General features: G+C 53.0%; 2 protein-coding genes and 1 long non-coding RNA gene across 5 annotated transcripts; all 3 read right to left on the bottom strand.

Annotated features, from left to right (window-relative positions):
- Window positions 1-10,519: 10,519 nt before the first annotated feature.
- LOC110740572 lies at window positions 10,520-26,973 on the bottom strand. The gene is made up of 4 exons (XR_002515388.2): window positions 26,639-26,973; window positions 15,068-15,264; window positions 12,873-12,948; window positions 10,520-11,306 (listed from the first exon to the last, which is right to left on the bottom strand). It is a non-coding gene; the product is annotated as an uncharacterized LOC110740572 (long non-coding RNA).
- A 15,699-nt stretch (window positions 26,974-42,672) lies between these two features.
- MFNG (MFNG O-fucosylpeptide 3-beta-N-acetylglucosaminyltransferase) lies at window positions 42,673-61,320 on the bottom strand. Of its 3 annotated transcripts, XM_003905505.4 has the most exons (8): window positions 60,692-61,320; window positions 55,076-55,124; window positions 54,558-54,660; window positions 53,699-53,852; window positions 50,982-51,067; window positions 48,682-48,847; window positions 46,067-46,152; window positions 42,673-43,632 (listed from the first exon to the last, which is right to left on the bottom strand). In XM_003905505.4, the coding sequence occupies exons 1-8, from the start codon at window positions 60,944-60,946 to the stop codon at window positions 43,566-43,568; spliced, it is 966 nt and encodes a 321-aa protein (XP_003905554.1). In that variant the 5' UTR covers window positions 60,947-61,320; the 3' UTR covers window positions 42,673-43,565. The 3 variants fall into 3 exon arrangements, with proteins under 3 accessions (XP_003905554.1, XP_021777216.1, XP_021777217.1); XM_021921524.1 differs by lacking the exon at window positions 46,067-46,152; XM_021921525.1 differs by lacking the exons at window positions 46,067-46,152; window positions 54,558-54,660 and having other exon boundaries at window positions 60,685-61,320.
- Window positions 61,321-65,100: 3,780 nt separating this feature from the next.
- CARD10 (caspase recruitment domain family member 10) lies at window positions 65,101-95,117 on the bottom strand. Its single transcript, XM_021921527.2, has 20 exons — window positions 94,672-95,117; window positions 93,678-93,815; window positions 91,059-91,384; window positions 85,301-85,504; window positions 83,858-84,013; window positions 83,171-83,296; window positions 81,547-81,738; window positions 79,700-79,834; window positions 79,254-79,369; window positions 78,237-78,265; window positions 77,649-77,772; window positions 72,079-72,238; window positions 71,542-71,653; window positions 70,852-71,095; window positions 70,606-70,675; window positions 69,208-69,310; window positions 67,768-67,926; window positions 67,558-67,673; window positions 66,878-66,990; window positions 65,101-66,126 (listed from the first exon to the last, which is right to left on the bottom strand). The coding sequence occupies exons 1-20, from the start codon at window positions 94,904-94,906 to the stop codon at window positions 65,892-65,894; spliced, it is 3,093 nt and encodes a 1,030-aa protein (XP_021777219.1). The 5' UTR covers window positions 94,907-95,117; the 3' UTR covers window positions 65,101-65,891.
- Window positions 95,118-126,356: the final 31,239 nt, after the last annotated feature.

Raw genomic sequence — 126,356 nt, 5'->3', positions numbered from 1 at the left:
CTGGACTCCGCCTCCGCGGATGGGCCCCTTCTCCGCCTTGTACCTCCATGACCCGCAGCCTGCGCCCTGCTGGTTGGTGCCGCGTTCAACCGCTGGCGACTGGGGAAGTGCGGCTGCTGCGTTCCCATTTTACAGGCCAGACAACTGAGGTTCGGAAGAGGAGTGATTTCCCCCAAGGTTACACAGGGAACCTGCAGACAGTATTAGACTTTACGCTCCCCTACCTTGTGCCAGGGCGCTCACTGCCTTTCCCCACCTCTCCAGGAGTAGGTCCAAGAGATACTGGGCTCATCTGCAGCCTAGAGAAGCTTCATTAGCCTTCCAGAGGCCCAGTTCCCCACCCCTTACCCTAAAGCCCCTTGCCACCTGCAAAGGGGTGTATGCTGAGGGGAGGAGGAGGCGGTGGAATATGCAAGAAGCTCTGGCACCCGGGGCCTATACCTTGGTGCTTGGTCAGGCACCTCCTCCCGAGGTCCTGCGAGCTGCATGCCGGAGGCCTGCCGCCAGCAGGCCCTGTACTTCTCCATCGCTTTTATAGGACCGCATGCACCAGCGCCTGTTCTCAGGTGTTGCACATCAGAAGTGAAGTCCAGGCTTCAGGAACTCCCCGTCGGAGCATCTCATGCAGGTCTGGAATACGGAGACTCCCCAGAAGCAGCCACTGCCTGAGCTGAATCCTGATGGATGAGTAGGAGTTGGCCAGCTGAAGAAGGAGGAGAAGGGTGTCCCGGACTGTGGGAATAGCATGTGCAAAGGCACAGAGGCATGAGACAGCTTTGTATGTGTGTACAGGGAACTCCACGGAGTTGGGTATTAGTAGAGCAGAAAGAAGGTCTGTCCAGAAATTCCTCCCTCCTGTCAACTAAGAACAGGGAACGGCCCAGGATGGGGCTGGGAGGGCAACCAAGCACTGGGTCACAGGCCACTGGTTGTTCCGGGTTGTGGAGAAGGACTATTGGGCGTTCCCCACCTGCACCCCAGGCTGCCTGGCACATTCCTACCTATCCTTCAAGGTCCCTCGCTGCAAACCCAAGCAAGCTATATGCTGTCTCTGCCCTTTAAACTGAGCCCTTCTAGAGGGCAGGGGCGGTGTCCAACACATGGTTTGTAACCCCCGCAAGGCTGGGCAAGAAGCAGGGTCCCAGCTCCGAGACCCTGCCGGAAGAGCCCCTCAGGCGGAACATAATGGCCTCTGCGCCCTCTGGCGGATCCCTCGAGAAACGAGCGTGCTCCCCAATCCAACAGCCCCCCTGTGGCTCTCAGGCCCAGACACTTTCTGAGATGGGCACTGGCAGATGCCACCTAATCCGCTCCTGCCCAAGGAACTAAGCAGTGATGACCCCAAAGAATACCAGGCAGCAAGTGGCAAAACAACCTTTTACGGCTCCGTTTCCGAGACGTTCCCAGTTATCTTCCAGAGTGCAAGCCACAACCCTCTCTGCGCCTGTTTACTCCTTTGTGAAAGGAATATAGCAGAAGCAGCCAGTCCCCCCAGCACAGTGCCGGCTGCTCCCTTCTCCCTGGAGACCTCCAGGTCTGGCTGGATTCGCTCAGAGTTGGTTTGAAGCTCTAAAACGGTCTAAGAATCTCCCTTTGGAGACTTTGCTTTTACTGAGCAGATGTGCATTGACAAGAGTTTCAGCTCTTCGCTCACTTTCTGCCACCATATAGAAGATGGAGTTGGCCTGGCCTGAGGGTCATAGTGGACCACACCATCTAGACACTCGATCGGGATTTCTCTAGACCATAGTGGAAAGGATACACGTCTGCACTGTCAAAGACAGTAGCCACTAACTGCATGTGGCTATTGAGTGATTGGAATTGTGGCTAGTGTGGCTGAGGAACTACATTTTTAATTTTTATTTTTATTACTTTAAATTTAAATAGCCATAATGTGGCTTGTGGTTGCCATGTGAAATAGCGCAGCTCTAGACATATAGCAAGCTCCTTACTAAAATCAAGCCCAGACAGACCTAATGCACGCACACAGAGAGACACACGCACACAGGGAACCCTGAGGACCTGGGGATGCGGGAAGTGGGGAGCTCAGGAGATGTCTGGAATCTTTAGCTGGATGGTTAAGACTGAGACAAACATGAGCGGTAACATGTCCATTCCCACAATCACTGTCCCAGGCCAGCCTTGCCGTCACCTGGATACTTGCAACAAACTCCCTCATCACCCATCTGTTTAAACCCTCCCATAGCTCCCCAGAGCCTGTGCAGGGAAGCAAATATGTTCTCTTTCTCATGACAAATGATTGGCAGCAGCTGCCTAGAGGTGCTCACCCTTTGCAGAAAATGGCATGATCGATTGGTGATGTCTGCCTCAGGAATAAACAGAGATGGGCGGTAAGCCCTCTCTGCTACAGGATAAAATCCAAACTCTTTGTTTATTTATTTATTTATTTATGAGACAGTGCCTCTCTCTGTCACCCAGGCTGGAGTGTAGTGGTGCAACCTCTGCTCACTGCAACCTCCACCTCCCAGGTTCAAGTGATTCTCCTGCCTCAGCCTCCCGAGTAGCTGGGACTACAGGCACATGCCACCATGCCTGGCTAATTTTTGCATTTTTAGTAGAGACAAGTTTTCCGCATGTTGGCCAGGCTGGCCTCGAACTCCTGACCTCAGGTAATCTGCCTGCCTCGGCCTCCCAAAGTGCTGGGATTACAGGTGTGAGCCACAGCGCCCTACCAAAAATCCAAACTCTTTAACTTGCCCAAATAAGGCCCATTGCAGTTGGTCCTTATTTACTCTTCCAGCATCTTCAATATCACCCCACAAATGTTCTGAGTCCCAGCAACACCAAGATCTGCCCTTTCCAGACTATGCCACAAATCTCTCACCGCATCATCTTCACACCTTTGTGCTTTTGATCCTGTTCCATTGACGTGGGAAGCCTCTCCTCCTCTCAGATCCCTTCCCTACCTGTCTACTTTCTACCTATCCTCAGGTACTGCTTGAAGGCTACCTCCTCGGTGAAGCCTCCCCTGACCACTCTTAAGCTGAGCTGGCTGAGCTACTTCCTTCTCCACTGGCTCCAAGAACACTCTGCGGAGGCCTCAATGACAGCACACATCACATCATGTCATCATTCATTCTCTATGTGCCCACCTCCCCCAACTTATTCTTCACTTGGTCACCTCTATCAAGTAGCAACCATGTGTCAGGGGCTCACTCAGGGCCAGGCACTGTGCAGGGTCATTTTCACACATTATTCTTATTAATAAGCCACAAATCTAGACATGAGGAGGTTCTCTTCCAGGCACACAGCATCCACCCCCCTTCCTACCAGCACCCCAATTTCTCCTCTCCCCACCACCATGTACGGTCTTGGAGGAATGTGAATCCAGGTACCGCTTCCTGCCCTTAGGTGGGCTAATTGCACTGTGGGTGGAGTGACGCGTGGGTAGGAAAATTAGCCAGAGCAGAACCATCCCCGAAATGTCAGTGCCAAGTGACACGGGTGGGCTGGGCCCCTGCCCTGCATCCCAGAACCCCGTCTGCTCGGCCATCTCCCAGAGGTGCACAGGAGCTGCCCCTGGCTGACAGCTCACCAGAAAGTGCCCTTTATCTTCAAGGTGAACAAGCATGGCCCACATCCAAATGACCCCACTGCCCCGGCCATGTCACCAGAAGGACATTTTTTCCAGAAAGTCCTCCTTTTTTCAAGGCTTAGAGAACAGAGGAGGAAGAGTGAGAGAAACACAGGAATGCTAAAAGCTTCGCACGTTGTTTAAGGTGAATAACAAGATTTACCCTTTGTACTTAGGTGACATTTTTTTCACTTGGTCTCCGTGGCATTTTGAGTTGATGCTAAGAAAATTAGGTTAAGTGGGCCGGGCGCGGTGGCTCAAGCCTGTAATCCCAGCACTTTGGGAGGCCGAGACGGGCGGATCACGAGGTCAGGAGATCGAGACCATCCTGGCTAACACAGTGAAACCCCGTCTCTACTAAAAATACAAAAACTTAGCCGGGCGAGGTGGCAGGCGCCTGTAGTCCCAGCTACTCGGGAGGCTGAGGCAGGAGAATGGCGTGAACCCGGGAGGTAGAGCTTGCAGTGGGCGGAAACCGGCCACTGCACTCCAGCCTGGGTGACAGAGCGAGACTCCGTCTCAAAAAAAAAAAAAAAAAAAGAAAATTAGGTTAAGTGATTCTTTCAGAGAAACACACACACACACACACACACACACACACACACACACCAGAGCCTGTGCGGGGTGTCACATTCCTCCTTTGGATCCAGACCTAAAATCACATTTCTGTTGTGCCTCCAGTGCTGGAACTGAGGACATCAGTTCATTGAGGACAGGAGCCAGTGGTGAGACAGAGCCTGGAAGAAAAAGATGAGCCTGGAAGGAAAAGCATGGTGCTTGCCCACGGCGGAACCATCCGAAGTGGACTAGGAAGAGATGGGGGCTGAGCTGCCTTCTGGGGAAGGTGGGCCCTCTTATCTAGGAGTTTTGTTTTTCTGGTTACTGCGACAGGTCAGGGCAAGCAAGGGTGAAGGTAGTTGTCAGATGCTGGGGCTTAGGGGAGAATGAGTAGGAGAGAGAAGAGACCACAGGTCAGGAGGAAGGTGAGGTGGAGGGAAGCCCCTCCCCCCACCCCAGGAAGCCTAGTTGCGAAGACTACGTGTATTTCTAGAAAGGATTTGGACATTCTGTTGCTGTGGTGTGTACAGTATGAGCTCCCTCCCCCCACTTCAGTCTCCCTACCACCTCCTTCCCCCCACTCCCTTCAGAAACGTCTGCGTGTTTCTCCTATGAGTCATTTATTGCTTTGTAATGAATTACCTCAAAACTCAGTGGCTTAAATTTGCAAAGAGACATGCCTATTACTTCACAGTTTCTGTGGTCAGGCATTTGGGAGAGGGTGATTCAGCCTTGGAATGTCTCATAAGCTTGCAGTCAAGATGTTTGGCTGGGGTTCCACCCATCTGAAAGCTGGACTGGGGCTGGTGGATCTGCTTCTGAGATGCTTCGCTCACATGGCTGGCAGGTTGGTGCTGGCTGTTGGTGGGAGGCCTCTGTGTCTTGTCACGTGGACCTCTCCATAGGACTGTTTGAGTGTCCTCACACTCAGATGGCGGCTGCTTTCTCCAGAGTGAGAACAAGTAGGAAGCCTGTGTCTCTTATGACCTGTCCTCAGAAGTAACACTCATTTTTGCTTTCCTGTTGGTTCCACGGATCTGACCCGTTCATTGTAGTGAGGGGCCACACAGGGGGTGGAGCCCAGGAGGGAGGTACCATCAAGAGCCAGTGGGTTTGAGATCAATCAATTATATCTGGGGAAGTTGAGGAAGTTCTGTGTTCTGTATGCAGACTAGCAAAGATGAAAACAGATCTAGAGGAGTGGCGGCCAACACGGGGAGTCCATGATTCTGAGAGCCTGTGGTCTTCATTGTTTATGGACCAAGGGCAGCTCAAGGCTAATGATGCATGAAGAATGTGCGTAAAGACCCTAGGTCTGGACAAGAGTCAAGGGTGGCCAAGGGTGTGGCCCCAATGAGGGGGTGCCTGTGAGGACCAGAGGCCAGGGTCACACTCTGGGAGATACTTTGAAGTGTCCAGGTGGATGCCCGTTGGTCCAGAGACCCAGTTATGGGAGAGACCCCAGAGAACCGTTTGAGAGGTGCTGATGGCACCCTGCTTGCCTGGCTTGGGGCTGAGATGGCTGGATGGTGAGGTTTGCCCTGTTGCCTCCCCACCAGTCTTAGTAGAGCAGCCCTGGAGTGTGCTGTCAGACAGGGAGGGGACAAGAGGACAATAGGGGGTAACCCTTTTGACATACCGGCTGCCTCCACTAGAAGGTGAGCCATTTTCAGCCAATTCAACCATCTAATCCAGATCTGTGCCAGTCACAGCAGGTGCTTGGAGAGGGTCCTGGTGAACTGCCCCACCCAATGGTGCAAGGGCCAGACTGAGAGTGTCCACCCCTCCCCCAACCCCGAGGCCTGCTCCAACAGAAGTGGGATCTGCCGAGTGTGTTCGGCCCCACGGCAGATTGCCTCCCCTCCAGCTCTCTGAACCAGGAGACTCCTCTGAGACAACCCCGGAGAGCTGGAGGACGAGGGAGGAAGGCTCAGGTCTCTGCATCTGCCTGACTTATCCTGTCCCCTAGCCAGAGGCCACTGCACCCCGCACTGTTGTGTGGCTGCCATTTGGATCTGAGCACCCTTGCAGGGAGCTCTGGAAGTCTGCCGTCCCGGGATTCTGCGGGAGCCACGGCAGAGGGAGTGGAGTGAGAGCCTCAGCTGGCTCAGCGGCCACGAGGTCAACCCGGCAGCCTGCATTATTAAACCATCTATCTGGCTCCATCCAGGGAGATGCTGGGGGTGGGGGCAGGCTGCTGCCTGGGTCCGGAACTGGGGCAGCTGGCAGCTCCTGGGAGCTAGAGGTCACCGGCCTCATGGCTGGGCTTGTCACTGCTGACCTGCTGCCGGCTCTGAGGTTCCAGATGCTGCAGGGGCTGGAAAGGAGCTGACTGGCTGGTTTCTTCATGTTCCTTTTTTTCTGCTTAAAAGCTCCTAGTCTCTGACCCCATAGGGTAAAGCGCCAGCTCCTTACACTGGCATCTGGAGTTTTCTGCAGCCTGGCCACACTCTTCCTAAAATCATAATAAGAGCTCAAAAAGGAGGTGTTTACTCTCCTTCAGGCTTGGTGCCATGTGCTCTACATGAATTAAAGTCTCTGTGAATGATGACAACAATCTACGAGGCACTTCTGTTATTCTCATTTGACTGTGGAGGCTCAGAGAGGCTAAGCAATTTAACCAGGATCACACAGTGAAGAAGAGGTGATGATTCCCCCAGGCTTTCCTGCTGATGCAGCCAGGCTGTGGCCACGAGACGCTGGGGATATTTTAGGCTCAAAGCCCCATTCTTAGCCCCACGATCACTTGTCACTTCCCAGAGTCGTGCCTTTCCTGAGGTTCTCTCAGTGTAGAATCTGGGGGACTGACGGTCCCTGGGGAGGGGGGTGCATAGTATATATTCCCAAGACTCCACGCGGAAGGGATGGTTTGTTTGGCTGCTACCAAGTTACTCAGGCCCAAATCCCAGATGCTACCTGGATGCCATCTGGATGCCACCTGGGCTCCTGTCAGCTCTGCCTGCTAAACCAAGGCCCTCCTCTCTCCCTCGCTGCCACAAAGGCAAAGGCAGGTGGGTCCCATTCACCTCTGCGTGCTCAGGGTCTGGCATGCAGACGGCACTCCAAAAATATTTGCTAAGGAAAATGATCAAGTGTATGCCTGAATGAACAAATGAAGGAAGAAAAGAAAAGGGAGTGGCGAGCATGAGGAGAGGAAACGGACGGGTGAGCAGGAAGGTCGGTGAATTCGACTCTGCCCTGGGGGCCGGGGGTGGGCACTGGGCAAAGGAAATCTTCACACAAGAAGAGACACTCCAGGAACCTGCCTGACAGGTGGGAGGAGCACGCAGGCAGGGCGCCTGGAAGGGGCAAGGTGTGGAGGAAGCTTTGGGAGGGGGCAGTGAGAGCGGGCCAGAGAAGAGGCCTTGGTCTCACTGAGATCCTTCTGGTAGTTCTGACTGGTTTCTCCAAAATCTCCCCATTTTCTCTCATCTCCTACTTTCCGTCTGCCCTCATGCTTGGAGGCCATGGAACTCCAGCTCACACAGCCCATCACAACTCATTCTCAGAGCAAGCACCGGCACAGCCTTGGCATCTGACACCTAGCTGTGCCTTGGTTCTGCCAGGTCTGGCCAGGGCAGTAATAGGGACTTCCCCTCTCTTCCACCATAGACCCAGCTCTGGTCACAGCCAAGACCCCAGCTCCCCACATCCAGGAGCTGGAGGAGGCTGGAGCGGGGCCTGGAGATGGGAAGGGATTTGTGAACCAAGCGGGCTCCTTTGAAGCAGGACCTCTCCTTCCTACCAGGGGCTGAGTAGGACCAGGAGGGGAGCCTGTGTCAGGGCCACAACCATGCAGGCTGGAGTTCGGGGCAGTTCCCAGACTCCTTGGAGAGGATAACAAGACCCCTCACCATGTAGGGGTGGCTCCCCTGTGCCAGGTTGTAGATATGCCACCATGTCCTCATGACAACCTGAGAGCATGTCATCAGTCCCCAGGACTCATTGGTTGTAAGTGACAGAAACCCAACTTAAACCAGTTTGAACTGGATTACACTCAAAGGTGATATATTGACTCCCATAACAGGGCAGGGTGCCTTGAGGAAGACTGGGAAGGAGGAGGAGGCCATCTTGAATGCATCAACATCCTCTCTTTGTACTTTAGTTCTCTCTGGCCCACTGTCCCTGCTGCAGGAGAACCAGGAGCCTCCACAGGCCCAGACTTACGTCCTGACAGATTCATGGCCAGAGTGGGAAGAGCTTCTCTTCCCATTCTAAGCTGAACAATTCTAGGAAAGGACTCTGATTGGCCCAGCATGGGTCACATGCTTATCCCTTGAACCAATCGCTGTGGCCAGGGTGACCCAGCCTGGGTCAGATACCCCCGCCCTTGTAACCAGGGAGAGGACCTGTCAGCAGAGGAACTGGGAGGGACCCTGGCCAGACAACAGCAACAGCAGCAGTGCAGGGACTTTTTAAAAATACAGGTTTTATTTGGGAATAATTCTGGATTTATGGAACCAATGCAAAGATAGCACAGAGAGTTCCTAGATACCCTTCACCCAGCTTCCCCTGAAGCCAGCATCTTATATAACCATGGTACCTTTGTGAAAATTAAGAAATTAGCATTGGTGCATTACCATTAACTAAACTCCAGCCTTCATCCAGATTTACCTGTTTTTCCACGGATTCTTTTTCTGTTCCCAGATTCTATCTGGGACATGACATTGTATTTAGCCATCATGTCTCCTTAGTCCTCTAGCCTGGGACGGTTTATTGTACTATGCTTGCTTTGCTTGACCTTGACAGTTTTGAAGGGCCAGATATGTTTTAGACTGTTCCTCAATTTGGGTTTGTCTGATGCTTGCCTTTTTTTTTTTTTTAAAGACAGAGTTTCATTCTTGTCACCCAGGCTGGAGTGCAATGGCACAGTCTCGGCTCACTGCAACCTCCACCCCCTGGGTTCAAGCGATTCTCCTGCCTCACCCTCCCAAGTAGCTGGGTTTACAGGTGTGCGCCACCATGCCCAGCTAATTTTTGTATTTTTAAGAGAGACGGAGTTTCTCTATGTTGGCCAGGCTGGTCTCGAAGTCTTGACCTCAGGTGATCCGCCCGCCTCGGCCTCCCAAAGTGCTGTGATTACAGGTGTGAGCCACCACGCCTGGCTTGTCTGATGCCTTCTTATCATTATATGGGTGAACCAGGCCCATCTGACTCCCATCATCCCACAATTCATTGGAGTTTTAGGCAGGGAAACTGAGGCAGAAGCCCAGCTCTAAGAGTTGGAAGGTGAAAAAAAGCTGTACTATGGAGTCTGTATTCGGTATGCAGCAAGAGAACTGAGCCCAAGACTTCTTTTTTGGGAGGTGAGTCCCCATCAGAATGGGCCTGGGGGCCTGAAAGTCATGGTAGATGCCAGCCAAGAGGAGTGGGGAAAGGAAACGGGGGCGGGCACGAGGACCGTGGGAAGAATGAAGGAAAGAGGGAGTGGTGAGCCCAACTGAGCTGGAGCAATCCAGGAAGGCTTCTTGGAAGAGAAAGCCACAATTTTAAGAATAGTCAGAAGAGCAACTCAGGTGTGAGGTCCTTCCCAGGAGACAGGAGAGTAAAGTATTTAAGACCACAGGCCAGGCTGGGCAAGGTGGCTCACACCTGTAATCTCAATACTTTGGGAGGCCAAGGCAGGTGGATCACTTGAGGTCAGGAGTTCGAGACCAGCCTGGCCAACATGGTGAAATCCCAGCTCTACTAAAAATACAAAAATTATCAGGGTGTGATGGTGGGCACCTGTAAACCCAGCTATTCGGGAGGCTGAGTCTGGAGAATTGCTTGAACCCAGGAGATGGAGGTTGCAGTGAGCAGAGATTGTGCCATTGCACTTCAGCCTGGGCTACAAGAGCAAAACCTGGACTCAAAAAACAAGACCACAGGCCGTGGAGTCCGAGAGGCCTAGATTTAAACCCCTGTGCTACCGCTTCCTGACCGGTGATCCTGGGCAAGCCACTGCTTCCCAAACGGGTGGGGTTTTCCAGCCCCCAGGTCTTGCCTGTCCTGCTCCCCTGTCTGAAACAGTCATTCCTGAACCAGCCCCTGACCTCCCCAGACTGAACCAGCTGCCGATTTTGTGAAGCTCAGTGAAAAATGAAAATACTAGGCTGGGCGCGGTGGCTCACGCCTGTAATCCCAGCACTCTGGGAGGCCGAGACGGGCGGATCACGAGGTCAGGAGATCGAGACCATCCTGGCTAACACGGTGAAACCCTGTCTCTACTAAAAATATGAAAATTAGCTGGGCGTGGTGGCGGGCGTCTGTAGTCCCAGCTACACGGGAGGCTGAGGCTCCTAGGAGAATGGTGTGAACCCAGGAGGCAGAACTTGCAGTGAGTGGAGATCGTGCCACTGCGCTCCAGCCTGGGCGACAGAGCGAGACTCTATCTCAAAAAAAAAAAAAAATGAAAATACTGGACTCTGGACTCCTTGTTCAAAAATTTATTATGAATTTCAAGACAGCAATAGCAGAGCATTAAACCAAGCATGGGATCCTTCCAGGTGGGAAGCCCTGAGCGACTGTGCAGGTTACATACCCTTGAGGCTGGCCCCGTCCCTGGCCTCAGTGACCACCTGAGCCCTGTGATCTGATGTCCATATTTTCTCTGCAGTTCCTTGTTAATCACAAGTTGTCTGCCGCAGCTGCTCAGACCATCACATTGAACAGTTGCTTCACTCACACATGTTTTTTCTTGTCTTGCCCTGGGTGGAAGGTTAGATGCGATGGACTCCAAGGGGCATCCAACAGTTAAATTTGATGTCCTTTAATTTTACGGCTCTAATATTTTTCACCAGGAAGCTTCTGAGCTTCCATGACCTAAAAATGCTAAGAGTTAAGGGGTCAGAGCTTCCCCTGTGCGGTCTCAAAATTGTGATGATCCCCGGGCAGTTTGGAGGTTTCAGATGAAAGAAGAAAGGTTGTTAGAATTTCATTTACTGATGTTTTGCAAATTTGAAATGTGAAATTAATTGTGATTTTTGCAGGAATTTCTCAGTTCTTAAAGGTGCTGTGTGTACTATACAGTCCACCCATCCAAAATGGGTCCAAAGGAAACCGGATGCCATGGCTTATGCTTATAATCCCAGCACTTTGGGAGGCCAAGATGGGAGGATCATCCAGCTCAGGAATTTTAGACCAGTCTGGGCAACACAGTAAGACCCCATCTCTACCAAAAAAAAACAAAAAACAAAATTAGTCAGGCACGGTGGTATGCATCCGTAGTCCCAGCTACTCGGGAGGCTGAGGTGGGACGATCACTTGAGCCCAGGAGGTGTGGCTACAGTGAGCTACAATTGTACCACTGCACTCCAGCCTGGGTAACAGAGCAAGAACCTGTCTCCAAAAACAAAAAGAAAAACAATGGATTTCTCAACAGCCCTGAGCCTGGCTGGCACATTTTTACATGTTTTGCATAACTACTTGTTAACTTTGCGTTTTTCCGCCTTATTATTGTCAAGAGGCAGAATATTAGAATCAACTGTACTCATCTCTTATCTCTTCCATGAGAACATGTGCAAGTGGCTTAATCTCTCTGGGTCTCAATTTCTTTATCTGAGAAATGGAGATTAAATGAGTTCTATGTCTTCTGGTGATCATTGCTAATTAGAAATTCTGGTGGTGCAAAAAAAAAAAAAAAGGCACAGCTGCTTTATTTTGCTCAAAATTCTGTGGGTCAAGAATGGAAGGGCTTAGCTGGGTTGTTTTTGCTTAGGGTCTTCATGCAGTTGGCCTCAGATGTCTGCTGGAGTTGCCATCATCTGATAGCTCAGCTGGGATGGGTGCAATCAAGATGGTTCGCCCGCATAGCTGGCACCTGATGCCTGCCATCGGTTGGCAGCTCTGCTGGAGCTGGTGACTGAAGTGGCTATCTGCAGCATAGCAGAACCAGAGAAGCCGGGCTTATTACACGGCAGCCGGCTTCCCCCAGAACAAGCATCCCAGGAGAACCAGAAGGAAAACACTCGGCCTTGGAAACAACAAAACATCACTTCTGCTGTTTTCTATTGACTCGAGTCACTAAGTCCAGCCCACATTTAAGAGGAAGGGACATAGACCCCACCCATCAACAGGAAGAGTGTCCAAAATTGGGGTCATGTTTTAAAACCACCACAGTATTTATAAAAAGCACTTAGAGCCGGGTGTGGTGACTCATGCCTGTAATCCCAGCACTTTGGGAGGCCAAAACAGGCAGATCACCTGAGGTCAGGGGTTCAAGATCAGCCTGGCCAACATGGTGAAACCCCATCTCTACTAAAAATATAAAACAATTAGCTGGGTGTGGTGGCACGCACCTGTAATCTTAGCTACTTGGGAGGCTGAGGCAGGAGAATCACTTGAACCCGGGAGGCAGAGGTTACATTGGGCCAAGATCGTGCCATTGCACTCCAGCCTGGGCAGCAAGAGCAAAACTCTGTCTCAAAAAAAAAAAAAAAAAACCACCTAGAATAGTGCCCAGCACAGAGTTGGCCCTATGTGTTTCCTGTCGTGCTAAGGCCCAAATGACAAAAATGGATGGATAAGGCAAAATGGTTGTTGAAACATCAAAGTGGGGATGAAAATATTAACAAAAATTCTATGATTCAGAATACAACACAATCATAAGTGGTAAGTAGGATTTTTATATGCCTGTGGAATGTGCTGGTTCAGAAATGTATGATTTTGCACAAACAAAGAAGAAAAGTAAAAATAGAAAGTGCAACCCTAAATACCTGAAAGAGGAGACGCATCATACCTCTGGCCAGTGTGGGCTCTCTTATCTCAGGTGGCTGGTGGTGGCTGGAAGCCTTTGAAATGTTTTCATCTTTCCCCTACAAAACAAGGTATCACTCCAGGGAACCATTGGAATTTTTTTAGAACAAGTACAAAATAAAACTTTCCAGTACAAAATTGATGACTTCCATCACTAAAGGCAGAGAAGCGACCAAAAGCACAGAGGTATTATTCAAAGTGGTATGCCGTGTAGAAAAGCCAGGTACAAGCCATTCTATTGCCAAGACACTTATAAAGCTAGTCATACAATGAGTGACAAGTCAGAGAAAACAGGTTAGGCTATTGGCAGGTAACACTACTGGTGGAGAGGTGCTTGAAATTCATGGCAAACAGTATGGAAGGTCCATAATCGTCACATGTGCATGCCAGCAGTTATTTCACTAGCAGGTGAGCAAAGCTGCTGGTGAACAGGACGTATCAGACTTGGGTGGCAGGCACATCCCCCATCTTTCTCTTAGCGAACCCATCTTTCTCTTAATGGAACCCTCGAGGAGGCAGTGCACCCTGTTCTAAGCCAGTCTGGAGATCCTGGTTCCTGATTTCCCAGCCTCCCTTGCAGCTAAGGATACCCATGTGATCCAGTCTGACCAATGAGATCTAACCAGAAAGCAGCTGGTGCATTTCTAAAGAAGTTTTTTCCTTTTCTTTTAAAAGATATGAGACACAACCAGTGGGGCCCCACCTTTCTTCCACCTGCTTGGAATGCTGGTGGTGATGCCAGAGCCCACTGAGGAAACCATCTTGTCCCACCTTGAGGCTTGTTGTCATGTGAGGAAGCCCCAACCCCTGCAGCAGAAACACACCTCCTCTGCCCCAAAATTTCCTACCGCTCTTCCCCATCTTCACTCAAGACATCCATGACCTTGCTTCCCATTTCACTGAGGGAGCAGAAATTGTCTGAAGAGGCTCCACCAACACCTACATTCCTCTTTCCGAGGCTGACTCATCAATTCTGCCCCTCACCAAGGTCCACCTCCTCTGTGCCCTATACCCAGCCCTCTTACTTCCTTAAGGAGGGCACTCCTGCAGTGTGTACCCCTCTTTCTCCTCTTTCTCCTGCATTTTCATTTTTCTTTTTTTGAGACAGGGTCTCTGATGCCCAGGCTGGAGTGCAGTGGCACCATCATGTTTCATTATAGCCTTGAACTCCTGGTCCTGGGCTCAAGTGATCCTCCCACCTCAGCCTCCCAAGTAGCTGGGACTGCAGGTGTGTGCCACCACACCTGGCTAATTTTTTTGTTGTTGTTGTATTTTTTGTAGAGACAGGGTTTTGCCATGTTGCCCAGGCTGGTCTCAAACTCCTGGGCTTAAGTGATTTGCCTCAGTCTCCCAGGTAGCTGGGACTACAGGCATGAGCCCTGTACCCAGCCCTCCTGTATTTTCATTTTTCCTTCTCCGGGATCATTCCCATCATAACCACATGCATGTACTGCCATTTCTCCATCTTAAAAACCTGTCTCACACACACCTATAGCCCCAGCTACTCAGGAGGCTAAGGTAGGAGAATCGCTTGAACCTGGGAGACAGAGGTTGCAGTGAGCCGTGAGCTGAGATTGAGCCACTGCACTCCAGCCTGCTGACAGAGCGAGACTCCATCAAAAAAAAAAAAAAGAAAAAGAAAAAAAAAAAAACCTGTCTCAACAGCACATCCCCAGTTCTCTCCTTTCCTTAATAGAAAGAAGATACATCCAAAGAGCTGCCTTTTTTTTTTTCACCCCAATTCCTATGCATTAGGTACTAGACTCTCCAGGCTTTGCCCTTCCATGTCACTGATATGACTTTGTCAAGGTCTCCAGGGACTCCAACGGCCAGACATTCACCCTGCCTCTCTCTGACGCGCCCATCAGCTACAATAGACTCAGCTGATCACTCCCTCCTCCTTGAAACGCTCTCCTTCTGGCTTCCAGGACACCAGGTTCTCCTCTCACTTGAATGTAAGCTCTGGGAGAAACAGGATGTTTGTCATCTTGCCCACTGCTGTATCCTCACCACCTAAAACAGTGCTTAGCAAGAGTAGGGGCTCATCTCTCTTCATTGAATTCATGAAGAGCCTACTGGTTATCCCTCAATATCCACTCTCCCTTTCTTCTATAGCAATATTAATAGTTTTAGCTGAGTCCATGGCTGCCTAGATAAAGACTACATTTCCCAGCTTACCATGCACATGGGCATGGCCACATGACTGGATTCTGGCCAATGAAATGAGGGCAGAAATGAGCTGTGCAATTTCCTGTTCAAGCCCGCCAAAGAAAAGGTGCGTTCCTCCCTTTGTTTTTCTGCCCTTTCCATGGGCTGAAATGCAGATGTGATGGCAGGAGCTGCAGCAGCCGTCGTAAACCAGATGGTGAAGCCACCTGCAGGTTGAGGAAAATGGGTAATAAAAGGGGCACCCGCTCAGCATTGGTCACATTATGTTCAGATTGTCACTGACAGAGAAGTAAATGTCTATCTTATTCAAATCATGGTGATTTTGGCTTTTGTTACAGCAGACAGACCTGTACTCTGAGGAATGCACTGTTATTTATTAAACCAATTGTAGCTTGATTTTCCATAACTTGCAACTTGATCCATCCATCCAGGAGGGAAATGGGTACCACTATGTATTTGGGTCCTGTTCATCACGTAACAGTGATGCTGCAAGGGAGGATGTTTATGGGGTAAGTTAATGAATACTTTGTGAGCTGGAAAGGGACTCTGGGAATCGGACCGGCAGAGTGCCCACCATGTGGGCTGCCAGGAAGGGCACCGCTATGTGGATGGAGGCACCTGCTCCAGAATGCCAGCACTCGGCACTTATTCACAGCAAGCAGCTGGTGGGCAACAATGTGCCTCCCAATCTTCATGCAGCACAGAGAGAAACTGAGAACATTACAATTAAACCCAGGCCACTGAGTGGACGTCGTTTTAGCCAGCTGTCAGAAGAGATGGGCAGAACAAAACTGCTTTTCCAACCTGAGCAGCTCTCACTGTGGAATAAATGTGCATGTCAAGTTTTTTGAAATGAGGGGCAAGATTTTTTCAATCTTTTTAATCTTGCTTTTTAAAAAAATTTTTAAATTTGTTTTGTTCTTTTATTTTATTTTATTTTATTTTGAGACAGAGTCTTACTCTGTCACCCAGGCTGGAGTACAGTGGTGCAATGTTGGGTCACAGCAACCTCTACCTCCCAGGTTCAAGCAATTCTTGTGCCTCAGCCTCCCGAGTAACTGGGATTACAGGCATGTGCTAATTTTTGTTTGTTTGTTTTTGTTTTTGTTTTTAGTAGAGACGGGATTTCGCCACGTTGGCCAGGCTGGTTTTGAACTCCTGACCTCAAGTGATCCAGCCACCTCAGCCTCCCAGTGCTGGGATTATAGGCATGAGCCACCACGCCCAACCTAAATTTTTTTTTAATTTTTTAAATCTTGCTCTACCAGGCACCATGGCTCACACCTGTATTCCTAGCACTTTGGGAGACCAAGGCAGGAGGATCACTTGAACCCAGGAGTTCAAGGCTTTGGTGAGCTATTACCACATCACTGTACTCCAGCCTGGGCTAGAGTGAAACCTATCTCAAAAAAAATTTTTTTTTAAAGTCTCTGTATGACACAATAATGCCATTGAAAACCATTCCTTTGATTTTAAGAAACATGACTCAGTGACACAGTCAGCACCTTGAATATTCTGCCTCTGTCGCCTTGAAGCTAAAGCACAGTTTTCACATTTGATCAACTGTGGGGCAAACTTCTTGATCCCCGACAGCCTGACTCTATCCCAGTACTGGTTGTTTTTGTCCACTGCTCAGGGGAAGAAATCAATGACACAGCAATGAACATCTTAAAAACCACATCCAAGTACTGCTGTCAGACAAGAAGGAATCCTCTCGAGTGTGAAATATTAAATACAACCAAAGCAGGGTCTGGGCCGTTTGTCTGGACAACTTGCCAGTTCTTGAGTGTGCTGTGTGGGATGTCTCCTCTTCTGACGGGTACTGGAAGGAGGCTTCCATGAGAAATCACCTTTTTGTCACTTCTGAGGCTGTGTCTAATCCCCAAATCCCAGAACAGGCATTTTCGGGCGCCATCCCTGACCACCTGCAGCCTAGCAAGGGGCTATTGGCTTTGGGGAGATGAAGAGTGCAAGGAAAGAAGCTGCCTGGATAGGAAACATGAACTGCTGACCGAACTAGCTTGCCATGGTGCCAGCCGGGACCATTTGTCCACTCAGCAAACAATGATTAAAGATCTACTGTGTGTTGGGAACACAGAGCCTGGAGGCACGATGGTGAACAGGAAAAAAAAAAAAAAAGACAGAAGGATTGCAAACAGAATCATCACTCTCAGTGACACAAAACCTTGTTTAAAACATTGTGATAAAGGGCTGGGCGTGGTGGCTCACACCCATAATCCCGGCACTTTGGGAGACTAAGGTGGGCCGATTGCTTGAGCCCAAGAGTACAAGACCAGCCTGGGCAACATGGTGAAACCCCATCTCTAAAAAAAAAAAATACAAAAATTAGCCAGGCATGGTGGTGCGTGCCTGTAATCCCAGCAAATCCCAGCTACTTGGGAGGCTGAAGTTGGAGGATGACTCGAGTCCAGGAGGCAGAGATTGCAGTGAGCCAAAGATTGTGCCACTCCACTCCCGCCTCAGTGATAGAGCAAGACCTATCTCAAAACAAAAAACAAGCAAAAAAAAAAATTGTGACCAAATATACACAACGTAAAGCTTACCATTTTTAATCTTTTTATTTATTTATTTTTATTTATTTATTTATTTATTTTTTGAGATGAAGTCTCGCTCTGTCACCCAGGCTGGAGTGCAATGGTGTGATCTTGGCTCACTGCAACCTCCACTTCCCGGGTTCAAGCGATTCTCCTGCCTCAGCCTTCTGTGTAGCTGGGATAACAGGTGTGTGCCCCCAGCCCAGGTAATTTTTGTATTTTTAGCAGAGACACGGTTTCACCATGTTGGTCAGGCTGGTCTCAAACTCCTGACCTCAGGTGATCCACCTACCTTGGCCTCCCAAAGTGCTACTGGGATTACAGGCGTGAGCCACTGCCCCCGGCCAATTTTCATCATTTTTAAATGCACAGTTCACTGGCATTTAGTACATTCGTGTTGTGCAAACATCATCATTGTGCCTTTCCATGCCTTTTTCATCATCCCCAACATAAACTCTGTACCCACTCAATGATAACTCCCCAATTCTCCCTCCCCACCGCCCCTGGTAACCCCTGGTAACCTCTGTTCAACTATCTCTATGAATTTCACCATTCCAGGTACTTTCTATGCATGGAATCATACAATATTTGTCCTCTTTTTTTTTTTCTTTTCCTTTGAGATGGAGTCCCACTCTATCACCCAAGCTGGAATGCAGTGGCGCCATCTCGGCTCACCGCAAGCTCTGCCTCTTGGGTTCAAACGATTCTTCTGCCTCAGCCTCCTGAGTAGCTGGGATTACAGGCACCTACCACCACGCCTCGCTAATTTTTTTATTTTTAGTAGAGACAGGGTTTTGCCGTGTTGGTCAGGCTGATCTCAAACTCCTGACCTCAAGTGATCCACCTGCCTTGGCCTTCCAAAGTGCTTGGATTATAGGCATGAGCCACTGCACCTGGTCAGTATTTGTCCTTTTATGTCCAGTTTCTTCCACTTAGCATATTTGCGAGGTTCACTCATGTTGTAGCATGCATCAGATTTCCTTTTTAAGGCTAAATAATACTCCACTGCATGTCTACACCACATTTTGTTAGTCCGCCCTGTGTTGATGAATATTTGGGCTGTTTCCACTTTTGGCTATTGTGAACAAGGCTGCCACAAACATGGGTGGACATGTATCTGTTTTAGTCCCTACTCCCAGTCCCTTAAGTTACATGTCTAGGAGTGGGACTGCAGGATCACATGGTGATTCTATATTTAACTATTTTTTTTTGAGATGGAGTCTTGCTCTGTCGCCCAGGCTGGAGTGCAGTGGCATGGTCTCGGCTCACTGCAACCTCCGCCTCCCGGGTTCAGGCAATTCTCCTGCCTCAGCCTCCCGAGTAGCTGGGATTACAGGCGCCCACCATCACACCTGGCTAATTTTTGTATTTGTAGTAGAGACAGGGTCTCGCCATGTTGGCCAGCCTGGTCTTGAACTCCTGACCGCAAGTGATCCACCCCCCCTAGGCCTCCCAAAGTGCTGGGATTACAGATGTGAGCCGCCGCACCCGGCCCTATATTTAACTTTTTAAGGAACTGTTAAACTGCTAAACTGTCTTCCACAGCAGTTGCACCCTCTACATTGTGTTTTGTTTGTTTGTTTGTTTTGGTTTTGGTTTGGTTTTTTGAGATGGAGTACCGCTCTGTCGCCCAGCCTGGAGTGCAGTGGCCTGATCTGGGCTCACTGCAAGCTCCGCCTCCCAGGTTCACACCATTCTCCTGCCTCAGTCTCCCAAGTAGCTGGGACTGCAGGTGTCCGCCACCATGCCCAGCTGATTTTTTTTTATTTTTAGTAGAGACGGGGTTTCACCGTGTTAGCCAGGATGGTCTCGAACTCCTGATCTTGTGATCCAACCACCCCAAACTGCCTCTCTACATGCACAAGCCTTCTCTGAGGATCCTGAAGGTGAGACGTGGGAAGGGACTGACACACACTCCACAGAATCGGAGGTTTCCAAGTCCTCTCAGGGACGGCACCACCATCAGTATCCCTCTGTCTAGCCCCCTCAAGCTGTCTCTGGGTCCCCCTTCCTTCTGCCCAGATCCCTGCAGCACCCACCCCACCCTCTGCAGCAACAAATTTCTCTTCCTTCTGGAAAGCAGTGGCTGACATGCCCAACCCACCATGGCAGCCTCCACGGAGAGCCGGGCCCTCCCGCTCCTCGTGAGCAGTCAGGGCTGCTAAGAACAAACATTTTTCCCCTTTGTCACATAGAGTAATAGACTCTTGAAAAATCACATTCTGGGAGGCCCATGGCTGAATCTTATCATCTGAGACTCTCCATCAAAGAACCTCAGAGCCACCGACTAATAGAATCTCGAAGTCAGTGACCAGAGAATCCTACAATGCTGCACCCTCTCCATCACCGACTGGACAACAGCTGGTGTCACCGAGCAGGGCAGGCAGGGAGGCTGAGGGATCGCGGAGGCAAGAAAACCTTGGGGTACAGAGGACAGGGTGGGGTGCTGGAGGGAGGCCCAGCCTGTTGTCATGCTGGAGGAAGCAGTTGGTGGGTGAGGCCTGGCTTTGTTACTGATGGTTTTTAATTATGTAAATCAGCCCAGGGCCTGCGCCTGGCACAGGCTTGGCATTCATCAGCTGGCAGCAGAATGAATCAATAAAGAACCAGCTGGATGGGCCTCGGCATGAACACCCAGCCACGCCCCTACCACCCCTCCAGAGGGGTCCTCCCAGGTAGGCAGGGGAGGAGCTACATGGAAGCTGCCACTCCAGGCTATCAGTGCAGTTGCACATGCACACACACGCACACGCACGTGCGCACACGTGCGCACACGCACGCACACGCACACACACGCACGCACATGTACCACGCGTGCATCAGCAGCTTGGACTCGCTGTGCATATGCACAGGTGAATACACCTGCACATACAGAGAGGCGTGGCATGCAAAGCACGCACTCAGACCCTGCACCCCCACAGCCCAGCACACATGCAGGAATACAGCCATAGGAGGCGAGGGCCTCGTTACAGCCTCACATTTCTCAGCTCACAGCCACACCATTCCCCTCTACAACCCGCCCTGGGAGGCTGGTTGGGCTGGGCTGGGCTGGGATGGGCTGAAGCCCTCGTTTTACAGATGAGGAAACTGAGATCTAGAGAAGGGACTTGCCCAGGGTCCTCTCCAGGGGTCCTTCCTCCCTACCCACCTCACTCCAAAGTACAAAAGTGCTGCAGGCCCAAGAGAACTGAGGAAGGAAAGAGGGGGGCACAGGTGCTGGTGGCCCCAAAGCTTCTGAGGCAAGGTCTCCTCCCTGAAAGCAGGGCCGTTGGTGACCTGGCAGAGAACAGGGCAGGGCAGGTGACCCAGTGGGGGAACAAGTGGGGGCCGGGCAGGAGCAGGCAGTGGAGGTGGGCGCCAAGGCCCTCTCCGCTCTCCAGGGAGCCGTGATGGATGGCTGCCTCCCAGACTGCGTGCTCACTCCTGCTCCTGGGGCTGCCCAATAAATCAACTCCCTCGTCTCTGCCATGGCTGTTCCTTGATCACTTTTCAGCATCAACGGGAGAGGGGGAAGTTCACCATCCCTAGCGGCAGGAGGGGGTTAGCAGAGAGGATCATAAAATTAATAGAAAGGTTTTCTCGTCCCCTTTTTGCCTTCTCTCTGCTGCCAGCTTTCTGCCAGCCTCTACCCCTCTCTGGCTGGGGCTCACTAAATACTGAGTGAGGAAACAGGACCTGAGGCATGGATGAATCTCTGAGACATCTAGCACTGTGTGTCTCTGTCACAGCCTCAGCCATGGGGTTTCCTAGCAGCCCCCAAAGACGAGGAGAGGAAGCAGGAAGGTGCCCCTCCTTGTCCAAGCAGATCTCAAGTAGCTCTGGAAGGAGGCCAGGAAAGGGCTTTGAGCACCAGGGACCCCTTTTAGAGACCAGCCTTTTGGAGCCCCCCACCCCTTGGAGAAGCCGATGAAGGTTGTGGGTGTCTGTGAAGGCCCTGGGAACGCGACGCCACACAGCGCAGTAGTTAGCAGTTCAGCCTCTGGGCCCAGCCTCCCCAGTCCAAGTTCAGGTTCTGCTACTTAGTAGCTGTTTCACCATGGGCAAGCTGCTTCCCCTCTCTGTGCCTCAGTTTCCTCATGTGCAAAGCAGGGTAAGTTACAGGACCTGCATCCTAATCAATAGATACATATTCTTTAGAAGAGTCACTGGGGATTATAGAGTTAAATGCTCTAAATATGATCAAGTGTTATCGTTATTAAAGACACTGGCTCTCAGACCTTCGTGTGTATTCGCTGGAGGCTTTTACTGTTTGCTGCCCGCTGAGTTCCTGTCTCAGCAGGCCTGGGGAAGGGCCCGAGGTTGCATTTGTAACAAGTTACTGACTGATGCTCGAACACTGGCGGGCCACACTCAGAACCCACTAGAGCCCGTGTTGGTGTTGCTGATCCAGCTCAGCCTCCTCAGCACTCCACATCTTAAGAGCTGAGGCCCAGAAAGGTGAGCTTGTGCCCAGGGCCATACCCAGTGAGGGTGGCCTAGGCCTCAGTCTACCAGGGGGAGGGGTTCTCAGCAGGAAGTCAGAGGAGGGGATCTGGAGGTGGAGGCGGCTCCGTCACAGCCACCACCCACCCTCCTTCCTCCCCCATTCACCCGCAACCAGTTCCAAGAGCAAAGAGGCAGAATTTGCCTTCCTGGCCAGAGGTAATCTTTTAATCTCTTTGGCTTTAATCTTGCAGCATAAACCCAAATCTGTACAGGGGAAGGAAGAGGGTGGGAGATACAGATCTCCTGTCCTGGGGAGGGGGTAATCTAGGCTTTGCCTTTCACTTCGCCACAGATCTCCCATACCATTTCCACCTTCCCCACTTCTGCTTCTGGGAGCACTGGGCTGGGAGGCAGATCTAATAGGGCATGAGGAGGCAGACAGAGCAGCCAGATGGGGTGAGGCAAGGGAGATTCACTTGTTAAGAGCACTCCACTTTGATAGGCAAAGCTTTCTTAAACAAGACATGAAAAGCATTAGACATAAAAGGAAAAAAATTATAAATGGGGCTTCCTTACAATGAAAAACTTATGTTCAGCGAAATACACCATCAAGAGAAAGAAAAATCAATCCACACATGCAGAAAAGATATCTCAATACATATATGTGACAAAGGACTAGTAGCCAGTATAAGTAAAGGACTCCTACAAATCAATAAGAAAAAAAAATAATTTTTAAGTGGGCAAAAGATATGAACAGGCACTTCACAAAAGAGAATATCAAAATGCTCAATATATACTTGAAAAAGACACCAGCCATGAGCGAGCAGCGGAGATACACAACTTGAAATTACCTCAAGCTGTCATTCACACTCGCCAGACTGGCAACATTTAAAAGAACAAAAACATCAAACGTTGGAAGGATGAGGATCAACTCTCTTATACAGTGAGTGGGAGTGTAAATGGTTCAGCCACTTTGAAAAACTGTTTGGCAGTTTCTTCCTGCTGTGGTTTGAAGGTATGTGTCCCCTCTAAAATTCGTGTTGAAACTTAGTGTCAATGTGACAGGACTAAGAAATGAGATCTTTAGGAGGTGATAAAGCCATGAGGGTGGAACCCTTCTGGATGGGAATCATGATTTTATACAGGAGGTTCAAGGGAACTGTTCATCCCTTTTTGTCCATTCCACCATGTGAGCATGTAATAAGAAATCCCAGGCCCTCATCAGACACTGAATTTGCAGGCATCTTGATCTTGGACTTCCCAGCCTCCAGAACCATGGGAAATACATTTCTCTTATGTGAATTACCCAGTCTCAGGTATTTTGTTGTAGCAAGAGGAAGGGACTAAGACACTTAAAAAACTAAATAAATACCTATTCTACAACCTAATCATTCCATTCCTAGGTATTTACACAAGATAAATGAAAGCAGGCAGACACTGTGGCTCACACCTGTAATCCCAACACTTTGAGAGGTTAAGGCAGGAGGATCACTTGAGGCCAGGTGTTTGAAACCAGCCTAGTCAACAGAGTAAGACCCCATCTCCACAAAAGAAATGTAAAAAAAATTAGCTGGGTGTGGTGGCATGCACCTGTAGTTCCAGCTACTCAGGAGGCTGAGGTGGGAGGATCATTTGAGCCCAGGAGGTTGAGGCTGCAGTGAGCCAAGATTGTGCCACTTGCCACTGCACTCCAGCCTAGGCAACAGAGTGAGACCCTGCCTCAAAAAAAAAAAAAAAAAAAAGAAGAAGAAGAAGAAAAGAAGAAATGAAAGTTTATGTGTATACAATGAATGCAAATTCTCACTGACTAATTTTAGTCCCAAACAGAAAACAGCCCAAATGTCCATCAACACGTGAGTGAATAAACAATTCTGGTCTATCCCCACAATGGAGTTCCACTCAGCGATAAAAAAGGATCGATTCCTGACATACAAACCACAACCCAGATGAATCTCACAAGGCTTATGCTAAGTCCAAGAAGCAAGAGAATGCATTTTATGAATCTATTTGAGGTATAAGAACAGGAAAAAACAATTTCTAGCAATAGGGGTTAGAAAAGTGGTTACCTTTGTGGAATGGGAGGTCAGTGACTGGGAAGGGACACAAAAGGGACCTTTTGGGGGTTTTGTTTTCATTTTTTGTTTTTTTGAGGTGGAGTTTCCTTCTTGTTGCCCAGGCTGGAGTGCAATGGTGGGATCTCGGCTCACTGCAACCTCTGCCTCCCGGGTTCAAGCGATTCTCCTGCTTCAGCCTCCCGAGTAGCTGGGATTACAGACGCCCAGCTAATTGTTTGTATTTTTAGTAGAGATGGGGTTTCACCATGTTGGCCAGGCTGGTCTTGAACTCCTAACCTCAGGTGAGCCACCTGCCTCAGCCTCTAAAAGTGCTGGGATTATAGGCGTGAGCCACCGCGCCTGGCCAAAAAGGACCTTTTTTGGAAAGCTGGGCATGTTTGATAAATGTATGTATATCAACAAACTAAACACTTAAAACTCATGCACTTTCTTTGCTTTTCTGTATGTAAACTATACTCAGTTTTTTTAAGTTAAAGTAAAAAAGAAAAGGTACCACATTAGGAAATGCACTCAGGCCATCCCCAACCCCCTCAGGAATGAAGGACGCAGGGACCCAGCCCAGCTCTGCCACCATGTACCTTTCACCTCATTCTTTAGCCTCCCTCAGCCTCTGCACCTGCACAGTCTTCCCATCTGTAAAATGGGGATGACAATCTCTGCCCACCCTACCCAATGTGGAGAGGACCAATGGGAAAATGGAGGTGAATGTTCCTTCCTGATTAAATGTCCCCTCTCATTGTCACAACCCTTGTGATGCTCTCCCAGGGCCCAGCAGAAAGGGTGAGGAGCCAGGAGCATGGGCTTGGTCACTGGCCCTGCTGCAGAATCTCAGGAGGCCATTCCAGGCGGCCTGCCATCTGCGGGTCACCACATCCGCAAGACCCTGGGGTGCCTCTATCCCTCCCTCCCAGATGGGCCACCCAGACCTCCCAACTCAGAGCGATGCCTGCAGTGCCAGATGACTATACTGCCACTATCGCCACAGTTCCTCTCAGAACATATCTGCAAGGCACAGCCCCATGCCTGGCAGCCTTCTCCTTCTCTCCTTAGACCCCTTCATGACTGTCCACAGAACCTCCCTCCCCAAGGCTGGAACTGCCACAGGATACTAAGGGAGAAATAAAACCCCGAACTCACAATCAGCTGACGGGGCGGGTTTCCGATGCTTGCCTGTGGGACTCCTTTCCCCTCACCTGTCTGGCTGTTTGGGCTGAAACGGTCACAGCGCTTGGACAAATAGACAGGTTGCACCTTGGGATGCACAGGAGTCTACCACGTGCTGTGGCAGAGACTGTGGGGTGCCCCTACCATATCCTGTCTCCCACTTGCCTTTGCAACAAACACTTGGATGGCAATGTGCCTGGCCAAAAGGTTCTGTTTCTCAGCCTCCCTTGCGGCTAGGAGTGGCCAATGAGGGCCAAGTGTAAGTTATCAGGTAGGACAGAAGGCAACATTGGGCCACTGTGTGCCCACTCCCTGCTGAAAGTTAGATGTGATGATGGAGGCCCAGCAGCCATCTTGGATCATGAGGTGACCTTGAGGATGGAAGCTGACTGCTAAGGCGGGTGGGACTGAAAGAGAGGAGCCTGGGTCCCCGAAAACACCACTGGGGCCCCCACCAACCCAGGACGCCTACCCCCTGACCTGTGTTAGGTGAGAGAGTGGGAAGTCTGGATATGGTTTAAACCACTCTTATCAATATTTCCAGCCTCTGCTCAGCAATGGGAAATAAGCCCTGACTGATACACAAACCCTGTGAGGTAGGTATTGCTGTGCCCCTGCCTCTCACACCCCCGTTTTACAGATGCACCCCCAGCCTCCCTGCCTCCCTCTATGATGTCCGTGATGCCCAAAAGACCAGTGTTCCATTCCCAGTCCCGAGACGCTGTGAGTCAGCCTCTGCCGGACCTGGAGCAGGTCTCACGGCTGCAATGTCAACGGTGCTCCATGCAGACGGCTGCGGCTCGAGCTGGTGATACGAGTGCTGTCGAGAAAGCAAAGTGCTGTCATGGACAGCGTGCCCTGCTGTAGAGATCAAGGGGAAGCCGGAGAATATTTACAAACCACAGAGAACAGACACACGAAGTGAATACCAGTTGGGTATAGTAAAAGCCTCTTTTAAACCTGTCCTCCTCTTTCTCTGCCATGTGAAATCAAGTTATTGGCAAGAGCTCTCCGGTAAGACTAAGGTTTGCGGTTCTGCTGCAGGAAACACTGTGAATTCCACCCTGTGACCATGTGTGGGGCTGCCCTGCAATGCAGGGCACAGTGGCTGGGTACTTGGCAAGGACCCTAGACAGCCTGGGCTCACATCCCTGCTCCGTGAACTGGTTAATCTCAGAGCAAATTACTTCACTTCTTTGTGCCTTAGTTTCTTCATCTGTGAAATGGGCAACAGAGGGCGGCTGATCTGGGAAGAACTGCTACACAGGAGAGGATATTAAGGATCAGCACCATTCTCAGGTGCACGGTGAGAACCTAATTTCCTTATTGTCTGTTTGTTATAGGAAACTGAATTTACTCACCAGTGTTGGAACATTCCATCCGCTGAGTCACACTCACTTCTCTTATCATCATTAACCCCACGTAGGGGCTCCTGGCGCCAGGAGGAGCCACCCAAAGCTCTTCGTCTTGGTGAGGCTGATGCAAGTAAAAATAAGTGGTGATTATAAGTGATTCATTTGTCAAACGCAAGGTCAAGGGTCCCAATTTGTACATGTCACTAAGGCAGCATCAAGAAGCTCCCCACATCCCAAACTGTCTCCCCTCTGACACTAGTGGAAATTTCACCATCAGAGCCAGAGAACTCCGAGGAGGAGAAGCAATTTCAGAGCACAGCGCCTTAGAGTAAATGCACATATCGAGGTCAGCTGTGGCGGGGGCGGGGCGGGGCGGGGGGCGTGAATCATGGCAAGGAAAGGGAAGGAAGGCCACGGGCAAGTCTTTGGACCCTCTCAGGGTGGTTGAGGATTCCGCAGTGACTAAAGGCGTGCGCGCGCGCGCACACACACACACACACACACACACACACACGCTGGTAATCGCTTTACCCCAGTAGTAGAGGCTTAAGCCTCTATCTAGGCTAGCCCCACCCCCGCCCCCAGCTGCATTAGCCACCTCTGTCCCAAGGCAGGATCCCCAGAGGTTCAGCAAGGAAACCCTGCAGGGCTGGAAGCCGAATGCAGCCACCAGTGGTCACACACAACTCACACGCATACACACTCATGCACTCATACACACAGACAACACACTAGACTCAGACACCCACCGAGCTGTCCCCCCAAAGTAGTGACAAATCCAGAGAGATGTCCACAGAATTGTCCTATCCCAGAGAAAGTCACAGAAACACAAGAAGCTGGGCACCGAGATGCTCATACTCTGCCCCCGGGATCTCTCTGACTGGGTGCCCCCATTCCTGCCCCTGAATAGACATTCTGCCCCCAGGAGCCAACCCCAGTCAGGGTTTCCTCTCCCCACCTCTCCTTTCCCAGGTATGCAGGCCCCCAGTACATTTTCGCCTCCCATACCTCCATTCGTGCCCCTCCTCGCCCAGGAACTGTGAGAACCCAAGAACAAGGACAGTCTGTCATTTTCCTGCGACCTCCCCAGCCCGCATAGCAGGAGCCGCAAACCTCCCCCAACACTTCTCAGGGTTCACGCCTCATTCCAGCTCCTCAGAGAAGCTGGTGGCTCTTCTCATTTTCCAGTGAGTGCGTGAAAATACAGATTAGACCAATTAGGGAAAAGCCATCAGAGGGCAAGGCCAGAACCACCACTGCACCTAATCGTCAGGTCCAGCAAGGCACGATGAGGCAGAGTCACAGATTACAAATGCACACAAATTCCAGAGCAGGAAGGGGGTGGCGGGAGGGGAGCGGGCGAGCTCCATTTTAGATTCCCTTGTTTTTGTTTAGACGGCTCTCCCCTGTTGGCAACACACTTCCGCGTTCATGCTCCCAGGAGAAGCAGGTAGGGTGGGAATGATTTCAGTCCCATCTTGCAGAAGGGGAACATGAGGCCCAAGGGACTGGTAAAGGACAGTTGCAGAAGGCCCAGGCCACCTGGACTGGTCTTCTCCTGGCTGGGCTGGAGGTGGGATTAAGGGGGCCAGTCCCCAGGAGAGCCCCCATTGGCCCACAGTCCTGCTCTCTGTCCCACTCCTCTCCCTACAAAGAACCAGCATGTGCCCAAGAGGCAACCTTGGCCTTCACCAAATGGCAGGATTATTTAACTGATGGCTGCTGTCCCCCAGATGGTCATGTTTGTTAAATCTGCTAAGGAGATGTGCTGTGTGTTTTCTTCCCCCTGGCTGGGGAGGATTTTCTCAGAATCTGAGTGCAAGGGGCCCACTTTCATGCCCTTTTATCCCATAAGGCCCCTCCCAAGCCTGGCCTGGTACCCCCCAGCGGCACCCCAATCATCTTAACCTTCCAGCCAGGCCTGCCTTGCCCTGGCCCAGGTGAGAAGCCAGTGGTGATGCATGAGTGCCCCCTGCTGGTGATATTCTGCACTGTCCACTGGGACTCCAAGCCCGGATCCAGCCAGGTAGCAGCATTCCCCACACACACCTCCAGGACTGCCTGGCTGGCTGGAAGGAAAGGGTGGGCACCTGTGGGAGGAGCACAGCGCCCTAAGACTGTGCTTCGTAAAGGCCCGAAGAATCTGGGAACAGCTCCATTCCTGTTCCAGCAGCAGGGAGTGTGACTGTGGGTGGCAGGTAGACACTGAGCATTTTCCAGCAGCGGGCAGGGGAGGGTCCCTGTCATTGAGTATGGACTGCCAGAGAGCCTCAGGATATGTGGGATGGATGAAGGAAGGAATGAGTGAATGAGGAATGAATGAACTCATTATTTCCTAAAAGGTCGTGTGAATAACACTAGTAAACGATCAGGGTAATTTTTAGATAATAGTGATGAACTTCTGTAAGAGTTATGTATCTATTTTGATTGTATCTGACCCATCACATTCATTAATATTTAAAAGAAATGTCTTTAGATACAAAAGCATCCATGTAAAGAAAGACATTAGGTAAATAACATGTATGTACTCTCAGCTCCTAGCATAGGTATTCAATAAATGCTAGTAATGAATGAACAAAGAAGAAACAAATGCATGTACAGCTGACAAGGCAGATCATGGATGATCATTACAGGGCAGTCGGTCCCACACTTAGCTGTACCTTGATATCACCTGGGGAGTTTTAAAAATTATCTATGGGCGACTCTGTCTCTGAATCTCAGGGGGCGGGGGAGGAAGATGGTGTACCCTGGACAACCCTCAGAGGAGGTGAAAATCACAGGCACCCAATTTGGGCAGCGAATCAGAAGTAGCATGGATTAACTGCCTTTTGAAATAGTGAGGCCGGGCGTGGTGGCTCACGCCTGTAATCCCAGCACTTTGGGAGGCCGAGGCGGGTGGATCACGAGGTCAGGAGATCGAGACCATACTGGCTAACACGGTGAAACCCCTCTACTAAAAAATACAAAAAATTAGCTGGCGAGATGGCAGGCTCCTGCAACCCAGCTGGCCAGGGAGGCTGAGGAGAATGGTGTGAACCCGGGAGGCTGAGCTGCAGTGAGCCGACATCGCGCCACCGCACTCCAGCCTGGGCGATAGAGCGAGATTCCATCTCAGAAAAGAAAGAAAGAAAGAGAGAGAGAGAGAGAGAGAGAGAGAGAGAGAAAGAAAGAAAGAAAAAGAAAGAAAAGAAAAAAGAAAGAAAGAAAGAAAGAAAGAAAAGAGAGAGAGAGAGAGAGAGAGGGAGGAGGGAGGAGGAGGGAGGGAGGGAGGAGGGAGGAGGGAGGGAGGGAGGGTGAACTGCTGTCATTGGAGAAAGGCAAACTCTGCTGGGAGAGGTTGAACTACGTGAACTTGAAGGTTTCATGCAAGGAAAGAGAAGTGAGCTGATATTTATGTAAACCAGCTTCTAGATTGACATTAAGTATAAAGCTAATGTGTATTTACTATGGCTTTTTAATCTATACCAATTAAGAATGTCTCATTTATTCACCTGCACATCATGTTTTACTTGGCGTATGTCTTTATTATAGTTAATATAAATATTACATTAGTTGCTTACAGAGCATATAGAATTTGCTGTCCTGAGTTTATTTACAAGTTAGTATCTCGCTTATGATACTTTTCACCCCTTGAGAACATCCACCTTCTTCTTGAAAACTGTGACTGGTTCATTATAAACATATATTCATATAATAGAGTTAATGTGGTTATTATCTGTTTATCTCTTTTAATTAGGCCCTGATTTGCCCATAACAATTTCAGTTACTTTCTTGATTACAGTCGGAGGAGCATGTGGTTTGGTGTGGGCTTGGTAAAGAGCTGCTGTCTACTTCTCTAAATCCACATATAGCATACTACGTGCAGGTTGAGTTAATATTTGATACGTGAGTTATTCCCTTATCTTGCTAGATACTCCTGATAAAAGAATTCCCACTCATGAATTTTCATGGCTATACCTCTGGGAAGGAATTGAGAAAAATAAATGTTGTGCTATTTGGAAATATTGGGAGACACGTTGCAATTGAGTCTGAGTTTTGATATCAGCTTAATGGTATTTAAATAGTAGCTTTTTTTTAGCTTTGAGCGGATTTTTAAAACATAAAGCATAAATAGATTTGTCACACTGCAGGGTCAAAATTAGTTCTGTCGATGGCAAGTTATGCAATATTAATTCTGTTTTATGAACAAATGCAATTAAGTTGCAAATCCCTTGACAGAGTGCAATGTTAGGCCAATGTTTTCATCAGTATGAGGAAATGTCAGATTCGCCTCCCCAAGGAAGACAAAATCTTTGGCACGATCCCGAAAACATACGTGTTTGTTTTATAGCTGTGCCTTGCTCTCTTACATGGCTGGTGGGAATAAAAGTGGACATATTCACTCTCAAGGACAATTGGACAGCGTCTACCTAAATGATAAATACACCTCTTCTCTCTGTCTCTCTCTCTTTTTTTTTTTTTTTTTGGAAGGAGTCTCACTCTGTCACCTAGGCTGGAGTTAGTGCAATGGTGCGATCTTGGCTCACTGCAACCTCTGCCTCCCAGGTTCAAGTGATTCTCCTACCTCAGTCTCCTGAATAGCTGGGATTACAGATGCACACCACCACGGTTGGCCAATTTGTGTGTGTGTGTGTGTATTTTTAATAGGGACAGGGTTTCACCATGTTGGTCAGGCTGGTCTCGAACTCCTGACCTCGTGATCCACCTGCCTCTGCTTCCCAAAGTGCTGGGATTACAGGCGTGAGCCTCCGCACCCGGCCATAGATGCACCTTCTTTTTAATCCACCAGTCCTCCAATGTACTCGCACCTGCACTTAATAACACATGTATGAGAAAATTCACTGCAGCATTGTTGGAACAGCACATGATTGGAAAAACTATCCAAATGCCCATCCGTAGAGGACTGGTCAATAGAAAACTGTACATCATCTATTATGTGGAATGCCATGTGGCTGTCAAAAAAAGAATGAGGACTCAACAACAACAACAACAAAACCACCTGAATAAAAACTGGGCCAAAGAGTTAAATAGACATTTCTCCAAAGAAATTATACAATGGGTGGCCAGTAACACCTGCAAAGATGCTCAGCATCCCTAATCATTAGGGGAATGCCAATCAAAACCACAATGAGGTGCCGTTTCATACCCAGGACAATGGCTATTTTAAAAAAAGAAAAACAGGCAAGTGTGATGACTCACGCCTGTAATTCCAGCACTTTGGAAGGCTGAGGCAGGCGGATCACCTGAGGCCAGGAGTTCGAGACCAGCCTGGCCAACACAGTGAGACCCTGACTCTACTAAAAATGCAAAAATTAGCCAGATGCCATGGCACGCACCTGTAGTCCCAGCTACTTGGGAGGCTGAGGCAAGAGAATCACTTGAACACAGGAGGTGGAGGTTGCAGTGATCTGAGATCATGACACTGCACTCTAGCCTGGGTGACAGAGTGAGACTCCGTCTCAAAAAAAAAAAACAAAACAAAAAACAAAACAAAAAAAAACACAGAAAATAAGTGTTGGCCATGATGTGGAGAAATTAGAACCCTTGGGCATGGCTGGTAAGAATATAAAATGATGCTCTGCTATGGAAAACAGTACAGCAGTTCCTCAAAAAAAATTAAACATAGAATTCCCATATGATCTAGCAATTCTGGATATATGCCTTGAAAAACTTGAAAGTCGGGACTTAGACAGGTATCTGCATACCCATGTTCATGCCAGCATTATTCGCAATAGCCAAAAGATGGAAGCAAGCCAAATGTCCATTGATACGAATGGATGAGCAAACTGAGACATATCCATTCAATGGAATAGTATGCTGCCATAAAAAGGAATGGGGTGCTGATGTATGCTACAGCATGGATGACCCTAGAAAACATTATGCTTAAACATTACAAAAAAGTTGTGGTGATGGTCACACAACATTGTGAATAAAATCAATGCCACTGAATTGTACACTTAAAAGTGGTTAAAAGTCAAGCACAGGAGGATTGCTTTGGCAGGAGGATCGCTTGAACCCAGAGTTCAAGCAAAATGGTGAGACCCTGTCTCTACAAAAAAAAAAGAAGAAGAAGAAGAAGATTTAAATTAGCCAGACTGTGGTGGCATGCCCCTATAGTCCCAGCTACTCAGGAGGCTGAGGTGGGAGGATGACTTGAACCAAGGAATTCAAGGTGGCAGTGAGCTATGATTATACCACTGCACTCCAGCCTGGGCAACAGAGTGAGACCTTGTCTCTTTAAAAAAAAAAAAAAATGGGCGGTGGCTGGTGGTGGCTCCCGCGCCTGTAATCCCAGCACTTTGGGAGGCTGAGGTGGGCAGATCACGAGGTCAGGAGATCAAGACCATCCTGGCTAACATGGTGAAACCCCGTCTCTACTAAACAAAATACAAAAAATTAGCCGGGCGTGGTAGCGGGCGCCTGTAGTCCCAGCTACTTGGGAGGCTGAGGCAGGAGAATGGCATGAACCTGGGAGGTGGAGCTTGCAGTGAGTGGAGATCATGCCACTGCACTCCAGCCTGGACAACAGAGCGAGACTCATCTAAAAAAAAAAAAAAATGGCTAAAATGGCAAATTTTGTTATATATATTTTAAAGCAATTTTAAAAAATTAATCATGTCATTTTTAAAAGTGTGGAAGTCTAGGGCTGAGCACAGTGGCTCACTCCTGTAATCCCAGTACTTTAGGAGGCCAAGGCGGGTGGATCACCTGAGGTCAGGAGTTCAAGACCAGCCTCGCCAAGATGGTGAAACCCCTTCTCTACTAAAAATACAAAACTTAGCCGGGCATGGTGGCGTGTGCCTGTAATCCCAGCTACTTGGGAGGCTGAGGCATGAGAATCGCTTGAACCTGGGAGGTGGAGATTGCAGTGAGCCGAGATGGCGCCGCCGCACTCCAGCCTGGGCGATAGAGCAAGACTCCATCTCAAAAATAAATAAATAAATAAATAAATAAATAAAGTGGGAGTCTAAATCCCTTCCCTTCGAATATGGGCTGACCTTGGTTACTGGATTCTAATGGTATGATGCTGCCTATCTTCCTAGACCAAGTCATAAGAGGCCCTTTGGCTTCCACCGAGCTCTCTTAGCTGGGAGCCCTGAGCCAACATGTAGCAGTCCAGCTACGCTGCAACAAGATACTGGAGAGCACTCATAGTCATAGGAAATGATGCCTGCCCAGTGCTGGCCCGATAGGACCAGCTGTTCCAGCCCCAGCTATCAGGGTCTGCCCCACCTGGGCCTCAGACAGGTGAGAAAGCCTCCTGATTGTCCCACCCCACTTGGGGCCACCTCAGTCAACACGGTGCAGAGGTGGATGGAGCAGAGACGAGCTTTCCCACGGAGACTGCCAAATTGCAGGTTCATAAGCAAAATGAGCGCTGGTGCTGTTTTATGCCATGAGGTTTTGGGGTGGTTTGTAATGCAGCGGTAGATAAATGGAACAGTGAACATATTACTTATGTATTTGAATTTGTTTCAATTTAATTTAAAAAGCATCAGATTTAAAGAAAGTGGATTTAAACTACATAAATGTCTCTTGCAAACCAATTGGTAAATTGGATGGTTTTCATTCTCATGGTTTGCATCTTGCCTCTATAAAGCTATTAAAGGTACAAAAATGTTTTCACCTGATTACTGAACAAAGCTTGCAGTTGGGGGGCGTCGTCAGTGAGGTGGAGTGAGGGGGAATATAGTTCAGAGGGCTCTCTACCCAGAAGGCAAGGGCGGGAAGGGGAAAGGTGGCTGGGGCTACATACCATGAAGGGGCAGATTTCCAACCCAGAAAACGAAAGACAAACCTAGTCAGCAGGTGCTTGGAATAAAACCCAGAATGTGGAGAAGTTAAGTGAGTGATTGACACATCACCTGAGATGGGGTTTCAGGAGGCTTGAGAAGGGAAGGAAGTTATATGGCCTAAAACCAGGACCCCTGAGGAGTTAAAGGTTTATTCGTTAAGCTTAGAAGAATTTAAAAGAAATCCAGCTGGGCGCGGGTGACTCCCACCTGTAATCCCAGCACTTTGGGAGGCCAAGGCAGGTGGATCACCTGAGGTCAGGGGTTCGAGACCAGCCTGACCAATATGGTGAAACCCCATCTCTACTAAAAATACAAAAATTAGCTGGGCATGGTGGCAGGCGCCTGTAACCCCAGCTACTCAGGAGGCTGAGCCAGGAGAATCGCTTGCAGTGAGCCGAGATCGTGCCACTGCATTCCAGCCTGGGTGACAGAGCGAGACTCTGTCTCAAAAAAAAAAGAAAACAAAGGAAATCCATAATATATCCTCCCCAAGGATTCTCCACTGTCCCCTTCCTGTGTATTTCCTCCATCACCCCATCATCTCTGAAACTCCTGCTTGTTTGCACCTGCTTGATGTCTGTCTCTCTGTATTTGTCAGGACAGGCTAAGTGCTGCAACAAACACCCCAAAATTTAGGGCCTCAACTCAACACTAGTATGTTTCTGCTGCTCGCAACAGTTCAGTGCCACTATTTGGTGAACAGACTTCCTCCTGCTGTTTCTGGTTCTGGGTCCCTCCTGTCTTCAGGCTCTGCCCTTTTTGCACCCGAAGTCTTCTCTCACCAGCTAGGGATGAAGACGAAAAGAGATCATCTCATGGGGGAGGGTTTTATGGGCCAGCCCTGCAAGTGGGGCACATCCATCAGGCGGAACTCAGTCACATGGCCACCCTCACTGCAAGGGAAGCTGGAAACGTCGCCCAGCTGGGGGCACAGGAGCAAAAGAGAAGGAGCCATGTCTGCCTACTCTCCCAGTATCAGATCCCTGGGTGCCAGTTCTCATCCACCTTATTGTCCGTGTCTGGCACTGTACCTGGCATATAATGGATCTTCAGCAAATGTGGAGTCTATGAATAAATGAATGGTGCTGAGGTTGGGTCCTGGGAACCAGGCCAGGTGGGCACTTTCCTAGTACATGCTGGGGGGTGGGGCAGGGATAGAAGGAAGGATGCAGTCACTCCCAGTTCTCAGATCAGGAAACCGAGGCTCTGAGAGCAAAGACACATGCACAAGGTCACACAGCTTGTCAGTGCCAGTTCTCAAATGCGGGAAGCCTCTGCCACCAAATGTCTGTTCTCTCCACTCCCCTGGCTGCCTCTCTAACACGTACACTGACCGGACTCAGGGTCTGCTTATCTTCAAGGCTGCTCTCCTTTATAACAACCAGTGAACCATGTTTGACAAGCTGCAGGTGGCTTGAGGCGGCGGCTGTATCTCTCTCTCATCCCTACATGCCCTATGGCTACCAGCACAGCCCTTGAACACAGTAGGTGCTCAAACCATGTTTGGGGGATTAATTTGTTCACACAGGCTCAGGCTTCATGCTTTGCTGCTTGCACAGTATGGGGGTCGCTTACAACTTATAAAGGAAATCGAGAGGATATTTATTATACGGCTCCTCCCTGTGCAGAGTCGAAGCTGTCTCTGCAGTGAGACTGTTGTCCTCCCTGAAATTTGCTCCCGAAGCAGGGACCGAGGCTGTGTCATGCGGGGGTCAAGACCACAGGTGTCACCTGGCCCCCATCAGGATTAGACTGTGGATCCCTGCCACATACAGAGACTGACCTTCCTTGCCCCCAGCTAGTCAGTCCCAGGAGAGTGGATGGAGGCGGCAGTGTGGCTCTGTCCACGGTGCTGAACTCTATTCTAATTCCCTCACCTCCTTCTCTAACCCAGCAGCAACTTACGACCTCCTGGGTGGGGGAGGGGGGGGGCAGGTAAAAATACAGATTCCCTGGCCCTTTCTTTAAAGGCTTGGGCTCTGAGGGTCTAATATGGAGCCCTGGGATCTGTTTTAACCAACTATCCTAACTGCCTGTGATTCTATCCAGCCATTTTGGTACTGGCCTGAGTTTGAACACTGACCTCAATAATCAGTTGGTCTTCATGGATTGCCTGCTATGTACCCAGCACTGTGCCGGATACTGTGAGGCACAGAGCTGCATCAGGCAGGGTAGACGTGGGGAGGGAGGGACAGAGGGAGCCCCTTCTGTTTTGTGTAGACACAGCACCAGGCACATACCTGGTCTTTATCCTGCGAGATGAGATACAAAGGCACATGAAAACAGTAGTTATTATAACCATAACCAGCATCTGTATCTTTCCTTGGAGTCTCCATGGCCCTATCTGCAAGACGGAGTATGACACAGTCTGCTCCTTCAGAACTCCTCGTGGCCTAGGACCCAGACACAATGCCACTTCACACATCAATGTGCCTGATTCCTACCACCCTGAACCCCCCAGAATGTAGTCCACCCTCCCTGCACCCCACGGTTGCTGATTATCATTGTTTACATGATGTGCTATTTATTTATTTATTTATTTATTTATTTATTTATTTATTTTGAGATGGAGTCTCGCTCTGTTGCCCGGGCTGGAGTGCAGTGGCATAATCTCGGCTCACTGCAACCTCTGCCTCCCGGGTTCAAGCGATTCTTCTGCCTCAGCCTCCTGAGTAGCTGGGATTATAGGCATATGCCACCATGCCTAGCTAATTTTTGTATTTTTGGTAGAGATGGGGTGTCACCATATTGGCCAGGCTGGTCTTGAACTCCTGACCTCATGATCCACCCGCCTCGGCCTCCCAAAGTGCTGAGATTACAGGTGTGAGCCACCGCGTGGCTGCTATGTTTTCAATCATGTCCCAGCTGGGACTGGGACTCCCTATTGAGAGCAGGGCTTGCACCTGATTGTCCCGTGTAGCATCTGACACAGGGACCCATCCCATCCCCACTTCTGCCACCCTGACCCCTGCCAGAGGAGGTAAGCAATTATTGGAGGATGAGTGGGGAGAGGAATGTGCCCATGGGCAGTGCTCCTGGGTTACAGAGCAGCTGAGACAAGTGCTCAGAACCCAAAGAAATCAGGGTGGGCCTCTGGGAAACCAGGCAACAGGCCAAATGCAAATCAGGCAGAGGCCAGCATTGAGTCAAGGCCTGGCTTTCCTTTCTCCGGGTGTTTGGGGCTAACGGGAAGTGGGGCCAGGACAGCTGTGCCTGGTGAAAACAGATGTTCTCTGGGCCTGAATGTGGGGCATGCAGGAGGGGAGAACTGGAAGGGGACGGCCACAGCCAGAGAAATGAAATATGTACAGACCCACTTTTATTTATTCCATTTTGCTTTTATTGTGGAAAATCTCAAACCCCTACAGAAGTAGAGGGACTGATATGAGGCACTCCCACGCACCCCTCACCCAGCTCTAACCGCCATCTCCACTTTGCCATTCTCATTCCATTCCTCCCTCAAGCCCCTTTTTAACAAAAATGTCAGACATCAGATCATTTCACCCATTAATATTTCAGAATGTATCTCTCACACATTAGCACATTTCTAAAAATAAGTCCAACATCATCACCACACCTAATAAAATGGACCATTCCTTAAGATCCTCTAATATGCAGTCCATCTTCAAATTTTCTCATTGTCCTGAAAAATGCCATTTTAGGGTTTGTCTGTTTGAACAAAGATCTAAACAAGGTCTTGTTGGCCAGGCTGGAGTGTAGCGGTGTGATCTTGGCTCACTGCAACCTTCGCCTCCCAGATTCAAGCGATTCTCCTGCCTCAGCCTCCCGAGAAGCTGAGATTACAGGCACCTGCCACCACGTCTGGCTAATTTCTGTATTTTTAGTAGAGATGGGGTTTCTCCATGTTGGCCAGGCTGGTCTCAAACTCCTGACCTCAGGTGATCTGCCCACCTTGGCCTCCCAGTGTTGGGATTACAGGCATGAGCCACAGTGCCTGGCCCATACATTGCATTTTGGTGCTTTATTTCTTAAATCTCTTTTCCTCTCTAACAGTCCTTTCTCTCTTCCTTTTTATGCCCTTTTACTTGTTGAGGAAACCAGGCCCTTCATCATGTGAGACTGTCCTCATTGTTGATGTGGCGGACCGAACCCTCATGGTGTCATTTAACATGTTACACTGTCCTCCTGCTTCCTGTGGACTGGCGTTTAGGTCCAGAGGGTGGATGTGATGTAGTGTCAATTATTCTAGCTAGCAGACTTCCTGGGAAGTGTTGCATCCTTCCTATGGGATCACATCTGAAGCATACTAAGAATGCTTTCTGGGCGATACTAAGAAGGTGTGGGGCGCTGGTGCACTGCTCACCCTTAGGGAAGAATGAAGGCAAATGGGCTCAAGACACCGGCCACGGCCAGCACATGAAATCATAGGATCAGCTGGGTGCAGTGGCTCACACCTGTAATCTCAGCACTTTGGGAGGCCAAGAAGGGTGGATCACAAGGTCAGGAGATCAAGACCATCCTGGCTAACACGGTGAAGCCCTGTCTCTACTAAAAATACAAAAAATTAGCCAGGCGTGGTGGTGGGCGCCAGTAGTCCCAGCTACTCGGGAGGCTGAGGCAGGAGAATGGCATGAACCTGGGAGGCGGAGCTTGCAGTGAGCCAAGATCGCGCCACTGCAGTCCAACCTGGGCGACAGAGCGAGACTCCATCTCAGAAAAAAAAAAAAGAAGAAGAAGAAGGTTTGGTGCATTCTGCTATTGCCAGTCTGATCCCTCCATTAAGAAGCCCCCATTGCATTGCCTCAGTTATTTCAGTACCTTTCACAGAATCTTAAAATACGGACAGAGATGGAAGAGATCTGAGAAGTCCATTCACTTATGTTTCTATTTGTTCCTCAAATATTTGTTAAGCATCTACTATGCCAGGTCGCGAGCTGCAGGGAACAGAAGCAAGGGGATCCCTGATCATGGAGCTCACAGCCGGGTGGGAGTAGACAACAAACAAATACCTGGAAGGGAGGTCTGCAAGGGTGACGGGTTATGAGTGACTGTAACAGGAGGTGACTGATGACCATGAGTGGCTGCTGTGTAATGGGAGTGGGGAGCCTCCCTAAGAGATGGAACATGGGAGCTTGACAAGAACAAGCCAGCTGTGCAGGAATGGGGGTTGCAATACAAGGAGAGGCAAGAACTGGTGCTGGCAGAGAACGTGGCACCTGCCACAGCAAGCAAGGAGGCCCTTGTGCCTGGAGCCAGTGAGCAGTGGAGAGAAGACTACGGGAGCAGTGAGGAGGCTGCTGTGATGACAGCCCGGGCAGGGAGTGGAGGTGATGGCCAGCCCAGTACCCCTACCTCTTACTGCTGAGAACGTGAGCTCAGCAAGGACAGAGAGGTGCTACTTACTGAGCAACTACCCCGCATCAGGAGCTTTCTAGGCAGCATCTCAAAGCCTCACATCCTGCTGCATAGGAGTCACTGTGCCCATTTTACAGATGAAGCCAGTGAAGAGTGAAGCCACCTGCCTAAGGGCCTAGAGCCACAGGTGGGCAGCAGGGTGGAGCCCAGGCCTGAGGGGGTTCTCCAACTCTTCAAAGTCGTCCCGCAGCGAGATGACCACTGCAGAGTCAGGCTGCCTCCAACCTTGGCTCTGGCACCGAGGAGACCTGTGACCTGGCCCAAGGACCTTCTCCCCTTCTGTGCCTCAGTTTCCCAATCTGTAAAACAGGAATAATGATTGAACCTACTTCAAATAGGTGGGAATGAAATGAATTAATTTATATCAAGCACTTAGAACAGTGCCTGACCACCAGCATGCCCTTGATGGTAGATATTTACGTTTATAGTTCTGTTGGCATCAATACTTACAGAAGGGCAAAGCTGAGATGCTAGTTCACCAGCCTCCCGGGGTGGAGTCCACCTCACTCACAGCAGGTGCAGGTGCATCAATTAAGAGGTTGCCAGGGCCAGGCGCGGTGGCTCACATCTATAATACCAGCACTTTGGGAGGCCAAGGCAGGCAGATCACTTGAGGTCAGGAGTTCAAGACCAGCCTGGCCAACTTGGCAAAACCCCATCTCTACTAAAAATACAAAAATTAGTCAGGCGTGGTGGCACATGCCTATAATCCCAGCTACTCAGGAGGCTGAAGCACGAGAATCGCTTGAACCCAGGAGGTGGAGGTTGCAGTAAGCCAAGATCACACCACTGCACTCCAGCCTTGGTGGCAGAGTGAGACTCTGTCTCAAAAAAAAAAAAAGAAAGTTGCTGGGAGGAGAGGAGGTTTACCTTGGGCCCCCTGCACACTCCTTGCTGGGGATAGGGGCTGGATGAGGAAGCCATAGACCCCTGGAGAAGATCTCCAGGCTCCTTCTAATGTCTGCCCCAGGCCAGGGCTCCTGTTCTGGCGTCACTCTCTGTCCCTGTTATCATGGGGGCCTACCCTCAGCCAACCAGCCGAAGGATCAGTGACCACCCATGGTCCTCAAAGTATCCCATCCACATGCACCCTAAAATGGGCAGGCAGGGCTCAGTCTAAACGCGAGGATGCTGAGCGGCAGCTATGTGCCCAAGGGGCATGGCAAGGCCAAGACTAGGTGGCCTAACCTTGCTACCCCACCCCACACTCAGCCCCTCCCTCTGGGGCCCAGATGGGTCACTTCGGCACAGGGCACAGGGAGCTTCCTAACTTCCCAGGCAGACACGCAAAGGGTTAAACTCAGACTCCCTCCTTCCTCCATCCCAATTCTGATCCTTGCTGACTCTGCTCCCCCTCCCTACCCCCAGCTATTCTGGGACAATGGAGGCAGCAGATGGCCCAAGTCCCGTTCCCTCCACCCGACCCTCAGGATCTGGGAGCAACCCGAAAATCTGCTGCTGCGTCTAAATGTGGGCCGACGAGCAGCCTTCCCTGGGTGGGGTGGGGAGGACGGCGGCTATGGATGGCACTATTCCAGCCCCACCGGGCTGCAGGGCCAGAGGCTGCCCTCATTTGACTGGCATCCCATAAACCCAGCCCTGGGCCAGCCCAGAAAGAAACGGGGCTTTGGAGAAGCACAAGAGGCCGGCTGCACCCAACTCACTGTGTGACCACAGCACGTGGCAGTCCCTCTCCGGACCTCTCCTCCCTGGAAAACAAGGGGCCGGCTTCAGGTGCTCAGTGGTTCCAGATGTCCCCAACACAGATGTAGCCAGAAGACAGTTTCTGATTCTTCAGGGGTGGAGCCCCTGGCCCTGGCTCCCTGTGTCAGGGCCCCTCTGGCCCTCAGGATCCCTCCTCTTCCTTCCCCATCTGAGAGCCCCACTATGACTCCAACTCCTAGCATCACTGGGCATGATACAGACCTCCCCTCTCTAACCCTTCCCTGCCTACATGCCGCCATACCTGAAATTTCACCATGATCACTTTCACTCATCCATCCACCTCCTTGGGATCCGACATTCCAAGGGCACTTGTTTTATTCAGTTCCTGCCCTTTGCTGTCAAATCGCCCTTTGGCACCATTATCTGATACCTGAGGCTAAGTCCCTCAGCCTGGAGTCTCCATTCCGCCTTCCCTGATTCTCTGACCTCCCCCAACCCAGGGGCAGAGAAAAGGAGGAACCACTCCACACCTCACAGCACACACGCTCACATGTACACATCATGTACACATGTGCAACACAGCCACAAAAACACACACCACAGGCTGGGCGCGGTGGCTCACGCCTGTAATCCCAGCACTTTGGGAGGCCGAGGTGGGTGGATCTCAAGGTCAGGAGATTGAGACCATCCTGGCCAACATGGTGAAACCCTGTCTCTACTAAAAATACAGAAATTAGCTGGGCATGGTGGCACGTGCCTGTAGTCCCAGCTACTCAGGAGGCTGAGGCAGGAGAATTGGGAGAATTGCTTGAACCCGGGAGGTGGAGGTTGCAGTGAGCCAAGATTGTGCCACTGCACTCCAGCCTGGTAAGAGAGTGAGACTCTGTCAAAAAAAAAAACAAAAAAAAACAAAAAAAAAACACATGTACATCTTTATGCACAGACACATGTAGAAGGTACATGCCACACACACACACACACACCTGTGCACTGCCTCACACACTATGACTCACAAACACACTAGTAATAGTCACCATCCACTGTGCCCTTCCTTTCTCTGTGCCAGGCTCTGTAACATGGTCTTTGCACGCATCATATCACACCACCAAAAGTGACTGCCATCTCCACTGTGATAGACAGATAAAGACCCTACCCTCGTCAGGAACATTTTGGCTGCATGTAACAGAAAACTGGACCAAGAGAGACTTAAACAAATAAGCATTTAATTTTCGTACAGAACCAGATGCTGGAGGGAATAGCTGGGATGATTGTCTTGGCCTTTCCTTCATGGTAGCAAGGTGGCTGCCCCAGATCCAGCCATCACACCCACATTCACAGCAGGAAGATGGGGAGTGGGCTGCAAAACCTTCCCCAGAAATGTCTCTATTGGATTTGCTTAGTTCCCTCTGGCCAGAGCTGGTCCCATGGTAACCCCTAACAGCAAGGGAGGCTGGGAAATGAGCAAAAAGGATCATCACGATTGGCTGGGACCCATTATGCTCCATCATCTGGGTCCTAGCATTCTGAGAATCCAAACCAAATCTGGTCCTGTTAGCAAGGGGTGGGGAGCAAGCAGCTTTGGGAGACTGGTTGGCAACAACAGCAGGTGCTTCAGACCCTGGATTCTGCCATCATTTCCATATCCCTTCAGGAACTCAGGACCCAGGCGAGGGAGGCAGGAGTGGGCGGCCCAGTGCTTGAGCCCCAGGGGAATGACTGAGAGACATGAGCCAGGGCCAAGGGCCAGACCCCACCCAGAGGCCATGTCACTGCCTAAAGGGTTAGGACCCCTGAGCCCCAGGCCAGCTAAGTGCCCCCTACCCTTTTTCAGTTCAGCCTCCTGAGGGAGTCTAGCCCCTGGAGCTTCTCTGGCCATCACCTGGTCCACCTGGTCCCCTGGGCTGTCTAACTCACCTCCCAGGGGCCTGGGGTGCCTTCAGTGCCAATTGTCACCCAGATCCTGGGCTTGCCAACCACCCGAAGGCCCTGCCAGGGACTGCCTATCACAAGACACTTGCCAGGGACCCTCAGTGCCACCTTGCGAGCCAAGGCACACCCAGAAGCCTCTGCCCAACCTTTGCCCAGCAGTTCAGGATTCATCGGGCACCCAGCTGAGGACACCAGGGTGTATCTGGGTAGAGGAGACAATGGAGGGAGCGAAACCTGCAGAGAAACCAGAAAAGGAACAGGATGGTCACCCCCACTTCTGCTCTCAGCCCACTCTCCTAGGTGGGCACATGCCACAGAGACGATTTGGAGCAGGGTTTCTCTAACTCAACACCACTAACACTTAGGGCCAGAGAATTCTTTGTTGTGGAGCCGTCCTGTGCCTTGCGAGATATTTAACAGCATTCCTGGGCTCTATCCACAAGATTCCAGTAGCATCTTCCCGAATCATAATAATCAAAAATATCTCCAACATTGCCAGATGTCCCCTAGGAGACAAATCACCCCCACTTGAGAACTGCTGGTTTGGAGAAACTTCAAAAGCCAGAGAAGCCATAAAGAGACCTCAGCTAAGGCCAATCATCTGACCATATGCATCTGAATCTCTAAGTGGCTCCAGACCCATTTGACAGTAATCTATGACTTCTAAAAACTGTGGGCTTTGAGGAAATTTAACAGCAATTCTTAAACCTCTTGTCAGTATAGCTATGGCTTACACACTTCTGCTGATGGGAGCTCATTCTATTAGCAGGCAGCTTCATTCATCTTGGAATTTTGAATTTTTGTTCCTATATCGAGCCAAATTCTGTCTCCTTGTAATACCCAACTTGTTCAATGCAGCCTTGGCCGCAAGGGCCCTCAGCATCGTGGGAGCCCTCTGCCCCAGGAAAGGCAGCACTGCAGAATGTCAAGGCCAGGGGCCCTGGTTCCCCCAAGCATCGCAAGCGTCCAGACAGAGCCTACAAAGGCCTTGGAGAGGCCCCCTGCCACGTCCCCAACTAAATCTGACACCATTCCTTCCTCTTCTCCACATTCTGGTCACACAGGCTCCCTTTCCTACCTTGAGCAGGTCAAGGCCTGTCTCCTGCCACCAGGTTTTTGCATATGCTGTCCCCTCTGCGGGAGCGATCTGCCACCTGCTCTTCTCCTAGCGAACTCCTGCTAGCCCTTCAGGTCCTTCATGTTACCTCCTCAGAGAAGCCTTCCCCGGCCAGCCACTACTCCCCAGTCAATATCAGGGCTCTGGCTGACTCTCCCATAACAGCCTGTACCTGCATACTCACCCTCATCCCCTACACACACAGTCTCCCAGACTCCCCGTCCCCCAGGACTCCCTCTGGATAAGTCTCTGTCACTCAAGTGAACCCAGAGTTCACCCATGCCCTCCTCTACTCATTACCTCCCTGAGTCCCTGCTCAGTCCCCAAAGGTAGGATCAGGCCTCCTTCCCCAGTTTCTAGACCTACTGCATGTCACTACAGGGAGCAGAAATGGAAATAGAAGGGCTGGGGCCAGTTCAGCTGCCCAGAGATTGAACAGACTGCCACAGGAGGGAGGAGCTCCCCATGGCTGGAGGCATGCAAGGTGAAGCCAGCCCATCAGTTGGTGGAGATGCTGGGAGGGGTCAAGCATCAGTTCTGGCATTCGACTGATGGGCCCAGAGTCCATGTGTCCCCTCCCCCTACTCCTCTCCACCCCCATCCCACCACCCCTGGCCAGCATCACAAGCCATAGCTGGGCCGGGGGCAGCGGCTCATGCCTGTAATCCCAGCACTTTGGGAGGTCGAGGCAAGTGGATCACTTGAGGTCAGGAGTTAGAAACCAGCCCGGCCAACACGGTGAAACCCCGCCTCCACTAAAAACACAAAAATTAGCCAGGCATGGTGGTAGGTGCCTGTAATCCCAGCTACTCGGGAAGTCGAGGCAGGAGAATCGCTTGAACCCGGGAGGTGGAGGTTGCAGTGAGTTGAGATCACGCCACTGCACTCCAGCCTGGGCGACAGAGCAAGACTCCATCTCAAAAAAAAAAAAAAAAAAAGAAAGAAAGAAAAAGGAAAAAAAAACAGCCATGGCTGGCAGGTGCTGGTGTGTGGAAAGGAAGCTGCATATCACAGGCTATGTTCCAAGACTGCTCTAGACCAGTCAGGAGCGGATTTGAGTGGCCCATCTTCCCGTAGCCAGTTCTGGGCAGAACTGGAAGGCATTATTCCAACCCTTTACCTACCTAAAAGAAGCATTTAAGAGTATCAAAGAAACAATAAGTCCAAAAGAGATAAAATAAAAATCCCCCATTAGAACCTGAAGTTCCACCATGAGAGCATTGCCTGTGCTCAGGGAAGGCATTTCAGCCTTCCAGGGACTCCTGAAGAACCCAGAGGATTGGGGCTGGGAGAGCTCTTCAGATCCATGATGGCCAGCGTCCAGCTGTTACTAATGGGAGACTGAGTCCCAGAGAGGGCAAGACACTTGCCCAAGGTCACACAGCAAGTCAGTGGCAGGGTCAGAAACTGAAATCCACTCCGTCCACTCCTAGCTCTGCGCTGTCAGCCACCAAAACCTGTCCAACTCCGCTCCCTCACAGCTCCCCCATGTTTGGATGCCTGGACTCAGCCCCCACTCCTCCCATCCAAGGTTCCAGCCCTCAGACCCACCTGGAGGGGTCCTCCTCCGGGGAGAAGGGGCCCTGTAGCTTAATGACGTTGAGTTTCCCCTCAAAGACACCGTAGCTGAGGGTGACCTGGGCAGGGAGATAGAAGAGTGAGTGTTGGGGTGTCGCACTGGGGATCCCCACAAGGGGGCAGCATCCTGGCACAGGTGGAGGAGGGCGTTTAAGCTGCAGGGAAAGCTGCCCCGGAACCTGAAATTCCCCACTGGTGGTGGGAGCCCACCCCACGCCCCAAGGCACTTCACAGCTGGAAAAGCACTGCCATGCCCTTAATCCCATTTGCCCCCTCGAGAGTTGAGCTCCCCTGAGAGGCTGGCACAATACCGCACCTACAGATTTGGAAACTGAGGCTCAACAGGAAAAGGCACCTTTCCAGTAAGCTGCATGCCTGGACTAGAATGGAGGTTTTCTGAGACTCACTGGAGGGCCCTGGCACATCCCTCTTCACCCGGAGCCTGTACTGCACCAGTCAGTGACGACATAGATCATGATTTCAGCTCAGAGGCTGCAGAGCACAGTGGTTAAAGACTGTGGGCATAGGGACCACCCAGCTAGGGTTCCAGTGACCCTCTGCCCCATATTAGCTGTGTGCCGTGGTCAGTTCAGCTCGCTGGGTCTCATTTTCCCCATCTATAGAATGGGGATAATGTTAGTAATGACCTCATGTAAATACTGTGAGGAAACAGAGAGTTAAAGAAGGGTGGCTGGGCTCGGTGGCTCATGCCTGTAATCCCAGAACTTTGGAAGGCTGAGGCAGGTGGATTACTTGAGGTCAGGAGTTCGAGACCAGCCTGGCCAACATGGAAACCCTGTCTCTACTAAAAATACAAAAAATAGCCTGGCATGGTGGTGGGTGCCTGTAGTCCCAGCTACTCAGGAGGCTGAGGCAGGAGAATCACTTGAACCCGGGAGGTGGAAGTTGCAGTGAGCCAAAATCATGCCATTGCACTCCAGCCTGGGCAACAGAGTGAGACTCCATCTCAAAAAAAAAAAAGAAGAAGAAGAAGAAGAAGGGAAAGCCCCCAGCGTGGTGCCTGGCATTGTGGGTACTCAGGACACCCTAACCATTAGGGTGCCCTGGTGTGGGCTGCCTCAAATCTGCCTCCTTTTCCTGGCTTCAGGCCCTGCCATCTTTTTTTTTTTTTTTTTTTTTTTTGATATTTGTAGATCTTTACTTGGCTATTTGAAACACTAATTATGGCCACCTAACCCGACTTTTAGATGAATATTTAATAAGTATTCACAGATATCCAAAGACACAGATTATGAACAAGATAAACCAACTTTCCTTATTTTTCTGTCCTTTGTCCAGTTATCCCTGTTTAGAAGTTGTAGACAAAATGACTGTGTTTGATCTGTAACTTAAAATCACAATACATTGACCCAAACTTTTCAAAGAGCCTAAGATAATTGGAGCTACAAGACGCATTGGCGAAATCTCATTTTATCTTCTATTTTCTTAAGCAAGTCCCTATTTAATAAATGGTGCTGGGAAAATTGGCTAGCCATAAGTAGAAAGCTGAAACTGGATCCTTTCCTTACTCCTTATACGAAAATTAATGCCCTGCCATCTTAATAGGACCAACCTCACACCCCAGTTCCAGGCCTGGCCAATCAACACTAACTCCAGGTGCTGGTAGGAGATCGGTCACGTGACCCAAGCTAAGTCGTCAGACCCATGAATGCCAGCCCTGGGATCTGAAGGAAGGAGGCGCTCTCCTCCGATGGTGGGGGAACGCTGGGGCTGCCATCTTGCCAACATGAAGGCTGAGCCCGCTTGAGGACGGGCCAACTTGGGGGAGAGTGGACTAGAGTGGAGAGAGTCTGGGAGGCCATCTGCATGCCTAGACCCCGCCGGACCTAGCCAGCCAGGCCCTCAGCTTCTCAGTTATGTGAGCCAACCATTTCCTTTTCAGGTTAGCCAGTCTATGTTGAGTTTCTGTCACACTGTTGGGCAGGAGATTCCGGGGACACTCCCAGCCAGGACCATCTACAGCGTCAGAGGGCAGCCTGTCCGAGGCAGAGCCAGTTGGACCTGCATTACCTGCCAGGTGGTGGGATGGGGTCCCCCTTCTCCCCCAGCCTAACGTAATGCTGAGCATCCCCCCGAAGACCCACTCCATCCCGGTAACCTCAGGGTTGGCAGGAACAGCACTGAGCAATGGATAGGGGAGTTTTGATGAAGGAGGGGGCTCCCAACGGGGAAAATCAGAAAGGGCCAGCTGGGCTCCCCGGGAGGAATGTGGGGAGGATGGAAGACTGAGTAGAGGCAGCGGTGGGGAGCAGGGTGTTGGGAACCTGGAGACAGCCTCATCTCATCTGTTCAGGTCCTTCCGGCTGGCATTTGAGGACCAGATCAAAGAATTTCAGCTTCACAAATGCTAATCCTTGAGGGTTAGAGGTGAAGGGGTTGAGTCCCTGTGTACCCTTAGGGGGTCCTTTGCCACCCTAGGCCTCAGTTTCCCCATCAATAGGGAACAGCCAAGCCCCATAATCTGGAGTTCCAGGTTTCTTTCACACACCAGGAGGGAGGGTTGGGGAGACCTCACGTTCCTTTGGTTCCCCCTTCCCATTTGCCACCTGCCCCAAGGGCCAGCTCACCTGTTCTGGGAGCTGCGCAGTCCTCAGCAGCTGCAGGGTCTCCAGGTGGGAGTGGAAGAGGGGGCTGGGCTGCAGGCGGCCGCCCAGCTTGCACTCAATGATATAGCCCATGGTGCAGTCATCAGGCAGCCGGATGAGAGCAGATGTGTCCATGAAACGGGAGCCACTGAGGGACAGAGCCAGACTGTAGACACCGGCCCAGGCCCTCCACGCCCAAAGCCGTGGGCTACCCTATGAAGGCCCTCCCCTGGGACAAGCTGGCAGAGCAGAGCAGAGCACCTGCCTCCTGCTTACTGCATGACCTTGAGCAAGTTGGGAACCTTGGGGAGCCTCAGCCTCAGTCTCCTGTTCTATGAAATGGGGATGCTAATGGCCCTGTCTTCACGGGGCTGTTGTGAGGATTAAACAGGGAATGGGAAGGTGAGGCCCTTTATAAATGTAGCCTTTCCTTCTCTCCCTGTCGTGTTATTCATTCATTCACTCATTTATTCATTGCTGATGCCAGATACTACGCTAGGGCTGAGGATACAGAGATGAGAAAGAAACGCTTTCTGCCCCCAACAGCAGTCCCTATTCTGGAGGGAGACAGAGCAGGGAGCAGGTCTTTCAAAGAATGGTGCTAAGTCAGAGGGAAGCACGCTGCCTGGGGGTATAGGAAGAATCAGGCAGGCTTCCCAGAGGAGGTGTTAGCTTTTTTGTGTGTTTGTTTGTTTGTTTGTTTGTTTTTGAGAGACAGTCTCCCTTCATTGCCCAGCTGGAGTGCAGTGGTGCAATCTCGGCTCACTGCAACTTCCACCTCCCGGGTTTAAGCAATTCTCCTGCCTCAGCCTCCTGAGCCCGCCGCCACACCCGGCTAATTTTTGTATTTTTAGTAGAGACGGGGTTTCACCATGTTGGCCAGGCTGGTCTCAAACTCCTGACCTCAAGTGATTCACCCACCTCAACCTCCCAAAGTGCTGGGATTACAGGCATGAGTCACCTAAGCAGTCTTGCAGGATGGGCTGGAGTCGGCCAGTGCTGAGGGAAGAGAGGAGCAGAGTCCCAGGCAAGGACTTCAACTGGCCGCACACACCCCATTTATGCTGCCGCCCTGGAGGCTTGGCCAAGGGGCAAATGGGTGCAGAAATCCAGCCTGTACTCCCCTCCCCAGCCTGCGAGCCCTCAAGCTGCACCTGCAGGATTTGGAGGCAGTGGGCTTTTTCTAATTCACACAAAGGTAATTTAGAGGTTGGCAGAAGCCTGGGTGGGGGCATCCCAGGCACAGGGATGACCCTGGTCATGTGTACACACACAGCTCTGTGGACAGGCCCCAGGACAATGAGCCCGCTCGTGTCCTGGGGGGCCCCTCCCAGCCAGGCAAGGCAGGGCAGGCTTGGGTAGTAGCAAGGCTTGCAGACCTTGGAGCCAAACCCAGCAGCTGAGTGACCTTGAACCTGGCTGACCTCTGACTGGCTTCATCTCAGCGCCTCAGTCGCCTGAGATCTAGAAACACAAGGCTAAGGCCACCTTCTCCCTGAGGCGTTGTGATCCTGTTGATGGAGCACAGAGCTGGCTCAGAGTCAGCCTCAATACAAGAGAGTGGCCGCTGATGGTGCTGTTAATAATAACAACAGCCCAGAAAGACCTCCGGAGGCCAGGCCTTGCCACTTCTGGAATACCAGTGTCCACCCCCACCCACACTGCGGCCTCCACTACCCCTGAGATCCCCTCATGATATTAGGAGTGATATCATCTCCCTTCGATGGTATGATGAGTAATATCACAGGGTGTACACCCACTGTGATATTAGGAGTAACGTCATCTCCCTTAGATGGCCCAGTGTAGTGTACGTGGGGCTGACCCAGCTCAAATACCACCTCTTCCTGGAAGTCTTCCCTTCTGCCCTCAACCAGAAGGCCCTTCTCCCTCCTCTGAAGGCCCTTACATTCGGCCTTCGCCTCCCCTACGGCACTGACCGGTCAGAAAAGGGCAGCAAATAGCACCTACCAGGGCCAGCTCAGACATTTTCTCATTGAACCCTTACCACACCACTGGCCATTGTATTATCAGACGGAGGGACTGGGGCTCTTGGAGATGATATGACTCACCTGTGTGTGGCAAGTCATACACTCGGCCGCGCAGCCCCGAGGGCAGGTGGCAGGTGGTTTGCTCGCCACTAACTGCCGCACTATGACACACATGAATGAGGAGCAGCTTCTCCTGAGCTCACTCTCAAAGCCCTTCCTGCTGCCAAGGCCCCTCCTGTACCCCAGCCGCCACCCCCTCCCTGCCTTCCTGCCCACCTCGGGGTCTCTGCTTACCTGGCCCACGGAGCCATCTTCAAAGCCAGTTTGCGATTGATGCAGAAGCCAGCACCCCCAGTGGCGAACCAGAACTGTACCAGCCTCTGAGGGAGAGGAGGCCAAGGGGCAGAGTGAGCCTGGTGGGATTTGTGGGGGAAAGGGACAGCCAGGCCACCCTTCACCCCCAACCAGCATGGCTCAAAAGCTCTTTATTTTGAATCTCACTAGAATCTTGCTACGGTCTGGCACTACTGTGCCCATTCTATAGATAAGAAAACAGAGGCCCGAAGTCACATAGTTAATTAGGAGTGATGAGGTCACTGATCAGACTCAAGTCCAGCTGGATTCCAGTTAAATGGGACGAGTACTGGTTTACCCACTTGCCCCTTGGCCAGGCATCCAGGTCAGCGGTATTAATGGGGTGTGTGCGGTCAGTTGAAGTCCTTGCCTGGGACTCTGTTCCTCTCTCCCCTCGGCATTGGCTGACTCCAGCCCATCCTGCAAGACTCTGTTTAGGTGGCTCATGCCTGTAATCCCAGCACTGTCTTTGGTAGGCTGAGGTGGGTGAATCACTTGAGGTCAGGAGTTCGAGACCAGCCTGGCCAACATGGCGAAACCCTGTCTCTACTAAAAGGCCACTGTGCCCCTTTCCCCTGAGAAAGGTCTCTACCTCACTCCATGTGGCTTGGGAGGGGCTGCCAAATACCGCACCTGCTCTCCTGGGCCACAGAGGTGGGCCTAGGTTGACGGGGCCTGAGTGTACAGAGGAAAGATGTGGCTGGGAAACGAAGGTCAGGCTGTGTCCAATACGGATCACTAACACTTTCTTTCTTTTTTTTTTTTCAGAGACGGAGTCTTGCTCTGTTGCCCAGGCTCAAGTGTAAGTGTAGTGTTGCGATCTCGGCTCACTGCAGCCTCCGTCTCCCAGGTTCAAGCAATTCTCCTGCCTCCGCTTCCCAAGTAGCTGGGACTATAGGCGTGCGTCACCACGCCCAACTAACTTTTGTATTTTTTAGTAGAGATGGGGTTTCACTATATGTTGGCTGGCCAGGCTGGTCTCAAACTCCTGACCTCAGGTGATTCATCCACCTCGGCCTCCCAAAGTGCTGGGATCACAGACATGAGCCACCGCGCCTGGCCTCAGATCACTAACACTTTCTAGTGTTGACTTTGTGCCAGGTCTCATTCCAAGGACTTGGATAGATGACCTCATTTCATTCTTTCTTCTATGTTCACAACCACTCTTTGAGTACGGGCTATTATTACCCATTTCACAGATTAGGAAACTGAGGCACAGAGAGGTGAGGTGACTTCATCAAGGTCACAAAGCCAGGAGATGGCAGGGCTGCCGTGTAAACCCAGGGAGTCAGGCTCCAGCGCGCAGTTCTCCACCCCAGAGGCAAATGGCTTAGGCAGAGGTGAGTGGCCAGTGGTGAAGTGGTATGGGAGCCTGGGGGACCCCCTGGCTCCCCCGGAATCACTCACACACAGAGCCCCAGGGCCCAGAAGAATTTAATTAAGGCTCAGAGGCTGATTAGCTACTGATAATTAAGGTTTTGTGTTTTCTGCTCTTGTTTTTTTCCTAATGAAGCAGATGGTGACCTGAGAAGGGAGGTTGAGCCCCGCTGTGGGCCCAGCTCCTGCACCAGGCACTGCCTCTAGAGAGGGACCTCCCGACCTGCCTTTTTCCTTGGGCCAAGGGAGCCCTAGGGTCTGGACCACTCTAACACCTGATATCCAGTGGGTCCTGGGGACAGGGAAAGAACCATGCAATATTTGGGACATACTTATACTAAAAAATTCCTCATTATTTATTTGAAAGTCAAGTTTAACTGGATGTAGTGGTTTTTCATTTATTTGTTTAATGAATCTGGCAACCCGAATCAGCATCCATCCAGGTCAGGAACTGAGGTGGGTATGGAGCCCCCTGTTGTGCCAGGTGTCAACTCTTCAGTCACAGGTTAGTGGAGGTGTCTGGAGAGAGAGGGTGCCCAAGGAGGAGAAGTGGGGGAAGGGTTCTGGGGCTCAGGCAGCAGCAATTGATCACCCAGCCCCACAGTATTCCAGCAAATTTTTTTTTTTTTTTTTTGAGATGGAGTCTCGCTCTGCCACCCAGGTTGGAGTGCAATGTCACCATCTCAGCTCACTGCAACCTCTGCCTCCCGGGTTCAAGCGATTCTCTCTCTCAGCCTCCCAAGAAGTTGGGACTACAGGTGCCTGCCACTATGCCCGGCTAATTTTTGTATTTTTAGTAGAGACGGGGTTTCACCATATTGATCAGGCTGGTCTTGAACTCTTGACCTCAGGTGACCCACCCACCTCAGCCTCCCAAAGTGCTGGCATTACAGTTGTGAGCCACTGCCCCTGGCCGTTCCAGCATTTTAACAACCTGCACATCTACATGGTCACATCAGGTGGCTGGGAGCCCTGCTGTGGTGTCACGCAGCCTCAGCTCACCTGGAGGCTCCCTGAGTGACCAGGACAATCCGTGGTTCCTGGGGGACGGAGGCCTCACTATGTACTATCTCTGTGCCACGGCTGCATGATCTCAGTCTCCTCATTTCACAGAGGAAGAGACTGAGGGTCAAAGAGGGGAAGCCGCCATCCCAAACCCACATGGGGCCAAACCCGGAACCCAGAACCCCTCTCACCTCTCTAGCACACCCCCGCCCCTGGGACTGGCCCGGCCCTGGGACCAATGGGCCAAGAGGCAAAGGAGGAGGAGAGGGACCCACCGTGCGGTTGTGGGGCTGTGGCTCTGAGGCGTGGATGGGCCGGTTCAGGCTGGGCCTTCCCACGTAGACGTCGCTGTCCAGCGGGAAGGCTCTCAGCAGCTGCAGCAGCGCTCTTGGGTTCACATAGTTGTCATCGTCCACGTGGCAGAACCACCTGTAGGGATGAAACGGGGACAGTGAACTTGTTGCGGGGTTGGGAGTTCCACGCCAGGGTCCCCAAGCACCCCCACAGTCGGTCAACAGTGACAGAATGGGGGTAGGGGTGGGGGAGGCTGACATTTAAGGCATCTGTTTTGTGCCAAGTTGCATATTGTGTAAGCTCGTGAGGAGGGTACCCACTTCACAGTTGAGGACCAAGACTAAGAGGTTAAGACACTCGCCCTGGCCAGGTGTGGTGGCTCACGCCTGTAAGCCCAGCACTTTAGGAGGCCGAGGCGGGTGAATCACCTGAGGTCGGGAGTTCGAGACCAGCCTGGCCAACATGGTGAAACCCCCATCTCTACTAAAATTACAAAAGTTAGCCAGGCGTGATGGTGGGCATCTGTCATCCCAGCTACTCGGGAGGCTGAGGCAGGAGAATCGCTTGAATCCAGGAGGCGGAGGTTTCAATGAGCCGAGACCGCACCATTGCACTCCAGCCTGGGCGACAAGAGCGAAACTATCTCAAAAAAAAAAAAAAAAAAGTCATTTTCCCAAGGTCACATATCCAATCCTGAATGGCAGGACTGGAACCCAGCTGGACTTCATCTGCCCACTGCCTGCTAGGGGAGTGGGGGCTGAAGTCAGACCCCAGGAGGCCCACGGGTTATTTTCACTGAGCCCAGATCACACCTATCCCCAGAGACCCAGGAACACTCGCCTAAGCCCACTGGCCAAGAAGGTGTCGAACTCAGCAGCCATCTTGCAGGACAGAGCTGGGTGGCTGTGTTCCGCGGAGCAGTTGGTGACCACAAGGTGGGACCCTGGAGAAGTGAGGGGGAGTCAGGGGATCCTGTCCAGCTCCCCCCTTTGCAGCCCTGAACACAGAATACAGAGCAAGGCTGGACTACAGGGAGCCTGGAGCGGCCCACCCACTCCCATTTTACACATGGTAACACTGAGGCCCCGGGAAGGCAGACCTGCCCAGGACCACAGAGCTAGTGGACAGCAGGCTGGACTGGGACTCAGGTGTCCAGGGCCTTGTCCAGCACAGCTCCTCCCCTACCCACGCCCACACCAGTTTCCAGGGAAGAGGCCCACTTCCCTCCTGGGCAAAGGGGGATCCCCACATGCCAAGGGTGGGCAGCCCATTTCCTGGAAACCCTCAGGCCAGGACACAGCCACCCCAGCTTTCCTGGGCAACAGCTAAAGACCCCCACCCAGGCAAGGCAGAGTTACCCAGTCTCTCCTGGAGGCCTTTGTCTGGGCTGTCGGTGAAGACGAACGTCTAGGAAGGAGAAGAAGGGGTCAGGACTCACGTCGGCCCAAGCGACACCCCAGACCAATCCACAACCCACCAACACCAGGCCCCAGATGGACTCTGTACTCCTTCAGTGACACACACACCCCTCTCATGGTCACACGCTGCTTCAGGACAACATACAACACATACAACTCAGCCTTTGTAGACACACAACTTCAGGGTGTACACAGCCCACAGTCTAAACACATACCCTCGCCCCCTTTCCAGAGCAGCCACAGGGACCCAACCACAACCACACACCTGGGTAGCATCTCACCCTTTTCTATCACACACACACACACACACACACACACACATAGCTGCACTCGGCTCCTCCACAGTCACGTAACACAACCTTAAACCCATTATCAGGACACAAACTGTATGTGAACAGACCCACACCCAGGCCCTGGGACACTGCGCCACTAGGGAGACGTCACACCTTCACAGCCACACAAACCCCCTGTGAAAGCCATCTCGGAAATGCCGCCTCACAGCCCAGTCCAGCTCCCCCAGATTGGACACGCACCTGCCCCCAGCGACCCTCAAACCTCCAAGGCAGGTGTTTTCATCTGTTCTCTTCCCAGACGACGAAAAGGAGGCTGAGCGATGGACCAGGGTTGGCAAGTGCCAGGCTGACATTCGAACCCACGGACCTCTCCCCGCCGCCTCCCAGGCAGCTAAAGCTGCTCAGCCCCTACATAATCCAAACCCAAACTCTGAGTGAGAGGTAGAGGAAGCACATGGATGCGACAAAGACAAGCCAGGTTGGGGACAAAGACACGCCAGGCTGGGGACTGGGGTCCTTCCCATTTCACGCCCGGCCCAACACGGGCAGAGCTTCTCAGCTGCCCAAGTGGGTCCTCTCACCCAGTGAGCACCTCAAGGGCCTTCGAGGGCCTCCCCGGCCCTGGGACTGCCCGGCCCAGGACTCAGGACAATTCTGGACCCTTTCCAAGTGCCCCACCTCTTTAAAGCCCCCAGACTCTCTCTCAGCCCCCACTGGGGCCACACTCGTGGCTTAGCCCTTGTCCTCCCTCGAAGCTCAGGGCCTCCAATTGCAATGCTCCCCTCTGCTTACCCACAATTCCCTCCCTCCTTTCCAGGAATTAGCCCTTCAGATCAGAACAGCCCCCGCCTTAAGCCTCAGTTTACCCATCTACAAAAGGAGTAGATGGCTGTGAGTAGTGGCTGTGAGAATAAAACAAGATTGTGTGTAAAAGAGCAAGGAAGAGTTGACAGTGAAGTCAGGCTCACCTATTTGTATTTCAGGGGAAACTGAGGCATAGGAGGCCAGGAGGCCAGGAGCCAGGTTTGACACAGGAAGGGGCAGGAGGGAGCCAGGCTGTCTCCCAAGGCCCATGGCCACAGCCCTGCTTCTGAACCACTATCACCTCTCACTGGACTGTTGCAAGACTCTGCCTCTATCCCTCAGATATGTTTTCCTGCCAGGACCAGAATCGGATAACATCCACCTCCACCACCAGCCACTAACACCTTCCATGACTCCCTACCACCCTTGGGATAAAGGCCAGCCTCCCTGTGGCCAGTGAGGGGCCACCTGGCCACCCTGCCTGATGTAGTCTGATCTCATTACTTCCTGCCCACTCTTGGGGCTTCTCTCTCTCTCTGTCTCTCTCTCTCTGTGTGTCTCACACACACACACATACGCACAGGCCCACACCTCTGATCCTCTGCACATGCTGTGCCCTCTTTCCACCATCTAGCTCCCAGCTCAGGCATCACCTCCCCCAGGAAGCCTTCCCTGACACCCCTTCAGCTACTTTAGGGGCCCCTGCTATGTGTTCCTCAGCCCTCTGTTCCTCCTGTCACTAACAGCAGTTAGCAAAACTCCCTGGTTACAGAAATTTATCTCTCCGTCTCTTCCACCAAACAATGGCATCCTGGAGGCCACAGGCTGGGTCCAATTTGTCTCCTTGTTCCGGCACCTGGCTCTCCTCGGGAAGGCCTGGGCAGCATCCACCCTCTGAGCCTCTCTCCCTGAGGTCTGTCTCCCACCGTCAGATTTAGCAAATGCTGGAGGTCTCCGGATTTCCGCAGGGGGAAATGTTGGTGGTCCCAGCCTAGGCCCTGGTCCGCTTCTCCATGAAGCCCACTCCGTCAGTGACGCCATGCAGCCTCTCAGCTTTAAACACCATCAGGGAGCTGGAGACTCGTGGACACCACCAGCCCTAGCCTCTCCCTGAGCTCCAAACTGTCAAATCCCCTGAAACCACGACGTCTCCTAGGGGCTGAATGCATCAAGACTGAGCCCCCGTGCTCCCCAAGACCTGCTCCTCCCTCTCACTGGTTGGAACCCAAAACCTCAGACTCTCTGCTCCTCCTCTCTTCCTCTCACACCTCCCCCCAAGCCTATCATCAATTCGGCTCACCAGCCTCCAAATAGTCTGGGACGCTGCTCTTCCCTCCAGCCCGCCCCGGCCACCCACCCGGGTCCCCTCCACTGGCCACTGTCGTCACCTGCTGCCTGCTTTGCCGCAGGCCCTCCTCCCTGGCCTCCCTGCTCTGTTCTGCTCCCACCCCAAGACTGTTTTCAACACAGCCTCAAGGGATCCTATAAAAGAAGCCAGGCCTTTCCTGCCCTGCCCTCGGCAAACTTTTGCCACCAGCCACCAGATAGCGAAGCACTCTCAAGCTTGGAGCATGGGCCAAATGGGCCGAGGACCGTTTCCGGGTGAAGATCTAGTAACCTGAATAAAGCAGAATAGGCACTTTGGGAGGCCAAGGCGAGCGGATCACCTGAGGCCAGGAGTTCAAGACCAGCCTGGCCAACATGGCAACACCCCATCTCTACTAAAAATAGAAAAATTAGCCAGGCGTGGTGCACATGCTTGTAGTCCCAGCTATTCAGGAAGCTGAGGATTGATTGAAACCAGGAGAAGGAGGTTGCAGTGAGCCGGGATCACGCCACTACACTCCAGCCTGGGCAACAGAGTGAGACTCCTCAAAAAAAACAAAAACCAAAACTAAACTAAACAAAACACAGCAGCCTTGAGCAGAGGGAGGGAGGGAGGCGGGAAGGCGAGTCCAGGTCCAGAGGGGGCGGGGGCACGGGAGAGGGCAGTGAGGCTGGTGCTTTCAGTCCCTGGGAATCCTAAGGTTGGCACAGAGCAATGGGCAGAGTTTCCTCGGAGCCAAGGCTGTATTTGACTTGTTTAAGGAGGAGACCTGACAATGGGGAAAACTTCACAGGCAGCCACGGGAAACAAAGGGATATGCAGGCTGCTAGGGCAGGGGAGGGGTGGCCGGGGACCATCTGCTGCAGACGAGGGGAGGTGTGGGGCTGCTGCCACATCTCCCCCCAACGAGGGGACCATAGGGAGGAGAAAGGCTCCCCTTGAGCACAAAACCCGCCTCCCCCAGCCCACCCCTCGGCCCAGGACAAAGGCCAGCACACGAGTCCCGGCCCCTGCCACAAGGCCCACCTGCCACCCGACCGCCCTTAACCAGCCAGGCAGGCGCCCAGCGCTGCAGTTAACCAGCTCAGGCCCGGTCCAGACACTCCTGCCCTGTGCAGACGGGGAAACTGCGGGCTGAAAGGGGAGGTCCTTGGCCGAGGTCACAGACAGAAGTGAGCCAAAGGGTGAGAGATGTGGGGTAGCGAGCGAGGGCCTCCCTGTCCTCCCACCTCCTCCTCTATCTCAGCATCCTTCCTTCTTTCAACTTCAAGGACAAGATTTCTAGAGTCTGCCCCTCGCCCCTTGGGTCCAGCTGAGTGGATTCATCTCCCACCTCGGCCGAACCCTGCTCAGTGTTTGCACTGTAAGGCGGGAACATCACGGTCATCACAGCCGATCGCTGGGGCTTACTGTGAGGGTGAAACAAGCAACTCGCCTGATCTACAGCCCTGAGCGGCGGCAGAGCTGCCAGCACCCCCACTCCCACCCCACCGCCTGATTCGCATGTGGGATCGAGCTTGGGACAGGGAAGGGGATGTTCTTGCCTGCCTCTCCTGGCCTGGTACTGACAGGCACAGCCGCCCAGGCTGAAGGCCAAGGACCCTCTCCTGTAGCCCAGTGACCCAGGCCTCACAGGGCTCCCAAGTCTCAGCAGGGAAGAAAAGCACCCAGCCAGGAGCAAGGTTCTAGGTCCCACTGGGCACTGCCCCCTCAGGCCTTCTGCGTGACACCACGCCCGCCAGCACTTCCTCCTCTCTGGCCTCAGTTTCCTCATCCGGGGCAAGGGCAGCACCACAGTGATGGAGACAAGACAGGAAAGGGCCGTGGGCCACGTGAGGCCACGCTCCCGGGTACACAGACGCATAAACAGGAAGGCCTGCGGGAGGGCCCGCCTTGGCGGCTTCCGCAGGAAGAACCAGGATCTCCCCAAGATGAGAAGCCGTGTGGGGCCCAGAGAAGAGCTGGGGTGCTGGGGGCCAGCTGGGGAAGAGTTAATCCTGAGTATAAGGGCAGAAATCAGGGCAGGGTGCCCCTCCCCAGGAGGGCCTGGCCTCTGCCAGCCATCCTCTCCCCCTCCTTTTGGTCTTCCAGGAGGCCTCAACTATCTCTAAAGACTCAGTCACTTCCTCCCACTGAGCCAGCCGCCAAAGAGGGGACGGACGGATGTGTGTGTGTGTGTGTGTGTGTGTGTGTGTGTGTGTACCCGTTTTCCACCTCCCCCATCAACGGTCCCTAACACCCGACATCACTGACTTTGCTTAAGGAAGATACTGGATGCGAGGAGGGGAAAGGCTGGAAGGGACTTGGCTTGCCGGAGCCATGCAGCCATGTGACAGACACGCCTCGTCACGCACATCTAGCACACTCCAGCTCCGTGCGTGTGAGCACGTGTACACACACACACAATCCCACCTACTGCCTCACTAAGGCCTCCCCGACCTACTGCCCACCATTGCCTCAGGCACCACCCTTGTGGCATGCGCTCTCCTTCCCTGCCTCGGAAGCAGCCCACAGGAAGGCAGCGCAGGAGACCAGACATGGCAGCCTCGGCACACCCAGGGCAGCAGAGGCACAGCAGGAGGGGCTGTCGGGAAGCCTGAAGGGATGCCTCCTCCAAGAACAGACCCCACCTAGAGATTCTCCCCCAGTCCCCCACCCTCAGAGCCTGGGCAGGACAGCACCTAAGGCCTGGGTGGAACAGCCTGGCCTGGGCACGGGTCAGGGTCAGAACCTCTTGGAAGCCTCCACCCCAGCTGCCCAACATCCACCATTACCCCCGATGCCAGGCTGGGTCTGGGTGGCTGGGGGTGAAGCCCTCACGGGAGCAGCTAGGAATAGAAGGACCCCCAGGAAGGACCCGGGAGCCTGGAGCAGGGGCCCAGCCTGGCCCCCAAAAGTGGTGGAGTGGAGGGACCTGGATGGACCTGGAGTCAGGACCAGTACAGGGCACAGGCAGGACCACAGGCAGCCCCTGAAGCCGGGAATAAGGAGAGGGGAAGAGGGTCCCAGATTAGGCAGGTAGCGGGCAGCTTCTCCCATGAGGCAGTCAGGGACCCCAGCCCAGTAGAAAGGCCTCTGAGAACCCCTTAGGCCAGGGGACACTCCCAGGGCCCAATGTCACCCACTTGTCACCTGTTCCCTGGTCCTGGAAACCCACGTGTCAAGCAGCAGCTCCAGGCGCAAGCGGTGGAAGGCCCGGGTCGTCTTCACTGCGATGAAGACATCGTGTAGCTGCAGCTCAGGGGGCCCCGGGCTCGGCTGGCTCAGCTCGGGGGTCTCCTGCACCCGCTGCGGGGACAGGTTCAAGTGGTACCGCAGACACAGGAGCCCCATGCACAGGAGGGTGAGGAGGGCTCCAGCCAGGCCCCGCGGGAGCCGGCACTGCATTGGTTGGCCCTGGGACCCCAGACAGCTCAGCCCCCAAATCCCAACCAGACAGGGAGGGGAAGCTGGTCAGGCAGGGGCTCCGGCAGAGGCAAAAGTCTGGCAGACATCAGGGGCTGGCAAGGAGGGAAGAGGTAGGAGCTGAGGCTCTGGACCCAGAGGCTGAGCCATGGCAGCACGATCTCGACCGCCGCCAGCCCTCCACCTGCTCCCGCTGTCCGGCCTGCCGCAGCCTCCGGGACCGCCTGGCCCCGCCCCGCTCAGCCCGAGGGGCGGGGCCAGACGAAGGGAACCCCAGACAGACGCGGCTGAAAGGAGGCACCAGCAGAAGGGGCAGCCCCGGCTCTGCCAGCTGCTGCGGTGGGAGGAAGTCACAGCAAACCCTCCGTGCCTGGTGGAAGAGAGGGTCCTCCAGCACCGTCCACTCCTGCAGAGAGCTGTCAGCTTGGCCCGTTCAACACCCATTACTTTGGTGTCCTGCTTCATCCAGCCCCCAGCTTTTGCTCACCAGTTTCCTCCGGGATGCTCTCCCATCTTCCACCAGTCTCACCCACATTCCCTCCGCTAGGCCGAATTCTATCTGGACTTCAAGGCTTAAGGGTTCCCTTCTCCAGGAAGCCCTCCATGATAACCTCTTAACCTTTGGGGCTCCCACAGTTGTTTGCTCAGTTCCTGTGGTCTTCACAACAGCACTAGGACTGTCATTCCCAGTTTATAGCTGAGGACATAAGGCACAAAGGTACAGAATGAACAAAAACAATCCAGCAACTCAGCCGCAGAGCTGGTGGAACCCAGGTCTCTGGTCCTCTTCGGGTTCACAGGAGGTCCCCTGAGGGCACCTGTCCAGCTGTGCCCCAGCCCATACCTGACTTCACTCCGCAGTCTCTGGAGCTGCCTCTCTCCCAGCATCCAGCCAGTGGACAGACAGAGGGCCTTCTCCAGCCACCACCTCCATCATGTCTCGCACAAGCTCACTCACATCTCCTCCCTCCTCCACTCAAGGCCTGCACTGGCTCCCATTTTCTTCAGAACAAAAGCCAAAAAGCACACAGCAGCCCACAAGGCCCTGTGTGAGCTGGCCCCCAAGTTACTCCCACCCCATCTCCTGCTACTCCACTCCAGACCCCTGGGATCCCAGCTGGCCCAGGCATGCGGCCGCCACAGGACCTTGGCACTTGCTGTTCCCACCTGGGCCCCTCCCTAGAGACCTGCACGTCTCACTCCCCCATTCCCTTCTGGTTTTTACGCAAAGGTCACCATCTCTGTGAGGCCTTCCCTGACCACGTTGTTAACACTGCAACCCCTCGCCGCCTCCTTCCCAGCCCCCAGGTCTGTCCCTCCCAAGCCACTTCTTCACTGTTTTCTCCATAATGCTTTTCATCTTCCAACATTCTGTATGTTTAATTTACTTATTGTCAGTCCTTCTCATGAGAATATCAGGGCAGGATTTCTTTTTTGGTCACTGAGTCCCTAATCCCCAGTGCCTAGAACAGTGCTTGGCAGACAATAACTCAATCAATGTTAATTCAACACAACAAAGTACCAGGTGGCTGGCGAAATGAACTGGCCCTGCTGGGCTCAACCCTGCATGAGGACAGCTTGGGGAGAGGAAAGGAAAACCAACCCTTTGAATCACCCTCTCATGGACCAGCCCCCAGCCAGGCCCCTTCACAGGCCATATTCTCAGAATGGTGATGATGCCAGCCTTAGTGATGATCCCAGGCTCTGTGCTCCACAGACCAGGTTCAAATCCTGACTGGGGGCTGGGCGCTGTGGCTCACACCTGTAATCCCAGCACTTTGGGAGGCTGAGGCAGGCAGATCACTTGAGGTCGGGAGTTTAAGATGAGCCTAGCCAACATGGTGAAACCCCGTCTCTACCAAAACTACAAAAATTAGCCAGGCATTGTGGCAGGCACCTGTAATCCCAGCTAGGAGGGAGGCTGAGGCAGGAGAACCACTTGAACCAGGGAGGCGGAGGTTGCAGTGAGCCGAGATGTTACTACTGCACTCCAGCCTGGGCAACAAGAGTAAAACTCCGTCTCAGAAAGAAAAAAAAAAAAAATCCCAACTGGGCCACTCACTGGCTGTGTGACTCTAGGCAAGTTACCTTCATCATTTCTAAAATGGGGACTAAAATATGACTTGGCAACGATTACAGGATGAGTGGGCTTCTCCACCTCATAGAAAGGGTAACAGGCAAAGGCAGCCAAGTCACAGGGCCCCTGCATGTCCCCAGGCCAAGCACTGGGCCAGGCTCACTGTGGGGCAGGGGGGAGGTTCATGTACCCAAATGCGCACAGCCCAGTTTCCATGCCCAGGGAGCCACAGACGTTGAGAGACAGCCACACAGATGCCCTCGTCCTGCCACAAGGCAGAACATGGCATGGCCCAGGAGAAGTCCCAAGGGCTGGGAGGACCTGGTGGTGGGCTTCATGGAGGTAGTATCTCAGCCAGGCTTCAAAGTTCAGGAAGATTCAGGCAGGGAGAGCAGCCCAGGCAGGTGTCAGATGAGCAGAGAAGCACAGCTAAGGGTACATTGAAAGCCCACTGCCACCGCCTGAGGTAGAGAGGACGAGGCTGGGGGGATGGGAGGGTCAACACCTGGGAAGGCCTGGAGTGGAAAGGGGCATTGCCACTGACTCCCATGCAGGGAGGCTGCCCTTCCCCCACGGCACTGCCTTTGCCACTCAGGGTCCAACTCTCCAGCCCCTACCCCAGTGGTGACAGACTGGCAGGCCTCAAGGTCCAATCTGCACCTTGTTAAAGACACCCTGTCGTGGAGAGAGTGGGAAGAGCTGTTTCCCAAGCAATGGCTCAGCCCCAGCCACACGTGCTTACCGAGCCGTGGCCAATCCATACCTCCACGCTCACTCTACCATCCTGGCCTCCACTTCACGGGGTGGGGCCCTGGGCCCAGAGAGGTCATCCGAGTTGCCAGGGTCACCTGGCTGACCAGAGCTTTGGTTTTCAACCAAACTACAGTGCCCTGCGCAGCCTGTACTCCATCCTGGGAAAGCCTCTCTGGGTTCCCGGGACAGCCTGGGCCCACCGTCCACCCTGGCCTCCATACCCAGGCACCGTCATCCTGCGTGGTCCAGTCTCTGAGACCTTCACCACCTCTCCTCTACACCCACTCCTTGTCTCCTCCCACTAAAGATGGAGCTGTGGCCCCCGAATCCACACCCCAATCCCCTCTCTCAGCTTCTCCATTCCCTTCTCCACCCACCGCCCCAAATCCCCAGCCCTGACCCCTTCTTAAGCGTTTTTCTTGTCACACATGGAGATCCAGACCCATCCCTGGAGGCCACAGAGCCCCTCCTTCCTGTCTGCTCCTCTCTCCTCCACTGCCCCTGCCCCCCTTCGGCCTCAGCCCTCTCTGCGTCAACTCCCACAATCCTGCTCCCGCATCCCCAGAGGCTCCCACAGCCTCCAGGGCACAGCTGAAGCTCCCCTGTGCTCCCAACCCCCCACCACTGGACTTACCCTTCCCAACCTCATTTCCGACCCCATCCAAGGTGGCCAGATCCAACCCCTGTGCTGCCTCCGAGCTTCTGCCCTTGAGGCTACCCTACGTAGTTAGTACACCCACACCCTAAGCCCCAGGGGCCTGCCCACGCTCCTCACTGTGGCTGAGGACAGTCACCTGCACTTGGACACAGAGGTCCAATAAGTGGTTCTGGAAGGAAGGAATCCCAACTCCCAAGCTCAAATGGCACCTCCTCCAGTAAGGCTGCCTGGATTGCTCCCAGTGGGAGCAACCATCCTCTCTCTAGTAGAGCTGTCTCAGGAACTTGCGTGCATACCGAGGGTTTGCTCTTGAGCTCCTGGGCTCAGCAGCCAGGTCCCTTCAGTCTGAGGCCACACCCTGCCAGTTTTGGTGCTCCACTCCGGGGGACACTCCTCTGATGGTCAGCTGTGTGCAGGGCTGAGCACTGGGGTGGCCCATCTGTGGGGCCCTACTCTGGTCATTCAGGGGCAGGTAAGGTGACGCCAGCACAGATGGCAGGCGGCCCTGGGAAGAGGCAGGCGGGAAATCCGACCCTCCCAACGGGCAAGCGGGGACCTGAAAGGTGGTATCCACCTGAGCTGGGAGACAAATGAGGAGAGTGGCGGGGGCCCAGGCCAGGGATACAAGTGAGCAGAAGGCCACCAGCATCTATGACAAAAGTGTTTAATGTTCCACAATGTGCAGCTTCTGAGTGAAAAAGGCCCGTTAATCACCCACGGGCCGTACATTCTCATGACAGAGCAGCCGCCCTCCCCGGCCCCACAAGAGGGAGGCATAGGCAGGGAGTGGGCCCTGTGAGGCACGGTCCTGCGTGTGCCCACCAGGAGCGCACGCGTGTTAGGGCCCACATGAAACGGGGTGGGGCGTGACATTTACACAGGAGAGAACCACAGACACCCACGTGAGGAGACACGAGGGGCACCGTGGGCCAGGGAAGCCCCCAGCCCATGCATGGCTGAATCCATGAGGAACCTGAGCTGGATGGCAGGAGTCATGCGGTAACAGGCTCGGCGCTCCTGGGAGCAGAACAGGCCCAGGTCCTCGGGAGATCTCGTGCCCAGGGCAGCGGGACAGACCTGAGCCTGCCCGTGAGAACTTGAGTGTGCAAACCTGTGCACAGGTGTGAGAACAGACTCCAGGGTGAGTGTTTAAGGAGAAGACACAGACACACATGTGAGACCCACTAGTGGGAATGTGGAGACCCCGGGACATGTGGGGAGGCCCAGAGCAGCAAGTAGAGGGGAATGGGCGCTCTGTCCCGGGGCTCCTGCAGGCTCGGCAGGGCCAGAGACAGTCTTGGGGGTGAGATGCCAGAGCCAAGGGCCCTGTGTCTGAGAGTCCAAGGGTCTAGGAAGGCTCAGGGTGGGAGGGCCCAGCTGCACCGCAGACACCAGGGTCCCCCCTGACTTGGGAAGAAGCTGCAGGTATCAGATGAACCTCAGGCCTCACTGCTGCCGGGGCAGCCTCTGCTGCTGCCGCGCTCCACCCACACGAGGCGGGCCTGCTCCTGCAGGATGCGGCCACGCACCACCTTGGCCAGCTCCTCTGCGTGGCCCCACTCATGGGCGGGCACCTGCACCCAGGAGCAGGGCAGCCCCCAGAGCACCTGCTCCGAGCCACGGCACTGCCTCAGCAGCTCTGAGTCCCGCCAGCCTGGCCGGCCCAGCAGACCCCTGCCGAGAGAGGAGTGGGAGGTGGTCAAAGTGGGGGACCAAGACGGACACAGAGACAGGGAGAGAGGGACGGAAAAAGGGGGAAGAGTCAGAGAGAGAAGACGGACAACTCAAGAGAGACAGATGGCAGATGGAGATAGAGAGAGAGAGAGAGAGGTGGGGGGAAGGGAGAGAAAGGGGTAGGGGAGAAGAGGGGGAGGAAGGGAGGAGCGAGGGGGAGGGGGAAGGGAAAGAGGGGTAGGGGAGGAGACGGGGAGGGGGAAAGGGGGGAGGGAGAGAGAGGGGTAGGGAAGAAGGAGGGGGAGGGAGAGAGATGGGGGAGAGAGGGGGTAGGGAGAGAGGGGTAGGGAAGAAAGAGCGGGAAGGGAGAGAGATGGGGGAGAGAGAAAGGGGAGGGAGAGGGAGGGAGAGAGGGGGAGGGAGGGGGAAGGAGGAGGAGGGAGAGAGAGGGGTAGGGGAGAATGAGATGGGGGAGGGAGAGAGGGGTAGGGGAGAATGAGATGGGGGAGGGAGGGAGGGGTAGGGGAGAAGGAGAGAGGGGAGAGAGAGGAGAGAGGGAGGGGGAGGGAGGGTGGGGAGGGAGAGAGAGGTGGGGAGGGAGACAGAGGGGTAGGGGAGAAGGAGGGGGAGGGTGGAGGGAGGGAGAGAGTGGGGGAGAGAGAGAGAGAGGGGAGGGAGAGAGACATCCTCAAGGCGCAAGCTCTGGGGTCTGAGTGCCCTGCCCGCTGCCCCACCCGCCCACCTGCCTCACCTGACTTCCCGGACATTCTTCTCAGTCACCTCCACATGGATGACGATGGGGTAGATCTCGTTCTGCACCAGCTCCCGCACACCCCGAGCGCCCAGCTCCAGCAGGCAGTGCTTCTGCTTGGAGGATCGAGGCTACACTGTACTCTCGGGCCAGAGACATCAGCCTCCCATGCTCTGCTCCCAGAAGGGTCCCCTATCACCGCCTTCCCAGATGCAAGTCCTGCCTCCCCACCCAGAGGGACCCTGGCAACGAGGAAGGAGCCCAACAGGACAGACAAGAAGCCTGGGCTCATGGCGCAACCTGGAGATACAGACCTCCCCCTCAGGACCCAGACCTCCCCACCCAGAAGATGAAGTCGACCCAAACCCACCCACCACCCTCCACCCGACAGCCGACCGCCAGCTCCCAGGAGAGTGGCAAGTTCAGCGACAAGGACGTGTAGGTGAGCTGTGTCAGCCGGACACCTCAAGGGGGGCCCACATGCAGTCAACTGCCCCACACACCCAGGCCACAGGTGAGGAAACTGAGGGCCACAGGAGGGAAAGGACTTGCCCAGGGCCACCCTGCCAGTGAGCAGCAAGAGCATGGCCCGCACTCAGATGCCGGCGCTCAAGCCCAGAACAGCAGCTCCCGCTCTGGGCCACCTCTCTGAGCACCCCAGACCAGCCCTCAGCACCCACCTTCCCAACAGACTCCTGGATGGCCCGGATCCTGCTGCCCAGCCCAGGGGTGGCAGGCTGAGCCTTGGGGGCTCCAGGTGCTGAGGATGGGCACAGTTCCTCCCCGGAGAGGCTCTCTGCACAGGGAGTGGAGAGGGAGAGATGAAGGGTCCGTGGGCCCAGCTGCCCAGAGGGCCCCCCAGCCCTCCCCTCCACGGCACACAGTCTCACCCGCTGGGCACACTTGGAAGTCCAGCCTGGAGCTGGGCAGGTCTAGCAAGTTGCGGATGAGCCGGGGCGCCAGGCACTCAGGCAACAGCACCACGGGCCGCAGGGCAGACACCAGCAGCGGCCGCACCAAACTGTAGGGTCTGAGGCTCCGCTCTGGCTCTGTGGCAGGGGAGGGGCGCGGAAGAGATAAGGGCACAGGCAGGCAGCATACCAGCTCCTTGATACCCCAAAACCCACACCGCCACCCATCCCTTCCTAAGTCCTGCTGCTGCTCCTCCTACACACACACACACACACACACACACACACACACACACACTCCCTTAGTAGGACCCACGGTGGCAGTAGGCTCCTCCCTGATTGTCTGCCTCATCCCTGCCCCCTACAGGTCATTCTCCACCCAGCAGCAATAGAGGCTTTAAAAAGCAAATCAGATCATGTTAACTCCCTTGCTTTCAGCACACCAGTGACTTCCCAGATTCTCAGGAATAAAAACCACAGCCCCCACGCAGGTGACGCAGTCCTGCCTGAGAGCCTGGGGAGGCTGCCAGCCACTGATCCCACACCACCACCTCCACTCTCCCTTCAGCTGCCTCCAACCACAGGGCCTTTGCATGACCTGAGGCTGCCCAAAGCCCCACCCCCGCGCCACTCAGTCCAGTTAACCCTTGCCCTCCCTTCAGAGCCTAGGTCACACCTTCCCTGGTCCCCAGACAGCAGGGCCCCTGGCATGTGTCCCATGGCCCCCAGTTCTCCTCCACTGCACACCTCACACTCTCTAATTGTGTTCACAGGTGGGATTATCTGACCCCCTATCCCCGAGTTAGACGGCAAGCTCCATGAGGGCAGGGACAGTCACACCCCCAATGCCTGACGGAGCTGGTGCTCAATACTCACCTGCTGTACCCAAGACCCTCCAAACACACCACACACAGCCATGCCTCTGTGCCTTCTGCCTGGAACGAACTCCTCTTTATCTCTGAAGGCCCCAGCGGAAACTCCCTCTCTTCCAGGAAGTCTTCCCTGACTACCCGCTCCTCTTGCCCAGATTTGCCAGTCCCTCATCTGAGCTCCCACAGCCCCTTCTCCCTGTCTGGCCTGAGACCTCACCCTACTGCCTCCGGGAACCCCCCTGGGTCCTCACAGCACCTACCACTACACACACTCTGCCAGACAAGAACAGGCCCATGTTTGTCTGAACCCACGGTCACAGTCACGCCTACATGCCCCTCCCCGCAGGGTCTCCCTCAACCTTGGCGATCACCATGGCAGCAGGGTGGTCTTGTCTCTCAGGTCACCAGCATGACCCCCACCCCTGTTGGAACCCTCACAATAGGCCCTTCCAGGCCAAAGAGGCCACCCAAGCTAAAGGACACCCAGCTGCACATATCCCTGGACACCGGGAGCAACACGGATACAGCTTTGCCTCCCCGCACTCACCTGCACAGGGCTCCAGCAGCAGCTGCTCCGGGGAGTCCCCTGCGGGCGCCCCCATGGGCTTCGGCCTCACCAACCGCAGTTGGTCCAGGGCTCTCTTCTTCAGCTGGGAGGGTGCAGGGAGAGAGGAGCATCTGAGAGCTCAGCCCCGCCCGCTCAGGGAGAGAGGAGGAAACGGGACCCCTGGCAGAGTGGACCCCACAGCCACTGTGGTCCAGGCTTGCCGGAAGAGCCTGGGTCAGCAAAGATGTCCTCCTCAACCAGGCCCTCTCCTGCCCCTCCCCGGCCCAGCGCAGTCCCCCAGGCAGATAGCAACCATCCCTGTGGCCCCAGGAAACCAGCCCGTCTGAGCCCGGTGGAGGAGCCTTAGGTCTAACCCCCAAGTTACAGATGGGGAGACTGAGGCTCAGAGACCAAGAGGAACCAAATGTCACATATGAGGCAAACTTTAGGGTCTCTTCCAATGAATTAGCAATGTGACCTTGGTAGGAACATTAATGAAACCAATAACGACATCTGACAGGTCTCGAATGCCTACGACATGACACTCACTCACTGAGCCCTTGAGGGGCAATAACTCACGGAGGCCATCTCCCGCCATGCACACAGCCTGAGAGGCAGTGCAACCCCTGCATTTTACAGATAGGGAAACAGCCTCAAGGAAGGCTCAGGTGATTGTCCAGTCACACAACTGATAGTGGCAGAGCTGGGGTCGAATGCAGGTTGCCTGGCTGGGGACCTGCTCTTCCTTTATCTGATGGCTCTGAGCCTCACTTGCCCTTGTGCACAGCAGGGCTGGCCATGTAGCCCAGCCACCATCCAGGCGTTGGAAAAGGGTACGTGACTGCTGTTTTTTGTGTTTTGGGTTTTTCTGAGATGGAATTTCGCCCTGTCGCCCAGGCTGGAGTGCAGTGGCGCGATCTCGGCTCACTGCAAGCTCCGCCTCCCAGGTTCACACTATTCTCCCGCCTCAGCCTCCCAAGTAGCTGGGACTACAGGTGCCCACCACCACGTCCGGCTAATTTTGTTTTCGTATTTTTAGTAGAGACGGGGTTTCACCGTGTTAGCCAGGATGGTCTCGATCTCCTGACCTTGTGATCCGCCCGCCTCAGCCTCCCAAAGTGCTGGGATTATAGGCGTGAGCCACCGCCCCCGGCCTGTCAAATGTGCTAGGGGTACTCCTGAGTACTAGGCACACTTTACCTCATTTCATCTCTAAACTACCCCGGATGGTGAGCTCTGCTGTTCTGTTTGCTGGGCACATAGTAGATGACCAATTAAATCACCAGGGAAGGAGGGAGGGAGTGTCTTCCTAGGTTGCCAGAGAACAGAGCCTGCTAGCTCTCTTTTGGGCTCCACCCTTGGGGCCCCCCCACCCACTTCCCGCCCAGCTGTGCTCACATTACTGCGGGGGCCTCGGTGCCGGCTGGAGGGCAGGCATTTCTCCTGAACTTCTAGGAGCTGCTGGGCTCTGTGGGACAGAGTGACATCATGTGTGTAGGAAGAAGGAAAGCACCGCATCTCTTCTCCTTGAATCCCCCGCCCTGTCCCAGAGGATGGTGAGGGACTGCAGGAGGAGGGAGAGCACCCCCATCTGAGCCTTGGCTCCCAGGAGGACCCCATCCCCAGCTCCTGGCTCTGCATCACCTCTGATAATTGGGTACGGTGCCCCGGTCCAGGTCCCGCAGAGTGAGGGGGTCAACCCGGGTGCAGAACCATTCCTGCCTCCGCTTGTAAGCCGGGTCCATCAGCCGAAGGATCTCTTGGGCTTTCACACAAAGGGCATGGGGATCTGCCCTCTCAGGCAGGGTGAGGTTGGCACGAATGTAGAAGGGCTCGGCACTTGGCCCCTTTGCCCAGGCTTCTAGGGCCTCGTGGAAGGACTGGCAGGCTGGGCATGGATGGAGCAAGGGGCAACAAGGAGGACGAGGGGAGGATGGTGAGGTCCAGGATCGGCCTCGGTGGGGCCATAGTCATGGCCCTCTCAAGGCCTGAGCTCCCAGGACTTCACCTTCCCCTTCTTAGAATGAGAGACTTAGGTCCAGAGGGAGCAGGGACTTGCCCAAGGTCAGTGCCTTCTAGGAGGAGAGCCAGGACTCAAACCCAGGTCTCTGGACTCCTAATGCAGTGCTCCTTTCTGTAAGCTGCTTACAGAGGGAGACAGAGAGAAAGGGCACAAGGACAGACAGAAAGAGGTGTCAGCAGCGGGGGAGACAGGAGAAGGGCAATTGGGACAAGGCTGGTCCCTTCTCAGGTCCTTGATCCCCCTGCCCCCATGCACCACGGGTTAGAGGACCCCTCTAGGACCATCAGCTCCAACTCCCAAGCCAGACTTACCCTTCGAGTCCATCAGGGAGGGGAGGGTGGATCCCTGGTTCCAGAGCAAGGTTCTCTGCTGGGCCTCGGCTTCCAGGCACGCCCCCTCCAGACCAGCAGCTTCCACCCTTTGCTGGGAGAAAACCCAGGCAGGGAGGGAAAGAAGTGAGACTCTGAGAGCAGAGCAGCCCAGGGACTGGAGGAAGACCGGGTGTGGGGGTGATCATGCCTCACAACTCAGATAGTGCCCCCTCAGAAACTGCCATGCCCAGCCCAGTCAGACCCACCCTCATCCACAGGACTCCCCAACCCACCCAGCTCATCCGACTTGAAGTGCAGGGATGTAACGTGCTGTCAGTTGGCTCCGCCTCCCAGTCCCTGCCCAATCAGACTTCAATTAACCCTGGCTGAGCGGGCAACCGCAGCTAATCACAGCCTGCTTCTGCTTTGGCCAATCCCCAGAAGCTCCGCCCAGTGATCTTGATCCACCAACTAGGCGGTGTCCAGCCCGGGCCAAAGCACTGACCCCGCCCCCCAGCTCAGGAGGCGGGGCCTCACCTCTCTTGGTTCCATCCTGGCGGACCCAGGCCCAGACAGCACCCTGCGCACCACAGCCCCAGACCATCTGTCCCCATAAAACGACAGTCCATCTGGTCCCTTGTCCTGCGGCTCTGGGCCCCCTGGGGGGCTCCGGCCAGACACCCGAATAGCCAGAGACCTGAGAAGGGAGAAAGGAGACGAGAATTAGAGTCCAGTCAGTACTTGGATTCAGTTCAGCATTCTTGGAAAACCACAGCGATTCCATTTCCCAAGTATGCCATGACTGCCACCCCCAGGCTTCTCCATCTTCTGTGCCCTCTGCCTGGAATGCCCTTCCTTGCCTTTTCCACCTGGGAAATGTTGACCATCCTTCAAAGCTCAAATCACAAGTGGCCTCTCCCCTGAACCTGGGCACACGGTGCAGTGGAGCCTGCCACAGGAGCACTCCAACTTTGCCTTGCCACGGCCCTTTCGTTTCCTTCATCAGAACGAACGCCTCCAGGACCAAACTTCTATACTGTTATGCTCTGTATCCCTGGCACCAAACCCAGTGTCTGGCACATAGCAGATGACTAATAAAAGCTTGTTATACAGCCGGGCACGGTGGCTCACGCCTGTAATCTCAGCACTTTGGGAGGCCAAGGCAGGTGGATCACGAGGTCAGGAGTTCGAGACCAGCCTGGCCAACATAGTGAAACCCCATCTCTACTAAAAATACAAAAAAATTAGGGAGGCGTGGTGGCAGGTGCCTGTAATTCCAGCTACTCGGGAGGCTGAGGCAGAAGAATTGCTTGAACCCAGGAGGCAGAGGTTGCAGTGAGCCGAGACCGTGCCACTGCACTCCAGCCTGGGCAACAAGAGTGATACTCTGTCTCAAAAAAAAACGCTTGTTATGCTCACAGTCTGAGGAGGGAGGTCGCCATTAGCACGTGGCACAGATCTGAAGGTGGTTACAACCAGCCATAGAAGCAAAGAGAGGCTTCCCACGGAAGAAGTACCTGGGCTACACACTGGTGAAGAATAGACGCACTTTGGTGACAGATGGAGGAAACGGAGTTCCAGGCTGAAGGAATATATCAAAGCAAAGGTGTAGAGAACAGAACACACAATGTGTGGAAGAATTTAATAACAACAATAGCAGCGAACACTTCCTGGGTGCTTTCCATGCACCAGACACTATGCTGAGCTCCTTGTCCTAATTCTCATTTTACATCCTGGGAAGCAGCTCCCAGGAAAGGCAAGCTGGAGCCACCCTTTGGAGGGCGTGGAACAGAGGTGTCTGGTTTTCCTCCCATGGGCAGGGGGACCACTGACAGTTAAGACATCACCAAAATCCCCTTCATGGTAGGGTTCTGCCTGTCCCTGGATGAGAAAAGGTGAGGCCTTGTGGCCAGGCTCAGAGACAAATGGACCCAAAGTCCCCTGCCAGACACCTTGGCCTGGAGGAGGTGAGGAGACCAAGGTCAGCAGGTGTGCTGGCTGGAGAGGCAGCAGGGCAAAGCATCTACATCCACCCAGGAGCTGCAGCCCAGACACAGCTGCACTGCCCCCTGCTGCCAGCCTGGGGAGGGCGAGGCTGCAAGGACCTTCACCCAATCAGCACCGCTGGGGAACAGCCCTGCCCCCTCAGGTAAGACACAGAGCCAGGCCGAGGGGCTGGGCAGATGCAGGCGTGGGAGGCATCATTCAGTGCTCATGTCCTGGCTGCATCGAGGTGGCATGGAAAGGTGGCAGGCCTGAGACCCGGCATGGCTATGCTGGCCCTGGGTGTGTGGCTGGAGCACACGGTCCGCTTCAAACCCCAGGGCAAACTGTACCCTAGCCTGGGCAAATGAGCCGGTTGCTGAGCATCAGTTACCGCATGCATAACACAAGGCTGACAGTGGCACCCCTTGCCCTCTGTGGGTGTGGGCGGGGGGGGCACATGAATAAAAGATAATGCAGGGAGAGGGGGAAACCAGAGAGCTCTGGGGCCTCCAAACTGCAGGCCTGGCCCTTAGTGGGTGGTGACATTCACTGGGTTGTGACTGGCACAGCTAGATAATGCGATGGAATAGAAAGTACAAGGCTATCCCCCACCCCAGGAAAATCCAATTATTATCTCATGACCTTTTTGTTCCAGGCGTGTGTACCAGGTTTCTCTCACTGTGGGTTGTGGTCAGATGGTCTGAGAAGCACAGCACGCAGGGCGCCAGCAGGAACTCTGGGGTCAAATGGCCAGGCCGCTCAGCCGCTGAGCCTCAGCTCCACCCACCTCCCTGGCTACTCGCTGAGTTTAGACATGGGCAGCTCTCAGAATAGGGCCCAGCAGACACTAAGTGCTCTGTCAAAACTAGACATTGACTGGCACCAGGTGTAATTCATAACAAATCACCTCTCTCGCCTCAGTTTCCCCACCTGTTTCAAACCCACAGACAACTGACCAGCACGGCCTCCCCAGACCAGAGCCCAGTGAGCAGCCAGCACCCAGGCTCTTCCGCCAACCCCACCCACCCCACTCACCTCTACTCGCTCCCTCCCCCACACCCCTCCCCTCTGCAATGCAAGTATCAAGGCTGACCCCAGCCTTGACCATAGGTTTTTCAGGCTCTTCTTGACAACTCCTACAGATCCCTGAAGACCCAGCTCAGGCACCCCCTCCTCCAGGACACCCTTGCAAACCTCCTCAAAGGACCAGTGACTTCTCTGAGACCCCGCAGATCGGGAATACCCACTCCCAGCATCCTCGGAGTCTGCAGAGCCCACCTGGGGGCTTGCCGGGAGCAGGGTCCAGATAGGGTCCCTCCCAGCCGCCCCGCCCCCCCGCCTCAGCAGGAGGGTAGAGAAATAACATAGCAGGGAGAGGGGCTACCTGCTCCCCGCTCCTGGGACTGGCTGACCAGCTGGCTGCCTGTGGGGTGCTAGGAAGCACGGTGTCCCCAGCCACTCGCTCCCGGCCACCCGCCCCGAGTCAGGTCAGGTCACAGACAGACAGGAATGGGGCAAGTCTGCCAGCTCTGCCAGCTCTGAGCAGTGACGGGCCACATGGCCTCAATGAGTGTCCCCCAGGGCCCCGTGGGAAGATGTCTGAGTAGTCTGCATGCCTGCTTGGTACCAGGTCAGGGACCTGATGCTTAGACTGAAGCATGCCACACAGATCACTTCAGTCAATCCTCCTGACAACCCGATGGTTGAGATAAGGGAAACTGAGGCACAGGAAAGTTAACCTGCCAAGAATGGCACAGCTAGGAGGCCATGGAGCCAGGCAATGACTTATGGGAACCTTCTCTTTGCAAAGACAGAAAGTGCCAGAGATCCCCTGGGGCCATGTGAGTAAGCTGGGGCAGTGGCGGGGCTATGCTGGGGAGACGACACCCCGAAACCCTCCAGTGCTCTCCATGCCCTGCCCCTCTCACCCAGCACCTCACTTGCCCCATGAGCTCTCCCTTGCTGTCCCCGACCTGGCTATCTGTCAGCCCATCCCCCTGCCTGCCCCAGCCCCTCACTATCCACCATCCCCTCCCGGCACTCAGGCTCCAGGAGCTGGGAAAGACAGGGCAGAGGCTGAGGGCAAGAGATGGACAGGAAATGGGAAAGAGGAGAGAAAATGCCTAACATGGTGCCCAGCACACAGTGGGCACACAAAACAGATGTGAGATCTCCAGCAGTTGAGACAGGGGGAAGGCATGTCGGAATCCCCAAACAGCTCTGAGGGGCCTATGACTTGGGACCAATTTCTTTTTTTTTGGGGGGGACGGAGTCTCGCTCTGTCGCCCAGGCTGGAGTGCAGTGGCACAATCTCGGCTCACTGCAAGCTCCGCCTCCCAGGTTCGTGCCATTCTCCTGCCTCAGCCTCCCGAGGAGCTGGGACTACAGGCGCCCGCCACCACGCCCGGCTAATTTTTTGTGTTTTTAGTAAAGACAGGGTTTCACCGTGTTAGCCAGGATGGTCTCAATCTCCTGACCTCGTGATCCGCCTGCCTCAGCCTCCCAAAGTGCTGGGATTACAGGCGTGAGCCACCACACACGTCCCTTGGGACCAATTTCTAACTGTCTCTGCACTTCAGTGTCCTGGTCTGTGTAACCAGGTTAAAATTCCAGCCTTGGCCGGGCGCGGTGGCTCTCTCTCTCTCATTCTCTCTCGCGCGCTCTCTCTCTCTCTCTCTCTCTCTCTCGGTCCACCTCTGTGCCCTCCCCAGCCTGTGTTCTTTCCCAGGATCCTCTCTCCTCCCCAGGAACAGCATGGGCAGCAGAAGTGGCCCCATGTGACCGTGGGGCCTGGGCGGGACTGGGACAGAGGCTCCTGCCCCCTGGCTGCATGCTGGTGCCCCCTGGACAGCAGCCAGGACCCCTGCTGCAGCCCAAACTGGAGGAAGGGAGGAAGGGCCGAGGCGAGCAGGAAGGGAGGCACCTCCACCCCTTCCCCGAGAAGCACGTCCTGCACAGGCAAAAACAATGTCTCGCTGGGCCCGCTGCCGGGGGCCAGGTGGGGGCAGGGCCTGGACACTGGCCTGACAAAGCCGCTCTGGAGGCCAGAGGCCCCGGTCCAATGCTGCACTGATCTGCTGCGTGACCCGTCCCTCTGCAGCCAACACCCCCACATTCCAGCGCTGACAATTCACGTTTCCTACGCCCTTTCCAAAACCCAAATCTGATCAGGTCACTACAAACCCAGACCTGGTACTTCCCAACTGTGGGACCCTGGGCAAGTTGCTTAACCTTTCTGAGCCCCAGTTACCTCCTCTATGGAACAGAGATCATCGTAATTATGCCTACTCCCAGGACAAACAGCATGCTGTAAAACGGCCAGCAGCTGGCCTTGCAGTTAATAACTAAACCCTCCCACATTTCCCAGAGTGTACAAGCCAAAGTCCACACTTTCCCGGCCTGACTCAGGAAGCCTTGATTTTCGCCCTTCCCCCTCACTCCTCCTCCACAGTCACCGGATGCTCTCCCTACCTGCCCTCTGCTCACAGCTGAGTTCCAAGACCACAATGGCAGTGCGGCCCCCGCTGTGCCTCACCCCTCCTTAGATACGCTGGCAAGTGTGAACAGCGGCCACGCACCGGCCACACCGACAGCACGTCGCCTACAGTGCACTCTGTGCTAATGGGCTTTGTGACTCCTGTTACGGGCCTGTGGCTGGCCCAGTCACAGGGGCTCCTGAGGAGACCCAAGCCCACCCACAGCATGAAACTTTGCTGGGTGGCTCAGTCCCAGGGACTCAGAGCCAAGGGACTGACAGGCAGGACACTGGGACAAGGATAGCTTGTAGTGACAACTATCACTAAGCACCTGCTATGTGCCTGGCAGAGCTGGGTGCTTTGCTTCTGTGAGTAAGCCCTCAAAAGACCTCCATGCAAAACGGGTCATTATCTCCCTTTAGCTACTCAGCAAATGGAGGCCCACAGAGGTGAAGGGACCACCCAAGTTACAGGGACAATCAAGAGCGGCAGCAGGATTTGAATCTAAGGGCTGCCAGTGTCTACAGATCTTAATCTTCAGACAGTTGCATAAAACAGGGGTGAGGCAGTTGCTCCTCCCACCTCACTCCTGTTCCCCTCTCAAGCAATCACCCCAGCTCCACCCACCACAGGCAGCTGCAGTACCTGTTGAGGAGGTCCAGGCCACAGCCCCGAGCCAGGAGGCCTTCCGGCTTTCCCAAAGGCCACACGCTATCGGAGGACGAGGATGAAGAGAGGCCAGGGGACCAAGGCTTAAGTGTCACACTCCCTGGGGAAAAAGAACAACGTTCAGGGGTCTGGGACTGGGAAACAGGGATGGCCAGGGTCCATGACCGGGGCTGACCCCCTCCAGCCCAGGACCTGAGGGGCCTTGGCAGGTTGGAGGCCCCAGGAACACATCAGACCCACTGGTCTCAGAGACAGGTCAGGGCCCACCAGGCTGACCCCGCAGTTTCCTGGAAGAGGGTGAAAGGTGGCCCAGAACTGAAGAGCCTCGTACATCACAGCCAGGAACAAGAGTGAGGCCCAGGACTGGGCTCAGGGTGAGAGGCCAGAACCAAAGCCCCCAGGGGCCTCCCAAGCACAACCTTCCTGCCTGGCAGGGGCCACAGTGGGGCTTCAGGGAAGGGGATGCAGGCCAAGGGTAGCGCAGGTGGCAGGCTTCAGGTGGACTGCAAAGTCACCTCCCCCCTCCCCAGAGGAGCCCTCCCCATGGAACCCAAGGGCTGTTACCTGTGATGTCTGACATGCTGCTGAAGGATCTGGGCAGAGAGAGGGCAGGGAGGGGGGGCAAGGAGGGGGCAGGAGGTGAGGCATGGTGGGCACTCTGCCCTGTTCCCTCCTCCTGCCCCCACACCAGATAAAGGTCTCACAGCCCCCAAGCAAATGCAGGCTGGACTCAAGGCGGGGTCCCAGGTACAGGGCATCCATGCCACCTGGCTCCCCTAAACTCACAGGGCAAGAAGTTAATGTCCTGGCCTCTGTCCAGTGTTGTTCCACCTACAATGCCCTGGCATGCCCTTCAAAGCCAGCTCTTTCAATGCCACCTCCTCCTGGAAGCCACCCCGATCTCTCACCCCTCACCTCACCCTCACTTGCCACCTTTGTGGTTTGTGGCTCCCAGGTACGCCTCCTAAATTAAACCATGGCCTCCTCATCAGATGCCTCCTTGGGAGAGATTCACACAGACCGAGGCCATACTGACCACAGCCTCCCAGGCCCAGCCTCTCACCAGTAAAGGAATAAATCAAGGGCTACTTACAGGGGAAAAGTAGTGACAGGGATCGCACCCCAGGAGGCAGGCTATCTCCCGCCCTTGGTCTTGCTACCAGAGGGTACGCCTTGGTCCCTATTTTCTGGTCCCTATTTGCTGCTGATGCCCAAACCTGAGGCCTGGCTTTCTTGCTCGAGGTCCCTGACACCTTGAAGCATTCTTCACGCCCCCTAGTCCTGAACCATCAAGCTTCTCCTTGGGTATAGGATCTTCGAGGCTTGACCCCCAGTGACTCTCCTGCCAGGATGCTTGGCTAGGACTGAGTTCGCTCTGCCCATCGGCCTTGTCTTAACCCTAACCTTGGTCGCCCCTGTGACTCACAGGGCCTGGGTTTCCAGAGCTCCAGCCATCTGAGGGCAATAAAGGGAAGTGCCTGCCTGGACCTGACTTTGGCATTGCAGATTCTGGGAGGTGGCTGTTCAGGAGACAGCAGCCCCACATCCCTGGGTGTCTACTGCTATCCCCAGCCATCTCACCTCTTCGGGGGTGCGGGGTCCTCCTCACGCTGCCGGCGGAGGATGGAGCCAGCACTGGGGGGGAAAGGCAGGATGGACAGCCGGTTGATCTCCTTTTCACTGTCTGTGGCTTCCTCCTGCAATGCCATGACAGGGCCTGGGTCACCCCCACTGCTCAGCACCACCCCAGTCCTCAGCACACCTGGTTTGTACCCATTCCACAGATGAGAACTAGGGCCCAGAACAGAGGAATGGGGTCTGCAAGATTACAGTGTGTAGGTGGCTCCCAGGCCTCCTGGCACCCAGGCCTGGCAAGGAAATGGTTCTGGGTGAGCTTCAGTAAAGTACTTGGCTCCCTGCGCCTCAGTGTCCTCACCTGTGAAATGATCCTTCCGAACGCACTCTCTACGTTAGTAATAATGCTACAGCAGCGTCCCCCCTTATTTGGGATGGGGCAGTTGTCTTACCGAGTTGTGAGGTTCAGGTCCCCCCATGACAGCGGCCTCCCCAGGTGCTTCTGGGCCTCCCAGAGGGGAGGGGAACTCGCTCAGGCTCCAAGTGCTGCTGAGGTTGGAGCACAGGGAATGGGAGGAGGCACAGGCCTGGAAGAGGGAGAGGGGAGGAAGGAGGTGAGCAGTGCTAGGCCCAGGACAGTCAGTCCTTTACTGAGCACCTGCCATGTGCCAGCACAGGGACAGATCCCTGTCCTCAGGGAGCTCACAGCCTAGACAGGGAGACAAACTGTAAACCAAGAGACATGTGAACAAAATAGCCTCAAGCTAAGACGACAGCAAAAGGAAGGTGCCTGGGGTGTGGAAAACATACAAACACCCCATCCAGCCTGGGAGTCCAAGTACTCTCCAAAGAAAGAGTGGTTTGAACTGAGAACTCAAGGGTATACAGGCACTAAGTAGGTCCAGTTGGGATGGTCCAGGCAGATCAACGGCATGTGCAAAGGCGCTGAGGCAGGACTGTGATGCATTCCAGTTAAAAGGCTGAAACCCACAGAACCAGGCGAGAGGACAAAAGGAATCCCATCTGCAGGGCCTCTTGGCCATGAAAAGGGACTCTGTCTTTACCATACAGCAAAAAAGCCACTGGGGGTTTAAAAAAAACAAGTCATGGATTAATGCTGACTTTTCCTATATATTCCTCCGGGCCCCAATGCTTCAAACACCAATCCTAGAGAGCTCACTGTCAGGCAACTCAAAATAAGAAAAAGCAGGCTGGGGCCGGGCGCGGTGGCTCATGCCTGTAATCTCAGCACTTTGGGAGGCCGAGGCAGGCGGATCACGAGGTCAGGAAATCGAGACCATCCTGGCTAACACGGTGAAACCTCATCTCTATTAAAAATACAAAAAATTAGCCAGGCGAGGTGGCGGGTTCCTGTAGTCCCAGCTACTTGGGAGGCTGAGGCAGAAGAATGGCATGAACCCGGGGAGGGGAGGAGCCTACAGTGAGCTGAGATCGCACCACTGCACTCCAGCCTGGGCGACGGAGCAAGATTCCGTCTCAAAAAAGAAAAAAAAGGAAAAGAAAAAGCAGGTCCCAGCACTTTGGAAGGCTGAGGCGGGAGCATCCTTTGAGGTTAGGAGTTTGAAACCAGCCTGGCCAACATGGTGAAACCCCCATCTCTACTGAAAATACAAAAAACTTAGCTGGACGTTGTGGCAGGCACCTGTAATCCCAGCTACTAAGGAGGCTGAGGGAGGAGAATAGCTTTAACCTGGGATCCAGCCTCGGTGACACAGCAAGATTCCGTCTCAAAAAAGAAAAAGGGAAAAGCAGAGCTCCCAGCAGCAGCCTGAGGACCACGATCCAATTTACAATGTGTCTGGGACTCCAGCTCCAGTGCCAGCTGGCTGTGTGGCCTTGGGCAAGCCCCTGACCCTCTCTGGGCCCTGTGCAATGAGAGGATTAGACCAGCTGTTCTCTGAGGGATGCTTAGGCTCATGTTAGTCCTGACTAGCCGGTCTCTGAGGCCCAGGCTTTGCATTCTAACAAGCACACAGGCCTTCGGGCAGCCAGCTTTCCCCACCTAAATGCAAAGACCAGCTCCAAACTATACTTAGTGTCCCAGAAGCAACCCCAGAAACTCAGAGACCAACATGCCCCCTGCCTGCTCACCAGCCCACACCCAGCCCAGCCTGGGTTCAAGTTCCCACTCGTAACTGAGGGCTCTTACCACTTCCCCCAAGCTTCCTCCCCTGGCTGAGGTCTCCCACCAGGGGCGGCACCTTCCCAGCCCTGGCCAAGAGCTCCTGCCAGGACCCCAGCCTTCCCACCAGGACTCCCACAGTCCTGACCTGCTCACCTTGAGGCAGGTGCCACCCTGGGCGCGCTGCAGCTGCACCTCCAGCAGAGCCTTGGTGCCCTCCAGGCTGGTGAGTGTCGTCAGCAGCTCATCCCGCTCTGCCTCCAGGCCCCGCACCTGCTTGCGGTACTGGTCCTTCTCGATGAGGCTCTGTGAGTACTGCAACTGGATCCGGTCACGGCTCTGGATGGCCTAGGGTTGGGGGAGGGGAGGCAGCAGCTGAAGGAGTCACCCTGGCCCAGCTGTCCTGGCCTATGACTTGGAGAATGGGGACAGTAAGGAGAACGGCAGCTATCACTTACTGAGCACTGTGTGCTGGGCCCTGAGCTAAATATCAGCTCATTTAAATATCTTCATACTAACTGGCTTAGTGAGATACTATTAATATCATTATTCTTATTCTGCAGATTGGGGAAACCAAGCCAGGAGAGAGAGAGCTGGGATTCAAATCGGGCAGTCCATTTGCAGAATCCAGGCTCTCACCATTTCACCAAGAAATGAAAACTTTTCCACGAGACCTGCTGTGTGCCAGGGGCTTCACTCCCAGCATCCCAGTTGGTGGAGAAGCCGGGAGTCAAACCCAGCCCATTGCATCCACAGTGGAGACCAAGGGCTCTAGATCTAGACCCATGGTCCAGACCTGACAGCCATGCCTCAGAGAGAGCTGAGGGCAGCCCCATAAAATGCAGATTCCTGGGGCCCACCCCAGACCACCTGAATGAGAACATCTGGAGAATGAAGCCCCAATTTTGCACTTTCAAGCTTGCCAGGGGATTCTGAGGGCATTTCTAATATGTAGACTTCGGCTGGGCACGGTGGCTCACGCCTGTAATCCCAGTGCTTTGGGAGGCTGAGGTGGGTGGATCAATTGAGCCCAAGAGTTCAAGACCAGCCTGGTGAATATGGTGAGACCCTGTCTCTACTAAAGATACAAACATTAGCCGGGCGTGGTAGCATGCCTGTAATAGCAGCTACTTGGGAGGCTGAGGCAGGAGAATCACTTGAACCCGGGAGGTGAAGACCGCAGTGAGCTGAGATCGCACTATTGCACTCCAGCCTGGGCAACAGAGCTAGACTCAGTCTCAAAAAGTAATAATAATAATAACAATATGTAGACTTCAACTCCTCTAGTGGGATTCACACTTGGTCAAGAACAAAAACCTCCCGCCCTCCCCCACTGCACATGGAACCTGGTGACACTGGCCGGAGGTCCTCAGCCCACTCTACAACCTTGGCAGGAGACAAGGCTCATAGTGCCCAGGGACAGAGAGCCAAAACTTTTGAGAATTTCCTCATCGACTTCTATTTGTAAGCACCTCCTCTGTACTGGCCTTGTCTTTGAGATGGACAGAACAACGGATATTCAGAAATGAAGACACCAGAACCAGCTTCTGTAACTGCCATAGGAGCTCAGACGAGGCCAGTGGGTCCAGGGTGTAAGGTTGGTATCTCAAGGGCTCCAGGTCCCCTGTCTGTTCCCCCAGCCTTTGTGCCCTGTGCTAACCCACCAGGGAGCTGCTAACCTCCCTTTCTACCCTTCTAGTCCCCTCCATTGCTTCTCATCTCCTCCCATATGAGAAGCAGCAACTGGCCCAGGGCCTCGTACACAGCAGGCTGGGTTCACCTGGTCTCGCTCCTTCTCAATCTCCTCCAGCTGGGCCAGGACAGTGGCCATGCGGTGCTTGTACAGGTCACAGTCCTTCTGCAGTGTGCGGTGCTTGAGCCGCAGGTCTTCCATCTCCTGCAGGTACTGAGGGTGGCACGGGGGCGGGGTCAGACCACAGGGCTGGGGACCACCAGAAAGTTAACCAGCAGGTGCCCAGGAGGGCCAGTGAGAGCCAAGAGCCTGAGACCCGATAACAAGTCCCCTCCCGCCCAGTGGAGTGGTCTGAGCCACTGACTTTACCTCACAGGCCCTCAACTGCCTAATCTGTAAAACGAGAAGAATGATCATCATTTCACCCATCTGGTCACCCTTGGCCTCCCCACTGAAACTGCAACCGGCCCCTTCCCCAGCTCTGCGTCTCCCACGGTGCTCATCGCCTTTGGCTATATGACGTGGGACTGTGTGTCTCACATACTGCCGGTCTCCCCTGCTGGAGTTCCCCCTAAAGGAAAAGGCACCTTTATTTTGCTCACTGCAGCATCCCAAGCGCCTAGAAGGGTGCCTCTGTCAACATCTGAGAACGAACGAACGAATGCAGTTCTCAGTAAGGCACCTGCGTCAAGCGGATGCTCAGGGAAGGTGTGAGCACACTGGCCCTGGCTGACACCCTCTCCCACCAGGGGCAGGGCATGGGCAGGGCCCCACCTGGTCGCGCAGCTCCTCGGCCCACTGCAGCTCCCCCTGCACGGCGTGCAGCTTCTGGCACAGCTCCTGCCTGCTGTCCTGCGCTTCCCGCCAGTCATGCTCTAGGATGTCCAGCAGGATGCGCTCGGAGCCTGGGGCCCCTGGCCGGCTTGCCTCCTGGGGATCACAGGGCAGGGCCACCTCAGGGTCTGGCTCGGGGCCCACCCTGGGCATGGGAAGGAAGGGGACACACGGCTGTCAGCCCTCCAAACCCACCTGACCAGCTCTGCCATGCTGGCCTGGGGACTGGACCCTCTCTGGATCTCTGTTTCCCCCTCGGCAAAGTGGGCGTGGCCCCACCAGCCCTAGCTACCCTCCAGGGAGCATCTGGCTAATAAGCTAAGTGGATAAGGGTGTGACTGGACAAGTTCAGCCAGGATCTTATTCCTAAACAAGCACCAGGCACACACTTGTGCTCTGGCCCTCACCCACCATCCGGGGCAGCAGACGGTGGCCATTTCCAAGGCCTATTCCCACCCCCATGACTAGGGGTCTTCAAGGGGCTGAGCCTGGCCCATACAGGTAGACCCTGGGCCTAAGATCTTGCCCCCAGACCCACACTCCAGCCAAGTGCCCCAACCTCATGAAACACACTGGTTTCCATCCCCCACTTCCTGTGTGGAACAATGGCCCGGAGGCAGGCCCATGCAGCCGCTGACCTGCCACTGACCTGCCACAGGACACTAAGCAAGCCCTGGGATCACCAGACCATACTCTCTACAAATCAAATGAAAGCTGGGGCCCTTTCCCCAGAAAAATGCTCACACTCAAAATCAAGTGGACAGTTTTAGGGAGTTCGGGGGCCTTCTGCAGGCTGCTCACACACCTTAGACCAGACAACCAGGGACAGCCACGTGCTAAGGGCCCTCAGCTCAGAGCTTCAGGCAAGAGGCTGCCGGGACTCCATCCAGATCTCAGATCCCTGGTTCTGAAATCCTCAGCTTTCCAGGACTTGGGAGGATGAGCAAGCAGCAAGAGGGCCTGTTTTCCGGGTCTAACCCCCACCCCCACTCCATGTCCATGAACCCCAGCCGTGATAGCTGTTGCAGGTCCTCCTGACCGCCCCCCCAGCCTGTGCCCACAAGCCTCAGCCCTGGTACCTGCTGCAGGCCCTCCTGACCCCCCACCCCGCAGCCTGTGCCCACGAGCCCCGGCCGTAGTACCTGCTACAGGCCCTCCTGACCACCCCCCCAACCCCCATGACCATGGGCCCCAGCCCTGGTACCTGCTGCAGGCCCTCCCAACCACCCCCCACCCAGCCTGTGTCCACAAGCCCTGGCCCTGGTACCCGCTGCAGGTCCTCTCAACCCCCAACCCCACAGCCTGCACCCACAAGCCACAGTACCTGCTGCAGGCCCTCCTTACCACCCCCCAGCCTGTGCCCACGACCCCTGGTCCTGGTACCTGCTGCAGGCCCTCCTGCAGCTCCCGCAGCGATGCCATCAGCCGCTGGTTCTCAGCACGCAGCTCAGAGACGAGGTCCATGTTGTCCGGCTCCTTCTCCTTCTCCTTCTCCTTCTCTTCTGCCCCAGGAGGCGATCCTCTGGCCCTTCGCAGCAGTGCACACTCTTCCTCCAGCCGACTCACCTTGAGCTTGAGCTGATCCACCTGGAGCCCAAGACATGGGTCAGCCCAGAGGGGGACACATTGGGAGCCACAGGTCACAGGGGTGGGAAGTCCTGCTCCCTCACTCCTGGATGCCTTCCAGATTCCCAGAGAAGCCGAAGCAGGGGTCCTCCCCAGACTTGTCTATGAAAACAGGAGAGGCTGGGCAGATATAAAACAAACAGGGCTGAGGAAGAAGCAGTGGGCAGTAAGGCCAAGGACACCGCCCCCCAGGGGAATCCACTCTAAGAACTTGTGGGTGGACGTGCTGCATCACAACATGCTGTCTGTCCCGCAGTTCTGACACTGACTCCCGTCAATTTAGCCCAGTATCCTCATGGCAGAAAAGGAGGAGGGTCACATCCAGAAGAAAGGCGGCCAGGCACAGTGGCTCACGCCTGTAATCCCACCAGCCTGACCAACATGGTGAAACCCCGTCTCTACTAAAAATAAAAAAATTAGCCGGGCTTGGTGGCACATGCCTATAGTCCCAGCTACTAGGGAGGTTGAGGCACAAGAATCGTTTGAACCCAGAAGGTGGAGGTTGCAGTGAGCCAAGATTACACCACTACACTCCAGCCTGGACAACAGAGCAAGACTCTGTCTCAAAAAAAAAAAAAAAAAAAAGCATACGGGAAACCAGGCCAGGTGCAGTGCTCACACCTGTAATCCTAACACTTCAGGAGGCCGAGGTGGGCAGATCGACACTAGCCTAGTTAACACAGTGAGACCTCGTCTCGACAAAAAAAATTTAAAACATTAGTTGGGTGTGGTGGTGCACGCCTATTATCCCAGCTACTCTGGAGGCTGAAGCAGGAGAATCACTTGAGCTTTGGGAGGTTGAGGCTGCAGTGAACCATGATCGTGCTACTGCACTCCAGCCTGGGCAACAGAGCGAGACCCTGTCTCAAAAAAAAAAAGAGAAAAGAAAAAGAAAGAAGGAGGGAGGAGGAGAAGGGAGGAGGAAGAGGGAGGGGAAGGAGGGAGGAAGAGGGGAAGGAGGGAGGAGGAGGGGAAGGAGGGAGGAGGAGGGGAAGGAGGGAGAAGGAGAAGGAGGAGGGGGAAGTAGGGGAGAGGAGGCTGGAGGAGGAGGAGGAGGAAAGAAGGAAGAAGGAAGAAAGAAGAAAGAAGAAGGAGAAAAAAAACAAAAAACAAAAACAGGGTCAGACTCCAGCTCCGTCTCTAGCTCAGTGTGACCCTGGACAAGTCATGGTCCCTCTCTGTGCCTCAATCTTCTCATCTGTACCTGGGGTGTGAGGGGAGAGGAGAGGACAATGGTTTTAAGAGTTGAGGGTCTCATCCAGCCCAGGAACCAGACGCTCCCCCTACAAGCCAACATCTCACCTCAACATACTCTCAGTGAACAGACTTAGTCCGGTCTACCCTGAAAGGAATTCCTAAGAGAGCCTCTACTCCAGAAGATTTGGCTTTTGCTTCATCCTCCCTCAAGAGCTCCATGTCCAGGGTTCAAGTTTCAATTTTGCTACTTCTGGGCTCTGTCATCCTGAGCAAGTCACTTACCTCCTCTGGGCCTCAGTTTCCTCATCAGTAAAATGGGCCCAGTCGATCTCCTGGCCTCATCATTTGCCTTCCAAAGGTGTTGCAAGAATTAAACAAGACAGCGAGTGGGCAGAGGCCTCTAAACTGTGAAAGGCAGGCTACGGAGCTGCCACAGTGTGACCGTGGCTGTCTTCACAGCATTAAATAAAATCCCATGCCCCTAATCGATCACCAGTTCGGAGTGTGCAGCCAGAAGTTGGCCCGGTGTGGTGAGTGGGCAGCTGTGGGGTGACCACCAAGCTGGGAGCAGACGTGCATGGTCAGTTTGCTGGACTATGAGTGCACTCAGCCAGCTGTGACGCATGTGGGGTCTGAGGTGGCCAGACAGTGACAAGAGTGGCAGCAGGTGGCAGGCTATAAAATGAAGTCATTGTTGGGAAAAGGTCACAATGACTTCTGGTGCCATACTCAGGCATGCAATATTTGGTGCCCCAGGAGTCCCCTGGCCTCTCTTGGAAAATGACTTGCTTAGTCCCCCAGCCTTGAGAGGTTAGAATGGCACCCCCACCACACACACACACACACACACACACACACACACACACACACGGGTCTGGAGGCTGGGTCAGGCAATTCCACAAATTAACAGTCCACTCCTCCTCCTCCTCCGCAAGAGACTCAAAAAGAAATTCATGACTCCCACATTCCTTTCCACTCACAAAACATGCTTTGTGAATAGCCAGAGAAAGACAGCTCGTTACAAGGACAACTGTGGTCACACCCTCTCAGCAAACCGCAGCCACACACCAGGCCCTCCTGCCTGACCCCTGGCCGGCCGGCTTCCCTGATGAGCTCAGAGGACAGGACACCTGGGAGTCTCCGACGAGCAACAGGAAATACGGATGCATTTAATCCCGGTGCACAAACACACTGAGCACAAAATTATAGCGTTCGTTCCTTCAGTTTATGTTGCTTAGAAATAACCGCTCATTAAATTTGCACCTCATAAAACAGGGTATTAAATCCCAGCCGCCACACACCTGTACATGGGAGGTGACGACAGAAGCTGCCAAGCCAGGCACGATCAGGTGCTCTGTTCAGATCCATCTGCAACACCTTTGTTAATTTTGGAGCAGAAAAGCTCTAAACATAAATTATACATTAAGGCAAACTTATAGTAGCTAAGTTTAATTTCACTTCCTTTTTTTTTTTTTTTTTTCAGATGGAGTCTCGCTCTGTTGCCCAAGTTGGAGTGCAGTGGCTCAATCTCGGCTCACTGCAAACTCCACCTCCCGGGTTCAAGCGATTCTCCTGCCTCAGCCTCCCGAGTCCCTGAAACTACAGGTGCGTGCCACAATGCCTGGCTAATTGTTTGCATTTTTAGTGGAGACGGGGTTTCACCATGTTAGCCAGAATGGTCTTGCTCTCCTGACCTCATGATCCACCCGCCTCAGCCTCCCAAAATGCTGGGATTACAGGCATGAGCCACTGCGCCCGGCCAATTTCACTGCTTAGGCCCCTAAAATAGGAAAAAGCAGTCACTCTGCCTAGAGGTAGATGACCTGCAGACTACAGAGGCACCTCCAACCATCTCTTTTCCATCCCCCTCCCCTGTCGCAGCAGCCCCCAGATGGCCACACACACAGGACATCTCCTGATCCCATCACACCCAACCCAAAGATGGGACAAGCCACGCGGGCTGCAGCCTCTCCCAGAGCCCCCAGTCCGCAGCCCTCACGCCGTCCTCTCTGAGCAGCAGATTATTTCTTCCGAGAAAACTTTACAGCAAGCCCATGTCTGTTTCAGAAAAAAGGGGAAGCTCTCTGGGTAAAGAAAGGGGAGCACTCCCACCTGCCAGCCACTACCCCTCAAGCAGCGCTGAGAGCCAACTCAGAAATCCTTCAATCCGGCCAAACACAGTGGCTCACACCTGTAATCCCAGCACTTTGGGAGGCCAAGGCGGGCAGATCACCTGAGGTCAGGAGTTTGAGACCAGCCTGGCTAACATGGTGATACCCCATCTCTACTAAAAATAAAAAAAAAAAAAAAAAAAATTAGCCAGGCATGGTGGCACACGCCTGTAATCCCAGCTACTCGGGAGGCTAAAGCAGAAGAATTGCTTGAACCTGGGAGGCGGAGGTTGCAGTGAGCAAAGATCTCGCCACTGCATTCAAGCCTGGGTAACAGACCAAGACACCATCTCAAAAAAAAAAAAAAAATCCTTCAATCCCGAGACATTGGGAAAGTGCTCTAACCAACTTCTCTGTGCCTCAGTTTCCTCCTCTAGAAATGGGGAAGATGGTGTCCACCCCAGCGTAGGGTGGCTGGAAAATTAAAGGGGTCTATGCATGGCAAGCACTTAGGATGGTACCTATAAAGCACAAGGGTGTTTTATAATTGTCACATCATCTTTATCTGTGATGAGGATGAGGAAACTGAGGCACAGAAAGGAAAGCCTTCCCCATGCCACATGATTTTTCGCAGTAGAGCAGGCCTGGGACCTGTGTCCCTGTCCCTGCCCACCACTCCTCAGAAAGCCTCCATCTCATGCCACACACCAACCAGGCCCTCAAACGATGGCCTCAAGGTCATCTCACAACCTGAAACCAGCCCCCTTCATCCTCAAGCAGGACCAGCGGCCTGGACCCTTCAACTGGTGGCCTCAACACCCCCATGAGGGCTCAACCTCCCCAGGATATCGACCCACCTGGCATGCACAAACCGAGGACTGGCACACCGGTGCACCCACATCTACAGCTTCATGGCCACCTGCAACGCTGTAGCCACAGCCCAAGGCTCCTGGGGTAGGGAGGCTTCAAACTCCACGGTCAGAACCCACTGTGGAGCCTTGAGCAACATGGCTGGGGAAAGCCTCCTGCGTGCCATGCGGCTGGCACTGCTAAGCCCTTGACGTGGATGAGCTCATTAAATCCTTGGAACAATGCCCTGCGGCAGTCAAATACCAGTATTATCCCCCTGCTGAGTCCCAGTCGGAAACCAAGAAAGTGAGATACAGCAGGAGGCACGACCTCACTTGCTGCTGGAGGGAGTCGGGTGAGACTTCCCCACACAGGGGGCAGGCGGAACAGCAGCATGGGAAGCGGGCTGGCACTGGAGCCAGCCAGACCCGGTTCAAACCCAGGCTGTGCAGCTTCCTGGCTCTGTGACCTTGAGCAAGTCCTTTCACTAATCTGAATCTCAGAGTCTGTATTTGCAAATGAGGACTTGGCGTATGGTGCTTTGGGGAGGATTAGAAGACACAATGTTTATAACCTGCGTGGCTCTTGATAATATCAACAATGGCTATTGACACAAGCTGTGAGCAGTGTGCTAGGGACTGTACATGTTTGAAACTCTGTGTCTTAAATGGAAACTCACCTGGCCGGGTATGGTCTCTCACGCCTATAATCCCAGCACTTTGGGAGGCCCAGACGGGCGGATCACCTGAGGTCAGGAGTTTGAGACCAGCCAGGTCAACTTGGTGAAACCCCATCTCTACTAAAAATACAAAAATTAGCTGGGTGTGGTGGCACATGCCTGTAATCCCAGGTACCCGGGAAGCTGAGGCAGGAGAATGGCTGGAACCCTGGAGGCAGAGGCTGCAGGGAGCCGAGATCACACCACTGCACTCCAGCCTGGGCAACAAGGGTGAGACTCCGTCTCACTAAAAAAAAAAAAACTCACTGAATCCTCATAGCCCAACGTTTCCCAGCCCCGGCCCTACCGACATTTTAGGCTGGGTAATTCTTTGTTGGGGACTGTCCTGTGCCCTGTAGGACTTTTGACAGCATCCCTGACACCAGATGCCAATAAATTCCCACTAATTGTGACAACCAGAAATGTCTCCCAGACGTGGCCAAATGTTTCTAGGGGGTCAAAATCACCCCCCATTGAGAATTACAGTCATAACCCAATGAAGTAGGTACACCCAGCACTAAAAGGACTTATCCATGTCAAAGAGCCAGCAATGGTTGCTCTGGGACGCAGGCTGGCTGGCTACTATATTGCAAAAGCTGCCCCTTCCCTTGCCTCCCTGACTCATCTCCCCAGGGCCTACCGCCAGCTGCAGGTCACGGCTGCGAAGTACAGCCGAGTTCTTCTCCTCACTGAGCTGTGCCAGGCGCATGGCGATCATGTAGTTCTCATCTTTGAGCCGCAGCAGCTCCAGGCTGCTCGCCTCCCAGTCCTCCCGCAGCCGCTGACAGCGCTCCTGAGCCTGCTGCTGGTCCCGCAGCCGCTGCTCCAGTCCTGCCCGCTCCTCCTCAAGCACCCGGCCCCGGGCCTGCAGTTGCTGCTCCCGCTGCAGCTGGCTCTTGCGAGCTTCCCGCAGCCGTCGCACCTCTGTCATCAAGAATTGGGTCAGGCCCTCAGGCCCCTCCTCATCTGCCAGGACAGAACAGGGGACAGAATAGGCAGCTCAGGCAAGTAAAATCCAGGAGATAGTAGACTGTGTCAAAAAACTCAAAACAGAAAAACACTAGAGGGAAATTCTGGAATATATTTGTAGAATTTGGGAGCAGGGGAGGTCTTCCTAAACAACACACAAAATCCAGGAGTTGTAAGAGAAAAAAGATGGACAAATCCATATAAAAATGTTTACACCGGCCGAGCGCAGTGGCTCATGCCTGTAATCCCAGCACTTTGGGAGGCCAAGGCAGACGGATCACGAGGTCAGGAGATAGATATCATCCTGGCGAACACGGTGAAACCCTGTCTCTACTAAAAATACAAAAAAATTAGCTGGGTGCGGTGGCGGGTGCCTGTAGTCCCAGCTTCTCGGGAGGCTGAGGCAGGAGAATGGCATGAACCCGGGAGGCGGCGGAGCTTGCAGTGAGCCAAGATCACGCCACTGCACTCCAGCCTGGGCAACAGAGTGAGACTCCATCTCAAAAAAAAAAAAAAAAAGTTTAAACTTCTGAAAAATGAAAGATGTAACAAAGTTAATAAGCAACAGAGTGGGAGAAAATATAACAAAAACTCAGAGCCATAATATATAAAGAGCTCCTACAAATCAATAAGAAAAGATCAACGACCAAATAAAAATATGGACAAAAACTATCAATAGGCAAGTCCCAAAATAAAAATGGCTAATAAATACAAGAAAATATGCACCAACCTACCAACAATAATTACAGTAGCTACTAATATTTGTTAACTTAATTCTTTGTGCTAGATACATCTTATTTAATCTTTATGACAACACTATAAGGTAGGTACTATTATTGTGCCCATTTCAAAAACAGGAAAACTGAAGCACAGAGCAGTTATTTACCCAAGGTTTAATAAATAGTAACCTGGGAACTGTATCACTCAATGAAATATAAACTTAAAACAGTAACATTATTTTTTACATATCAGAATGGCAAAAATATTTAAACATGATCCCCAGGATTCAAATGGGCACTTACACACTCCTGGTAGGAGGTATGTTGATTTAACAGTTAAAATACACAGATTCTTTGAGAAATTATTCTCAGAACCTCTTCGCCTGAGACGCATTTGCACAAAGACACACATACAAAGATGTTCCCAGCATCGTTGTAATAATACAAAAATGGAAACCTAGGTATCCATTCAACTGGAAATGGGTTAAATGAATTATGTCCTAACTTCACTAATGAATAGTATGCAGTCACTTAAAACAAGTGTATGTAATAGACATGAAAGAATCAATAAAATCAGTTGTTCTAAAAAAAAAAAAAGCAAAATACACATGTAGGCGTGTGTGTGTGTTTTATATTTAAAAAATTTGGGCCGGGCGCGGTGGCTCAAGCCTGTAATCCCAGCACTTTGGGAGGCCGAGACGGGCGGATCACGAGGTCGGGAGATCGAGACCATCCTGGCTAACACGGTGAAACCCCGTCTCTACTAAAAATATACAAAAAACTAGCCCGAGGCTGAGGTGGCCCGGGCGCCTGTAGTCCCAACTGCCCGGGAGGCAGGCAGAAGAATGGCGTAAACCGGAATGCGGAGCTTGCAGTGAGCTGAGATCCAGCCCACTGCACTCCAACCTGGGCAGCAGAGCAAGACTCTGTCTCAAAAAAAAATTCAGCTGGGCGCCCAGTGGCTCCAAGCCTGTAAACCCAGCACTTTGGGAGGCAGAGGCAGCTTGGATGCAGATCAGGAGATCAAGACCATCCCTGGCCAACATGAGTGGAAACCCATCTCTGTTAAACATACAAAATTAGCGGGGCATGGTGGCTCATGCCTGTAATCCCAGCTACTCAGGAGGCTGAGGCAGGAGAATTGCTTGAACCTGGGAGGCGGAGGTTGCAGTGAGCCGAGATCACACCACAGCACTCCAGCCTGGTGACAGAGCGAGACTCTGTCTCACAAAAAAAAAAAAAAAAAAAAAAAAATTCAAAGTCACCTGAAGCCTCTGTATTTTTTACATAAAAAAAACTGTACATCTGCGTATGTCAGACATATGTCTGAAAACAGCATCAGGGAGAAAGAGCCATCTTAAGCATGTGGCTCCGAACTTGGAATAACAGCACTAGCATCCAGCCCCACCCTCAGCCTACCGTGGGGCCCTGCGCAAGCCCCTACAGCCGCTCCATGCCTCAGTTTCCCTTACTGTTCAACAGGCATAGTGGAGTGCCTCCCTAATAGGGATGGGGGAAGGAGCCTGTGCACTGGAGGCCGAGGTGCCAGCATCCACCGCAGGTCCACTCACCGAGGATCATGGAGCACCGCTGGGCAGGTTCCTGGCCCGTGAGCAGCGTGAAGTGTTCGGGATAGTAGAACTCCAGGGCTTCCAGGAAGGCCTCATAGCCCCTCTTGCCACGGCAGCGCAAGATGTCCATCAGGCGCCCTGGAGAGTAGTGGGGGGATGCAACCAGGGTCCAGGGGAGGGCCTCCCCAGGTGCCTGGTTGCTTCTGCCCCCACCATGCTCCAGGCCCACGTTCCCCAAATTTTTGAGCCAGTGACACACACAGGGGCCTGTCCCAACACATCAGGGAAGAGAAGAGAGCCAGTCTGCCATAGCCAGGGGAGCACACTCCCTCATGACTCCTGGGCTCCCAGAGCTCCCCAGCACCCCCAACAGACACAGATGCGGGCCGCAAATGCAGCCTGCCTTTTCAGCGGCACAGAGAAGCCCCTCTATCCCCAGAAGCAAAGAAAATACTTCTCCCATTGGCCATGCCTGAAATTCCACCATTAAGACCATTCCATCATGCCTTTGTGAGCTCTGGTTCAAAGGCACACCCTGTGGGAGAGGGTCGCGGACCCTCGTAAAGCTGAGATGGGTCTTGACACTTGAAAAATGACTGCCCCAGGAGTGTGTGGCACACAGAGGAGGGGACAGACAGAACTCAGACATCAAAGAGCGCAGGAAAGGTGCCAAGTCTGCCAGCTGTGACCGGCAGGTCCCAGGCCCAGCCGGCCCTGGCAGCCACATCCAACCCTCTGCTCTAATGTGGACCCAGGAAGTGGGAGAGAACCCCGAGACAAAACTCTGACGCCGGTGTGTGCAACGCGGACCACCAGGGCGCAGTGGTTGTTAGGGAGGAGGCAGGCTGGTGGGCATACCCAGCCGGCCCACTTTACGGATGCAGAGACCGAGCCTCAGGGCAGCAGAGCCCTAGCTTCGCGCTCCACGGCTCTGGGCGCTGCGCCAAGGGCATGGCCGGCCCGGGTAGTGACCCACTCGGGCCTCGCGGCTCACCGGTGCGGTTGACGCGGCACGGGAAGCGGTAGGTACTCAGCACCTCCTCCTCGTCCTGCTCGTCGATGACCCGGCACTGGCGCAGATACGGCGTGAGCTTGGCCGGGTTCAGGGCGCGAGCCAGCCGGTGCCGGACGCCCTCGATCCGCTCCCACAGCGCGTCCTCCTCCGCCTCAGACCCCGAGCCGGCCCCGGCCTCCTCCTCAGCCTCCCCCGCCTCCGCCTGGCCCGGCATGGCCGTGTCCTCGGGGTCTGCGGGCAAGAGGCGCACGGGGGTCGACCAGGGCGCCCTGGGGCTGGGTGTGCGGCCGAGCCCACCCGGGGGCGTCGTCCGCAGGACCTGCCGTCGGGGACGCGCCCCGAGTTCCCCGCGACTCACCTCGCACGCTACAGCCGCCTCGGGCTCCCCGGTCCGCGCTCGGGCGGCGGCTCCGCAGGCGCAGGGGGGCGGTGCCCGCGGTGCCCCCGGCTCCGCCCCCGTCCCCGCCGCCGCCCAGGCTGCCCGGGCCTCCCCACATCGCCGCCAGCCCCGGGCCGCGCGTCCGGCCCCCGGTCACCCCGCGCGTCCGTCCGCACGCCCTCCCTCCCGGCCGTCCGGCCGCGCCTCCCCCTGCTTCCTGTTTCCCGCCGGCTCTCCCAGCCCGGCTCGGCGGGGTCCTGGCCGCCCGCCCACACCTGCCCGGCCTCTGGGCGGGGCGGGGGCGGGCACGCGCGCTCACACCCCCAGCGCGCCGCGACACACCTTCCCCGGGCCACGCGCATCGCCTCCCTACGCCCACAGCGCGCCCGCCCGCGCGGGGCTAGCCGCTCACTCCCGGCGCAGCCAGCGGGCACACAACCTGGGCTTGCCCTTCCCGGGTCCCCACATACACTGCAGGCTTCGGAGCTTCCCTGGAGCGCAGGACAGCCCAGCTGGGGGCAGCAAAGGGCAGAAGTCATGGGCGCCTTTTGCAAGATGGGGGGTCTGAACCTGCAGGGCGGCGCTACCAACTTCCCTCCTATGCAAACCCCCGTGGCACTTGGGGACCAGGGACCCCACAATTCTCAAAGGGTGTTCCTCCAGATGTTGGTCCTAGAGATGCTGGGGGCGGGCTGTGGCTAGCCATCCATACTCCTGCTCCCGCCTGGGAGGCCCATTGTCGCTTGCCATGGTAGTGACTGAGTCTACACGGTATCTGCTGGTGCATGCGATACAGTCTCGCTATGCATTAGAAGCTTCCAGGTACCTGAGCCAGGGAGGAACAGAGGAGGCACAACCGGTACAGGAAAGAGGTGTGAGCTCCCCAAACCCCTTCCACAACTTCTGAATTAGATGCCGTGGACATATGTATTACTTATCCAAAGAATTAAGGTTTCAATCAATAAAGGCTCTGAAAAGCCCTGCTTAAATTAAGGCGGGGGGCGGTGACCCATGCCTGTAATCCCAGCACTTTGGGAGACTGAGGCAGGTGGATCATCTGAGGTCAGGAGTTCGAGACCAGCCTGACCAATATGGCAAAACCCCATCTCTACTAAAAATACAAAAATTAGCTGGGCGTGGTGGTGTGCGTCTGTAATCCCAGCTACTCTGAAGGCTGCGGCACGAGAACCGCTTGAACCCAGGAGACGGAGGTTGCAGTGATATTGTGCCGCAGCACTCCAGCAGCCTGGGCAACAGAGTGAGACTCCCCTCAAAAAAAAAAAAAAAGAAAGAAAGAAAAAGGCCCAGCAGTAAAGAAACAGATTTAACTTTATGTATCCTGGTGTCCTTTTCCAAACTTAATTAACCACAGCCTCTTTTTGGTTTGGATTTGTTGTACACATGTTTCTGCTTTGGGTGTTACCCGTTTACATGCAGAAGAAATGCTTTGGGAGAACTGAATTCTAGTGTAAATTCCTCAATTAACAGAGGAGGAAGCAGAGTTCAGAGAGGGCAAGGAACTTGCCCAAATTCACACAGCGAAGCCACAGTGGGAATAGGCCGGAGCCTAGCCCCTGGCCTTTCTCCTCTCCAAGCCCTGAGTCCAGGCACACACCAGGCCTCCCTTTCAGTACGTCCTTTCCCTCTTTGTGGCCTTGGTTGCCCTCCCACGCAGAGTGGCAGCTCCTCCCACCAGCAGCCCTGCTCCTTGTGAGTATCCTTGTGAGTATTTTTAACTTGGCCAGCAGAGCGGGATGGACGCCTTGGAAAATGAGGCTATGGTTAATTATTTTTTCATCAAGAAGCCTAAGCAGGGCCCAAAGATAAGGCACAGAAGCCAAGAGGTCTCTGCAGATAAGTGGACAGAGAAGTGAGGGCGCACTGGGTCCGAACAGGCAGGTAGCTGGGTACTCTGAGCTCCCCTGGTGCCCGGCATTCCAGGGGGAACGACAGTGTTCCTGTGGGCACCACACTCCCACATTCACATGTACAATTATACAGGCATGCACACACACCATCACATATACATGCACACATACACACTCGCTCACTGCAGGCATCAAGCCAGGCAGGAGGCAGACAGGGGCGTACCCACTTCCCCACAAACATCTGAGCCTCCTCATCTTTCCCTGGGTGTCCATAGCACCGAGTGTGCTAGTGTGTGATTAGGTACCACGTCCATTATTGTCCTCTTGTGGATTCTGCTACATTCATCTGCTCTCTATAGCTATGCCAGGAAGGCGGGCAGGGACTACAGCAGGAACACAGAGAATCTAGACTTTGTACCAGGGGCCCTGGATTCTATCATGGGCTCACCACTATGAGTATTGTTCTTCTTTGAGTCTCCATTTCCCTGTCTGCAAAAGGCAGGCGGTGAGTAGTCCCAGCCACACCTACAAAGGCAGACAGTCCAGGAGCAGAGAGTGCCCTGGAGACCAACATTCAGCCTTAGCTGCATGTACTGAGACAAATTCCTCCCCCTCTCAACTTCTACGTCTGAAAAATGGACAATAGTCTCCCATGTGCAGGGACTGCCTCTGAGTTGCAGTCGCTCCGTATGTGAAATGGGGACAGGAATGTCAGTCCTCTTCCCAACTCATCAAAAGGCATGCCTCCATGTTTCAAACAGGTCCATGTCCTACCACCTGTAGCCCCATTGGTCCAAGCCACACACGCCCCCACAAACTCCCACCCACAGGGTTCTGGGCTATGGTATGTTCTCCACTCTACAGCCTTAATGATGTTTGTTTGGTTTGGGAGGTTTTTCTGAGACAAAGTCTGGCGCTGTCACCCAGCCTAGAGTACAGTGGCCCAATCGTAGCTTACTGCAGCCTTGAACTCCTGGGCTCAAGCAATCCTTCTGCCTCAGGCTCCCATATAGCTGGGACTACACATATGCATCACCATGCCCGGCTACCTTTTTGTACTCTTGGTAGAGAAGGGTTTTGCCACGTTGCCTAAGCTGGAAAGAATGATGGTTCTAAAAACAGAACAGGCTTTTATCTGGCTTAAAACCTCTTAATGGTTTCCACCAAACTGGAATAAAATGCAAACTGCCCCCAGACCCTGCTGGCTCCCCCGCCTCCCACTTCCCACTGCCCCACTCACTCATCAGCCTCATTCTGTTCCTGGAACCTGCCAGCTTTTTCCGCGTCAAGGCCCTTGTCCAGCCTGTTGCTTCTGCTGGGACTGCTTGTCCCTCCACTCTTGGTATGGAGGGTTCCTTCTAGCTTTTCAGGTCTCAGATCAAATTTCCCCTCCCTTGATTCAGGAGCCCTCCCCCCACCCCCGGCAGGGAGTTCCATACACCCCATCCAAGCCATTTCGTGCTACTTGGGGGCCAAAGGACAGCTTCCCCTTCTCCCTCTAAAGGTTTGCCGGAAATGCGCTGACAATAGGCAGATAAGTAGAAGGAAAAAAGCATAAAAAATGTATTTAACATGCATAGCACAGGGGAGTCATAGGAGAATGATTACCCAATAATCCACTGAGGTCCAGACGTTTATATCTGCTTCTTCACTGGGGAAGGGGAGACGGGCTTTTGGAGTGAATGTTAGGAGGCATTAATTGGCCTGGGAGGCAGACATTATCTTACAGATGATTTTCTTTGGAAATTGAATGGGACCAAAGAAGAAACACTCGTTTGGGACAAAGTTTGTCTGGACTCTAGACGTGATGTTTAGTTTTCTCTTCCTCTGTGATATGAATTTTAATCTCCCGTTAATGAGATTTCAGGGAAGGGATCGAAAGCAATCGTGCTCCTCTTCGGGAGTCCAGTTTCTAGTAGATAAGGGAACTTTAGAGAACAGCCTCCTCCTGTGCTTTGAGAGAAACAGAGGATTGACAGACAGGATGGGGGAAAGGTGGGCAGAGAGACCTTGAGGCTGCATCTTTATTCGGCCTGTCAAAGCGCCATATTTGGCAGGTATTGCTTTCTGAGCCCCGACAGCCATTTCCTCTCTATCTGACATTTTCTTGGTGCTTGCTTTGCTGCACCAGAAAAATGTCAGCAACCTGTGTGTTGCCTACTTCCATCCCAAGAAACAGCTGTCCTTGGCTAGCAGGAGTGAGCTAGAATGTTCCAAGAGTGGTGAGAATGAGGAGTGCAACAGGGGAAGAGAGGAGGTTGAAGGAGGATTGGAAGGGGGGCAGACAGAGCAAAGGCCTTGAAGGTCATTATGAGGACTTTGGCCTTCGCTTTTCTCGGTAGCAATACCCCGCTATCATTGTCTTCCCCAAATCAGCCACAGAGGCCACAGAAGCAGGGATCCACCTTTTTGTTCATTCCTTCAAGGATGCCCCTGGCCCTAGCAACCATTCCATTCCCCTTTGTCGGCCTCTGATTGCATCCAGAAATGTGGGTCTGGAGTTATCTAGTCCGTAAGTCTGGGTGCCTGGTGAACCTGTGCTCCCTGACCCAGCCCCCAACCCCATCTTGCCTCCTCTGGCCATCTCTTCACTAGGATCGGGGCCTGGACCGCATGGATCCCAGCACAGGACCTGGCACTCAGGTGTTCAGCAGGGGATGAGTGAGTGGGCTGAAGAGTGGGGTGAATTCCTGTGATGAGCTGCACTACACCACAGCCAGAACACTCATGGTTCAAATTCCAGGACAATGTGTGCTGTGATCATGGACAAGTTCCTAAACCTTTCTCTACCCCTCATCTGAGGGGCTCTGGCACAGCCTGAGCACGAGACCGATGCTAAATGCCCATCCTCAATTGAATTCGTCTGGAGATGTCACTTCTCCCCATTGCCAGTGTTGCCCTGGGGCACCTTTACATAGCAGCCTTCCCTAGGTCACATTCCTTTTTTTTTTTTTTTTTTTTTTTGAGACAGTCTTGCCCTATCGCCCAGGCTGGAGTGCAGTGGCGCGATCTCAGCTCACTGCAACCTCTGATCCCTGGGTTCAAGCTATTCTCCTGCCTCAGCCACCCTAGTAGCTGGAATTACAGGCACCTGCCACCACGCCTGGCTAATGTTTGTATATTCAGTCAAGACGGAGTTTTAGCATATTGGTCAGGCTGGTCTCAAACTCCTGACCTTGTGATCTGCCCACCTCGGCCTCCCAAAGTGCTGGGATTATAAGCATGAGCCACCGTGCCCGGCTCCCTAGGTCCTATTCTATGAGACTGGGGAGAGAAGGGGCTAGGGAGGTTATTGTGCCCAATCATAAGAGTCTAGGCTGAAAGGGTACTTAAGACCTTTATTTTATAGCCAGGCACAGTGGCTCACACCCGTAATCCCAGCACTTTGGGAGGCCAAGGTGGGCAGATCACTTAAGGTCAGGAGTTCGAGACCAGCCTGGCCAACATGGTAAAACCCCATCTCCACCAAAAATACAAAATCAGCCAGGTGTGGTGGCGGGCACCTGTAATCCCAGATACTCGGGAGGCTGAGGCAGGAGAATCGCTTGAATCCAGGAGCCAAAGGTTGCAGTGAGCCAAGATGGTGCCACTGCATTCCAGCCTGGGTAACAGAGCGAGACTCTGTCTCAAAAAAAAAAAAAACAAACACATATACAACACTATTATTTTATAATTTTATAGATATTGGGGATACTGAGGTTGCAGTGGCCCAAGTGAGCCCTGGGTTCCCCAAGGCAGAGAGAGCAGAGCACAAGGAAGTGAGATAGGAACAGCCAGAGGGATGGTGTTGGCCCTCCAGTATCAGGTGACTGCATCTGCCTGAGAACCGGGACTCCTGCAGGGGCCAGAGGAAGGGTGGCCCTGTCCCCACCTTCCCTTTCTCCCATGGCCACCTCCAGCAGCCTTGAGAGCACGAAGTAGAAATGCTGACCCACCCTCACCCCAATTCAGACCAATTATGGAGCTATGTGCCTACTGCCTGACCTTGGGCTAGGCAAGGAGCTGGGCTAGGCTGGGGATATCCAGGCATGGGGCAGGAAGCTGTGCCAAGAGGTGAGAGATGGGACTGGGGCAGGCTGGGAAAAGACGGAAAAAAGTGAAGCTGGGCTCCCCTGGCCTGGCTCCCCTCGCTGAGGCTGTGCCATCCAGCCCGGTCCCTGCCCCTCTCTGTGTCTCAGTTTGCCCCTCTGCACCACAAGGTGGTTGGAGGGAGATGCTCACCCTAGCAAGGCCCCTGCACCTGAGAGGGGCTCCCAGGGGGCCACAGGACACAGCCAAGGGCGGCCATGGGGGCTCAAGGCACCCACCAGCATCTCCATGGAGGAACACTGCCTGGGGCCCTGAATTCCAGAGAAGAGGCTGTGGAATCACTGAGGCTGACTCAGAGGAAAGGGCGGGCCAGGGGAGCTGCGGCTCTGAGTCACCCGGGCTGCGCAGGCTGGCGTGCCTTCCTCTGCCGCCCACCCAACCACAGAGCCCCAACCACGGAATCATCCTGACCTGGATTCAAATCCCAGGTCGGTGAGGTTGTCAGGTCATGACCCTTGACGGGACTGATGTGCAGAGACAATCATGGTTGTGTCTGATTAAATGAATGACTTTATGTAAAGTGCTTGGCACAAACATGGCACTCAGTGACAAGCACTTTGCTCAGTAGCAAACAGTTTTGAGCACTTTCTATGCATCCAACATATGATGTACAAGCATTTTCCAGGGTTAGCTCCTTAAATCTTCCTAATAAACCCACGAGGTAAGTCCTCCTCTTCTCCCCACTTTTCAGAAGATGGAACAGGTTTGGTGAGGTCCTACAGTGGGCACGTGTGGACCTGAAAGGGAGTTATCACTGATGTTAAGGGTGGGGTGAGGGCCTGCCCTGCCCCACCCCTCCTCACCCTGCAGTCCATATTGTGACCTTCCCCCACCTGCCAGCACAGTCCCCTGCCCAGACTCTGTGCTCAGCCCTGTTTGGTGCCCTGAGGGCCCAAATGAATGGACCAACCCAAGCACTGCTCTGAGGAAACAGGTTCATACCCAACCACTTTACGTTGCTGGCAGCGACGAGAGGAGGAAATCCTCGACTGCCCAGGGGCATCAAAAACTAAAGCAGAAGAAGAAGCAAAAGAGGAAAGGTGCTCCAGGCAGAAGGAATGGTCAGTGCGAAGGCCCAGAGCCCAGAAATCTCATGCCAGGTTCCTACAGGGATCCTCGTCCTTCGCTTGCTTTAACTTGCACCGTTTCGGTCCTGTTCGTCCTTGTTCCCATGACTCAGGCGCCCCCCACACAGGAGAGGAGGAGCTGGTGAGTGGGCGGTCCCTGCCTGGAAGGCTAGTGAATAATTATCCCACTGGGATTCACACTAGGACTGAGCCAGGTGCTGAACTCATTCCATCTCACGCTACCCCGGGGGCGAGGCCTGTGACTACCCCAGGTCCAAGCGAGGAGGCCTAGGCTCAGGTAAGGCCATGGGCAGAGCGCCCCGGTCGCACCCAGTCACCTACATCAGCCTCAACACACACTTGGGAGAATGAGCAGCCTCTGTGGCTGTGGAAACCCAAGCTGAAATCCGTACCCTGCCCCTCTTTTGTTACTGGACTTTGGGGAGTTGACACCTCCTTTCTTGGCCCCATTTTCCATCCCTGTTCAGTAGGGGCAGCCTGAATGAAAGGGACTGCAGCATGGCCGGGGGTCAGGAGCACGAACTCTGGAGCTGGACCACTTGCATTCACACCTTCTCTCTGGGCCTCAGTCTCCTCATCTGTAAAATGGGGAGGATAGGAGCACTGTCAAATGACAACACGTTTAGTTTAAAGATCTAATTGGATTTTAGGGCTGGGTGCAGTGGCTCACACCTGTAGTCCCAGCATTTTGGGAGGCTGAGGCGGGTGGATTGCTTGAGGTCAGGAGTTTGAGACCAGCCTGGCCAACAGGGTGAAACCCCGTCTCTACTAAAATACAAACATTAGCTGGGCGTGGTGGCAGGCGCCTGTAGTCCCAGCTACTCGGGAGGCTGAGGCAGGAGAATGGCATGAATCTGGGAGGCAAAGATTGCAATGAGCCGAGATGGGGCCACTGCAGTCCAGCCTGGGTGACAGAGCGAGACTCTGCCTCAAAAAAAAAAAAAAAAAACAAAAAAACAAAAAAAAAAAAAAAAAAAAAACTGTCAACTTTTTAATGAATTTGTCCACTCCCGTCTCTATAGAATGTACACCCCTGAGGGCAGAGGTGGTGTTCGCACCTCCATCGCTGCATCCCTAGATCCTAGCTCAGTACCTGGTACTCCAGAGATACAGGTAGAATCAATGAATGGATAGCATGTAGTAGGTTCCTAGTAAATCCCACACACTAAGCCTAGCTCATCAGTGCCTGGCATACAGGTGCTCTCAAGAGATATGTGTAAAATGAATTAATTATTAGTATGAATTAGGTTCCCAATGAGTGGGCTCCCAGAGTGCAGGATGGGACCCTAGTGCCTGGGGAAATACAATAATTGCCAACATTACGGCTGGGTGAGGTGGCTCATGGCTATAATCCGAGCGGTTTGAGAGGCCAAAGCAGGTAAATCACTTAAGCCCAGGAGTTTGAGACCAGCCTGGGCAACATGATGAAATCCCGTATCTACAAGAAAAATACAAAAATTAGCTGGGTGTGGTGGCACATGCCCATAGTCCCAGCTACTCAGAGGGGCTGAGGTGGAAGGATGGCCTGACCCTGGGAGGTGGAGGTTGCAGTGAGCCAAGATCGTGCCACTGCACTTGGGGTTGGGTGACACAGCAAGACCCTGTCTCAAAAAAAAATAATAATAGGCCAGGCACGGTGGCTCATGCCTGTAATCCCAGCACTTTGAGAGGCCAAGGTGGGTGGATCACCTGGGGTCAGGAGTTCGAGACCAGCCTGTCCAACACAGTGAAACCCTGTCTCCACCAAAACTACAAAAATTAGTCGGGCGTGGTGGTACATGCCTGTAATCCCAGCTAGGGATTAGGAGGCTGAGGCAGGAGAATCGCTTGAACCTGGGAGGCAGAAGTTGTAGTGAGCCAAGGTCATACCATTGCCCTCCAGCCTGGACAACAGGAGTGAAACTCTGTCTCCCACACACACACACACACTGCCAACATTATGGAATGCTTGTTATATGCTAGGGAGCATTCTGAGTGCTTTCCATAGATTAACATCTTTCTTCCCCACAACGAACCAGTGAAGCAGTCACTATTTCTATTTCTTTTTTTTTTTTTGAGACTGAGTCTCACTCTTGTCACCCAGATTGAAGTGCAGCAAGCGGATCTCTGCTTACTGCAACCTCCACCTCCTGGGGTTCAAGCTGCCTCCTGCCTCAGCCTCCTGAGTAGCTGGGATTACAGGTATGCACCACCATGCCTGGCTGATTTTTGTATTTTTAGTAGAGACAGGGTTTCACCATGTTGGCCAAGTTGGTCTCAAACTCCTGACCTCAGATAATCCACCTGCCTCGGCCTCCGAAAGTGCTGGGATTATAGGCGTGAGCCACCGCGCCTGGCTAGCAGCCACAATTTCTATCCAGATTTTATGGATGAGAAAACTGAGGCTCAGAGGCAAGGAACTTGCCCAAGGGCACCCAGCTGTGTGACCTGGAATTTGAACCTAGACACACTCTGGTTCACAAAGGTGACTTGCTTTTCAACACTGCCCGTACTGCAAGCAGGAAGGCTTCCTGGAGGAGATGGGGCAGAAGCTGGGCCTGGGAGAGTGGAACAGATTCCTACAATAGGGAACTGAGTCGCTGGGTGCAGCAGCTGGCAGGAGTGGAGCGGAGATGGCACTGGGGAATAAGGTTGGCAGGTGTTTCAGTTATCTCTTGCTGATAGGAGTCCACCCAAAAACATGACTGCATTGACTTAGCAACAACCATATACTTAACTCAGGAATCTGCAATTGGCAGGATTCAGCAGGGACAGCTCGTCTCTGCTCACATGACGTCAGTTCTCTGTGGTATCACTACCTGGCCTCTACAACATGGTGGCAGCAGGGCAGCCAGCTTCCTACATGGTGGTTTCAAAGACACGTGGCAAGAGACAGCCAGAGGAAGCCATCGCCTTTTATGATCTGGCCTTGGAAGTCAGCCAGTGTCACTTCTGTTATATTGTATTAGTCAAAATATAAGTCTGCCCAGGTTCAGGGGAAAGGGGAGGACTAGGTATAGCCTGTTTTATAGTCTGTTAGATAGTTCTGGATGCTAAGAAGTCCAAGATCAAGGAGTCAGGAGATTTGGGTCTGGTGAGGGCCCACTTTCTGTTTCATTGGTGGTACCCTCTTATTGTGTCTTCATGATGGAAGGGGTAAGGGGTCTCTCAAAGGTCTCTTTTATAAGGACACTAATCCCACTCATGAGGGCTCCACCCTCGTGATCTAATCACCTCCCCAAAGCCCCACCTCCTAATTGTTTCTTAGGTTTTTTTTGAGACGGAGTCTCGCTCTCTCGCCCAGGCTGGAGTGCAATGGCGCGATCTCTGCTCACTGCAACCTCTGCCTCCTGGGTTCAAGCAATTCTCCTGCCTCAGCCTCCCAAGTAGCTGGGATTACAGGCACCTGCCACCACGCCCAGCTAATTTTTTGTATTTTTAGTAGAGACGGTTGCATCACCTTCTCCAGGCGAGTCTCACCTCGGCCTCCCAAAGTGCTGAGATTACAGGCATGAGCCACCGCACCTGGCTGCCCTACCTCCTAATACCATCACCTTGAAGGTTAGGATTTCAACATGTGAATTTTAGGAAGAAACAGACATTCAGACCGTAGCATGATGATAAAACAGCATTTAAGTGTTATAAACCCCGCAAAAGCAAAATTAACATCAACGATAATAGTAGGAGGGGAAATAGGGAAAAAATGTAAAAGAACTTTCACCTTTTGTTACAAAGAATCAATTCATACTGATTAAATTGAAACATGTAGTTCTTTTTTAATTATTCAAAATATTCCAAATAAAAGATAAGACTGTCAGGCTGAATAAAAGTAATAAACCCCACTATATGCTACTTACAAGATACATGATTTAAATATAAGACCACAGAAGGCTGGGTGCGGTGGCTCACACCTATAATCCCAGCACTTTGGGAGGCCGAGGTGGGTGGATCATGAGGTCAGGAGTTCAAGACCAGCCTAGCCAAGATGGTGAAACCCTGTCTCTACTAAAAATACAAAAATTAGCTGGGCGTGTTGGCAGGCACCTGTAATCCCAGCTACTCAGGAAGCTGAGGCAGAGAATTGCTTGAACTTGGGAGGCAGAGGTTGCAGTGAGCCAAGATCGTGCCCCTGTACTCCAGCCTGGGAGACACAGCAAGACTCCTTCTCAAAAAAAAAAAAAAAAAAAAAGAACACAGAAAGGTTGCTGCAAATTAAAAGATAGAAAGAGAGATATCACCCAAACAATAACCACAATAAATCTGCTGTACCTGTCCCAAAGTTAAAGAGTAGAATTTAAGGTAGGAAGCATGAGCAGAAACTTCATTTCAGTTAGGAAGGTATCAGAATCCCAAATCTGTATACATCCAATAGCAGAGCTTCAAAATACAACTAAAGCCTAATGGGACTAACAGGAGAAATGGGCAAGTCTAGTCATGGAAGGAGACTTAAACACACATCTCTAAAAAACTTATGTGGATTTAACAAAGTCACGAGACATGGGGTCAATATATAAGATCAACTATATCTCTGTCTACTAGCCACAAATATAAACAAAGGTTTTTAAATGAACCCATTAAACTCCTAGCAGATAATATGGAAGAAAATCTAGATGACCTTGGGTTTGGCAATGACTTTTTCTTTTTCTTTTTCTTTTGTTGTTGTTGTTGCTGTTTTTGGTTTTGTTTTTGGAGACAGGGTCTTGCACTGTCACCCAGGCTGGAGTGCAGTGGCACAATCATGGTTCGCTGCTGCCTGGACCCTCTGGGCTCAAGCACCCTCCCACTTCGGCCTCCCGAAGCGCTGGGATTACACGCATGAGCCACCACTCCCAGCCTTATTTTTCTCTTTATTTTTTTCCTTCTGGTTTGTCACGGGCTCAGAAAGAGGGTAATGACTTTTAGATAAAACTGCAAAGCCATGATCCATAAAATAAATAATCGATGAGGCTGGACGCTGTAGCTCAGGCCTGTAATCCCAGCACTTTGGGAAGCCGAGGCGGGCAGATCACGAGGCCAGGAAATCAAGACCATGCTGGTTAACATGGTGGAACCCCGTCCCTACTAAAAATACAAAAAAAAATTAGCTGGGCGTGGTGGCGGGCGCCTGTAATCCCAGCTACTCGGGAGGCTGAGGCAGGAGAATGGCGTGAACCCGGGAGGCGGAGCTTGCAGTGAGCCAAGATCGTGCCACTGCACTCCAGCCTGGGCGACAGAGTGAGACTGTGTCTGAAAAAAAAAAAAAAGATTTAAAATCTGTGCTCTGAGAAAGACACTGTCAAGAGAATAAAAAGGTAAGAACAGGAGAAAATATTTGCAAAAGATATATCTGATAAAAGACTGCCAAAATATATGAAACTCTGAAAACTCAACAATAAGAAAATGAACAGTGGAACGTGCCTATAGTCCCAGCTACTCAGGAGGCTTAGGCAAGAGGATCACTTGGGCCCAGGAATTCAAGACCAGCCTGGGCAACATAGGGAGACCCCCATCTCAAAAAAGAAAGAAAGAAAAGAAAAGAAAAGAAAAGAAAAGAAAAGAAAAGAAGGTAGGGCACAGTGGCTCACACCTATAATCCCAGCACTTTAGGAGGCCGAGGCAGGTGGATCACCTAAGGTAGGAATTCGAGACCAGCCTGACCAATATGGTGAAACCCCATCTCTACTAAAAATACAAAAAGTAGCTGGGCATGTTGGCACATGCCTGTAATCCCAGCTACTCAGGAGGCTGAGACAGAAGAATTCCTTGAACCCAAGAGGTAAAAGTGGCAGTGAACCCAGATCATGCCACTGTCCTCCAGCCTAGGCAACAGAGTGAGACAAGAAAGAAAGAAAGAAAGAAAGAAAGAAAGAAAGAAAGAAAGAAAGAGAGAGAGAGAGAGAGAGAGAGAGAGAGAGGGAGGGAGGGAGGGAGGGAGGGAGGGAGGAAGGAAGGAAGGAAGGAAAGAAAGGAAAAGAAAGAAAGAAAGAGAGAGAGGAAGGGAAGGAAGGAAAGAGAGAAAAGAAAGCAAATGAACAACGTGATTAAAAAATGGGCAAAAGATCTGAACAGACACCTCCCCAAAGAAGATGAATAGATGGCAAATAAACACATGAGAAGATGTTCCACATCATGTGTCATTAGGGAAGTGCAAATTAAAGCAACAAAATACCAATACAAACACCTTTTAGAATGTCCAAAATCTAAAACACTGAAAACATCAAATGCTGACAAGGATGTGGAGTAACAGAAACTCTCATTCTTTGTTGGCGGGAATGCAAAATGATACAGCCACATTGGAAGACAGTTGGCAAGACAGTAAAGCTTCTCACAAAAATAAATATAGGCTGGTTGCAGTAACTCATGTCTGTAATCCCAGCAGTTTGGGAGGCCGAGGTGGGAGAATCGCTTGAGCCCAGGAGCTCAAGACCAGCTTGGGCAACCTAGTAAGACGCCATCTCTACCGGAAAAAAAGGCTTTAAAAATTAGCCAGGTGTGGTAGCATGTGCCTGTGGTCCCAGCTACTCAGGAAGCTGAGGTGAGAGGATCACCCGAGTCCAGGAGGTCAAGGCTGCAATGAACCATGATCATGCCACTGCACTGCAGCCTGGCTGACAGAGTGAGACCTTGTCTCAAAAATTAAATAAATAAAGGCCGGGCGCGGTGGCTCAAGCCTGTAATCCCAGCACTTTGGGAGGCCGAGACGGGCGGATCACGAGGTCAGGAGATCGAGACCATCCTGGCTGACACGGTGAAACCCCGTCTCTACTAAAAAATACAAAAAAACTAGCCGGGCGTGGTGGCGGGCGCCTGTAGTCCCAGCTACTCGGGAGGCTGAGGCAGGAGAATGGCATGAACCCGGGAGGCGGAGCTTGCAGTGAGCCAAGATCACGCCACTGCACTCCAGCCTGGGCAGCAGAGCGAGACTCTGTCTCAAAAAAAAAAAAAAAAATTAAATAAATTAATTAAATAAATAAATAAATAAATACACTCTTACCATACAAACCAGCAATCATTGTACTCTTTGATACTTACCCAAAAAGAGTTGAAAACTTACTTCCACACAAAACCTGCACACATATGTTTATTGAAACTTTCTTTATAATTACAAAACTTGAGAGCAACTCAGATGTCATTTGGAGGGTGAGCAGATAAACTGTGGTACGTCCAGACAGTGAAATATTATTCAGCATTCAGCCTGGGTGGCAGAGTGAGACTCCATCTCAAAAAAAAAAAAAAAAAAAAGAGTTATCAGGCCATGAAAAGACATGGAAGAACCTTAACTGCATATTGCTAAGTGAAAGAAACCAGTGTGAGTACGCTACATACTATATGATATTCTAGAAAAGGCAAAGCTATGGAGATGGCAAAAGGATCAGTGTTCGTCAGGGGCCCCGGGGAGGGAGGGGATGATTAGGTGGAGCACAGAGGATTTTTAGGACAGTGAAACTATTGACTATGATACTAGATACTATAATGGTGGATACATGTCATTATCATTTGTCAGTTCCATAGGATGTACACCAAGCATGGATGTACACCAAGCGTTTACAATGAAGCTTACTATGGGCTTTGGGTGGTAAAGATGTATCTATCCATGTACCTTCACTGATTATAGCAAATGTGCCACCCTGGTGTGTGATGTTCGTGGAGAATTCTGAGTTAGCGGGGTGGGTGTTATATGGGAAATCTCTGTACTTTCAGCTCAATTTTACTATGAACCTAAAACTGCTCTAAAAAATAAAGTAAGTCTATTTTTAAAATGAAGCCATTTATGGAAGCATCAAAAACATCAAGTTGGTAGGAATAAACCAAAGATGTGCAAGATCCGTACACTGAAAACTACAGAACGTTATTATGTATGAGTTACTAAGAAATGCAGATCCAAACCACAATTCGATACCACTTCGCACCCACTCAGATGGCTGTAATCAAAAAGGCAAACAAAACAAGTGTTCGCCAGAAGGCGGGGAAATTAGCTCCTTCACACGTTGCTGGTAGGAATGTACAATGGCACGGTCTCTTTGGGAAACGGTTTAGCAGTTCCTCAAAAAGTTAAATATAGAGTTACCATATGACCCAGCCGCTTCACTCCTAGGTATAAAATACCCAAGAGAATTGAAAATACATGCCCACACATGATGTTCATTACACATGATGTTCATAGCAGCATTATTCATAATAGAACAAAAGTGTTAACGACCCAAATGCATGGGTGAGTGGATAATAAATGTATCATTCCAGCCATAAAAAGAAATAAAGTTCTGATATGTGCTACCACATGGATGAACCTTGAAAACATTACACTAAGCGAAAGAAGTCAGACACAAAAGGCCACAGATTGTATGATCCCATTTATATGGAAAGTCCAAAATAGGGAAATCCATAGAGACAGAAAGTAATTTGCTAGGGACTAGGGGAAGGGGAAATAGAGAATGACAGGAATGGAGGGCGACGGGTGGTGTGTGGGGTTTTGGCGGGAGTGAAAACATATCCGGAAATTAGGTAGTGGTGATGATTGCACAACTTTTTAAATACACTAAAAACCCGGCCAGGCGCAGTGGCTCACACCTGTAATTCTAGCACTTTGGGAGGCCGAAAGGGATAGATCACAAGGTCAGGAGTTCGAGATCAGCCTGACCAACATGGGGAAACCCCGTCTCTACTAAAAATACAAAATTAGCTGGGCACGGTGGCAGGTGCCTGTAATTCCAGCTACTTGGGAGGCTAAGTCGGGAGAATCCCTTGAACCCCAAGAGGTGAAGGTTGCAGTGAGCCGAGATTGTGCCATTGCACTCCAGCCTGGGCAACAAGACCCAAACTCTGTCTCAATAAATAAATAAACAAACAAACAAACCCACTAAATTGTACACTTTAAAACAGATGAATTTTATTGCATATGAGTTATATCTCAATTTTTAAAATTAATAAAATGACATTATTGTGGGAAATTAAATAAGATCTAAATACATCACTGGGCACAGTGGCTCACACCTGTAATCTCAACACTTTGAGGGGCCAAGGCAAAAAGATTGCTTGAGCCCAGGAGGTTCCAGACCAGCCTGGGCAACATAGTGAGATCCAGTCTCTACAAAAAATAATTTAAAGATTAGCCAGGTATGGTGGCACGTGCCTGCAGTCCCAGCTGCTGGACAGGATCACTCAAGCCCAGGAGGTCAAGGCTATAGTGAGCACGAGAATCATCTGAATCCAAGAAGCAGAGGTTGCAGTGAGCCAAGATGACACCATGGCACTCAAGCCTGGGCGACAGAGTGAGACCCTGTCTCAAAAAAAAAAAAAAGAAGTAGTATATTCACACAGTGGAGTACTACTGCACAGCACTGCAAATAAATAATAAATGTATAACTACAGGCAACATCGTGGATGAATCCCATAAACATAATGTTGAGTGAAGGAAGCCAGACAGAAAAGAGGACAGGATTCCATTTATGTGGAGGACAAAAACCAGGTTAAAATCTGCAAGGTCAGGACAGTCTTTCCTTATGGGAGGAATTGTAGAAATGGGCTCGCGGGGGTTCATGGAGGCTGGCTGCTTTCTGTGTCTTTAGTTGGTTGCTGGCTACATGGCTTGCTCACTGTGTATACACTTATTTCATATATACAATATTTCAATCAAAATTGTACCCCTGCTTCTCTGCCATGGGCTGAGGTGTGTTCCCCAAAAATCCATATGTTGAAGTCCTAACCCCCAGTATCTCAGGATGTGACCATATTTGGAGATAAGGTCTTTAAAGAGGTGACTGAAGACTGGGTAAGCTGGGCACGGTAGCTTACGCCTGTAATCCCAACCCTTTGGGAGGTCGAGGCAGGCAGATCACCAGAGGTCAGGAGTTCTAGACCAGCCTGGCCCACATGGCAAAACCCCATCTCTACTAAAAATACAAAAATTAGCTGGCCATGGTGGTGCATGCCTGTAATCCCAACTCCTCGGGAGGCTGAGGCAGGAGAATTGCTTGAACCTGGGAGGCAGAGGTTGCAGTGGGCTGAGACTGTGCCACTACACTACAGCCTGGGTGACAGAGCAAGACTTGGTCTCAAAAAAAAAAAAAAAGACTGGGTGAGGTGGCTTACACCTGTAATCCTAGCACTTTGGGAGGCTGAGGGGTAAGGATGGCGTGAGCCCAGGAGTTCGAGAACAGCCTGGCACCATAGTGAGACCCTCCTCTCCATACAAATTAGCCAGGTGTGGTGGTGCCTGTCTGAGGTCCTAGCTACCCTAGAGGCTGATGCAGGAGGATAGCTTGAGCCCAGGAGGTCAACACTGCGGTGAGCCGTGATTGTGCCACTGCACTCCAGCCTGGGTAACAGAGTGAGACTGTCTCTAAAAACAAAAACAAAACATAAAGAGGTGACTAAGTTAAAATGAGGGACGGGGCGCAGTGGCTCATGCCTGTAATCCCAACACTTCAGGAGGCCAAGGGGCACTTAAGGACAGGAGCTTGAGACCAGCCTGGCCAAAATGTGAAACTTCATCTCTACTAAAAATACAAAAATTAGCTGGAGGTAGTGGTGCATGCCTGTAATCCCAGCTACTTGGGAGGCTGAGGAAGGAATATCACTTGAACTGGGAAGGCAGAGGTTGCAGTGAGCCGAGATCATGCCACTGCACTCTAGCCTGGGCAACAGAGAGAGACCCTGTCTCAAAAAAAAAGTTAAAATGAGGTCTTAGGGCAAACCCTAATCCAATATGATTTGGGTCTTTATTTGGTTGCTGGCTACATGGCGTGTTCACTCTGTATACACTTATTTCATGTATATAATATCTATCAAAATTGTACCCTTGCTTCTTATAAGAGAGGAGATTTGGACACAGATGTGTACAGAGGAAAGATGAGGGGAAGACGGCCATCTACAAGCCAAAGAGAGAGGCCTAGGAAGAAACCACCATTGCCATAGTTTGATCCTGACCTTCCAACCTCCAGACTGTGAGGAAATCAGTTTCTGCTATTTCAGCCCCCCGGTCTGCTTGTTAAGGCAGCCTACAGTAATACAACCCCCAAAGGTAAATTATATGCAATCATATGGAATAAATGCAAAAATGTCATTAGGTGGCAAAAGAAAGTGCAGAATTGTATATCGTATGCCACCATTTGTTTTAAAAAAGAACTGGGGGAATGTGCGTGTGATGTGTCTGCATATACTGTATACATGTACATATATACATACACATATAAATCATCCCAGATCATCTCTGGGAGAATATGGAGGAAAACTGCCATCAGCTGTTGTTTTTCATTTATTTATTACTTTTTTTTTTTTTTTTTTTTTTTGAGATGGAGTATCGCTCTGTTGCCTAGGCTGGAGTGCCATGGTGCGATCTTGGCTCACTGCTACCTCCACTTCCCGGGTTCAAGCAATTTTCCCTGCTGCAGCCTCCTGAGTAGCTGGGATTACAGGCACCCCCCCACCTACCACATGTGGCTATTTTTGGGGGTTTTTTGTTTGTTTGTTTGTTTTTGAGACAGAGTCTCGCTCTGTCGCCCAGGCTGGAGTGCAGTGGCACAATCTCGGCTCACTGCAAGCTCCGCCTCCCGGGTTCATGCCATTCTCCTGCCACAGCCTCCCCAGTAGCTGGGACTACAGGTGCCTGCCACCACGCCCGGCTAATTTCTTTTGGTATTTTTACTACAGACGGGGTTTCACGGTGTTAGCCAGGATGGTCTTGATCTCCTGACCTCGTGATCCGCCCACCTCGGCTTCCCAAAGTGCTGGGATTACAGGTGTGAGCCACTGCGCCCAGCCAGCTGTCGTCTTTTAGAGGCGAACTGGAGGCCTACATAAAGTTGGTTTCGTTTTGTTTTATGTTGTTTTTTGAGACAGAGTCTCGTTCCATCGCCCAGGCTCAAGTGCAGTGGCACAGTCTCAGCTCACTGCAACTTCCACCTCCCCAGTTCAAGTGACTCTTCTGCCTCAGCCTCCCGAGTAGCTGGAATTACAGGCATGCACCACCACAGCCGGCTAATTTTTGTATTTTCAGTAGAGACAGGGTTTCACCATGTTGGCCAGGCTGGTCTCAAACTCCTGACCTCAAATGATCCACCCACCGCGGCTTCCCAAAGGGCTGAGATTACAGGCGTGAGCCACCGCACTCAGCCCTACATAAAGTTTTAACCCAGTAAGTATGTTTTTTAAATCACCAAATAGTTCACACATATGCAAATGGTTAGAGAAAACCAATGAACATCAAAATATTCAAAAAGACTAATGTTTGGAAAGTACTCAGAATTGTGTTCCCCAAAAATTCATTCCCCCAAGACCCACGGGCCTCAGCGGTCTGCAGGTTTCTCTCAGGGCCAGAGACGGGGAAGGCGCCACCTGGCAGGGGCAGTCGTTGGCACCTTCCCCCCTTTACAGAAGAGGAAACAACACCCTGAGAAGTCTGAAGGCTCGCACCCAGACCCATGCACAGGTCTGGTTTTTGTCCACAGCATGGCGTGGGTGTGACTTTGGAGTGGGCAGCAGCAGAGGGCTGGTGACATTGGCAAGGTCTGAGCCTCCGTCTCCTCATCTGAAAAACTGGATAGTAATCCCCTCTTTATATTGCGGCCATGAAAAAGAGGACTGATGCGTGTGGAGTGACTGGTGCACGGCAGGCGCTCTGTAAGTGGCTGTCAGCAGGGCAGACACTGGGCTCAAGCCTGCGACCACACTGCTCCAAGCTGGACACACGGTGGCGCCCTCATCCCGCGTGCAGCACCAGTTCCAGCCTCCAGTGGCATCGGTTACTGGAGGGAGGGAAGAAGAGAGGAACAGAGTTATATCTGCAAACACATTGCCCACTCTGGGGCCTAGGGGTGGAAAGGTGAATGAGGACCACACAGTTCCTACTCAAGGAGGCTGGATGGGAGGGGCTGGGAGCCCCGAGGAGGAGAGGAACATGGGAGAGGGCTCTGCCTGGGGCTTTTGCAGTGGGTTGACCAATTGCCTCCCCTGCAAAAGACAGGTCCACCTGGAACCAGGGAATGTAGCCTTATTTGAAAAAAGAGTCTTTGCAGATGTAATGAAGATAAGGATCTCGGCCAGGCACAGTGGCTCATGCCCGTAATCCCAACACTTTGGGAGGCTGAGGCTGGTGGATCACCTGAGGTCAGGAGTTCGAGACCAGCTTGACCAACACAGCAAAACCCCGTCTCTAATAAAAATATAAATAAAAAATTAGCCAGGCATAGTGGCGGGCACCTGTAATTCCAGCTACTTGGGAGGCTGAGGCAGGAGAATCACTTGAACCCGGGAGGAGAAGGTTGCAGTGAGCCCAGATTGCACCATTGCACGCCAGCCCGGGCGACAAGAATGAAACTCCATCAAAAAAAAAAAAAAAAAAAGGGGAGAGGATCTCAAGATGAAATCGTCCTGGATTATCCGGGGGGTGCCAAATCCACTGACAAGTGTCCTTACAAGAAGAAAAGATGCTGACACAGAGGTAGCTACACAGAAACGATGGCAGAGGCAGGAATGAGGCTGCCACAAGGCAAGGACACCTGGAGCCCCCTGAAGCGGGAAGAGGCCAGGAAGGAGCACCTTCAAGGGGAGTGGGGCCCCTCCGAGACCTTGATTTCAGACTTCTGGATTCCAGAACTAATCGTGTTCGTTCGTTTGTTTGTTTTTCAGTGGCAGGGTCTTGCTCTATTGCCCAGGCTGGAGTACAGTGGTGTGATCATAGCTCACTGCAGCCTTGACCTCCTGGGCTCAAGCGATTCTCCCATCTCAGCCTCCCAAGTAGCTGGGACTCCCAGCTCACACCACTATGTCCAGCTAATTTTTAAAAGTTTTGTGTAGAGATGAGGGTCTCACTATGTTGCCCAAGCTGGTCTCAAACCACTGGGCTCAAGCGATCCTCCTGCATTGGCCTCCCAAAGTGCTGGGATCACAGGCGAGAGTCCTGGACCTGGCGTGGAGAGAATAAATTTTTATTGTTTTAAGCCACCAAGTTTGTGGTCATTTGTTACAGCTGCCACAGGAAACTAATAGAGATGTTTAAATTCTCTTCCTGTCGCACGGTTCACTGACCCCCACTCCCAGTAGCCTACAGGATGGTGCCCAAGGCTCCAAACTCCTGGCCCCCCTACTTCCCCCTAAAACCCAAACTCCACCACGCCCACACACAGGCTCTTTGACACCTCTGCACTCTTGCTTTGGGGACTCTCTGTGTGGTATGCCCTTCCCTTTCTGATCCGCTGGACAACTCCTAGAGACACTTCAAAGTCCTCCTTCAACATCCCCTCCTAAGTATATTAGTATCTTCGCAATCAGCGACTTCCAGGACACCCGCACTCCTCCATCTCCCTCAGCCCACTGTGTTCCTCACTCCTTGTTTCATCACCGTTGGCTCAGCTACATGCTGTCCCCCTCCACTAGTCCTCTCCTGTCCTCTCCATCCCGAGAGCTAATGCCCTTGTTCAGGCCCCCCACCTCCCACCAGGCTTCTTGTGCCGACTCCTCACTGGTCCCTCTGCCCTGGTCTGGCCCCTCCAGTCCATCACCACTCTGTAGCCGTGACATTCACCTCTACCGTGTCACTCCTCTGCTCAAGAGCCTTCCATGGCTCCCTGCTGCCCTGAGGAGAGTGTCCAAAGGGAATGATAGTATCTTCAAATGCTCCTTCCCACCTCGCACCTCATCAGTGTTCAACACATCCATGTGCTACACACCTCTGCGCCTCTGCACAGGCAGTGGCCTTCCCCTGGCATGTCCTCTCCCTGTCTGCCAGGCATGCTCCAACCCATGTCTTGGGCAGCCCCTCCCACAGTACCCACCACTCAGCCATGGCATCAGCTAAAACATCACAAGGCTGACCATACACGAGGTGCTGTTGTAAGTGCTTTACATGTGTTAACCCTTTGGATTCTCGTAACAACCCCAGGAAAAAAAGCACCATTCCCGTGTCCAGCTCATAGATGGGAAAACCAAGGCCCAGATGGGAGAAGAACCATTCAGAAGCGGCAGAAGGAGCCAAACCCAGCCTGCACTGTCAACCCTCCTGGTAGGGGCCCCAGAACTGTTGAACCTCCCCTTACCCACACCAAGCCCAAATTCACCACCCTCTCCTCCGTGGATTCCAAATTGTGTAAACACATCCCTCGCTGTGCTCTGCAAGGGTTACCCCAATTACACGGCGGTCTCCCCATCCTCGAAGCCCCCGGAAGACTTCACTGTACTTGTCTAGGTCCCTGGTAACTGGCACAGCGCAGGGGTTTAATAAACGGGAACGAATGAGCTCATGAGCAAATGGTTTCCAGGGAAATCGGGCCCCGGGGATTTCCCACCCTCCTCAAAGAACAAATTATGCAAATTCTCTGGGACAAGGCCCTCTGCTTTCCTCCTCCCCACTAGGTTTCTGGGAGGGTGTCTGGGCTCACCAGAAAGTGCCCCGGGCTCTCTAGTGGCCCGTTTCCTGATTACAAATGAAACTAGGGCTTAAAACTGGTGAATCACTAGCAACTGCCAGCCAGGGCGTGCTGGGTGTCAGTGGCGTGGATGGGAGAAGGCAGGCTCGCAACCAGACTTCCTTGCTACTCCTGCCACCCCCAACTTTGCCATCACAGCATGACCTCCCCAGCCACTGGTGAGACTAGCTAGGAAAGAGCCTAGCTCTGGGGACAGACAAGTTTGAGCAACTCCTGGACTGTCCACACTCCTATCCCTGAGCCCACCACCCCGGGTCCCAAGGAACCCACAGCCTGAACCATCCGCAAACCTCCCTTCCCAAGCCCGGTCTTGGGTAACTCAGGAAGGGTATCCAGGGAGGTACTGTATCCCCATTTTAGAGATACAGAAACCAAAGTTCAGGGTGAGGGAACTACCCAAGACCACCCCAAAGAAAGTAAGTAGGGCCTAGGAAGTTGAACCCCAGTCTTCTGCCTTTCCAGCAGGGTTTAAAGCAGACTTGGCCTTTTTTTTTTTTTTTTTTTTTTTTTTGAGACTGGGAATTGCCCTGTGGCCCAGGCTGGAGTGCAGTGGTGCAATCATGGCTCACTGCAGCCTCCTGGGCTCAGGCGATCCTCCTGCCTCAGTCTCCTGAGTAGCACCACCATGTCTAGCTCATTTTCTTTCTTTTTTTTTTTTGTTTTGTTTTGTTTTTGAGGCAGTGTCTCTCTCTGTCACCCAGGCTGGAGTGCAGTGGCATGATCTCAGCTCACTGCAACATCCACTTCCCAGGTTCAAGCAATTCTCCTGCCTCAGCCTTCCGAGTAGCTGGGATTACAGGTACCTGCCACCACACCCTAGAGACGGAGTCTCACTGTAGACTCACCCCAGAGATGGATCTCACTAAACAGGCTGGTCTCAAACTCTGGGCCTCAAGCATTCAGCCATTTCTTGATTCAAATGTCGCAAACTTAGAGGGCAAAAGAGTGAAAAGTAAGGATCCCAGCTCCTATCCAAGACTCCTGGAGGAATTTCATCAAGTGTTCAAGGACCCTGAGGCAGGTTGTGAAACTGCGAAGCAGTGGGTAACAGCCCATGTCCAGGTTCAAATCTCAAGTGGACACCTCACAAGTCACAGGGTTTTTGTGATGTTGGACAAGTTTCTTAGCTTCTGTAGGTTTTAGTTTCCCCATCAGTGAAATGAGAACAAATCTTAAGTACCTACTGCAACGTAGGATTGTGGTGAGGATGATGTGAATCAACACGGATGAGGCTCAGAGCAGTGCCAGGTGGGCAGTACATGCTCAATAAACAGCAGGGTTTTTAAAAGTATTTTGAAAGATTCAGGTCGGGCATGGTGGCTCACGCCTGTAATCCCAACACTTTGGGAGGCCAAGGCGGGCAGATCACCTGAGGTTGGGAGTTCCAGACCAGCCTGACCAACATGGAGAAACCCCATCTCAACTGCAAATACAAAAAAATTAGCTGGGCGTGGTGGTGCAGGCCTGTAATCCCAGCTACTCGGGAGACTGAGGCAGGAGATTAGCTTGAACTCGGGAGGCAGAGGTTGCGATGAGCCGAGATAGCACTATCGCACTCCAGCCTGAGCAACAAGAGTGAAACTTCATCTCAAAAAAAAAGGAAAGAAAGGAAGAAAAGAAAGAAAGAAAGAGAGAGAGAGAGAGGGAGGGAGGGAGGGAGGGAAAAAAGAAAGAAAGAAAGAAAGAAAGAGGAAGGAAGAGAGAGAGAGGGAGGGAGGGAAAGAAAGAAAGAAAGAAAGAAAGAAAGAAAGAAAGAAAGAAAGAAAGGAAGGAAGGAAGGAAGGAAGGAAGGAAGGAAGGAAGGAAGGAAGGAAAGAAGAGAGGAAGGAAGGAAGGAAGGAAGGAAGGAAGGAAAGAGGATTCACTTCCCAAGGAGGAACCATTTGGGTGAGTCCTTGTCAACAGAGAGGAATGTTCCCCATACCTGCCTGGTAGAAGGCTCAGGCCTGGGGCTTCCTTATAAATCCCAAGACCTGTTCCACCCAGACCTGCCCAGTCAGAGACTTGGACGAGGGGAGCTGATATTTTGGGTTTGTTTTTTGTTTCTGTTTTTTAGACAGAGACTCGCTGTATCACCCAGGCTGGAGTGCAGTGGTACAATCTGGGCTCACTGCAACCTCCACCTCCCGAGTTCAAGCAATTCTCCTGCCTCAGCCTCCTGAGTAGCTGGGATTACAGGCGCACCACCACATCTGGATTTTTTTTTAGTAGAGACAGGGTTTCACCATGTTGGCCAGGCTAGTCTCGAACTCCTGACCTCAGGTGATCCACCCCCATCTCGGCCTCTCAAAAGTGCTGAGATGACAGGCATGAGCCACCGCACCCGGCCAGAAGCTGATATTTCGAACCACAGCCCTGGGGAGTTTCTTGGATCAGGCAAGTCTGGGAATCCTAGAGGCTGAGTATCAGGTCCTTCTTTGAAGACTGTTCTGGTGAAATACCTTCCGCCCACCTGTCAACATGTCCCTGGGGTAAAGCCAACTTTCTCTTCTTCTCAATTAATAACAACGCTTCCTAACTGGAATTGAGTGCTCACTAGTGCCAGGTGCTTTCTAAAATAGAAATTAATTAATTTCATCCACCAGTAGCCCTCTGGGGCAGTTATTTTTAGCTCCATCTTACAGAGGGGGAAACTGAGGCCAAGGGAGTTCATAACTCACCCAAGGTTACATAGCTGGAAACTCAAAGAGCCAGGACTCTGTTCCCCATCACAGAACAGCCTGCCTGAACTGCCCCAGTGCCCCAGTCAAGCGCCTGGAGGCGCTGACCCAGAGCGGGTCTCACAGGGCTGAAAATCTGGCGGGGCGCGGTGGCTCAAGCCTGTAATCCCAGCACTTTGGGAGGCCGAGACGGGCGGATCACGAGGTCAGGCGATCGAGACCATCCTGGCTAACACGATGAAACCCCGTCTCTACTAAAAGATACAAAAACCTTGGTGGTGGCGGGCGCCTGTAGTCCCAGCTTCTCCGGAGGCTGAGGCAGGAGAATGGCGTGAACCCGGGAGGCGAGGCTTGCAGTGAGCTGAGATTCGGCCTGCACTCCAGCCTGGGCGACAGGCGAGACTCCGTCTCAAAAAAAAAAAAAAAAAAAAAAACAAAACAGGGCTGAAAATCTGGGGTCTTCCCAGGGCAGTAGGGCAGCTTCACAGAGCTAGAGGCTGTAGTTCCAGTCCCAGTCCCCGTCCCTCGCCAAGTCTGCATAGCCACATTAAATTGCAGTGGTTCCTTTACCAGGCTCCCCCTGCCTTCCTGCCTGGGGCAAAAGAGGGCGCTCCACAGCCACGGAAAGTCCACTGGGATGAATGACCTCACCCTTCCACCCCAGCCCTACACTCCCTAAAACCTCCCCTCCTTCCCTCACCTGTGCCTTTCCCCAACCCTATCATGTCACTAGCATTTCTCTGGAAGTGCCATGCCTTTGGCCAAGTTGTTTCCTGGGCCAGGCACACTCTTTCCCAGTTTTAGGCTTCTAAATTGAGAGGGTGGCCTCCTTCCTCCAGGAAGCCCTCCCTGACTGCCTCCTCTGAGCTAGCTAGCTCCAATGTGACCCCACGGCCTCTGGGGGATGACTGCCCCAAGCATCGACCATGTTGTGCCCTAAGGGGCCAGGGTCCAGACGGAAACGAGGACTGGGGTCACCTACCTCCTTTTGGGTTACGTGAGGGAGGGTGTGGACGATGGGGCAGGCCTCCCTCTGCCCAGTCTCTTCTGGACCGACAACCCTGACCCTCAGGCCCTCGGTCAATACCCATTGGGCAATCACAGGATCGATTGGCTGGGGCTGCCTGGAGGGGGAGGTAGGCAGGGTTGTTTGCTTCCCCAAGGGCACCTTTGGCCAGCCCCACCCCTCCATGGGGGTCTTCCCTGCTGGTCCCAGCCTCTTGATGTCCTCACCCCTCCTCTGGGATTGTGGAGGCAGCAGGGGGGAAGAGAGGGAGGCAGCAGCAGATGGGGGCTGACCCGTGAACTGGCTCAACGCCCTGCCCTAGGGATGGAGAGATTTAGGCAGCCAGAGCCTGGTCAAACCAGAGCTGAAGCTTCAGGCCCCAGCGGGACGGGAAGGAATCTGGTCTCCTCCTTCCTGGCTCCCTCAGCCCCGCCCCCATCAGAGCTGGGGAGGCCCCGGGATGGGAGGAGAGGACTGGGGCGGGGCACCCAGACTTGGAGTGGGGCCTGGAGCCAGGGATGCTTCCTGCGGACCTTCAACTCCCACATTCCAGGCTGTTCCCAAGACTCCTCGCTCCTCCTCCCTTCTCTACCCGTCCCATGTTGCGGGTGGGGGCACGGGTGTTAGTGGCCGAGGTCTGAACTAGCTGCCTGGGGCCTGTGGGGGTACTCAGGGGGCCCCTCCTAGGGAGGGATTAGATCTAGACTAGAGGGGCTGCCCTGGAGGCCTGTCCAGGCACCACCCAAGGGTACTTGTGATTGTCGTAAACAGGAAGCTGCCCTTTCCCCACCGCACCATGTAGACAGGCCCTGTGTGTGCAGACGCTGGGCTCTAGAGGCCGGGGGCTCTTGACCTCCCTGGCTGCATTTCCTGTTAGCTGGGCCAGAGGAGAAAGAAGGGGACTGAAATGGGCTGGACAGGGGAAGTGCCTGAGGGAGTGAGAGCAGAGGGGGAAAGAACCGAGGAGGCTGAGAGTGAAAGACCAGAGCCGCCTGGCACACAGTAGGTACTCAATAAATAGTCTGTGGCCTGAGGTTGGGTAAGAAGGGAGGGACCCCTCTGAAGAGAGCCATACAGTTTCGGGGAAGAGTGTCTGGAGGATTCACCCCACTGCCACCAAGTCCCGGCACATAGTAGGTGCTCGGGAAATATTTGAGATCCATGTTTAGAGTAGGCGGGGAGGAGGTGTTCTTGGAAGAGAGCAGCGTTTCTGGAGAAGAAAATGAGGCCACCCTGGCCTTGCAGCCCGCTGCGGGCTCAGCATTCCCCCACCATCCCTGTTTGGGCCCTGCCCCGCCCCGTGGCTGCCTGGGCCAGGCCACTGTCTCAAGGCCCTTTATTTTTAAAATCCCTGTGGTGTTCCTGCCCCAAGCCTAAGGAGCAGTGCCAGCCAACAGCTCAGCCTGCGGCCTGGGCTCAGGGCCCAAAGGCGCCAGGGGTGGGGCATCCGGCCACCCCACAGCTGCTGGCCCAGCCGGACTGCCTGAGCAGGGTGAGGAGGCCCCTGGAATGCCCCTACCCTGGGCCCGAGGCATTAGTCCTTAGTCCCTGGTGAAGGGACAGAGGCCCATAAGGATGGCAGCCAGGCTTTGCATGTTGAATATAGTAGCTTATTCCTCCCACATCCTCCAAAGAAATACGTGCACAGCACCTACTGTGTGGAAGGAGGAGACACGAGCTGGACCTTGTGGGGTAACAAAGGAGTGAGACATGCTTTCTCTTTTCCAGGGAGTCAGAGCCTGCAGAGCAAACAGGCATTGCAGTTGTGGGCATTTCTTGAAAGAGCCACGGACTGGAATCTAAGAGGCCTGGGCCCCAGTCCTGGCTCCATTCCTTCCCAGCTGTGTGGACTTGGGCAAGGCATTTGGTCTCTCTGAGCTTCTCTACGAAGGAACACAATCACAGCTACCGTGGAAGGCTGCTGTCTGTCACCAGGCACAGCGATGAGCAAGGCAGTCACCATCCCTGCCCTCGCGGAGGTTAACATCATGGGGGAAGATGATCCCCTGAACAAGGTCATGGCAGTCACCAGAGGCACAGAGCAGCGGCACGGAAGGGAGGGTGCTAGGGGGCAGGGATGGGAGAGAACTTCATTTATTTGTTTTGGTTTTTTGAGACAGTTTCATTCTTTTTGCCCAGGCCGGAGGCAATGGCACCATCTCAGCTCACTACAACCTCCACCTCGCTAGTTCAAGTGATTCTCCTGCCTCAGCCTCCCAAGTAGCTGGAATTACAGGCACACACCACCATGCCCAGCTGATTTTTGTATTTTTAGTAGAATCGGGGTTTCGTCATGTGGGCCAGGCTGGTCTCGAACTCCTGACCTCAGGCGATCTGCCCACCTCAACCTCCCAAAGTGTTGGGATTACAGGCGTGAGCCAACGCACCCAGCCAAGAACTTAATTTAGATCCCCGGTCCTGTAGGCCCCTGAGGAGGGGGCATTTGAACTGAGCAGAAAACAGCCTCTCACTTCTCTGGGGAAAGAGTATTCCCTGTAGAAGGAAGGGCAGCGCCAGGGCGACAGGTATGGAAATGAAAGGACTTTGTAAACCCTGGAAGGCTGTGCGCCTGGCAGGAGGTGCTATTATTATTATTATTATTTGTTTTTTTGAGAGGGAATCTCGCTCAGTCACCCAGGCTGGAGTGCAGTGGCGCAATCTCAGCTCATTGCAAGCACCGCCTCCTGGGTTCACGCCATTCTCCTGCCTCAGCCTCCTGAGTGGCTGGGACTACAGGCGCCCGCCACAGCGCCCAGCTAATTTTTTGTATTTTCAGTAGAGACGGGGTTTCACCGTGGTTCCGATCTCCTGACCTTGTGATCCGCCCACCTCGGCCTCCCAAAGTGCTGGGATTACAGGCGTGAGCCACAGTGCCCAGCCTATTATTTGTTTTTTGAGATGGAATCTTGCTCTGTCACCCAGGCTGGAGTGCGGTGGTGCAATCTCAGCTCACAGCAACCTCCACCTCCCAGGTTCAAGCGATTCTCCTGTCTCAGCCTCCAGAGTAGCTGGGATTACAGGTAAGCGCCACCATGCCCGATTAATTTTTGGATTTTTAGTAAAGATGGGGTTTCACCATGTTGGCCAGGCTGGTCTGGAATGCCTGACCTCGTGCTCTGCCCACCTCGGCCTCCCAGAGTGCTGGGATTACAGGTGTGAGCCACCGTGCCTGGCCAGGAAGTGCTATTACTATCAGTGTCACTATGTCCAGCAGGGAAGAGGCAGGGATGTCAGGCAGATAACACCACAGCTAAGGGTTGCCCCTGCCTCCCCTTCCCTTCACTTGCTCCCCTAGAGAACGCCAGGCTGGCCAGCTAGCATGTGTGGGCCTTTGCTCTACAAAGGGCGTTCACTCCGGCCCAACTTGTTTTTGCCTTTGATCCTCCCAACTACTGTGGAGTAAGGCAGGCAGGGTATGTGATCACATATACCCATTTGATGGATGGGGAAACTGAGGTGGGGTGCAGGATGGTGGGGGCGTCTCACTAAGATCACCCAGCTCATTCATGGCAAAGCTGGCCAGGTGTAGTGGCTCATGCCTATAATCCCAACACTTTGGGAGGCTGAGATGGGAGGATCACTTGAGCCCAGGAGTTCGAGACCAGCCTGGGCAACATAGCACGACCACGTCTCTACAGTAATTTAAATATTAGCCAAGCTGAGCATGGTGGTAGGCACCTGTGATCCTTGATACTCAGGAAGCTGAGGAGGGAGGATTGCTTGAGCCTGGGAGGTCGAGGCTCCTGTAAGCCATATTCATGCCACTGTACTGCAGCCTGGGCAACAGAGCAAGACCCTGTCTCAAAAAAAAAAAAAAAATAGACCAAGCTGAGCCATGTAACCAAGTAGCCCAGTTCCCAGGCTAATCCATTTGCTCTGAGATGGTCCCTTGGGAAGCCATCCTCGACCCTCGCAAAAATCATTTTCTGCCTCACCCCAGCATCTGTCCCAGTGCCCACAAACCAGATGAGCTTCTCTCCAGCACACAGACTCCACCAGGAGGTGCCAGCCACCCCTCAGGCTCCAGCCAGAGAAGAATGTGGCCTGACCCTCCCCGTAGGAGCTCTGGCCAGCAGGACTTGGCAGAAGAGAGGCCGGCTGAGTCAACAAGAGGCTGGCAGGGGCTCAAGCTGCCCACTGAGGGGGAGTCAGAGATCCAGAGGGGGCTGCCCATTCTCCAACTCTCACTCTCTGTGAGATCCCCCCTCCTGCTTGGTAGGCGCCAGCCAGCCGGGTTAACCCCTGCAGACCCAATCGGGGAATGGCCTGGTGAGAATCCACTGTCAATCCCCTTTGGAACGGTGGTGTGGGACTTCAGACAGGTCACTTCACCTCTCCGGGCAGTTTCCTTGCCTGTGAGATCCTCCACTTGCCCATGAGGATGTTGTCAGAGTCTTTATGAATTCATAAAGATGACTCTGCACATAAAACCCTAAACCATTGCGTCCCCTCTTCTGCAACCTGGGAGTGTGAACTTCTGAGTTCAAAGGCGGCAGCTGGGCCAGGCGTGGTGGCTAACGCCTGTAATCCCAACACCTTGGGAGTCTGAGGCGGACAGATCACCTGAGCTCAGGAGTTTGAGACCACCCTGGGCTACATGGTGAAACCCCATCTCTACTAAAATACAAAAAATTAGCCAGGTGTGGGGGTGGGCGCCTGTAGTCCCAGCTACTCCAGAGGCTGAGGCACCAGAATCACTTGAACCGGGAGGTGGAGGTTGCAGTGAGCCAAGAGCGTACCACTGCACTCCAGTTTGGGCTACAGAGTGATACTCTTTCAAAAAAAAAAAAAACACCACAAAGGCAGTGGCTGTGCCCTGCTGCCAGGTGCTGAGCTGGGGCTTCATGAGCGTTTGCCGTGAAGTGAAAGTTAAGTCCGTGAAACAAATGAGAAAAGTACAAGGAGCTTGAGCCTCTGCAATGATTACAACACACCCCCAACCTGTTTCTAAAGTTCCTTTCGCAGACATGTTTGATCACAAGCACTTTTTATTTGTTTGTTTTTGGGTGTTTTTTTGTTTGTTTGTTTGTTTGGAGACGGAGTCTCGCTCTGTCACCAAGCTGGAGTGCAGTGGCGCGATCTCAGCTCACTGCAACCTCCACCTCCCGAGTTAAAGTGATTCTCCTGCCTCAGCCTCCCGAGTAGCTGGGTCTACAGGCGCCCGCCACCATGCCTGGCTAATTTTTGTATTTTT

This window comes from Papio anubis, chromosome 16 (assembly GCF_008728515.1).
Source record: "Papio anubis isolate 15944 chromosome 16, Panubis1.0, whole genome shotgun sequence".
Taxonomy (NCBI): domain Eukaryota; kingdom Metazoa; phylum Chordata; class Mammalia; order Primates; family Cercopithecidae; genus Papio; species Papio anubis.
The sequence above is the reverse complement of the archived record's forward strand: the minus strand, read 5'-3'. Positions and strand labels throughout refer to the sequence as shown.

What these genes read in the sequence shown, in the direction of transcription:
- CARD10 (XM_021921527.2), bottom strand. Translation starts at nt 94,906, where the DNA reads ATGCCGGGCCAGGCGGAGGCGGGGGAGGCTGAGGAGGAGGCCGGGGCC. An exon ending in GGCCTGGACCTCCTCAACAG is followed by an intron (nt 72,239 to 77,648) that starts GTACTGCAGCTG and finishes CTCCCTTCTCAG; the next exon opens with GTCTCTGGCTATTCGGGTGT. An exon ending in TCCAGGAGTCTGTTGGGAAG is followed by an intron (nt 66,991 to 67,557) that starts GTGGGTGCTGAG and finishes TCCTCCAAGCAG; the next exon opens with AAGCACTGCCTGCTGGAGCT.
- MFNG (XM_021921524.1), bottom strand. Translation starts at nt 60,946, where the DNA reads ATGCAGTGCCGGCTCCCGCGGGGCCTGGCTGGAGCCCTCCTCACCCTC. An exon ending in AGGCCTCCAGGAGAGACTGG is followed by an intron (nt 54,661 to 55,075) that starts GTAACTCTGCCT and finishes TCACTTCTCCAG; the next exon opens with GGTCCCACCTTGTGGTCACC. An exon ending in CTGCGCAGCTCCCAGAACAG is followed by an intron (nt 43,633 to 48,681) that starts GTGAGCTGGCCC and finishes GTTTCTCTGCAG; the next exon opens with GTTTCGCTCCCTCCATTGTC.